This window comes from Hibiscus syriacus, unplaced genomic scaffold (assembly GCF_006381635.1).
Source record: "Hibiscus syriacus cultivar Baekdansim isolate YM2019G1 unplaced genomic scaffold, ASM638163v2 tig00111398_pilon, whole genome shotgun sequence".
Classification (NCBI taxonomy): domain Eukaryota; kingdom Viridiplantae; phylum Streptophyta; class Magnoliopsida; order Malvales; family Malvaceae; genus Hibiscus; species Hibiscus syriacus.
The window spans coordinates 273,413-405,000 of NW_024063081.1; the positions used below are offsets into that span (position 1 = coordinate 273,413).

A 131,588-nucleotide genomic window follows, 5' to 3' on the forward strand; every position below is an offset into this window, starting at 1 on the left:
ATGAATGAAAATGCACCTATTTTTGCAAATATCTAAATATGATCCATGAATATTGATGCAATCTTCATTTGACTTCAAAATGGTGAACTCGGTTTTCCTCCACTTTATCATTTATTGCCAGGGTCACCTCTGGATATCAGTGTAGCAACTTATGCTATCAAGCTTGAATTTCTGAAGAACCATCTGATCAACTTGTATCTTTATGTCTTCTTTGCTTTATGAAAGTCTCAGAAGAATTGTTTCATTTGTGGAACTCTTGTCGTAGTCAGAACTATGACCTTGATGCCCCATTTTGTCTTGGATAAAACCAACTTTATTTGCTTGGATTTGTGTATAAATCCCATAAAGCTTTCATCTTTGAAAAGAGAGAATCTATCATCTTTAAAAAGAGAATCTATCATCTTTGAAGAGTGTAGATGTAGATATGCCTGACTCAGCAGGGATTAATTAGGAGAGTAGAGTCTGTTCTGATTTGACTCTTGAAACACATCATAAGGAGAAATTATCTCAACTCCTTTCATGTCTCCACATTTAATTCAATCTCGAATACAACAACTTGGACCATATCATGTCGAGATGTTTAACCACAACCTGTCGTTCAACTAGTTTCTTGTGGTTAAAATTTTAGCTCTCCTTCTGTGGAAAGAAATCTTCATCATATCTCATCTTATAATCTTGAAGTTGAAGAATACAAACTTCATCTTGGATCAAAAATGGAAAACATATGATCACAACATTGGTTCAACATCAGAATAACTGGTTCGTAAAACATTTGACAACACATTCTTCATCTCATGTGGTTTTAGTTCAGACATTCGTAAAGCGTTTGACAACACATTCATCCTTTTCTGTGGCTTCTGCCAAGATTTCTCAATCATTGAAGCTCTTTGCCTAGTGTTCAAAGATTTTGAATGATGTCACAAGATCATTTGAGAACAAAACTCAGTGGGGATTCAAGTGTAATGTTGGTATGACCAAAAAGTTGGTCAAATTCACAAAATGTGCTGGTATCGAATTGAATAGGAGATACCAACAAATCTTGATATCATCTCTGGAAAAGGCAAATGTGATATTGATCATGCTTTCTTTCATAATGAGCATTGTAGAAAGTAGAAACACTTCAGCTATAGAATCAATGTACAGAAAGATATCCGTGGAATTCTTACAGCTGGGGATGAAACACACATGATAAACCAAATAGATGAAAACTCGATTCAGTCTAGCTGGCAATGATAAACCCAGTAACATCGGGAAAGAGCAATATACATGAGCTTCTCTCTTCAATGTCATCAAGTAAAAAAAACTGATGTGAAAAAACAGCTTCGTAACCTCAACAGTATGGTTGAAACTAACTGACAAGAATCTTAAAGAAATATTTTCAATTATCACTGACACACAAAAGGCCAAATTCAGAGTTCGAGGTCTAGAGGAACTGATCCTTGGATCAAATGGTCTAAAAAGGGATCATCTTCTTTATTCATGCAACCATGATGTAGCTTAACAAAGAACACACTGTCATGTGACACATGGTTCAAGAAGATTGGGTATTTGAAACCATACTTGCTGAATAGATATTTGTTCAATAACAAGACCCTGATGTAACTGCCTGATGAACGAAGTAATTATGTATAGATAGCTTGACTGTCACTGTTTTACCCTTTTCATTCTTTATATCTTTCTGTATCATTGGAAATATTTTCTCAAATCAATGATCTTTAACACATGATGATATGGGCCTTCAGCATGTCCCAACATTGCTGATACGAAACGTTCAAAAAATGCATCAACAGTCCTAATTCATATTGAAATGGGCTTTCAGCATGCCCCAATATTTGCTTCTTGTTAATCTGAGCCTTCAAAATGCCCCACATGGATCTGTCTGAATGAACCTTTAAAATGCCCAAATATTTGCTGATACAGATGTTAAAAGTGTGCTCAACATTACTTCTTGTTGAGATGAGCCTCCAAGAATGCCCAAATATTCATATTGTTGTGAGCCTTCAAAATGCCACAATATTCTATTTCTGGTTGAAATGGGCCCTCAATATGTCCATCTATATCTGTCTGATTCACTCTCAATGTCTGTTTGACTGAAATGTCATGATCCCCACGAGGTTCAATTTTGACAATGAACTGTTGTAGGTACTTGTAGCTTTATTCGTGCCCCAAATATGTTTATCTTGAATACTCTCATTCTGGTGTCACTAAACAATAGTATTGTCAAGTAACTGAAATTCTCTTTATGTTGTCACAAACTTAAGAAGTATTTAATCATTCTGACAGAAACGTCTAAAATATGTGTCTTCTGAATGAGGTGACCATTTTCTGTATCTGGAGGGATTTAGTCAGACAGTGAAGTAAAAATAGCTTGGTAATCCGTTCCAGGTTGACACAGTGGCTTATCATCTTTCAGTGAAGGCCATCTCTGAAATATACTTTTCTGTGGGAAAGAAACCAATTTCTGCAAACAGTAATCTGATGCAATAGCAAGACTACATATACAGTGGTACATGCTCTTCAAAAATCCACACCCATGCAACATGTTGATTCTGATAACAACTCATCTGATTATGAAGCGATCTTTCAGGATGATTTCACAGATATTGATAGTTCTTCTGATAGCGAGGAAATCATGAATTCTGATTCTGATGAGGAGAATAAACTGTTATACTTGACAAAAATAGGGTATTCAGAGGTTGAGGCTTCAATAGCCATGGAGATGTGGTCTGAATTCATCAATTGCAGAGTTGACAGATTTTATATGTGCTGATCAACTGGCTAAGGCTACTGACACACTTCTTCCGGTAGAAGATAGGAAGCCATTATGCAATGATCCCAATTACAGGAAAAGGCGAAACTTGGGATATGATTTTCTTAAAAAAGAAGAAGCAGGGGAAGCTTGAAAAGAAGCTTCTTAATGAAGACGATCATGCAGTTCATCTTTCAATTCTAATGATTGGTTCTGTGGTTCCTACCGAACCAGATCAGATAACTCAAAGAACATTTCCAGAAGATGCTATTGGGTCTCCTTATTTCTACTATGAGCAAATTAATCTTTCAAATCCAATGATTGGTTTTGAGGTTCATATCAAACCAGATCAGATAACTCAAAGAACACTTCCAGAAGATGCTATTGGGTCTTCTTATTTCTACTATGAGCACATGGCACTTGCTCCAGTTAATGTTTGGACTGGAATATCATAGTACTTATTCGATATAGAGCCAGAATTTGTAGATTCGAAGCATTTTCATGCTACTACACTGAAAATGGGCTATGTTCATAATCTTCCAATTGAGAACAGATTTATTCTTATTCTGCTTCCTCCATGTACCATACATGATGCTTTTCCATTGAAAAAGTTGAACAATTTATAAACATGTACAGGAAGTGCCAAATTGACAGAGAGGATCTGTAAGGCTCTTGAAGCTTATGACGATGAGTCACCTTCGAGTATCCAGAAGTATTTTCTTGATGAGTACTGAAAATGGAATCTGGTATGGGTTGGAAGGAATAAAGTTAATCCACTTGAACCTGATGAGGTGGAAATGCTTCTAGGTTTCCCTAAAAACTATACATGAGGAGCTGCTAGAGACAAGTTCCCCAGTGATATCAATGTCCTGTCTCTTTTCTCTGGAATCAGTGATGCAGAGATTGATTTCTATTGTCTTGGCATACCTTTGAAAACAGATGTACAAGAACTGAATGATGATCGGTTGGAGCAATTGATGAGTAGATTTGTCGAATTCGACCTTGTTGTCGATGGCATCCAGTGTAACAACCTTACTGGAAGAGATAAACATCATCAGGATGAAATAGAAGATTTTTGTTGGTGCATTTTCTTGCAATGATTGCCACAGTGACTGTCTCTTCTGCTGTTTCAATATATCCCACTCTTTTCGAAGCATGGAACAGTTTAGTTAACAATAAAACTAGTCATCTTCAACTTTTGGAATCCTGTAACCAATGTTACCCTATATAAAAGGCCTATAAGGGTATATTTTGTTCCAATGTCTTGTTCTGTGCCATAAGTCCTCAAATTCAAATTAAGCAATCTTCTGAAGGACATAATGGATATCATCTTGACAAAGAAAATGATCGACATAGAAGAAGTAGCAATGATGTATCAGGACTTGAGCCAACACCAGAGTGCAGGTAGTGACTTGTTCATGGTTTTATGATGTAATCTTCTAGAGAACATGAATTGATGGTTGGGGAAAATAATCTGTCTGGTGATGCTTATCGCCCTCAGCATGAGATAAACGATAATATTTCTTGATGAGCTGCTAATAATGTCATAGGGGAGTGTCACAAGTTCAATTCTCCATACTTTCTGGCTTCTTGGACCACTTGCCTTCAAAAATGTGAAGTGCTTCATTATTCTGGCCTCGTTCATTCTTTTTCTATAACAGAGGTAGAATAAGCAACAATTGCTTCAAGGACCTTCCTCATTTGAGACTGTCCTGTTTGAAAATGTTTTTTTCTCCTTTCTTTATTTAAGAATGAAAGAATTTTGAAAAGTAATGCCCTTCTCAGGTTCACAATAGAATCAAATCATAAACAATGAGTTTAATGAATATCAAATAAATCAACTACACTTTTAAATCATTCAAAAATCATAGTCCTATGGCAAGTGTCAAAATTATTGACTGATTTAAGGTGTAGGTGGATTCTGGTAAAGTAGGTTCTTTCAAGTTGGTTCAGTATGTCGCTTCGAGCTTCCACTAACTTGAAGAAATGGATCTTATGCTCATCTTTGTAGAAATACTTCTTGATTCCAAAATTTCAGGAACATCTTTTGGGATGTGCGGTGCTTCATTTAAGAGCTTAAGATCATCTCTTATGTCGTTTGTTGCACCATTCAATATTCGAGCTGCCTTTTTAGGTTTTCAACTCAAATTCTCCTTTGGTTTCAAGATGTTATTTAAAAATTTACATCTTGAACCCCCCTTTATCATTTTTCATATCATACATTAAAGATTTTAAAAACCAATTTTTGCAAATAAAAATCAATCTTGAGAGGCGGAATGAATTCTGAAGATATTCTCTTTAGATGCCTTCAATCTTGCTTTGCTTGACTTGGATATGCCTTGCTGGGATTTTTCCATCATCTGGATCCCTCTAGACTGCCAAATTTTGGATTCATTTCCATTTTTTCATATCTTCATCATTTATTGCTCTTCTTGTTGAATATGAATATCTGAATTAATTGTACTTGATCCATCTTGTAACTTGAGGCTCCCTGGAGTCACCCATCTTGATTCAATTTCTCCCCTTTTTTTTTTTTTTTTTTCTTTTTTCTCATTTTTCATTTTTCATTTTTCATTTTTTTTCTTTTTTGCTTTCTTTATTTGTTGGATGAGTATAAGAATTCAATTGCTTTGAATACATCTTTTTCCTTTTTGTCCTTTTTTCTTCTTCAAGTATAATATTTCTTGACAGAATCTAAGTTTATTTGGTTTCTCAGAACTTTCCCATCCATTTTTGCCAAGATTAACGCTTCTCAGGAAAAGGCCTTTTTTACAATATTTGACCCGCCTCAATTAGACATCTATTTCTCACGGAAATCTTTATGTATAGGCAAGATATTTTTAAACACTAGATCACATCTAAATCACCCTCTTGGACCTCTCTAGAATGTGATATTTCATCATTTGTTTCTAATGCATTTGCTCATGGTAAATAGCTTTCAATTGATTCTCATCAGTAAGGTTTAATTGATCAAATCGAGATTGGATACATTCATTCTTCTCCAATTTGTCCTCCTTTAGAATACAAAATGATGGGATCTTAACTTCAATTGGTAATACTGCTTCCATCCCATGGACTAAACAATAAGGTGTGGCCCCAATAAATGTTCACACAGTAATTCAATATGCATATAAGGCAAAAGGTAGATTCTCGTGCCAATCCTTGTAAGCTTCAGTGGTCTTTGTAATGATCCTCTTAAGGTTCTTATTTGCTCCTTCAAATGCCCCTTTCAGCTTTGGGCGATATGACACTGAGTTGGCGTGCTTGATCTGTGCGCGAAGTTTAGTCATCTCATACATAGAAGTCCTTGTAAAAAGATGTATCTCCAGGGGGATGAATATTCAAGATTAACTTTACTTACATGAAAAATATAATCAATGCATGATATATTTATTTCAATCAATCACTTTCCCCTTCTTCTTTGAGTATGCCCTAATCACTCGAAATTATCTTCAATGAGTTGGTCCATGATGCCTCATCTCGTCTCTTCTTGTAGTAAGATTCACGGATAATTGAAAGTTTGGTTCTTTTGAGGTCTTTTGGTTTATGATGGTTTTGTGTTTGGAAGGATAAATGTGTGACTTTTGAAGTCGTATATATGGTGGAATATAGTATCATCAATCAACTCTACCCGAAAAGGTAAACATTTGGAGTAGGTGTCTCAAAAACAGGTGGAGACATTTCTTCGGAATCTTTGTAGTGTCAGGATTTGGTTGTAATTGGCATTGGATGGGATATTGAAGACATAATTTTACCACTTGCCAATAGATCTATAACTCTTGAAAAATTAAAAGAATATTTAATCTACTTGATACTCAATAATCTCAAGATTAAAATTTGACTCCTTGCTCATAACCATAAAAAAAACACATATTTATTTATTGCAAAAAGGCGGAGAAAGGAACAAAAAACAAGTTCAAACAAGATGCTGAAAATAGAAAGTACTACAGTGGTAGATAACACTTCCACTTGTTTATGCATCATTACTCCTCTAATGTTGGGTGTGTACTTGGCCCAGGATTTTTATCCTTATTTTCCCCCCATTTCTTGATCATTTCTTGTGTCAAGACTCCCTTGTCGACGAGCGTCTCTATTTCCTTTAACAGTGACCAACAATTCCTTGTTGAATGTCCAGATACCCCCAAGTGAAAATTATAGAAGCTATTTTGATCATAGCAATGGGCATAAGACTTTGGTGACACCTTCACCAATCTTGGTGTAATGTATTGACCTTTAACCAAATGAGGGTACAGGTCTGAGATAGATTCTTGAAACCCTTCAAGTTTTTCTCGCTCGCGAGGCTATCACTTTCTTTGATTGTTCTGAACGAATGAATGCTCTCATGTTATCGAGGGGGTTCTGAATGCTCATTTCAGCTATAACTGGGGTAATATTAACCAGATTTCTTAAGTTATCCTTTGCCTTACTGGTTTTGGCAAATCTGATACATGTATCTGAGGTGTCTTCTGGGTTATATCTGCCTCATTATTTCTTAGACCTATAGGCCAATCTCGAATTACATCCATGGGAGCCTTTTGATTTCTTTTCCCATTTTCTTGTGCCCGATATTCTTCGTAGGATTTGGTTACATTAGTTTCTGTTGCAACAACAGTTTCTGAACATTAAACCTTAACCCCTTCTTTTATCTTGCATTTTTGAATTGCTTGCTCTAAAGGGTCTTGGAAATTTCCCTTAAGGTTACCAGGAACCTTAACTGAACAATTTGGAATTCCAGTCTGATTTATCCAAGGAACTTCCTTATAGGTCCAATTCTCATTTGGAGGCCACTGTGATTAATCAAGTTGTGGAGTAATTGATCTGGCTGAGAGCATTTTTAGATGAAATTTTTCACTCGAACAGTGGAAGGGAGGAAATTGAAATCCCTGCACATTCTTTTTCTTCTTGATCACTCTATAAGGTTTGGTACCATGTTTAACTGAATAAGACCTCACTGTATTAACCCCGGCTTCTTTTTTTACTTTAGTATTGTCAGAGCCTCTTATCTTGCCATTCTTGATAGCCATTTCGATGATTTCTCCACTTATGATAATGTCAGAGAAATTATTAGGGACAACCCCTATCATGTGATTAACATAAGGAAATTTTAATGTGCTGATGAACAAAGTAGTGAACTCTTTTTCAGTCAATGGTGGATGTACTTGAGAAGCAACGTCTTTCCATCGTTGTGAATATTGTCGAAAGCTTTCATTGCACTTCATATTCATGCTTTACAACATTGTTCGTTCAGGGGCCATATCAGTCATGTGCTTGTATTGACCCAAAAAAGCTTGAGCTAAATCCCTCCAAGAACGTATTTGAGTACGTTTTAGATGATTATACCATCTGGATGCAGACCCATATAAACTGTCTTGGAAACAGTGGATCAACAACTTTTCATTCTCTACATAGCCAGTCATACGACGACAATACATAGTGATATGATATGAAGGGCATGTGGTCCCATTATACTTCTCAAAATCTGGAACCTTGAACTTTGGTGGAATAACCAGGCCAGGGACCAAACTTAGTTCTTTGGCATCAAACCCATAAAATGACTCAACTGTCTCTTTAGATTTTATCACCTCTTCTATATTTTCCAGTCGTTGAGTAAATTTTTCCTTCTCAACTAATTTGTTTAGGTCAAGGACCTCATTACTAATACAAAATTCACCAGGCTTCAACTCAGAAGTAATAGGACAATCAGTGGGGAACGATGCTCCAACTTGATATGGTGAGTTCTTAACAGCGAAGTAAATCGGTGATTGAATTTCCTGGGGTACAGAGGTGAACTCAAGAATATGAACAGGTGTAACATCCAAAGCATTTATGGGGTTTTCAACAAGACTCTTTCCAGCGGTCTGATGCTTCTCAATCATTTCTTTCATATTGTTCAGTAGATCGATATGAGAATTTGTGATATTAGCTTCAATTTGTGCCAACTTGCTCCTTAATTCCTCTTGTATTTCTTTCTGCTCTATCTCAAATTTTGCTAGCCTATCCTCAGTTTCTTTAGACATTTTTCTTGTGTCGTGCTGAGCGTTCTTGCTTCAAGGAAAAACCAAGATCACTTCGTTTGAAATCCTTATTTTATGAATGAATGTTTTAATGTATTATGACATAAAAAATGCAAAGATGCCAAAGGCAAATGTAAATATGTGAATGTAACAATAAAAATGCAAATTGTGCAATATAAAAGCAAACATAAAAATACAAATGCAAAGATGCCAAATGTAAATATGCAATTGTAAAAATGTAAATGTAAATTATTTAAAATACCAGAATATGACATCTAGTTATATTAAGACTGCCCTTTTCTTTGATATTGAAAATAAATAAACATTATTATTTAATTAAATATGTTTTAATGCATGATGTAAATTTAAAAATGTAAATGTAAATACAAACGTAAAAATGTACAAATGCAAAGCACAAATGCATGTATGAAAAGGTGTTACTCAAGAGTGATCATCTTAGAACAGATTTCATTGAATGCAAAAGTTTGGGTACATCAAACAAAACTTTACATATAGGGATATATTTCATTCCTAACTTCTCCAAAGCCCAGTTAGTTTCCATTGAGTCTTCAATCTGCTTCATCTCCTTGTAAAGTCAGCTAAATCTATCATTTAAGGACCATATTGCTTGTCTGGACTGTAACTTCTTCCATGACATTTTCTTTCATCTTCTGTGTCATTTCTCGGAGTTGCTCATTTTCCCTTGTAAGAGAAACTTTCTGTCCAAGAAGTTCTTGAACAAGATCCTCATATATGTTGCAGCTCTTTTTCAGCTTGGTGACCCCTGTTATCCATTCTTCTGGGGTATTTCCTAGGCCAGCATTTTGAAAGGTTTGACTGATCTTCTGAAAATCTTCATGCATGGTTTTCATTTCTGTGCTCAATTTCTTGTTTTGGTTGTTCAAGTCCTTCAAATAACATGCTTGAGCTTCATAAAAACCTTCTCCACTCTGAATGCCTTGACTGATGCTATTACCATAGACTGCTTTTGGTATCAATCTGGTAGGATCTTTGTGTAATACTTTTGGTATTAATATAACCGGTTCTCTATGTACAGAACTTCCCTTGATCCTCGTAGTTTCTTCAGGATGTCTTTCCTTGGCCGCATCATATTTTGTTTGATCATAAAACTTTTTGTCCATTTACGATTTCTTTCTAGTTTGATGAACAGTCTTTCAAGTCAACACCTTTTGGTTATGCCATGATCATGTAATGCAGGCACAAAACAAAAGAAATCAATATAAACAAGTTAAAACAAAACACAATGTATGAAAAATAAAAGTGAGAAAGGAAATAAATAAATTGGTAAGTACCAATTAATGAAAAGAAAATATTCTACCTATCATGGTATATAATATATTCTAACCTCATGTTTTCTAGTTCCATGCTTTGTTTGGAAAAATTAACCGAACAACATGATTACTAGTTCGCAAGCATTTATTCAAAGAGAAAAATAATAAATAAATTAAATAAATTAAAAGTTAGAACTTATTTCTCCTTTGTGTACACCTATGAACAGAGGTTCAGTACTGTCTTAGATCAGGTGAATTTCTAGGGTTTATTATATGCGGAGTTTCATTTCTAGGAGTAAAGGTACTCGAACTGTTCTTGTTGATGCCCTCTTGGGCTGTCAAACCCTCAATTCTAGTCAATTACAGACTTAAGCGGATCGAGTTCAATTCGAGGGGACACATTTCTCTATGACTGACACGGAGAATAAATTCTCACGAAGACATAGAGCATATGAACCCCGAAAGTTACTTGCTAGGTCTGTCACGGAGAATAAATTCTCACGAAGACGTCGCTTTCACTCCCACTTAAAAGGGACAAACTCAATTATAGAGCTTTATGTTATGCAATGCAAGTGTTGTGTGTGAGGAGAAATGTTCAAACCTCTAACAAATAAATAATAAAATTTAATATTTGAAAATAAAGCATTAAATAACATATAAATATTATGAAAATAATAAGTATATATATAAAAATTTTGAAAAGAAAGAATTAAAAATTAAATATATGAATTTTTAATTTTCTAATTGATAGGGACAATTAATAATTGGTTTTAAAGTTTGACCAATCCCCAGTGGAGTCGCTAAGCTGTTGTAACCGATTTTCGTCCGGGCACGAATTTTTTACTTGGCGGGAAAAGTGATGTGAATAAATGGTTTTTTTTAAATAATTTGGGAGTCGCCATCGGCCATTTGGATTAGGTAGGTCGAATACCTAAAAATCATCCTTTAAAAGAGTTTTTAAGAAAACATCGATTAAAAGATAAATTGATCTGCGTTTTAACCAAAAAATCGTTCTTTTTAATAATAAAAAGGGATTCGTGGTTGGTTATGTTTAGGGAAGGATTAGCACCCTTACAACGCCCAAAATTGGTACTTTTTAATTATAAATTGTCTCTATTATTTGAAATTTAGAAATTCAAAGATATATTTAATTCATAATTATGTTATTTCAAATAATTTAAAGAAAATATATTAATATGTATAAATAAAATATTTATTTATTTAGAAATATCAGAAAAAGACTTCTAGGTGTTTTAAGACAGCTCTTTTCTTCGATATTAAAAAATAAAATAATAATTAAAAACATTTTTTTAAAAATAATTTATTTTAATATAATAATAATGAAAATAATAATTTAAACATATAAAATTAAAATATAAATAATGAGTAAGATAAATAAATTTAAAAATAAGTATATAAAAAAAAGCAATAAGACTTATAATTAACATTAGTGACTAAAACATATAAAATTAAAATAATATAAAATATTAAAATTTATAGCCCTTATTTATAGTATTATAAAAATATAATTACTAATGATGTAATTAAACCTAATTATTAATAAGTGATTAAAATTATAATTATTAAAATTAAATACTCTAACTCGAATAAAAAGATCTAAGTGCTAATAATGTAATTTATCCTTATTAATTAATTTGTGTTAAAATGATAATTACTAAACTATAAGGGACTAAATTAGGTATTTATCCTAAATATATATATTATATTATGTAAAGGACTAAAATAAAATGAAATAAAATTACTAGATCGAATTATAATATATAGAAACATACTATAAGGATCAAATTGAAACTTTTTAAAGTTACAGTGGCTGCGGAAATAGTTTATCCGAAAGCAAAATTACATATACCCCTCCCCAAAACGACGTCGTTTGGGAAGGGGTATATAATCCCCTTCCAGCTAGCCCGAAGGGCCAGCGTTTCATTTCTCTTCTTTCTCTTCTCTCTCTAACTGAGAGAGAAGAGAATTCTCTCTCGCTTCTCTCTAGCTGAGGGAAGCCAGTCATCGGCTGGCAGCCGTCTGCCGCCGTAATCCCCACCGCCAGCCACCGCATTCGGTGGCCGAAAAATATCATTTTTACACCAAAATGTAGATCGGACCGTCCTAATGACGGTTCTGGTGTCTTTATTCCTTAAATGGCTCCTGATCGAAGCAAATCTAAGAAAATACCTTCGGTTTTCGAAGGTTTTCAGTGACTCGTGGAGGTTCGTATGAATTTCGGTGATGGCGTGGCTTCCTCGGTAAATATCTCTCCGTCTTTTCCTGATTATTTTAGTGTTTTATGGTTGCTGGGTTGCTTTTGATTCTCCTGTTCTCCCTGTCTTTCGGTTCTCCTCCCTTTTTTCATTTTTGCAGGTACGATGGCTTTATAGCCATCTCGGTCGCTTGCTCGGACCGGTCTGAAGGATGAAAAGTTCGGTGAGTCACCAAAGCTAGGCTGGTGACTCATTGTGGGGAAGGTTGTTGGTTGCCATATGGCGTTCTAGAGTGTTCCTTTAGGCGGCGGCGTGGCAGCAGCTGGTTGGACCATCTGGCTTGGGAAGTGTCGGCAGAGGCGGCTGTTGGGAGTTCTTGGAGGCGGCGACGACGGCAACAGTGCTAGGGTTTAGAAACCCTAGCTGAAACCCTAAATATTTAGGATTTTATTATGGTCTGGGCCGGTTCTGTTTGTAACTGGGCCGGTCCAGTTTTCATTGGGCCTGTAATTATTTTTTAATAATAATAATAATAATATTATTATAATAATAATAATAAATAAATAAAATGGGTAAAAAAAAAATTAGTATCTTCAAGGTCCATTAATATCCCACATCTGTAATGTGAAGTAGCAAAGGATGGCCATGAAAGCTACCCCAACATCAAACCCGGCTGATAGAATGCAGTTGTGGCGAGCCCACCAGCCCTTGTACCTCATATACACAAAAAGGTTGAACACCAAGCCTACGGTACCCCAACACCAGTAGTTCACAACCCTGGCAGCTGGCAAATACCCGGAACCTCCAACGATTGAAGGCATGTTAATGAGTTTAATCCACTTTTGGTACGGAAACATACGAGACAGTACCCATATAGGAAATGGTGCGAGGATGCCGATAAGAAAGAAGTAGTTCATCTTAGAGTACAATCCGATACGACCAAATATTCTCAATGGTCCGACTACTCCCCAAATGATGGAGGCATTGAAGAATATGTCATCTCCAGGGCATGTCCAGGGGCTTCCTTGTGGCAGTTTAGATGGATCACAGATATTCTCCACTGTTGTGAGCAGCCACCAAGAAGTCCCGAAATAGACACAAGACTCCACCACTGTTCCGACCAGCTTCAATAATCCGCGCATTTCAAGTCATAAAGCTAGCTAACTATATATCGTTACAAGTAATGAATCTGTGTAGTTCAGAAATTACCTGCACAACAAACATCGACTTTGGAGGAATTTTCATATAGTGGCCTGCAGAAACATTATTGCCTGCGCCGCGCTTATATAGCCGTAGGTCTTGAAAACAACATTTGCCAGTGGTTTTCCGGGATAAATGTAACCGATAATCAGCTCAGTAATGACATTTCGTCCCGGTTGCTGCATATATAGATATGGTGAGCTGAATATAACAAATTAGCAGATGAACATGGTGTGGTTCAGAAATATACCTGGTTCGTGGTAGCCATAATCACGCCAACCGGGAGAGTGAAGAACATAGCCGAGACAATCGCCAAAAGGAATCCCAGTACGGGAGTTGGAATTGTCTGCCAAAGCCTTCGGAAATAAGCACGGTGAGTCCGATTACAATAATCAACAGCATGTAAAACCACCATTGTGGGACTGATTTGTAGTTTTTCTTCATCAATCTACAATGAACATCACTTAACTTATCCCCCAATGCTGATCTTGTTTGTTCCCAGATTGTGCTGCAAATACAAAGTATTTTTTATTTTTATCGAAAACGCTTCGGCTACCGAATTTTAAATCTCAGCATATAAGTACCTTACCGTCCATGAAAAAATACAACATGAGACACTGTAGCGGCCAGTGTGGCAAAACTAATACCATAAGAATATACAAAGAAGACAAGTTAATTTTACTGTAGCCATCATATCCTTGCTGATCGAATTCGTAGGTTGTGAAATTCAAAACTCTTGAAACATTGTATTTTCCGCCATCGTCGGCGAACACGTGTGACGAGATGATTGGAAATCGCATAGCATCATACGAGTTACTCCAGTAAGCTATAGGGATTAATATAAACAACTATGATAAATCCCAGCATTAGGTTAATTATAGCAAATGCAGGGGTAGCTAATGGAGATTGTAAAAAGCTAGCCACTGTCAACCAATCCAAGGAAAACGATCCGACCCCAAGTCCACCTCGAAGCTCCTATTATTTGGGCTGTCACCGAGTCCTTCCATAACCAACAAACGAAAGATAAAGCAGTGATTGATGGAAAAAGATAGTTCGGAACAATATAGTATGCGAAGCTTGATATGAACACCACGAGGAAGAACTGCAGCCTCGTTAGGCCACCTTTAGACCGAACCTCGTCATCATGCAATGCCCTATGATTACAATTACGAGTTGGAAATTGCAAACAGTTCTAGGGTAATAGGAGATAATAAAAAGAATCCAAAGAGAAAGAACCTAAATAGGGAGACCTGCACCAGGTTGTTAGGCCACCACATAAATGGCAAATCAACAAGGAACTTTCGGAACATTCCAGCCCATCCATATCCAAGCATGTAAATATTCCAAAAGAAATAATGATGGTGAGCAACAGATAAGACCACAATAGCATCCGTTACGTCCGTAATAAAAGAAAAACCGACCTGCGTAGTTTGAGCTAACAACAAAGCAGCCAAAGGGTGTATCTGACCGTGATAAAAGGCCTTAACAATGGTAATAATGTTCACTGCATAAACATAGGTAGAACCAGAATTTGCAAATATAGTAATCAGGACAAGCTCTTTCATGTTAAAAGGGCCTGGATTTAATGAGAACGACCATTTTGTCCAAGGAATCTTCAGCAATTTGCGAGGTAGATATGCTGCCATAAGCTTTCCAAGTGGAAGAACAACGATTTGTGCCGAGACCAAAGATATTTGCAATGAATTTTGGCGATACTGGAAGAACTGGTTCAAGAATGACAGAACAGCATACGAGGTTATCCCTAAAGCCCATGTTCGAAACGTCAAACATGGCAATGTCGTATCATCATTAATCAGGACAGTGAGTCGAACTTGCTCTATGGGAGAATCATTTACCTCATCATCTGCATAACATGTTAAACCTGTTCGTTATTCGAAACTATATACTGGACTACATATCTAGTTATATATCGATAAACAATCCGACATCTATCAAACACTAAAAACATACATGCTTGGGTAGATTTTAGCCCACATTTGCAAGTTAGAAGGCATATCAATCTAGAAGGGATGTTTTCGTTCATCATATATTCTATTCATGGAAAGAAGCTCGAGACTAAGATGGAAGTTTACAGGAGCTTTCCGGGATGTTGACGTTATCGATCTCCTTGGTCCGGTGAGACGGAGTAATCACTTTAGAATCTTGATGCTCCATGCCCTCTAAACAGTTTGAATTTAGCAACATAAATGGCAAATATAAGGATACATAAGCTAAGCTTTATATGCATGTACATATTCGCAATAACTAATGTCTGTGGCCTCTGCTTTCGCCAGAGTGAAGCATAGATATCCAAAAAGTTGGTGTTGGAATAATTCTTGGAACCACATGTGGTGATGGGGGTGGGGCGTTGAATCTCTATACAAGATATTTTACTTTTGGCACAATTCTTGTTTTGGATCCTTGATGTAGTTAAATTATTATTTTGGTACCAAGTAGAAATTCTTTTATCAGTTTGACTTGAGGTGTTCATGAGCTAGATCAAAATTGGGTCGATGAGATTTAATACATTCTATGTTTATCTAATTCTAATTTAAAGTTTAAAACTCAATTCAAGTTCAAATTTAAAATTTCGAGTTATTCGAGTTGTATTTTACAACTCAATTTGAACTTGAAATTTTTTCGAGTCGAGTCAAGTTTATGAAATTACAACTCGAAGTCAATTCGAGTCGAATCAAGTAAAAAAATCAGTTTTTCGAGTCAAGTCGAGTTTTGCTCACCCTATTGAACGAGACTAATTTATCTTTTGCACTATACTTTCTCTGTAATTTTAATCTCTCGTCATTCTTTTGTTAAATATGATATGATTTAATGAGATGTTGTAAGTGTTAAAACAATTAAAAATTTAAAATTAAAAAAATTAAAAAAAATCATGAAAGCAAAAAAAATATCTTACAAAATTATAAAATTTAGAATTTGTTTTTGAAATTTATGTTTTCAAAATATAAAATAATGTTTAATTTCTTTATAAAATTATAAAGAATTTAAAATCATTTAAAAGATTCATTGAAATTAAAAAATATATAAAATTATATATATATATATTTATATTTTAAAATTATTTTAAAATTTTAATAAGCAAAATTACATTTTTCAAAAGATCCGATAATATTAGTGCTAATTATGAATTTTTAAGGTTTTTTGTGATATTTTAGAATTATTTGTTTTGTTTTTTTAAGAAATTACTATATTTTTAGAATTATTTCGACATTCGATTGTGTTTGGTTAGTCTAATCAACTTTATTAATAGATTAAAACGATGAACGGAATGATAATACAAAAGTCAATTTAAATAAAATAAAATTTAAAATAAAATTTGATAATTTAACAATAGTGTAGGGGTTAAAACATATATTAAACCTTTATTTTATATATATATTATTTCCGCAGAAGAAACAAAGGTAGACGGTCGGTTGATGATTGGGTTACTGAAAACAATTATATGGCCACAAGCATGCATGTCAAATGCAATAGGATGGTCATTGCCGCCTGTCTTGTACTCTCTAAGGCTTGTTCAGGGGTATAGATTTAAAGGGCTGTTGTAACTGATCTCTTTATGATTACATTCTGAGATATTAATACAGATTCCAATTAGCAATTCAAATTCAAAGCTGTTATCATCGTCATCATCATTATATTTTTGACAGATGGAGAGAAAGTTTGTATCTTTAGTTGTGTTGTTTTAACATTGTTTATTCGCACTACAATTTGATTTTTTTATAATGGATTTGTTTGTTGATTGTATGGTTTGATCACTTTGCTGGCTGCTAACGTAGTTGATTTGCATCAAGTTTGGAACTTTAGAATGGAAAGATTTGAACCAGAACTTAAGCAGCATACTTTGAAAAAACAGATGAAACAGAAGGTTTTTTTCTTAATCTCCAAAATATGTGTTTGTTTACAGATGTAACTTAATTTTCTATGTTTTCTTTCTTTTACTAATATATCTACTCTATTCTTTGTTTTCCCTTCCTTATGCAATGCGCTTTAAGAGAAAGTTTACCGGATGATGTTCTGGTTCTCATTATTTCCTGTTTGCCGACGAAAGTAGCAGCAAAAACTAGCCTTCTTTCACGACGATGGAGATCCGTATGGACCTTACTCCCACGTTTGGAGTTTGATGCTTCAAACACATCGAGTAAAATCAAAAACCGAACTTTTGGTTCTACGAGTATCAGTGAGTTTGTAGCTTCAGAAAAGGTTAGGTTCGTGAGCGTGGTGAATCAGGTCGTGGAATCATACCCTCTACCTGCTATTGATGAATTCAAGGTTTGCTTTGATCACGACATACTTCATAAGCATGACATTGATAAATGGGTCAAGTTTGTTTTTGAAAAGAAAGCTAAAAGAATAGAATTGGATTTCTCACGTGCAAAGTACATGTACACTTAGTGTCCATTGAAGCTTGGTTTACCGAGTTTTATTCCCCTCACAGCTCTTGTACTGAAATACGTAGGAGTAAATGAGAAAGTTCTTGTCAACTTTATATCCAATAGTCCGTTTCTAGAATGCCTATGCGTTAAATTTCATTCTCAATTGTTCATCTGAGAGTCGCTGGTCCATCTCTCCGCTTGAAATACTTGGAGATATATGGTTGTTCAAGGTTGAAGAGTTTGGAAGTTGTTGCCACCAACCTTTTAACTCTCAAATATTGTGGACCATATATAAATATTCCCTTTGAGAATATTCCAAACCTCATAGAATTATGCATCGGGAAGGCACTTACTGGTAAGTTGCAGCAGATTTTAACATTTTTCCCTCGGCTCCGTAAGCTTCAACTCGACATAGGATATGTGGAGGTGAGTTTGAAGAATTGAAATTCCTTGTGTAGCTTTAAATTTGTTGTCTTTATGGTTAAATTTTAAACTCTAATTCTTGGTTTGATACTTCAGAACACGGTGAGAAGGCTTGAATACCCTCTAATGAATCAGCTGAAGCAGATGGAACCGAGGATTTATGGAGATAATATGTATAGACTTCTTTTCTTGTCTTCGTGGATCAAAGCTTGCCCTTCCTTGCACCGATTCGCTTTGGATGTAAGCACTTTTAACCAAGACTTTAGATTAATTTCTTTCTATCTAAGGCTTGTAGTAATAATGCGTATACATAATTTTTGGGTGTTGCAGTTTGAATGGGGAGGTTGTAGTTATTTTAAGAGATTTGAGAAACGTCAAAAAAGTGTTCATCATAACCTGAAAGTGGTGGAAATAAGTGGGTTTGTTGGAAAAATTGTTGATACTGAATTATATATGTTGTTGATCGAGATTGCTATTGTGCTCGAGAAGATTGTTATTACCCCTACCGATATTTAGAGGACATCCAAAGCTATAGAGCGTGCAGAGAAACTTAGATCGAAATATGATATTGGAGATAAATTAGTAATTATGTAGCATGTTAGTTGTTTTGTTCGTTTATGCAATAATATTTAATCATCAAACACCTATTATGTCTACAACATGTATTCCATAAATTTGACAGTCATATTGAGATAAAAAAAAATACATTAAATTGGAATTAAGATGATTAATCTTAAATTTTTTTATAGATGAAATTAAATTGTGATGTTTAAAATATATTTACGTTAATCATAAGATGATAAAAAATACTTTAAATGTCATTCTAATTTGATTTCATTAAATTTTATGAAATTGAATTAAATAAATATTATAAAATTTTATAAAGAAGTAAAATTTAAAAGTTATAAATTAAATTAATGTATAAACTATCATAAAATTAGTTTTTTTTCTGCCGAAAAAAATACCTCTAACATTTTTATCCTAGCCTGAAGCCGCTACTGCCTTTGGCCCATTACATTCACGTAATGCTTACTTTACAGCTTTATAAATTCTCCTCTCAATGCTTTGATCAATGAATATCAACGGAGTTCTCTACTGTGTTACTGAATTCGATTGTTAGTCTTGAAAATGGGTGTAATATCAAAAGAATGTGAAAGAATACAACTTTTAGAAACCATGCTGAAGCAAGCCACCAACTTACCGTATACACATGTGACTGGAACATAAATCCGTCGGAGCTATTAGACGAACATATTGAGAAAGTGAAGTGTGACTGTTATACGAGCAGGTTGCTCCTTCTTCCATTTGCACTTTCTTCTTACTTTTTTAATCGGTGTGCTTACCTTTCTTATTCTTATTGACAGGTATGTTTGGAAACTGAGAAGTTCCCTTTTAGCTCGCATTAGGAAGTTACTCCTCCAAGAAAAATGAACTTTAGCAAGAAAACCGTGTAATGCAGAGGATGCATGGAAATGGAGATTGGAATGGCATAATTGATAATGGAGGGATTACCACTACAATATCCGAAGAAATTTCAAATTGGGCTCACCTAGCCTAAATTCTTTTACTTTAATGAACTGGTATCTATCTTTTGACTGATTAATAATGTTTTGGGTTTACAGATACTATATTTTGTTTCTTGTTTTGGTATAAATAATTACTCTCAAACTGAAGATATATTTGAGTAATTTTATATTGTTTCTTTTTGTTGTTGCATTTTTTGTTTTTTTCAGTATTGTTGGTTTATTAGTATTTGTTGGGAATCACGATCTTTCCCGATTCGTGAAGTTAAGATAGGCATTTAGAGATTAATGATAGTAAAGAGAGCACAATAGTATAATTCTCCAATTTGGAGATTCTTACACTATACAAAAGAATAGTAGGATTACAAGGATGTGTTCACAAAATTTGACTCACACTCGGTGGATCTCTCAAGCTTGAGCATAAAGACTTCCCAAGCTATCTCTCTTCTCTCTCAAAGAATCTATCTAACTCTCTAGTTTCTCACTCTAAGAAGTGGACTCTCTTAGTATTTTTTGGAACTCTTGGATGGTTAGGAATGAAGTCTCTCACCCCTATTTATACTACTCCACCTCCACAATGAATGATGGAGATTACTTACATCTAAGGGTGGAGATTAATTATCTAAAATGCTCCATACATTCTAAGAATCTCTACACTCTTCCACTCCCTTCCATATTCTTCCATACTCTTCCATAAGGTTCCACACATCTCCAGAATATTCTAGAGGATTCCACACTCTTCTACAAGCTTCCAGAGAATTCTACACTTTTCTAGAGTTCTCCGAAAATGCTCTAGAAAATTCTACACTTCTCCAAAAAACTCTAGAATTTTCTAGAACTTCTCCAATTAAGGAGAGATCCAACAATATTCTATATTGTAAACAAAAGATTACTTTTTAGTTCAAGGGTCTCACCCTAAATCCCTCTTTCACGCCTCTGACAAAGGTAATTATTTTATTTTCTATTGATTGGGAATGGGATTAAAAAGGGTTCAAAACACAAGTTGTAGGTGCATTTTATTTTACTTCCCCTTGATTTCTAATACTGTTGATTTTTAGAAAAATGTAATTATTATATATCGCTAGGGTTGTGTTTCTCCCTGATGGACTTAATTTGGCAACAGGTAATGGAGAACTATCGGTGTTTTTTCTTAAATACTTGTGCATTAATATTCATGGAATGTTTCATTTTTAATTTGGTTTCTCTTATTTTTGTGAAGCTTACACTGATGGAGTGGTGAGGATATATAATAAGCTGGAGGATGATTCAAGTAAAAGTTTAAGTATGTAATGCTCCAAATATCGATTTAGGGACTATATTGAAATGATTCAAAATAGGAGAATTTATTTGAGTAAATGATATAAGATGAGAATGATTAGGATTATTGGTTTAGACTAAATTGTGTTAATGGATTATTAAGAGGGTACTTTAGTCTTTTAAATGAAAGAGAAATTAAAGTGTATTTTAAATTGGTATTAAAGATAAGGGGAAAAGGGAATTAGATTGTTAAAAAGTTCTCTTCCTTCTTCTTCCTCTTTACCCATAGAAGAACTTCCCCATAGCTCAAAGGTAAGTTTTCAATTTAATGGTTTATTCCTTCAATTTTTTATGGTTATTGAATCCTTGTATATGATGGAAGCTTAAGGAAGGTTTAGATGGGATTAAAACAATGAGATAAGGGAAATAAAGGAGATTTTAGAAAATGGGTTTTATAATGATATGTTAATATATGACGGTTTATTGATGTTTATTGGTAGAATTGACTTGTCAATAAGGTAAATGAAATATTAGAAGTATTGGATGAGTGTAAAAACAAGTTATAAATTGTGGCGTGATTCTTAGAATCAAATGCTATTGAGGGATACTAGATGTTTTAAGTATCTAAACGAAGGAAAATTAGTATGGTTAAGAAGAAAAGAGTTATATAGTATTGTTAGCGGTAAATGTGGGGGAAATTGGCCAAATTTGGGTATGTCTTGGGTTGAGAACTGGAAAATCTGGGCATGGGTATCAGTACTGATAGAACAGTACCGATACTATAGGCAAAAATTGGGCTGAATTAGATGAGAAATATTGATATTGATTCAATCAGTATCGGTAGCGACGAGGTAGTATCGATACCATGGTAAGGGCATCGATACCAGATAATATCGAACCTAATTTTGGTATCGATACCAGAAGAGGGTATCGGTACAATAATATAGTAGTATCGATACCATGGTAAGGATATCGATACCATGCCATATCGAATCTAATTTTGGTATCGATATCGAAAGGGGGTATCGATATCATAGTAGGGTAGTATCGATACCATTGTCAGAGTATCGATACTGAAGAACCAGAAATTTTAAGTTATGCTTATATTGTTGTAAAAGTATTAATAATAAGTACTTTTTTATTAATGTTTAAGTTATAATTGTTAGGAAATGCACTAATAATTGATATTATACTTGTATTTAATGAATCTGGGATAGATCGAAATCAAGCTCCCAAGTCGAGTAAGGAAAAAGGCAAGGGCCTAGTTCCGGAGTAATCATCTTCCTATTTTTGGATATCTAAGAAATGCAAACCATGTGAGTGCATTTAATTATGTACGTATATGTTATAATAGTCATAGTGTTATGAATTATTGATGTATGTATGATGATTACCAAATGGCACTAAGTATGCTAAAATGTTAAGAAATACATACTAAGTGTATGAATTTCTGTATAGGGTACTTCATGTGCTAAAATGTTAAGAACTTCATACTAAGTGTATGAATTTCAGTATAGGGCACTTTGTGTGCTAAAATGATACGAAATTTGTAACATCCTCAATACCGAGTTAGTGACTAAATTGTTAAATTTTAGAATTTGGTGATTAAAGTAGAATAATTGAATAGTTCAAGGACTTATATGTGAAATGTTGTGTAGGATTGAATTGCAAAGAAGGAGGAATAGAATGACAAGATGGTCATTTGTAAGGAAATAATTAAATTATGTTATGGTTATATAATAACCTACGTGGAAATGGTGGGGAGCAAAAATCTAAAGCTTCCAGAGTTCTCTTCTTCTCTCTTCTTCATGCGTGGAAGCCAAGAGCAAAGATAAGAGTTCTTATTAGTGGATTGTTAATTAAAATTTAAGTTTGGTTTTGATTATCAAGTGACACTTAAGCTTAAGGAAAGCTTTATTTGTCCTAAAACAACAAGAGGAAAGGTATATGAAGGATTAAAGAAATGAAGTGAATAAGTGAAATCTTGGTAGAAAATATAGTTATTAGATTTCCAGTTGACTTGTCATCAACCTAATTAAGGAGTATGAAGTGTTAAAATTGGATTTGGAACATGTTGAAAGTTGAGTATAATTCTTGAATTCTATGTAGAGGATTGGATTTTGAAGTTAAGGATGTATTGAATGAGTATTAATGAGTTTAAGTATGAGTAGGTGAGTTAAGAATATGTGAAGGGAAGAAATATGAAGTGTTTGAGCTGAAATAAAGTAATTTTCATGCTTAAAATGTGATTTCTGGGCAAGGGGTATCGGTACCCATTCATCAGGTACCGATACCTCAAGAGTAAAATTCAGGAAGATATTCAAAGGGTATCGATTCCTTAAAATGGTATTGATACCCCCTTGAATGAAAATTTTTGAATGTAATTTGGGTATCGATACCTAGGTAGTGTATCGATACCTCAGTTAAGGGATGTATCGATACCCTATGGGTGGTACCAATACCTACTTTAAATAGAAAATGAATTTTCGCCTTTCTTTTAGTTTAAAAAATGAAGGATTAAAGTATGCTAGTTAGAATACTGAGATGTACCAATATATGATTGTGTAGATATCGATCGAGAGCAACGTCCGGACAAGTCGGCAAGAAATAGTCATCGAGAAAAAGATAAGAGATCGATATTGACTAGTAAGGCCAGATGAGTGCATAAGGATATTAAATATGACTCGATGGGAAATTAGACTTGCGATAAGTTTGTTTCCTATATGTTGAAATATATGATTGCATTAGTAGAATAATGATTAGGATTGATATTGTGTGATATGACTTGTATGCATTAAATGTCATGTGAACATAAGAGGACAACATATAAATTATATGATATGAGATAAGTGAAAGCATGCATATATGATATATGTTATGTAATAAGATATATATATATATATATATATATGGTTACATGAAATACATGGGAAAATGTATATGTGATTAAATGACTAAGTGAATATGGGAATGTATGATAATATAATAATAATGCCCATGATATGTGTTATGAGAGCTAGGGGTATAGTTGGCATGCCAAGAGTCGAGGGTTCTACGTGGTCCTTCGGGACATATATGAAATTTTGTGGAACATATATGTGGGTACTTCGGTACACTTATTTGGTCCATTGTATTATGTATATGGTTCTTAAGGAGTGGTCATTTGAGACATAGTGGTCCTTCGGGAAAAATATTCATTGCCCTTAGTGGGAATTATACGAGCTGTGGTGAAATCATAGTGCACAACCTCTATGTACTCACATACCTGTAGTTCTCAGAAGTGTACATGGGCTAAACAAAGAAATAATATAAAGAAATATTGTATGATGTTATACGCTTTGTTTGTGAAAAGTATATTATGGAGTGCTTCAAAGATTAAGATCAAATTATATGTTCTAAATGGATTAATGGTAGTGATAATGACAATAATGTCACTAGAATAATGATGATATGTGTACATGTTTATAATTGGTTATATGAATTGATATATGATGTTTGTATTATATTTTTATGTGAAATGTTCATGCATTATTGATTATAGAGAGTTCAGATTAATCTATTTTATACCTCACTAAGTCATCAACTTAGCGTGTGAGTGTTTCACACGTAGGTTATGGAAAGAAGAGAAGCGAAGAGGAGCAAGACAGGTCAGACTCTCATTTTCACAAATCAGATCAGAATTGTAGTTAAGTATAGGTATTTGGTTGTATATAGTGTGTTGGCATGTAACAAAATTATGAATTACTAATGCTCTAATTGATTTTGTATTATTTTGGTCCAATTTGTGTAAATTAACATCTTCTATTTTAATGAAAGTTTAAATTTTCATGATTTTCTTTAAGAGTCAAAGTTTAAAAAGTCAATGTGACACCTCGGACTCTGATCCGGGTCGAATACGTGTTGGGGGTGTTACAAAATTCATACTAAGTGTATGAATTTCAGTATAGGGCACTTCGTGTGCTAAAATATTAAGAAATTCATACTAAGTGTATGAATTTCCGTATTGGACACCTTGTGTGCTAAAATGATAAGAAATTCATACTGAGAAATAAATCAAGTATGGGAAATAAATGTGTATAAAACTAAGAAATTCTTAAAAAAATTGGATTTTTATATTGGTAATGGGTATGCAAACCACACAGATTTTAGTGATGGTTGATAAATGATGATATTAGCACTAACGATGCAAATTAAAGAATACTTATTGAAATGAACGATCCATTGATATGTAAAGTGTAATAAAATAACTTGTGTTTAGAACTTTACTTATGATTAATTATGTCTCACTAAGTAATACTTAACGTGTGTTTATTTCACGCATATGTGAATACTAGCTAAGTAAGGAGATCATCAGACATCAAGTCAGAGTCGCCTCATCAGTAACAGTATGACATACTTGTCTGCTTTTGATATATTTTGGTTGGCATGTAATAGGTTTAGTAAAAACGCTTTGAAAAACTTTTGAATTAAACTAATGTATAATAGTGAAATGTAAAACATCTTTTTTTATTGTATATGTAAGTTTAATGCATGTTTTCATTATAAGTAAATTATAACGGTTTATAAAAATGAAAAAAATTGTATGGATTTTCAAAGGGGAAACTAGTTTAAAAGTGATGTGACATCTATATCTCGTATACATAACTGTATACGGGAGATGGGTGTTACAAAGTACGAGCCTGAATCACTTTTTATCATAGTGATTACCTTGGGTGGATTGCCTCGTAATCTCATCTCGTGCTTATGTTGTGCAGGTTTTTAAGAATTAATCTGCCTATCGGAGGTCATCCGCTAGCTGTTGCTTCTTCTGATGATGCATCTTATGTAATCGTGGGGGCTTTTCGGGCTATGAGTGGCTGTTCCTTGTATATGTATCAAGAAGAAAACCCGAAAATTCTAATGAACAAGCAACTGTGGTAGTTAAGTTTAAAGTGAAAGTATGATCAGACTCAGTAACGAATGTCATGTGTTGTTAGCTTAACAGATTATGCTTTTATATGCCTCGTGAGAAAATTTTATGCCGATTTTTCTTGTGATAGCAACACTTTCCTTGAAATCCATATGCTTTACTATTAAATTAATAACTGGGTTTGGATTTTTCAGGAGCTTCCATATTTTGATATCGTGCTCCCAGGGAACAAGATAGATCTCCAGAAGCAACCCGCAGTTTAATTCCTTTAAAGCTTATTATTAGTGTTTGGCAATGTATTTCGAATTACAAATCTATTCCTAACTTCCCCCAGACCGAAACATGCGATCTGCTCATCTTGGATCGATCTGTTGATCAGGTTAATAATACTTATTATATCTAAATGTAGAATAAATCCTTATATTATACCCATATCATTTCCCATTGTTGAATAAATGTAGAATCCTTATATTATATCTAAATCTAATGTGCACATAATTTATATGAATTAATCGTTAAAAATATTTAACTATTTGTAATTATTTTTAATTTTTTAGTGAAGTGGTATTATGTATTTTTCTTATTATTAATATATACTGAATGGTTTTTTATTATATTAAAATTATGAATTTGTTTATTTCTTTTAAAATTTAATTATAATTTTAATTATTAGAATATTAGGGTAAACTACCTATTTGGTCATCTGCCTATTACTTAGTTTCTGTTTTGGTCAATGAACTATTAATATTTTTCAAATCATATCTAACCTTACGTTTTGATTCTGTTTTAGTCATCTGTCGTTAAAAAATTAGCAGTGATATTGATGTGGTATTTTTAACTATTTTTTAATGCTAACATGGCATTATGTTATAGTGATACATCCGTATCATTATTAATCTTTTAATGGGCGTGACCAGAACATAATCAAATCGTAAATAATTTTAGATGTAATTTTGATAAAAATAATAATTTAGTGATAAAAAAAGAAATATTTGAATGACTAAATAGGTAGTTTACCCAAATACTATTATGCAAACCAATTTCTAAGACCATTAGTCGGATACGGATTTATTTGTACAAAAGACTGAAAGAGTTTGTTTCCTTTCTTCTTCTTTTTTGAGCAAACGCCACGCCACGTGTACATCGGTGTCGATATTTCCACGCCGAAAAGGGTAGCACAAAGTTGACACCTTACCCCAAGCCATTTCCAGTTCTCCTCAAAGCTTCGGTTCCGCCTCGCTGTGATTGCTATCTCTGTCATCGAAAAGAGATGGAATATTACTGTTATTTCTTCCCTCGCTAATGGATTCAGTTCTTGCGATTGCGGCTCTTTCATTTGTTCTTGGAGCTCTGATCGCTTTCATTTTTTTCAGAAGCTACCTTCTAAAAAAAAGATCCGAAGTCCGAACCATTGCCAAACCGGAGCTTCATTCAGATCCGAAAAAGCAATCAAAGCCGCCTCAGTCTATCTCTAAAAAGTCTCACCCTAAATCTCACTCTCACGCCTCTGACAAGGTCATTATTTTCTCTTCTGTTGATTGGCGATGAATTTAGCAAGGGGTTCTCAACACAATTTCAAGTTCCATTTCTTAATTTTATGTCCCCTGATTTTTATACAAATGTAAGCGGGAAATTTAAGATTTACTTATCCAAGCCATTAGACTTTTTCTTTGTTTTCTCCAGAATTTTGAGAATTTTTTTTCTTTTAGTCATAATCTGGTATTGCTAGGGTTTAGACTTAGGCCGGTGTATATATATATATAATAGAAATTGACTAAAAAAATACTCATTTTCTTATTATGTTATGTAGGATTCAAACAAGTGTCATCATCCATTGGATTTGAATACTCTTAAAGGTCACGCGGATTCGGTCACAGGGTTGTGTTTCTCCCCTGATGGACATAATTTGGCAACAGGTATTTGAGAACCATTGGTGGTTTTTTAAAATACTTGTGTATTCATATTCATGGAATGTTTCATTCTTAATTTGCTTTCTCGTGTTTCTGAAAAGCTTGCGCTGATGGAGTGGTGAGGATATATAAGATGGAAGATGCTTCAAGTAAAAGTTTCAAGTACGACTGAAGCACTATTTCTAATAGTGACAACCTTGGGAGGATTGCCTTTTAAGCCTTAATGTTATCTTGTGCTACTGTTGTGCAGGTTTTTAAGAATTAATCTGCCTGTTGGAGGTCATCCACTAGCTGTTGCTTTTTCTGATGATGCATCGTCTATAGTTGTGGCTTCTCAGGCTATGAGTGGTTGTTCCTTATATATGTATCAAGAAGAAAAACCGAAAACTTATAATGACTCCAAGCAGCAGACAAAACTCCCTCTTCCACAAATTAAGTGGGAACACCACAAAATTCATGACAAACAAGCAATTCTGACCTTAACTGGAGCTACTGCAAGTTATGGAACTGGAGATGGGAGTACCGTTATTGCTTCTTGCTCAGAAGGTTTGACATTATCCATATCACAAAATGCATATTTATATTTTACCAAAACTGTACTATATATAATTCAGATCTAATATAAGTAACTCTGTGTTACTTCTCAGGTACTGATATTACACTTTGGCATGGAAGAAGTGGGAAAATTTTAGAGCATTTCGACACTAATCAGTTAAAAAATAGCATGGCCATTTTCTTGCTGCCGCAGCAGCGTTTACAGCGGATGTGAAGGTAGAGATCTCTGAATTCCCCTGTAAATGTTGCACAATATTAATACTATGATCAATATGCCTAAATTCTAAAGTAACACCTTAATATTTTTAGTTACTTATCACCAATAATTTTTCTGAAATCTTGAATTACGAATTTACGATTGTGTCAATAGTTGACATGATGAGATTCACAAATCATAGAGTGCATTTCAGAAATCAGTTGCACATTTATTTATTGAAAGGTATTGGATATTAAGCCCTATTATGTATAAATGATCATTCCAGTTTATTTGAATTCACACTACTTATATTGTCAAGGCATGAATGTGCTGCATATAGAACTGAAGTGAGATTTCCCCTTCTATAATTTTGTGAATATTTTGGTTCATATTTTTCATTTATATTGAAGATGCAATAGTAGTTCTGCATTTTATCTTTCAGTTTTATTAGTGTACTAAGTATTTGTATTTGTGTTGTCAGGTGTGGGAGATTGTGTATTCAAAGAATGGTTTAGTCTAGGAGGTTTTAAAAGCTATGCAGCTTAAAGGGCACAAGGCACGTAATTTCTTTCAATAATGTTAAAGCTTATTTGCTATCTTCCTAATGTGTTCAGTTTGCTCAATTACATATTTTCTTTCACGTGACAAATTGCTTTTTCACTGTTAGAGGTTTTTGATAATTTATATAGGAGAACAATTACAAAGTCTTCTCACTTCTGTTTTTGGTACTTAATATTGATGGAAATTTCTGTTCTTAGTTTGAATTATCTTGATCAAATAGGAGAATGACTTTTAATTCTTTGGACTTCTATTTGCTAATGCATCTCTTGTCTGTTCTTCTACGTGGCATATAGGAAATAATAAACAGGCTAATAGCTTTATAACTTTCCTTGAACTTGCTGTTTGTTCCTAACCTTTCCATTTTTCTGTTTCTTATTCCTAAATGTCCAGAGTGCAGTAACTTGGTTATGCTTTTCTCCAAACTCGGAGCAAATTATTACAGCATCCAAGGATGGTTCAATAAGAATTTGGAACATCAATGGTCTGTCAGCACCCCTTAGTCTTTCGCCCTCTTTTATTTACATACTATCTCCCATTCTTGATGAAATAGAAAAAATCAACTTTATGAAGGTTGATTTCTTTTACACCACCTACAAAGAAAGACGAGGCAGGGGATGGAGGTGAAATAAATACTTTTCATAAATTTGAAAGACATGACAAATTTCAAAACCTGAAATAATGTACTAATTTACAATTTTTTGTGCCAAAGCTTATCTACTTGGGTAGCTAATTTCTGTTTCTTGTGTTAATAGTTACTATTTTTTGCCTGCTGACTGTTCTATTTGATTTTTAAGTTCGATACCATCTTGATGAGGATCCAAAAACCCTGAAGGTGTTTCCAATACTGATGGAAAGATACTGGCAACAACTCATGGTTCAGCATTACAGTGGCTGTGCATCGAAACAGGAGCGGTCTTGGATACAGCTGAAAAGGCCCATGATGGTACATCCCAAGCATCAAACATTTATTTTGTTTTATTTTTTGATCTCCTTATCCATACCAAATTTTCACATTTGAATCTATAGAAACGATGTCATGCCTAACTACATAAAGCTAATATTTTTCGTAGTCCTGATACCCTATGATGACTGTCACCCGGCTCGGATCTCTTCTTTCTTGTATGATTAAATACTAGTTACGAAATGCTAGTTGTGATTCTAGAATTAAGCTTCATTTTATGCTGCAGGTGATATTACATGGATTTCGTGGTCATCTAAACCGATACCTCTAGGTAAAAACATACTTATTACCGCATGTGTGAGTTGTCTGATATCCTCAGTTCCTTCTTTGCTTACAATTGCATTGTTTAAATAGGTGTTATAGATTGAAAGAAAAGAAAAGGTTTAGGAGAAGAATTTAGACGAAAGAGAGAGTTGATAGAGAAGAAAAATGCATCATTCATTTCATAAAGGAAAATATTGTTTACACAACAGTTTTATTTTCATACAGGCTGTTACAGGAATCTAACAAATGCCAGCTGGCATTCTTCACTAACAGATTGCCTAACAAACTGATTCTTTGTTATCACAGGTACTGGGCCATCCGGTTGGGCTTATCCTCCTTGTTCTGGCTGACTTTAGCCTGCTTCAACCCATCAGGTAATTTTAATTCTTTTTCCCCTCGTGCTTCATTTCTCTCTTTCAATTCAATTCCCAATTTACTTCCCAGAATCCCTAACCCTCGTTCCTCCTCCATCCCCAATTCATGCTCATTCGAATCCCGCTCACTTCCTCGATCTTCCCTTTCTTCTCCAACTACAACAATACCCACCCCACGAGACGAGCCTTGTCCCCAAGGATCAAACGTAGGAAACTGCCCTCGTAAGACCGAATAATCTTCCCAAGTATCATTTGCTTCATCCAGATTTTGCCATCGAACCAAAAGTTGAGTGATTGGTTTTCCATTTCTGTTTACGATTCGTCTCCCAATAACTTTTAAGGGTTTGATTCGGAACTGACCATCATCTTCTATGGCAGGAGGATCTGTTGCAGCACGCGAGGAGTCCCCGATGAATTTCTTTAAGAGACTGACATGAAATACTGGGTGGAGTCTTGATGAGGCTGGTAAGTCTAATTTATAAGCAACTTCCCCTATCTTTTCCAATACCTTGTAGGGGCCATAATATTTAGCTGCTAATTTCAAATTTTTTCGCAGGGCAATTGAAGACTGCCTATATGGCTGCAATTTGAGGTAAACCAAATCTCCAATAGAAAAATTTCTTTCTGATCTACCTTTATCTGCTTGCTGCTTCATTCTGTTGCTAGCTAATTCCAATTGATGTTTAACCAATTGCCTCGTATGTTCTCTGCTATGCATGATTTCACTGACTGACTGTAGAGTAGTATCTGTAGGCCAAACCATAATAGGTGGTTTGTACCCATATAAAGCCTGAAATGGAGTCGGTTTTAAAGCAGTATGGTAAGTGGTGTTGTACCACCACTCTGCCTGGGGTAACCATTTAGCCCACTGTCTACGTTGATATAAACAAATACCCCTTAAATACTGTTCCAAGCATTGATTCACCCTTTCTGTTTGTCTATCCGTTTCAGGATGATAAGCAGTGCTGAAAAGGGTCTTAGTACCCAATTGCTTCATCAATTCCTTCCAAAACAAACTAGTAAAGGTCTTGTCTCTATCAGAGATGGCCATTTGAGGTTGACCATGTAATTTATAGACATTGTCTAAGTAGAGTTTAGCTACCTCTACTGCAGAATAAGGATGTGATAGGGGCATAAAATGACTGTATTTTGTAAACTTATCCACAATAACCAAAATACAGTTTTTCTTAAAAGAAGTAGGCAACCCTTCAATGAAATCCATAGTTATAATCTGCCAAGCTTGATTAGGAACAGGCAGGGGCTGTAGCAAACCAGGTTTTGCTACATGTTCAACCTTAGTTTGCTGGCAAACTTCACAACATCTCACATAAGTAGCAACCATAGATTTTAGGTTTGGCCAATAAAAATTTGCCCTGATTCTGTAATATGTAGCTTGTGCCCCAGAATGTCCCCCCTGAGCATAATCATGTAGAGATTGAATAATCTTCACTCTAAGGCTCCCATTAGCTCCAACATAAACTCTCCCATCATATCGAAGAACAACCTTAGAATATTTCCACTTACTGTCAGCAGAAGGAGTAATAGTCATAATTGAAATCCAATTCTGAGCTAAAGAATCACCTTGGTAGCTTTCTTCAATTTCTTGAATCAAAGTAGGCACCAAAACTGTCACTCCTATAGCCAAATACTGAGCCTGCTCCTCCCATCTCCTAGATAAAGCATCAGCAGCCACATTCAATTTTCCTTTTCTATACTGAATAGTATAGTCTAATCCCAACAGCTTTGTCAACCCTTTTTTCTGAATAGTGGTAGTCAGTTTCTGTTCTAGAAGAAACTTTAAAGGCTCATGGTCAGTCTTAATCACAAAAGGTTTACTTTCCAAGTGGTGTCTCCATTTAGAAACAGCCAAGAGAATAGCTAGATATTCTCTTTCATAGATAGATAAAGCTGAATGTCTAGGACTTAAAGCTTTACTCAAATAAGCAATAGGCCTACCTTCTTGTGACAGAACAACCCCCACACCTCCAGAACTAGCATCTGTTTCTAGATAAAAGGGCTTAGAAAAATCTGGTAGAGCTAATACTGGAGCAGAACTCATAGCCCTTTTAAGTTCTTCAAAAGCAGTACAAGCAGCAGAAGTCCATTGAAACCCATCCTTCTTTAACATCTGTGTCAATGGTCTGCTAATAATGCCATAATTTCTTATAAATCTTCTATAATAACCTGTCAACCCCAAAAATCCTCTAAGAGCTTTAAGGGATTTAGGCTTGGGCCAAGTATGCATAGCTTCCACCTTACTAGGGTCTGTAGACACCCCTGCAGCAGAAATAATATGACCCAGATATTCCACCTTAGTCTGTCCAAAAAAACACTTGGACATTTTTGCAAATAACCGATTCACTGCCAAAACTTCCAAAACAACCTGTAAATGTTCAACATGTTGTTTCATACTGCCACTGTACACCAGAATATCATCAAAGAAAACTAAAACGAATTTTCTAAGAAAATAACTGAATAATTCATTCATGAGAGCTTGAAATGTAGCAGGTGCATTAGTAAGGTCAAAAGGCATTACCTTAAACTCATAATGCCCCTGATGAGTTCTAAAGGTTGTCTTATAGATATCATCTGGTTGAATTTTGATCTGCCAATATCCTGACCTCAAATCAATCTTTGAAAAATAAACTGCCCCATGTAACTCATCCAACAAGTCTTCCACTATAGGAATAGGAAATTTATCTTTGATTGTCAAACTGTTCAGTTTTCTATAGTCCACACAAAACCTCCAAGTACTATCCTTCTTTTTAATAAGAAGGCAATGAGAGGCAAAAGGACTCCTGCTAGGTTGAATAATAGAAGAAGAAAGCATATTAGCTATTTGCTTTTCAACTTCAGTCTTCTGATTGTGAGGAAATCTATAAGGCCTTAGATTAACTGGTGTGGCAGTAGATACCAGTGGAATTGTATGGTCATGTGTCCTCTGAGGAGGTAGTTCTTTAGGTTCAGCAAAAACCTTGCTGTATTTATCCAAGATAGGTTGCAATTCAATAGGAACAGAGAAAGAGTTTCCTGCCATAGTTAATAGGACAATATGGCCCATAACATCAGAATCCCTTGCAGTCATTTTAAGTAATGTAGCTCCTGATATTTGATGTAATTCAGTTGAAGGTTGTTGACCTTGAATACAAATTTGTTCTCCTCCATGATCAAACTTAAGGTCATATTATTGAAATCCATCAAAATTGGACTGAATAATTTCATCCAATCAACTCCCAAGACCATGTCACTTCCTCCCAATTTAAGCAACCTAAAATCATGTAAAAAAATATGGCCCTGCATTTCCCATTGGACCTTGTTACATCTAGCAGAACTGAACAATTGTTGGCCATTAGCTACAGTAATGGCCAAAGGATAAGCAGTATTAACCTGTATGCCAGCATCAGCCCATTTAGGAGTCAAGAAACTGTGTTTACTGTCATTGTCAATTAAGATTCTCAATGATTTTCCTTGAATAGTTCCCTGGATTCTTAATGTATTATGGCCAATGCAGCCAGTAATAGCATTCATAGAGATTTCCAGATTCTCCTCTTCTTGTTATTGAAACTGCTCTGCCTCAGTAGGACATACTTCTACTAGAGAAGTGTTAATTTCCTCAGTAATCATATTTAACTGCCTGGTTTTACACTGATGACCTGGAATGTATTTTTCACCACATTTAAAATAGAGACTGTTTTGCCTTCTATAATCTATCAGATTTTGTTTTGGATTTGACATAGAAGTAGGTTTTGTGGCTACTGGTAAGGCATTTGTCTTGGATGTAGGTATGGGGTTTGGGTAGGGTGGGACCTTAAAAGAAGACCTGAATCTTCTACTTTCAAATTCTACTGACAGTTCATATAGCTTGGCTTGTTTACATGCTTCACACAAGCTCTTAGGGTCCAAGGCCTTAACCCTATGCTTAATATCATCTCGGAGTCCACTAATAAAAAGTGACACAAAAAATTCTTCAGTCAAAGTAGGATTCTGTAGAAGCATATAAGGTTGTAGCTCTTCAAACTTCTCCTGATAATCCTCTACAGACCCCTTCTGTATCAACTTAGTAAACTCCTCTACAATATCAGAAAATGATCTATCACTAAATCTGTGACAAATATCAGCTTCAAATTCATGCCAATTGACATGGTGTTTCTGCATTATATACCCATCAAACCATATTTCTGCTTTTCCAGTTAAAAACATAGTGGCTACCTCCACTCTCTGTTCCATAGGCACACTGCAAATAGAAAAATACTTCAAACATTTCTGGATCCACCCTCTAGGATTAACTCCTTCAAAGAAAGGAAGTTCTATTTTTGGTCTGTGCCACATACTTCCTGAACTGTTAAATGAGCCCCCTGTACCCCTTTTTTCAGCTTCCAGTCCCCACATAATAGGTCTAGTGTTACTGTTTTCCCCCATTTGATTCTCAAGCCTATAACTGTTCTTAAGGGCTAAACAAGCATCAGGCTTATCCTTCAAAATTCCAGGTTCATCAGTTTTATAGTTGAATCGTGATTTATCCTTCACTACCGTCACCAAAACAGGATTTTTCTCCCCATTTTTAGAGCTATTAGGAGTGTATACCTGATCACCTGCAGATTGCTCTTGTTCACCATTTCTGCCCGTTAAGATCTTCAAAATATCCTCCACATAGCCATGATTCGTGTTCATCCTTGCCTCCAGTGCAGTAATCCTGTTTTCCTGAGTCTCGCACCATTTAGGTGGATTTGTCTCATTTTGGCCTTGTTTCACCAACGCAGCTAGGTCCTCAATCTGTTTCTGAATCCCAGCTAAATCAGTTTCCGCCATAGCTTGATTCTTCTTTGGCATGCTCTTAAAAAATTTCCCTTGCCAGAATCGTAGCTCTGATTACCAATTGTTATAGATTGAAAGAAAAGAAAAGGTTTAGGAGAAGAATTTAGACGAAAGAGAGAGTTGATAGAGAAGAAAAATGCATCATTCATTTCATAAAGGAAAATATTGTTTACACATCAGTTTTATTTTCATACAGGCTGTTACAGGAATCTAACAAATGCCAGATGGCATTCTTCACTAACAGATTGCCTAACAAACTGATTCTTTGTTATCACAGGTACTGGGCCATCCGGTTGGGCTTATCCTCCTTGTTCTGACTGACTTTAGCCTGCTTCAACCCATCAGGTAATTTTAATTCTTTTTCCCCTCGTGCTTCATTTCTCTCTTTCAATTCAATTCCCAATTTACTTCCCAGAATCCCTAACCCTTGTTCCTCCTCCATCCCTAATTCATGCTCATTCGAATCCCGCTCACTTCCTCGATCTTCCCTTTCTTCTCCAACTACAACAATAGGATACGAACAAGTGGTTGTTCTGGCCACAGCAAGCGTTGACAAGAAAGTGAAATTGTGGGCAACACCATCCGTAAATTCTTCATGGGGAAATCATTTTGCATTTCATGTCAAGAATTTCACAGCCATAGTTGCGGATGCAGTGATCTAAACAACCTTTAACAACAATAGTGAATCCATACTTGGCTCTTATGGAATAGTTAGAGTTGTATGGTAGGCATGATTGGAGGCAGGAATCCTTCATGTGTTTTTATATTACTGAAATTATGCTTACTCCAAAGTTTTAAATTGTTGGGTTATTGTTGGATAAATTACGACGTCGAACGGTTGCTAAAGTTTGGATTAGTTCATTTTTTTCACTATTGAAGTTCAGAAAGTTACAAAATGGTCATTAATATCATCATTTTATAACAAAACGGTCATTGATTTGACAACGGTATATGCACTAAAGGTTCAAGCTCTTGCAACAGCAGCAGAAAGCGTTATGACTCGACATCCCAATTTTGAACACCAAGAAAAAAGACTGAATATTTCAAAAGATACGACTAACATGACTTTATGTGACACAAATATTCACTATTTCAATAAATAATTAAAAATGAATGTCAAAACTATAATTAAGTTTAAAATATTATATTTGGATAAAATAACCCATTTGTTGATTATTAGTGACGTCGTATTATTGTGTTATAGAAATAGATAAAGTGCTTAAAACTTTAGAAATTGAGGTGTTTAAATCGATATATATTAAAAACAAGGCGACTAAATTACTATATAACAAAAAATTATATTTCATAAACGTGTTTTAAAAAAAAAGTAATTGATAAACGTGTGGTGAAACGACATGGCCGGTGCCGTTCAAGCTGCTCTATTAAAAGGCTCAGCTTGCAAGCAAGGAGCAGAGACTGAAGGATAGCGAGCAACGGAGACAGAGGCAGGAAGAGATGGCAACGGCATCAATGCAGTCACCAAGCTTTCTCTATAAATACAAAAGGAATCCCCAATTCCACAAAATCTGCAAACTTCCGCGCATCGTCCTTTCACAATCTGACGATAAGCCCCACCACCGAATTCCTCGAAGGTAACTTACCTTATCTCTCGATCTAAATAGTCGCATATATTTATCATAATCCGTAAGAATCGAAGCTGAAATTTCGCTGTTAATTTTGAAGGGAGATAATATTGAGGAGCAGCGAATTGGCTGTTGTAGGAGCCATCTTCAGTTTCAGGTTTGTGTCCAAGCACCATTTCTTCAATTTTTTGCTCATCTTTGGGTTCTTATAAATGGGTAAAAAAACTATGAATGAGTGAATGGCAGTGGGAAAAAGCCAGAATATCTAGGAGTGCAGAAAAATCCGCCATCTCTCTCGCTTTGTCCTGCAACTAACAATTGTATATCGACCTCCGAGAATGTCAGTGATACCACCCACTACGCTCCTCCATGGTAAAGCTTTTTTCTTTCTTTCTTTCTTTCTTTTTCTGAAATTGGAAATGTCAATTTTGGCGGGTAAACAGCGCAACGCGTGAAAAATGTGCGCCGACCTCTTTCATAGATCGTCAAAGAAATGTGATGCACATTGATTTTTTATATACATAAAGGAATTACAATGGTGGGCGTAATAGGAAAATGCCGGTGACACGAGAAGTGGCAATGGAAGAGCTTCTTCAAGTGGTGAAGTTTTTCAAACTGATGGATAATATTGAACACCCATTGTAAATGACATTTTTAAGTATAGAATCACTAATAATACGGGCATATTGCAGATAAAAGCAACGAAGCCAGACAAATATACACCCAAAATTGTGGAGAAGAAAGACGATTACGTGCGCGTTGAATATCAAAGTCCCATATTAGGGGTAAGTTTTTATGTTGTGTTCTTATTCATTGCCAAACACAGACATGCAAATTGGCAACTGAATGTGGTGTGTTCTTCCACAGTTCGTGGATGATGTGGAGTTCTGGTTTCCACCGGGTAGGAATTCAACCGTGGAGTACCGGTCGGCTTCAAGGATCGGGAGCTTTGATTTTGACGTCAACCGGAAAAGAATCAAGGTAAAAAGCATAAATTATTACAACAACAAAAAAACGATAGAAATATAAGCAAAAGTTTAGTCGTAAATTAACTGATAAAATTGACATCTTTTTTCTCCTTGCAGGCATTGAGAAGGGAGTTGGAAAAGAAAGGATGGGCTTCAGCAGAAACGTTTTAGAGTGCTTGCTTTGCTCCAATTATTTTTCTAAATGTAGTATCTAAAGATTTAATAATAGAATTTCAACATTTACAACTAACTTTTTTTTATATAATTAATAATTACCAGTTCATTATTTTTCCCTTTACCCAAATACAAAACAGAACATTAAGTGCCTGTTTCTTGGCCTAACATCAATCAACTAAGATTTTATAAATATCACTATGGTCGGAATACAAGAAAACAGTTCAAATGTACCAGCAGGTATATTAATTCAAGGACTCAGGTGAAAATATAACGACCATTACCTAAATTTAGAGTATTCCGCTTCTGCAAGGGCTCTAAACTGGCTTAGCACTGAAAACCATCATCAATCCTTCCTCGGATCCATATATTCGAGGTGGATACTGTCACCATTTACGATGACAATTTCATGTTTTGTCACCCTGAAATAGAAAAAGCAGAGTTGGACATGGAATTGACATTCTTAAAGAAAGGTAAACAAGACTGAAGCACCAAGAGTGTGTGTTAGGGAGGAGAAATCTATTGTTTGCGGGTAACTTGAAGGTAGCACATATGAGTTCGATATTTATGCTCATGATCTGAGATCCATAGTAAGTCTCATCGGAAACAACAAACAAGCTTATCTGCAAACAACGTACATGAAGCTGAGGAATCATCGAAACTAGAACCACTAGAACTCACGGTGTAGATATCTCCCTCGGATGCTGATGCAAAAACAGCACATCAATAGCTTCAGCTTCCATAAGTGGAGTAACAGCATCCTTAGAGATCGACGAATTTAGATGACAAAATTTAGAAGTTTAAATGGAAAAAATATATAGCGAGTAACAGGCAATAGGAAAGGGATAGGGGATTTTAGTTGGCTATCCTAGAAAGGCATGATGACCATCTCTTAGGAACCAACAGCATCGTATGTGAAGACAACCTTTTCCTAATGGTTGAACATAAGCATATTAATTCGTGTCCAAAAGGCGTAAATATATTTTGGTACATGAACTAGACATCTTTTCCTAAGTTAATACCTAAAGAATTTTTGCTCCCAAGTTAGCACCTGAACTAGGCATCTTCTCCCAAGTTGGTACTTGAAGAACTTTTGCTCCCAAGTTGGTATATGAACTAGGCATCTTCTCCCAAGTTGGTACCTAAAGAATTTAGGAAAAGATGTCTAGTTCATGTACCAACTTGGGAGCAAAAATTCTTCAAGTACCAACTTGGGAGAAGATGCCTAATTCATGTACCAAATGTATATTTAAGCCTATTCAGAATGGGAAAGTAAAGGCTTAAAAACTAGCACCTTAATGCAGATTACCTTCATTATCAAGGCCACCCAAAACATTAAAGAATAATAAGGAAAGAAGCGCTTGTAATACAGGGTGTTGGAAAGCAGTTCAGCCATTGCAGGGCAGCTCATTTTCTTGTTTTACTGATGCTGGTACATCTGTATTTTGAGAAAGCACAGACAAAGCATTAATGGTTATAGTTTTGTCCTTAAATTTCTAAGCTGCATCAAAACTAAATTGCCTTTGTCATTGCAATTATTATAGAACAGTTTATTAATGCGAAAAGTCAAGTGAAGCCATAATTCATGTTGCAAAACAAATTTCCGCCATATTTTTTAAAGTTGAAATCTAAAAAAAAGGCTTTTGGAAAGCCTTCACATCAGCTTGAAATCCTGAGGATGCCATAAGGCATTTTATCTGCTCTGCAATGTTAAAAAAATAAGATTTCACCTCTTTCCATCTCCATTAATGCTTCCTTGAAAACAACAAGATGCACCACCTAAAGTCCAGTTATGTATTACTGTTCATGATCTTGGTCCAAAGAGGGAGAATGAATAAAGGCCGTACATTTTCCTTTACTTTCTCAACTATATGATTATGCAGACATGTAAGGTTGCTCTCTTCTAGAGTTCCATAACAAGAATGACATCGTTCGAGAAACTATCAAACATATGATGATAGCTTGGATTAAAGCTTGCCCAGTTCTATACCCTTTCTAAAATGGAAGTCTAATCAAGTACTGGATCCTTTCCGACCAGGGATTTAAATAACGGTGTCATCTGAAACACAATGCAACGACCGAAATAGCATCTGATATGCACAACGCAACCGAAAAATAGGCCGCAACCGTAATTTAAATCCTTGTTTCATACATTTGAAGCAAAAACTAATTTAAAAATCCGTGACCCATAGACTAATTTCACACACACACAAATGTAGTAGTTTTACTACTTGAAAAATAGGAGGCAAGAAAACTTAGTAGCAAATTCCACAAAGTTTCTTAATTTCTCCCTAAAGCTTTCAATTCCTTTGATTCAAAGTAGCTCGCCATTTTTAAAGACTAAAACCGAAAATTCATGCTAATTAGGACTTAAAACACCTTTTAAGTGCTAAAAAACCCTTGAATGCCTAAATTCCATTACTTTCAATCAAGTTTGTATGTTAAGTTTTGCGTTGTAAAAACAAAGGGTAGGCTAAAAGAACATAAGAGTTCAGAGATTTTGGAGAAGTCTGCAATTTACGAAAAGTAATACAACAACATTAAATAACGAAATCTGCAGATAAAAAAGAACAAAAGTACCATCCATTGTTGTCGTACGGAGGACCAGTCAGATTGCAGCTTGGTCATGGTGGAAGAAACTCAAAGACCTGGGTCCACAAAAGAGGAAAATAAACCTGACTACAATGTGATATTAATATTTATATATTTTAGGTTTAAATTTTCATTTTTTTAATTTTTTTAAAATATAAACTGAACTATCAAAACCATCACTTCTTTTTATTTTTATTCACTTTTGATCACTATTTTTTTTTTGTTACCTCTCAGTTTTGCCTATCAATAATGTTTTTAAAAATATATTTTCATTATTTATATAATAAATTAATGATATTTTAATTATTAAATTGTTAAAAGTATTTAATTAAATATTACGCTAATAAGATTTTAATTTTTAATTTTTTTAAAAAAGTTATTTTTATCTTTTTAATTTTATATAAAATATTAATTTAATGCTTACAAAATAAAAAACAACTAATTTTATCAAAAAAATATTTAAAATTACAATAAAAGTTTACAATTAAAATTGTGAACTAAGCACATAATTAAAATATTATCCTATAATTTTATTAATATAATTTCCATAAAAGCACACATATAAAATTCACATGTTAGAATATAAAAATTACTACTGAGTAGATATAACTGATATAAAAAACTTAAAGATTAAAATACAATTTCACTCGAAACGTGATTTTTAAAATTTAAAAGTAATAGAAAAAAAAAATATTTTTGGGTTTAGATTTAAAAGTGTATTCCAATAATATTTTTACTTTAATTTTTTTTTTAAAAAAGATTTGTGATTAGTTAATATTAAATATTCATATCTTTATATATGTGACTTTTGAATTCGAGATCTCAAGAAATAACAATAATTCATTTATTATTAAAATTGTTTGATCGGTACCTTAAGATTTTAGGTGTAAAAAGCTTTAATATAAAAATACATTTAATAAACATTCCCACACGGTCGGACAGTAGCTTGCTTACCGTTGCTAGCAAGAAAATTCGATTACACTGACCCATGTAATGATTCTGCGTCACAGATAAACAAGGTTACCGTGCCGGAATTTTTAGTCCAGGCCGTTTTTTGTTTCGTCTGTTTATCGGCAGGACAAGTATTTTTGTGTTTCATGTCTCTCCCGCATTTACACTATAATGTCAAATTGTAAGTTCACATATTATCCTCGTTGCTTTGTTTTGTTTTTGTTTTTTTTAAAGAAGAAAAAAAAATCTGACATGATTTTGAAAATTAATGAACAGGTATCGATCGAAAGCGCATTTGATTGATGTAACTGAGATCTTTGATAACAAGTTCAACTGGAAAGAGGAACGACTTATTAAATTTGGCTATCTTATTATCATTTTTGTTTTTTTTTTTATCTATGTAATAACAACACCACTTTATATTTATTTATTATTTTGATCGTTTTGAACCAATTCCCCTATTACATCTGTTACAGGTTGCTTTGTGTTGTAGGACTTTATGATTGTTAAACAGGTTTTAGTGTGAATATTCCACCTTGTTTTGTGGTATGGATTATTTTTACCATTAATATTTTTATTTACATATTAATGTCATGGATTTATTAAGATTCTTCAGTAAAAAAAACACAAAAGATGTCTTTATTTGTTAACAATCTCTATAGCAGGTAGTTAAAATCTCTCAGTTGACTCCTCTAATTCTCTCATAAACTGTAGATTCAAAATTTATTGTGAGTAAAATTTCTCTTCTCCTTCCCTAGATAGGAATCGTTCAAAAAAAATGTTTTTATCTGAAACATTAAAACCTAGGTGAATACGAGGAACGTACTTTATCCTACATTAATATTCAAGAACTCATGAACTCCACTTTGCCCAAAGAAATTTGGGGCCAAGATGAATGATATGTTAAGTTACAAAACTAGATTGCAGGCAAAGATATGTTGATATCAGTTGCTGAAATTCTTGGCTCCTGTATGTTGCCCCAATTTTCTGTTCAGAAATTAGCAGTAGCGAAGTTTTGTTACGAATGTTGTACGCCAATGCCATCCTCTTTTCCCATGTCTAATGCAGGTTCGTCGACTATGTTTGCAACAGCATCAGATACGGACTCGTTTCTCTGCTTATTGGACTTTTGGCCGTGCTGGTTGCCCGGTAAAAAGCTGCCCACGACAACCTGATTATTCGACGAAAGATTAGCCAAGAGATGCAGGGAATTTTAGAATGCCAGAGATTAATTCCGGTTTTCCATGATTCGGACAAAAGTCGGTGGCAAGCATGTTTTGTTCTCCGTTAGAGTAGAAGGGTTTACCTGTATAGGACTAGCAGCTACGAGAAGGCCAGCAACACCTCCGCCAACAACGCGTCCATTGGGGCTCGCCAATGAGACGCTCATCCCACCAGATCGACTTGTAGTTCCTTGAGTTTCCGTAGGCATGAAGGAACCAGACAAGGACAGTATCTCAAAACGACCCTACAAAGAGAATAGCAGGGATCAACGTTTCTTTTAAGGATTAGGATCTTAGTTTTCCGTAGAAGATGAACAATTGGTTACTAAGACAGGCCCTAGAAACCATAGTCAAGCATGATCGAATTAGAATCATCAATGTACCAGCTAATTTAATAAGACTATAGTTTAAAGAATTGTCCCTAACCTCATACGTAAGTGTACCGCCGGAAGAATCAGGCTGACGAAGTGTAACATTTGAAATGACTCCATTAGCGGATAGGATGCAAATGGCTCTTGGTCCTTGTTGAGAAAACGATATCACCTTCATTGTTACATCCTTAAACGCCAACAAAATCATAGATGAATATTTTTTAGAACTACTGATACTTAACAAAGCTATCTCTTTCCGACGGAACATACCTCGCCAGGATTGACAGTGATGATATGTGGCGTAAAATTTGTTCCGACGGAAGTTCCGGCCAACTCACCTATAAAACATGTAAATATGGAATTCTGCTGTTAAAAGTACAAAAAACTATTTGCTAAATATAGAGGAAGAGACGAAAGTAGAACAAGTATTAAATACAATAAGTTAATATAAGACTTAAAAAAAATATAAATTAGTTATAATTTAAAAGTTTATTGCGTAATTATTTAAATTGGGTAAGATTTTAAATTGAAACTAAAAATATTAGTTTTTTTCGTAACAAACCATGTAAATTGTATAACTATTCTAGTTTCAACATAAAAAATTATTGTCAAGATATTTTCGATTATAATCAAAATTATTATCAATTGTGTAAGTTTTTAAAGTAGACAAATAACATTTTAGGTTAATGTAACATTATCGATTGTAATCAAAATTATTATAAATTGTATAAATTTTTATATTAAAAAAATAACATTTTGTATCAAATTATCCTCAGAAAATAGAAACATTACTAAATCTATAACGTGGCAGAACTGGAAACCCAAAAACAACTTGCTAAAACTTGAACTAAAAGAAATAAACTTTCTTCCAAAGGGTAACCTTCATTACCTAAATTCTCCATTTCCGTTCCCTTATGCTTAATCTGGTAACCGCCGCCTCGGCCTCTCCCCTGCTTTCCTCCTTTCGGAAACTCAGCCGTGCCGGGCGGAACCGATGAGGAAATAGGCATAGGTGACAATGCCCTTGCCATTGCCCCATCTGGTCCATATTTTCTAGGCCTACCTCTCTTCTTCTTTTCTGTACTACCGGTAAACCCCACACTAACTGGCGGAACATCAACCGCCAATAAGCCGCCAGCAATGTGAACGGCATTTTCAGTACTTGGCGCCATATGATAACCTGAATTTGTTTCCATGCAACTATTTGCCCTACAAATATATCAGAACTTCCAGATTCAAGGCCAAATCACCTACAAAACATAAATTTATCAACCATAGACAACAATAATAATAATAATACCCGAAAGATATTCTGCAAAATTGTAAAAAGAAAAAAAAATCCAAGGCATTTCAAGGGGACAAAACCTGCTAATACTCAAAGCTCAACTTTCTGTTTAGGTCACATATCAGTCCCTTAACACATACTAAAAAAATCAAAAGCATGGAAATTTACACTGACATAAAAAAAATTACATAATCAACCTAAGAAAAATTTTTTCCTATTTTTCTAAGCATTCAACTTCATCTCAAAGAAAGAAAATGAGCAAGTAATTAAAGCACTGATTTTCCTTTTTTTTAAATAAAACTAAAAAAGAAAGAAGAGTAAACTTAGAGAACTTTGAAGTTAAAAGATCATTTACCTGTAACTTAGAAATTCAAAAATGTTAATTAGCTGAGAAACTGCTTTCTGAATTGAGTGAAGAAAATACAAAAATGAAAATATTTTAATAAGGTTTAAATGATTATTAATTAGTAGGTAAAAGTGATAACCCCCAATAAATAAAATTTTGGTTAATGAGGAATTTCACGTCCGTTCGGGGGAAATTGAATTCGAAAATTTAATTAAAGTAGGGTAAAACAGTAATTTGGTCAAATAAAAGGTAGTTTTTATCCACTAAAATATATTATTTGTGTGTCTTTCATTTAAAGCTGCAAAGTTAGCGTTGAAGGGCCGACCATTTTATTGCCGCTGACCTGCTTTTTGTCTTGTTTGTCAATTTAATAATTTGAATATCTTAGAGTAGATTATACCCTTTACTTCTCGTTTTATTCACGGTTATGCCACCTCCTTCTTTTCAGTCAAGAAATATATAAATATATATATAAAAAGGGACCGGATTATGGCCTGTCCGAGAGACAGCCACGTAGTTATTATTGGTTTTTTTTTATTAAAGTAAAATTTCATATATAAATAAATTTTTGTGGTAAAAGTACTTGATATAATTGCTAAAAATTAATTAGTTATTTTGTAATAACAGTAAATTTTTATTTTAAAATTTATTTATTATATAGTTTTTTTAAAATATTTTTTGGTAATAAATATTTTCATTTTAAACATTAGATAATAAATTATCTATTTCTTTTCCTATTGCGTTTTTATAAAAAAACATCAATAAATTTTAATATGATTACTTAACATTTTTAAAAGGTTAAATGTTAAAATTTTATTAGAACAATTAAAATTTTCAATAATTTATCAAACATACTTAATCTAATTTATATTGAATCTAAATGGTTTTATGCATTATATTCTATTAAAAATATAAATTTACACTAACCTTGAATTAATGTTTTTCATGTTATATATTAAATTTTAATTATTACTTAGGTAATTATAATTATAAGTAAATTACATATTTAGTTATCTATTTGTTCTTGTGGTTTCATTTTGATCATCTAACTATTTTTTAATCATAGCTAACATTATATTTTTGTTCCATTTTGGTCACCCGCCCGTCAATAAAAATAAACAAAACAGTTGACGTGATATTTTTTTATTTTTCAATGGCAATATGACATTACCTTATAGTGACATATCAATATCACTATTATTTTTTTAACGAGTGATCAAAACAGAAATAAAATGTAATATTATGTATGTTTTTGAAAAAAATAAGTATTTTGGTGACCAAAATGAACCACGAGAATAAATAGGTGACTAAATACGTAATTTACCCTATAATTAGATTATGATTTAAATTCACCCAGCATAAGATCGGTCAATAATCATTGAATTTTCTATCAAAGATTATTTAAGATGAGCTGTCCCCAACTTTACCCAAACCAGTAATTGAAAATTTCGGATTTGGTCCGATCACTTAATGACTACCTAGAAAATGAGGGTCTTCACGATTACTGATATGACAAATGAAATAAAATAATACACTAGAAATTGGTTTAAAAAAACAGAGAAGTCCTATGATTTGCACAAACACCATCAATCTTTGTTTATTATCCAAGTATGCTTCCACACATAGTCCATGGTTGGATATTCTTGGTTACAATTTACAGTAAGAAAGTTCAATCATATAGAACAGTCAATCAAATTTGACTCTGCAAACAGACAAGTACAAAGGACAAACTCTGTTTTCTTTTTCCTGTATAAAGAAACTCAAACAGAAAAGTTAGGAAGCAATAAGGTAAGGCTAGGAATTCATTACCGCTCGTTTTTTAGGAGCTTTAAGACAGAAGAAACCCAGCTCTAACCTCTTCAAAAGAGTATTCAATGTGTTGAACTTGTTCAAGTATCTTTCCAAATTTATAAGCACCCAAGGTTGCTGGAGTAGCCGGTGTTGTTGCCATAAGCATGGGAGCTGACACCGTTGAAGGAGTTTTTGGCATTGGGATAGGCATTGTTTCAGGGGTTCCCTTTTCATCTTCATTCAAAGTTGTCTTGGAAGCCTTAGCCATCGGTGTCTTACAACCGGGGCTTGATTTTTGTTCGTTCTGCACTTTTTTCTGATCTTCAATGGGATTCACACCGTTAGCATTGTTGTTCACCGCAAAAGAAACCGAAGAAAGAGGCTTCCGAACTGCCGGTGGTTCAATCACACGCATCTTTGCTGCACTTAGAGGCTGCTTTTTTTCTACACGACCAGGAACCTCCGAGTTTCTCCTTCCTACAACAACATCCACAAATTTTCCAATGTAAAAGGTCTAATATATCCCATGGCTGAAAAAAATGACTGCCTTATAATATGGTTATAAGATTAAAATATACCTGAGTGAGTTGTAAAGCCAGTGGATCTCTGATGATTTGTCAAGCTGTTTTCGTTCATATAATCAGCTTTCTTATTGGGTTTGAGATGGCTAGCAGGTTTCTCACGCTTTACTTGCTGAAGCATTGCTCCACCAAATGAGAGTTTCCTATGATTGGCAACGGTTGTTGGAGTTCTAGAAGCCTTTTTCCCGGTCATGGATGGACTGGGTTTTGAACCATAGAGTGCTTCTTGCTCTGTCATCTGCTGCCCGTGAATTTTCTTTTGGTTCTTTAAACAATAAACCCCAAACAATTCAAACACAGGTTAAGATGAGAAACTTGTATCAAACTGAGGCTTAAAAGAAAAAAATCAAATAGGAGAGCATACTCTGTGTCTCTGCGTCTGTATTTCTTTTTCTTGCCTTAGGCTGCTGTAGTCCTCGAGCATAGTAAGAAGTCGTCCCTAGAAGCAATTGAAAACATCATCATACAATTACATATAAAGAAAACAAAAACATTTACTAGAAAACAAGGAAATGACAATTGGTAGCTCAACTTCGATAAAAAATCTTAATAGAAATTTGGAAAATGCTTACTCCATCATAGAAGAACTCAGCCCCTCTCTCTTTCTCCCAAGCTATAGTTTTTGAAGTCAAAGCCTCCACCATTGCTACACCATAAGAATTGAAAATTATGGAACTGAAAAGTCCATACTCCTGATTTCCATTACATTTATTGCCTAGTAAATCAGTTTGCTGGAGAAATTTACCAGGAATTTTGTTAACAACGGTTCGAGCTCTCTCAGCCCGTTTCAGAATGAGGTGTGCTCCTCTTCCAGCATTATAACGGTTGTCATCCTAAAGTTTGTCAGTCAGTAAGTCTCTAAAAAGTTGTTGGAAACAAGAATGCACATTATTCCATATAAACAGGATGAGTTTGATTCCAACCCTATTGTACTCTTCCAACCAGCTCTCTTCTTCACGAGCAGCCAACCACTTCTCCACCTTCTCAAGTATTTCTTTGCGGCTGACAGCTTCCTCTTTAACCTTAGCAATCTGAAGGTCAATGTTTTCCAACAAGTACAGAGGATCAATGGCACCTGCAAAACATTTTCAGTAGGGTAACAAAAAAAGTATTGGTGAATCATGGCCCTTCCTGGCAGAGTTTGTTTTAGAGTTTAATTAAAAGACATTGCTCAAAAATTGGAAAACTTCATGTTCGCAGGGCAACAAAACAAATATATTCATGTTATAAAAATAATATAACTAGCAATGCATTGTGATACTTACCAGATTCCATAGCTTCAATCGAGTAATCTTTTGAAATAAGTGCTCCCATTACCATGTGAGTCCTTCTGCACATGTCCTCTAATTCAACCTTCTTTTTCAGAACAATTTCCTTCATTTTACATGTTTTGAGTAACTGCAGCCTAGACACTTCCTCCTCAACCTACAGGAATTCACTCATACAGAGAGTTCTATACAAGCCATTTTCCATATAAACTCATATTGGATAAATAAAGGAAGAATAGGTCATCATATGGGTCAATATATAGTTATTAAAACTGTGACATTCTGTATATAGGTTATTGCTTTGTATTGTTGACTTTCAGGGAAAACCGAATGAAGCTGTCTTCCTTCTCCTTAAGCTTTATTTCTTAGCTCACACTTTACAATCTTTATTAGTATTTCTGTTAGTCTTTGATTCATTCTATGTTGATGTAGATGTTTTAGCCTTACGGCCATTTAGACTAAGATATGTCCTAACCTTTTTAATAGAGTCAAGGGAAAGCATATTGGGCTCTTTAAATTCAGGTTCAGAAGCTGCAATTTTACAGGAAACATTCAGAAACATCTGTTGTTCCTCCATTGGCGTGTCCATCAGATACCAAAGCTCCAACAAAGCAGATGCAAGATCTTGAATCTGGTAGAGGCACAGCACAAAGGGTCAGAAGTACCAAACACAAACAAATGTTCAAGGCTTTAAAACATATAGGGGGAAAATCACTATTTCTATTATCGTACTAACCTTCTGCATTCTCTTTAGCTTTAGCTCCTGCAGGCTTTGAATTTGAGCAACCAACCTTGTAATGGTATTGTTACTTACATCTTTTGCTACATTCAAATTATCCAAGCTAGGGTGGATTCTGCAAACTGTTTGTTTCAAATCCATACCAAGAACTGTGCACAGTGAGTTTATAGTATATAAGTGGTCTTGCACCTGATTCAAACGTTTGATCTGCAAATGACTTTAAAGTTATATCAGTAATAGCTATCATTTTGAAAGTACTGCTCAAATATATCAGTAAAATCCAAAATGACATGCGACTTGTCAATCAGAATAAGACACTAATTATATGCTCTCAAATATCAAGACTTGCTGCTAGTATTGTCGTCAAGGGATAACCAATCATAGAGACTAACCTTCTCATTTTGAAGATCAAGCAGCTCACTATGCAATTCTTCAAGTCTTCTTAGTGACAGATTGGTCTCGTCAACAAACACCTTATTTCCATTTTGTTCTTTAACCCCCAAAATCTCATTTGATAGATTTTGTATCTGCTCTACAACTCCAACAAATTGATTAGTTCTTTCCACTTTCTTCCAACGCATATCCTCCAACAGTGGAATAATGGCTTCAAGCTCTTCCTTCAAGTTCCCACCAGGCTTCAAATCATACTGAATAAATATAACTAATTACATGAAAACACTTTACAAAATCCAAAACAAGCCCATGTTAACAAATACAAATCTATTGATTATACACTAATAACTGCACTTACACGCACCGAGTTCTCTCCCATAGAAGTAAAGATATCTGAAAGTTCTGCCATGGCACTGGCAATTCCTCGTTGCAATTTAGTTCTACATTCTTTAGCCTCTTCTATTCTTTTCGTGTAGACCTGGTGGCATTCTCGTTCAACTTCAAAAAGCGTTGTATCCCATTCATCATCAGCCTCTCCAACTTCATCCCGTATTTTCTGTAATAAATAAAATAATGGTAACTTTCTAAAACATTTATGTCACGTTTGGTTACATTAGTTTCATAGTAAGGAAAAACTTAATTATTACAGGAGTATTAAAATGGTTTCTATTGATATAAAGAATAATTAATACAAAACTAAACTTAAAATTAGGAAGACGAGCAAAAACTCAAGTAAATAATAACACGTCTTCAAAATAAGTAAAATATTTTCCTCCTCTTTGTTCAAACAAAGTCATGTAAGGGGCAAAAGATTATCAAATGAAGCTATATTATAGCTAACTCATGTATTAAGACATAAAAAAAAATAACACACCAACTAAACTGCAAACAATACCAAATTACAAAATATGCTTTGAGAGATCTTAAGGAGGACCTGTAATTCACACAGTAAAGAGCCGCAAGATTTTTCAATGCGCGCAAAGTGTTCACTATAATGATTTGACATGGAGCCGGCAATATTCTGCAACAAGAAGAAGCCTCTTTAGCCTCGTAAAAATTGGTTTTCTGGGCTGTAGAATTGCAAGTAAACTAGAACGGGAAAATAGAATCTGATCATGATGATGATGCAAATTCACGGATTATTTTCGTTTAATTTCTAAAAAAAATAGAGATAAAAAAAGTGAAACACTCCGTATTGATTATCGATTATCAATCGAGTGAATAACACAATGATTAAAAGCCTTACAGTAAAAAAGTGTTTTCTTAACAGTTTTTCTTTTGCATTCTCGCAGAACAAACAAAAGCCATCATAATTAAGCTAAAATTGAACATATGAACAAAAAAATCCGATTCAAAGTAAAGAAAAGAAATTCAAGCATGATCAAAGAAAAATGAAAGTTTTCGTAATTAACTGTAGTCGCTGAGTACCGAACCCGATGATTGATGATCAGAGATCCAATCCCAGATGGAAAGCCAAAATAAATTAGATGAGGGAATCGATGGCAAAAGTAGCTAAAGAGAAAATGTATTGTAACGCTTGAATTTTCAGCGAGGGATTGTGAGCGGGAAAGAGCGTTATGTAGGGCGTTGCGGGCATAAAGGTGAAAATTTAAATAGATGCTGACATGTCATTGTCCACTGCCTCGAAATCAAATAAAAAAAATCTGATAATGAAGTAAATTAGATTGAAAAGATAGTCTCTAAAAAAATAGATCTAAATTTGTTAATTAATATATTAAATATTGATGATTAAATAAAAAAATGTTATTATCAAGAAATTATTTCGTGATCCTTTCTTATTATATTATTAATGATGTTAATTAAAGAATTCATTGAGGTTTTTATATCACTAATTCACTCATATTAACTTTTAAGTAACTATTTAATTTCATATTTATATAAAAGCAGTGAAGATTCATCGTTGAAAAAATGATATAAAAAATAAGATAAATAATTCTTCTTGATTAAAATTATAAATGACGTAACAAAAAGAGTATATAATAAATTTTATTGTTCTAATTATTTTTTTAAAAAGAGAGATTTATGGTTGGTGTTTCTAGAGAATTATATGCATTCGTATAGTATGATTGCGTTGCATTTATTATGATGATTAGGTCGACGGTGGGGATCAATAAATCTTAACCTGTGCTTTTGAAATTCAAAAGTTGCTGCAGCGTGTAATTGTACAACTATTTGAATTTTTTAAAGTTGAATTTGGCGAACCAAATTGCTGATATGTTTTTCAAATACCAATCCGTGAAAGAAGGTCCCGACCACCCGCTTTTCGGAGCCAAAGCTTTTCAAACTTGAAGCTGTTAACCGGAGTGAGTGACGTGAGGAATCTAAAAATTAAAATATGGAGTCTAAAATTTTAATATTCTTTTTAAAAGAATAATAGGTATATAATTTTTTTTTACTTTTTCTTCAACACTTTAAATTTAATTTAATTATTTTTTTAAAATAATGGTATGCACTTAGTCTACTAGGAGACTCGGTGCATCTACCCCTGAACAGAGTCATTGTTCTTTGCAAGGAATCAAGCTTAATTGTTCCCAAAATCACCTATTATAAATAACAAATCGAATATACTCACTAGATTAATATATATTTATATAAAACAATTATTTACGAATTAAAAATAAGGGTAAATGACACAAATAGTCACTAATGTTTGAATAATTTTTCATTTTTCTCATTGAAGTTTCAAAATTAATTAATTAATCATTGATATATCAATTTATAAATAATAATAAATCGATCACTAAACATTAACAGCCGTTAACATGGGTGACAAAGCTTATTTGGCCTGTTAACCGCTTACTTAGCAATGTTGACCAAAACATGCCACATCATAGTAAAATAATAATAAAATAATGTATATTATTGTAGAGTGACCAAAATATGATTAATTCAAAAGTTTGCCTATGAAATTAAAAGAATTTAAACTTTAATGACTAAAATAAGAATAAAAAGATAATTGAATGATGGATGGTTTAATTTACCTAAACCTATTTTGCTATATTTTTAAATAATGAATGATTTTGTTTCCTCTTATAACATATTTTTAGTATGCTCGTATAGCATGCATTTTTTTCTTGTAGTTAAATTTGAAGTCCATCTATCTAAATTCAGATAGTGTTTATCTGGTTATCTTATTAAACTATCCATGCTTTGGAACCTTAGTGTAACACTCATATTTAACTTAAAATCTTGACGAGTTTATGAGTGTCACACTCCACCACCAGAATAATCTAAATATTATTATAAAATTTAAAACTCTTTTATTTAAAAATTAGATATACAAATAAATTAATATCAAATAATTTACAAACTTTACTCAAAGATTTAAATTATATATCCATTTAAAGTAAATATTTAATGTGCTCTAAGTGAACCAATTAAGACTCATCCGATGATGTGATGTCTTATCGCGAACCATGAAAATTGTAACATATACACGAAAATAATTCAAACATTAAACTTATAAAGTTTAATGCTACACAACTACTCTACTATATTTTATAAAATTTATACATATAAATATATAAGTTAAAACATAAGCAATGATGTATCATAATATAAATATCTTAACTTACTAAGTAATTGCGTTTTATTAAACACATAAGTGTAGAGAGTAATGTACGTTGAATCGCATTACAATCACAAATTCTGTGACTAGCTTTCATAAACATATCATAATAAATATAATATATCCACACGCCTCAATTTACTCACATTAGAGTATATTATGCTACTACTATAATAAAATTTCTTATGAGTAACAACTAAATTATTGTCACTAAAATTTACATTTACGTCACTAATTATATTTTGTGACATAAAATTTAATGTTAGAACGACCGTTATCATATCTATCACTAAATGTCAAAAGTCAAGATGTATTTATTTTCTTCTAGTATAGTTAAAGATATAGTGACGATAATAAATAATGTCATCTTTTATCTTATGTTCAACGAAAATTAATTTTATATAATATGATATATTTTATTATTATTTTCTTATGATGTGGCATATTTATAATTCACTTGACTTGTTACTCGCTTTGACTCGTTTTTCACCTTTTGTTTTTCGAGTTCCTCGACAGGTTCAGTAAAATCAGTCTGGTAAATCTCAGTCACTGCGGCTTTATGGAGTGTGTGATTAGCTAGCAATGAAATGGTATTCGAAAATAAAGCTACAACTCAAAAGCTAGCAACTCTTGTTCAATGTCAAGATGAGGGCACTTATCTGGATTAAAGCAATAAACGATAATATACTCGTGTATGAAGCTGATTGGTGGAAATCCCGTTGATTGTTTAATTGCCAAGAATTCACAGCTGGTGTGGTACCCTCCTACTGGAGGTTGCTTGAAATTTAATGTGGATGGAGCCTTTAAAGATTCGGCAGCAGGTTGTGGAGGCGTTTTGAGATCGTGGAAAGGAGATGTTAAAGCATTGTTCTCAGGTCATGTTGCTCCTATGAATTCTGACTTTGCGAAATTGGTGGCAGTAAAAACTGCTCTGATGATGTTCTTGTAAATTGGTTAGCTTGAAAATTTTAGGTTGATAATCGAATCAGACTCCCAAGTTGCGTTGAAGTGGGTTGAAAATCTGTCATTGAGGCCATGGAGGTAGTGAGATTTGTTCGAGAAAATTGATAAGTCATCAATTCAATTTTCAAGGGTGAAAGTCATTTATGTCCCAAGAGAAGGTAATGGGTTAGCTAATCAACTAGCGAAACAAGGTTTACTTCGCTTCGAGCTGTTCAAAGCGTGGTCAGAATAGTAGGCATCGAGTGGCCGCCTTGAGATTGTGGAGCAGGTTTTGTATGTGCGTATTAATGCTAATTGCTTTAGGGTGTGGTTGTTAGAAGTTTTTTATTCTGTGCTCGTGAGATAGCCCTGTGATTATTTATCAGATTCTATTAGCATTTGTAGGTGTCATGTGGTACAGGGGTATGGCATGTTGTTTTCTGGTGTTGGTCATTTGTACCTTAATGGGGTGCACTCTTTTCCTCCACTTTGATTAGGAGGTTTTTAATGAGGTCCCTATCTTGATCATTTATCATTAATAAAATATAATTTGCTGAGCAATATATATATATATATATATATATATATATATATATATATATATATTTGATTATTAACGACATAATATTTTATCTTAGTCTTTTTTTATTTTTTTAGATACTTAAAAGAAAAAAAGTTAAATTCATTAAGATAAATAAAACTTTTATTTTATATACATAAAAAAATTGCAATCAAATAACAGAAACTATTTTTCCTTCCAAAGAAATTGTAATAACAGAGACTATTTTTTTATGACCTCTCTAGGCTTATAACTAAATTGCATTGCAGCTCCGAAATCATGCAGCTGTAATATTGGGCTACCAATCAGGCCTAATAATACATTCTAATGGAAAAGCCTGTTAGTATTTGATATATATAGACAATTTCATAACAGTACGAACCCCAGTGATCTCGGTGATAAAAGAATTGTTGTTATTTTTTTAGGTCTCAGATTCGAGCATCAAGAATACCATGGGTATGAGCGTTCAATGTCAAATGGTTGAGAGTTATTTTTGAGCAAATTTTACCTTGTACTTACTTCAAATTATAAATAATAATAATAATAATTTTATAACATGATAGAATTTATGTATGATAAGACTTGAATAAGAAAAAACATGAAATGAAAGCTATGTTTATTATATGTGTATAACTATAATCAAAATCAACAGATACAATGTATAAATAGAATTGCAATTATAATCAATGCATATTTTTATAATTACGACTGAAAAAAATTATTATAAAATTACAATGAATTACAATGCACAAACAAATGAACTAATAATGATAATGTGTTTAGACTTAAACCAAAAAATAAATCTAAACAGGACTTGCATATTGTAAAACCTAAACCAAAATAAATTCTTAACATATCATTCATCGCATCACCAGCAAACACTAACTGTTTAATAACTAAAATAAGATGGAACTTTTTTTAACAAGATATGGAAATCAGCTTAATGAATTGATGCGTGATTTTTAAATTAATTTGACCAACCTGACTTTTAAGTTGTAATTAAAGCGGTCGTGATTAGCCAGGTCCAAACACTTTCCTTTGACTACTTTTAATCCTACAGCCATATCTAAATTTCATATAATAATCTGAAAATCTGCTCCTATATCTATTAATTATACTTGACAGCGGCTTTGCCCTGGCTTAAGGTGACATTTGATCCTGAAATTGTTAAAAGCAATAATAATTAAATCTGATAATCGTATCGTCCGCACGAGTGGGAAAACTTGTGGGGTAGTGTTTAATCCTTAATTAATTCATAATTATTTAGTTTTGATGAGACGGATTCTGTTTGTTACAGTCTAGGCAAAACCTAATAACAAGTGCTCTGTGATTGTTAACACTTTATAGAGACAGCATTTTTAAGGAAAATTCAACGTTGAAATGTGATTGATTTCATCGACAAACAAAAAAGGTCTTCCCAAAATTTGTGGGAACGATGTTACTTGAAGTTGCTACAAGATTTATCATAATCTTAATAATAAATCAACTTGTTTATTATAATTTAGCATAAGTGAATCCATTCAAGCAACTTCAATGGTAAAAGGGACTAAAGGAGTGTTGTTTTCCTTAGAGTTTATGAGATCGAATAATGGTGTCTGTAGTGTGTGTACACAATATTATTGATTAAGAAAATTTTTGAACAAATATTATTTTTTTAATCAGAAACGAATCCATGTTATAGGTGAGAGAGGCAATGGCCCCCCAAACTTTGATGGTCTAATTACCTCTTAAACCACTAGTGGTTTTGAAACCATTATAATTAAGACCTTGCCCCTCCTGAAATTTCCTAGTATAATTATTTTTTAAGACACTTTCATTTTTAAAATTAATAGAATTAAGTCTTAATTCCAAATTTATCTGATTTAATTATATTTTAAGACATCTAAAATTTAAAATTAATGAAATTGAACTCTTAATCTTTTAATTTTTATGGTTTAATTATTTTTTAGGATTTTTTTAAATTAAATAACTTATCTCTCTCATAGTTTAATTATGGCTCTGTTATTGATTATAATCATCCTAAAATATTCATAAAAAAAATTTATGCATACATTAGTATCATTTAAGTAGTGTGCTTTTTTATAATCATTTTGATTAGTAACAACCTTTTTTCTTCTTTAAATAGTTATAAAAAGTGTTGAATTTAAAATAAACCTGCGAATTAATCAATATTATTAAAGTCAAATTCAATCAACTAATTGAATATATCATACCAAGAACTAGTGTTTTAACCATTGGAACTAGACACTTGGTGTAGGATAAAATATTGTTACATAATAATTTTTTAACTTTCTTTATAATTAATAATATAAAAAATTTACCATATTTCATTATTTTATGGAAATCATGTCATTACTTTAATAAAATATTTAAATAAACCAGGATAAATTATTATTAAATACGTTGATTTCAATTTTTTATGTATTGTAATAATAATATAACTAATCTAATTAATACTCAATCGACAAGTAAAAGAACTTTCAATCGTTCATATATTATTAAATAGAATATTATAACTATTATAATAAAAAATATTAAATTGATTTGAAACTTTATTTAAATAATAAATATAATTATACTATTAAAAATTAAACCATGAAAATATTATTAAAAAATATAAAAAACTAGTTTACTTATACATAAAGAGGGGTGAGAAAGATACAACAGCTACAAAGGAAGATGTTCATTTTTATTTAATGTACCTTTAAATAGGAAGATGTTCATTTTTAGACTCGACTCGATTAGTTCGAACACTCACCCTCATATCACGTTATCAAACTAACATGAGTTAATATTTGCTGACCAAAATATAACAATCGAACGTATAAGTGATTGAAATATATAGTTTCAAAATTAATAAGCAAAAGTATATAAAATTTAAAAGAAAAGTGATCAATATGATAGTTTATCCAAATAATAATATTATTCTTTAAAAAGTTGTATAAACACAAAAAATCAACTTAAAATACTAGTTGTGGTATGACCGTATGAGCGAACGTTACATTTAGATGATGCAAGCGAACGGCGCGTGGGTCCCGTTTGGAAAATGAGGTAATCTTTTACCAGGCCGTTACGTTTTGAGAAACGGACTCTACGTGGCAGCCAGTCAAGCATTTTAAATTTTAATGGCTGACGCCAAATGCTTTGAACGCCGAAATTGAGTTTTGACCTTCTAATCGCCTTTGCTTCTTTCTTCAACACAACTCTCACTTTTATGCTCGTATACCTAAAGCGTGAGGTCAATAGTCATTGCTATTCAGGTCGGTTTCTTTTTTATCCTTTCCATTTATTAATGGCCTTATATCATAAATAAGTATTATGTCATGTTTTTAAGTACTTAATTTTTTTTATTAAAATAAGTATTTAATTTTTTTTATTAAAATAAGTATTTAATTTTTTTGGAAAAATAGGTATTTAAAATATTTTGATCAAAATAAATATTTTAAAATAAATACTTAAAGTATTTATTCTTTTATCTAATTACATAAAGTATTATTTAAATAATATTACATGTTAACGTTTTTTTAAATTGATGAAAAATATTAAATACTTTAGGTACTTATTTCAATCAAAGAATACTTTAGATACTTATTTTGAAAAAAATAATTCTAGATATGACAAAAATTATTTTAAACACGTATATAAAAAATATAATATACTTTAGGTACTTATTTATAATATAAGTCTTATTAATAATATAAAATAAACGATAAATTCTATTATTAATTCTTACATTATCTTATCATTGTATGCATAAATTATATAATATATATTTAGTTTTAGGTATAATTTCAAAATTAGCTCTCAACATTTATCAAAATAGTTATTTTAGCCGTTAGTTTTTGGAGTATTTTCGGTCAAAATTTTATTATAGGGTAAAAAGATTTTTAATGTTTGACTAAATAATCGCTTGGACTCTTATTCTTTTTTTCCTATAATATTTTGACCATTTACATTTCATTTTAGAGTAAGAAAGCTCATATTTTGAAGTGTTAATCATTTGTTAACTAACAGTTTTCATCCGGATATATATTTTCTCCGAAAATTAAACATTAGAAGTCAAAATACTCTTAAAAAATAAGTCAAAGTGAGAGTATTTAATTAAAAATTAAGGATATTTTTTGACATTATACGCTAATTTTATTATTAGCCATTTCACTATATATAAGTCATGTATTTATTTTTTATATTTTAATTTAATAAATGATATTTCAAACTCGTATATAAACAATACAACAAAAGCTGAGGATTTATGATAATTCAAGATGACAATCACTGTTTCTATTTCATGAGGTCCCGAGTTCGAGTATTATGAATGTCAGAAGTATAATATTAAATATTCATGATTGAAAATTATTTTTGAAGAGACACTATTATTTATTAAATTAAATTAATAGTAAGAAAAAGATGACAGAAGATCAGCGTTGTTGTTTGTCATGATCAAATTTATTAAGCTCATCAGCATTTTTCATTTTCTGATGTTTTGTTGATGCAAGCTTAACTGACATCTAAACCCAGCAGCCAAGTATATATCTAAATCTATTATGCGTAAGAAATTTAATTTGGTAGCGTAATTCAGGCAGTGGTGTGGTGTCATTTCCATGGCTAAAAGTAACCTTAACACAGCCCAAATTCAGAAATAATTTAATATATTTATCTATTAAAGGAGATTTGGGTTTTTTAGTAGAAAACCCCATTTCATTTACTATATTTAGCCCTTTAATTGGAAATAAACCTGTGGGTGGGGTAAATCAATTAACCAAGTCATCCTCCATAATTCAGTGGATTTATTTTGGCTTATTTCACACAAAAGGAAACCTATACTGAAATTATTAGTCTTTTCAATTGGAGTCTTTTGCCCTCTGCGAAGCTTAAAACACGCTGTGGCACATATAGACAGTCTCTAATGACACGTTTCGACTTCTAAAGTCTTGCAACATAGATTCAGATTTTACTTCTTTTCTCTACTAATACGTTTGGATGGTTTTAAGATTTACGACTCAAAATATTATGAAGAATATAATAATTTTAGTTGCAATCGATTTTTGTTGTTTTTTTTATATATTAATAAGTTATATTTTTAACTCTTCCTATTACGTGCTATTAACATATATTTTGGTATTAAATTTTATAATATCAACATTACTACAACAATAGTTTTGTGAGTTTATACTTGAAAATATTTAAATATTTTTTTAAATCATCAAACGGGTATATATTTTAAATAAAATAATTAAAAATTATATATAAATTTTAATTAATCTAGAGTGAATACAAGATAATATTTATTTAAAGATTTTCAATCATTTGACATTAAACGCTCGTACACCCATGATACTCGAACTTGAAACCTCAAGGAATAACAAAATTCCTTGATCATTAAGACTGCTTGATTCGTGAAAAAATTATATATAATTTGAACTTATTTTGTTTTATATCGGTAGCTTGAATAATTTTTTATATATTTAATTTCACATACGTTTAGGTGTGAAAATGTAGTATATAATACAAGTATTTTTGTGAAAGGAATATAAAATACAAGTTGAAAGTTGAGGAAGAGGAGTTACGGCATGTGTTTTGTTAGAAAATTCACGAGTTAAAAAGGGTGGTAAGCTTATCGCATGTTTGCTTCACGCAAACAGCTAAATAGGGGTGGAGTTTGCTTCCTCGCGTGGCTTTAAAGACTTTCTTCTATTAATTGTTTTAAATCCTCCCATTAAAATAATCCTCACCACCCACCAAACCCACACTCCCTAATAAAGCACACACCTCTTCTTATTCTCCTCCTTTGCCTTTTTCGTTTTCACAACATTAATCCCTAATCATGTACCTCTTCTAGTACTTCAAGATCCGATCAAAACTGCAGACATGAGTTCAAACCCTAGCAGCAGTGGTGGCAGTGTAGGCGGTGGTGGCAATTGCAGTGGTAGTGCTGGCGGCGGAGGTGGAGGAGGACCTTGTGGTGCTTGCAAGTTTTTGAGAAGGAAATGTGTTCCGGGTTGTATATTCGCACCTTATTTTGACTCGGAGCAAGGTGCAGCCCATTTTGCAGCGGTTCATAAGGTTTTCGGTGCAAGCAATGTATCGAAGCTGCTTCTTCATATTCCGGTTCACAGACGACTTGATGCGGTGGTCACCATATGTTTCGAGGCTCAAGCTCGGCTTAGAGATCCTGTTTATGGCTGCGTTGCTCATATCTTTGCTCTTCAACAACAGGTACATACAAGCCCAAAACCATCTTTTGTTCAGCTTTGTCATTGTTTTTGTCTCTTTCAGCAGGACACAGTTGGTTTGGTTTTTCCACTTTCTGATCTTCTTTGTCAAGTAAATTCAGGAACCCTGAAATTTCATTTTTCAAGTAAAAATCCTGTCTTTATTCAGTGAATTGTGTTTCTCAAAGAATCAAAGCATTCTTTTTTTGACAAAATAACACCCAAATCTGATTTCACACCATCTTAAAAAGGCCTTGTTGTACGGTCAGATAATACAAATACAAGGATGGGGTAGGGTTAGCTGTTTGGGGTGCAGGTTTTTGCATTTCCCTGAAATCTAGAAAAAAAAATTTATTATCATTTTTAATTAACAAATCATTTGGTCGGCGAGCGGTTACCTCAAAGGAGAGGTCAGGTTGTGGAAATTATGCAGTTTACAGGTATTAAGGAAATGGTTGGATTTGTTTTGTTGGGTTTTCATTGCCAGTTTTCTTGTTCTTGCAAGCATGGCTGTATGGAAATTCAGTGTTAACCAAGTGTTATTAAACATTGGTTGAAGCTGATATCTATAAACACGTTTATTAGGGTTTCAATAATATTTTTTTTATTTAAAGGTACACATTAAGCAAACCCTATAATTTATTTTTATCTCTTATATGGTTAATACTCAAAATTCGTGAATAATTCTTTATTTAAAATTTGAATCTGAATTATAGTGTTGAGTTTAAACTCTATAACTATTTAATTTTTTTAAAAAGATTTTTAAAGAGTTATAAAAATTTTATTGTCCCACTCTGTGATTAATTATTATTTATCAAATATAAATTACTATTGATACATAGAACGAAAAAGATTACATGAATCCCATTAGTAAAGAAAAAAATGTGAATATAAAAATATTGTGACAGTTTCTTTTTAACTTCATTTGTGTCCTTGTATGATAAAAGATATAGATATATATATATATATATATAATTATATTTTGTAAAACTTTTTAATTTTACATTGATATAAGATTATTAGATGAATGAAAATAGATAATTGAGATTAACGGTAAGAAATGAGAAAATATTCACTGAAAAAAATTAGAAGTTAATCTTAACCTTTTTATTTTTATTCATTAAATAATCCTAAACCAATATAAAACTTAAAAAAATTTATATTATGTGAGTGGATCTTAATCTATATATATAATGCAAAGGATAAAGCCTCTAGCTTCTCCGGAGTTGCGATCGTTTCTTCATTCCTTTTGGTGGTAATAATATTAACATAAACTTCTATTATTGTTTTATATATTTTTGGAAATTGCTGGGCAGGTGGTGAATTTGCAAGCAGAACTATCGTACTTACAAGCTCATTTATCTACACTAGAGCTTCCATCGCCGCCACCTCCACCACCGCCACAAACACTAATTGCACCACCTCCTCTTTCAATATCAGACCTCCCATCAGCCTCTTCAGTGCCAGCCACGTACGACTTATCTTCACTTTTCGAACCTATGGTAACGCAAAGTACTTCATGGGCCATGCAGCAAAGGCAAATCGATCCACGCCAATTTGGAGGGACCGGCGGCGATCTTCAAGCTTTGGCTCGTGAGCTCCTCCATAGACAAGGGTCTCCGCAACTGCCATGCACTGATGCTTCACCGTCGGCGTCACCATCACCACCGCAATCTCTCTCCAAATGAGACCTAGACTTTCCTTTATTATTATATGCTTGCCTTGAAGTATGTTATAATGCATTTAATTTTCAGTGTTATATTTCATTAGGCAAGTAATCGAAATAACTAATCTTGTTCTTTTCTTCTTCTATATTTGTTTGTTTTCTCGTCTTTCTTAATATCCCATTTTTGATATATGTGAAATTCAAATTAGTTTCTTTGTGGATACGCGTTTTTCGATCACTGATTTCCAGCTATTTTACCTTCCTCAAGAGGTTCATGCTAATTTGCCCTATTTCTATTGCACTTGTATTATTAAGAAACTTTAATAGCATTACCGCGTTAATAACTAAGGAATATCATAGATATTTCCAAACCTCAACCCCTCACACACACACAACCCCCAACCCCAACCAAAGCAACCCGACAGATACAAGGATATAAACGTTCACTGTATTCATCACATATTTATCAAAAAGCAACATAATTTTAATTAGTAGAATATATGATTTTTAATCATTTTGAAAAAAGTGTTCTAATAAAGTTTGAATGATAAAATATAACTCGTCAACTCGAATTTTTATAATTCAATTCAACTCAACTCGATCGAATACTCACTCTCAATTTCTCCTTCATTTTAGGTAGTCTATTTTGACAAAATTTTGACAAAATTTGAATCACATGCTCATCTACCACCTATGTTACACTGATACAGGTATGAGGATAGATACGAGGATGGGTACGGGACGAGAAACAATAATTTCTAAAATCATAGGGTATGGGTACAATAATATAAGTTAAATTTTAAAATTTTAAAAGACATAAACAAGTCATAAATATTCATTAAAGTTCATAAGGATTGAAATTCTTTGATAAAAGACGAAGATTGTAGTGGATGTAAATCAAATCTTCAACACGACTTGGATTTAACTTATTCCTCATAAGTGAGTGGACGAAGGAATAAATATTCCAATTTTTTTCACAACAAGATGATGAAGTAGATTGTCGAAGCACTTTAAAAGTCCATAATTGGAGCAATGGAATTTCAGTATCAAAGTTAGTCTATCAACTTTTCGAATCCGAAGAATACCACTTTGTAAGAGAAATTAAATCTAAATTTAAAAACAAAATAATATCCTAATTCATCTATATCTCTTTTTATTATTTAAATCCTAAAAATATCCTAAGTACACGAGTTAAGATCAAATATCGTTTAGGATGCGTCCGTAAAAATCTCTCCGACGTACCCAATTAATTTTAGTTGTATCCTATAAATATGGGACATCCCAATACGTACCCAAGTTGTACTCGTCCCATAACTATATTGAGGACATATCGGGTACTTGGTACAACACTGAGTTGTTGTACCCGTGCTACATAGTCTACCACTATAGAATATCTATGCAACTTCAATTTTTATTGTTGACAACTAATTTATTCTTTTTGTAATTTAATCTCTCAACTTTATATTTTATTTAATTTTGACTTATTACTATTTTTTTAAAAATTCTTTATTTCTATCCATTCATTGACTCCTTTATATTCACATCAATATTTTATCCCTTAAATATATTCTTAAAAAAATTATAAATATATATTATACTTTGTCTCTGGAATACGTAAGATCATTTTTCAAAGGATATAAAGAAACGACATATAAATGGAACAAGATGACTTGTCCTTGCAACAGAAGCAGTCTGTGAACTCTAATAGAATATTAGATTTGGACATTATCTTGAATATTGTGGTATGCAAGCGTGATGAAGACCAGCACATGGAGACTAGTAATGAACTTATCAGGCACATGCAAGAACAATTTAAAGAGAAAGCATGCAAATCTGGGTAGAATATAGGGTTATATTTCTTTAGTTTGTGTTGAGTTACTACTCTTCAACTGAACACAAGTATATTCATCAACACAAGCATGCCTTGAGCTGCTCATTATGCAGGCTCTTTATACGAGAATTGCAAGCAGTTACTGCCACACTAACAACCTAACTAATTGCTAACAGACTCCAAACAACTGCTGACTCAACTAACTATTATTTACACAGTTTACACAATTTGCACGTATACAACACACTCCTACGTGCATGTATATACCTCTAATATTTCCCCTACTTCTTCTTCTTTTGTTCTTTTTCTTGATCACTCTATTACAACATGCTCTAAAAACTAATTACAACTAATTTCTAACATTTAACCTTCTTGATGAAAAGATGAACAATTGAATCGAAAGTGCCGATGTTTCCTACCGTTCACTTGAATCGAAAGTGCCAATGCTTCCTTTCGTTCTTCTTGATTCGAAAGTGTCGATGCTTCCTTTCGTTCACTTGAATCGAAAGTGCCAATGCTTCCTTTCTTTCTTCTTATTCACCTTCATTTCTTTCTTCTTCATCCTCTTTTACAAGATTCCTTGACATATATTTTTTTCTTGGACACTTGGCTGTGAAGCTTTCTCCCATGACACCTTGGAAATCCACATATGCTGGAAGGTGTTGAGTGATGCCACATGCCATGATTCTCATTTCTTATAGCTTCAGCAGAAATGTTACACTGAGTTGGATAATGGAAATGCGTCACTCCAGTATTCCAAGGAGCTGATGATGTTGTTGACATATGTAGAGTAGGATTTTCAGCGGGCGGTCGAGGCCTTTTGTTCTTAGCTGCATTCGGTTGAGCCAGAGCTGGTGGAATTGAAGCAACAAAGGGTTCTATCTCCCATGGTGAAACCCTGTCAGACCTCTGAATGGAGGCAGGATCATCCCATTATACCTTCAATGAACTCCATTTTGAATCTTTCCGGTGAGGAGAAAAATCTTCAAGTCCAACAATTATTCCAGAAAACCTTCTCTCAGGAGAATCTTCCCCTTCAAATCTCATCTTAAATCTCATGCCAACTGCAAACTTACCATTAAGGGCATCTAAATATTTGTTCAACCCAATGATGAACTGACTTGTCTTTGGCTTCACCCGAGAAGGAGAGATCACCAGTTCAGTTGGAGGCTGGTAATTGGTCCGGTCCCTGAATGTCTCCGATTTCTTCAACGACGCCGTTGAATCGGACAACGCCTCCACGTTGATATCACGGCCGTGATTCTCCCACGTGTTCGATTTCTTCAAATGCCTAGTCAACGGCATTGATTTCCCTTCCGTTATCATCTTCCACGTGTTCTCCAGCATCTCGTGGCGTTTGGGTTTCGCCACCCTCAATGCTCGACCACCTTCAGGACTGGCTTTGACGGGTTTCCGGTGACTGAATCTAGAGGAAGCCTGTGGTTTCTCTAGAAGAAACAGAGCATCCGATGGAATTTCTGACGAATCCATTCTCCTCGGAGGAATCCACTCCGATTTCAAGATACCAAACTCGTCACTAACCGCTACATTGGTCTCCGCCTCAAAAACCGTTGTTTCCACCTCTTGTACTCTCTCCTTCAGCTCGTACGCGACCGGTTTATCTATGCCGAAATCAAAGCCGCTCTTCATCTCGTGCTCCACCGCTGGCGGTTGATCCACATAGATCTTCAATCTCGGCTGCTGTTGCATCTGCTCGGTCTATTCGCTCTCGCCGCTGTTTTGATGAAACCGTGAAGATGCTTTAACGATAACATCAAGAAAACAGGAGGCTCCAGGAACTTATGGCGATTGATACCATGTTGAGTTACAACTCTTCAACTGAACACAAGCATGCCTTGAGCTGCTCATTATGCAGGCTCTTTATACAAGAATTGCAGGCAGTTACTGCCACACTAACAGCCTAACTAACTGCTAACAGACTCCTAACAACTGCTGACTCAGCTAACTATTATTTACACAGTTTACACAATTTGCACGTATACAACACACTCCTACGTGCATGTATATACCTCTAATAGTTTGGTCTCTACTTGATTAAATATTTAATAAATTATTGTATTTTTTAATTTAAATATTTATTTTTATATGAACCAAAATACTATTAGACCCAAATTTATTAAATATATCCAGCCCCTTTAGGCCTAAAGGTTAGTATTTGTTTCATTTGTACTGGATATATAGTTAGTAACCATTTTTTTACTGAAATTTTCTATTTAATGTACAATTTTGTGATTTTCTCCTGTATCTAACCCCTTTCAAATGCTTGTAATTTGGCGAACTATGAAATGCAGTATGTTCACATCAGTGATCATATTTAATTGTAAATTTGGTTTAGATATGGTAATGAATGGTTGACGTGCTCAACCTCTTTCCAAGAGGAATGTCATTAGTGCAAATTTGCCGGTTTTTAACTGAATTTGGTTTCCTCTCATGTACGTTGTTGAATAGAAACTTTATTGTAAGTGGCCTTCCTGTTTTAAATAAAAAGTGGCCAGGAAGATTTCAGTACGGTGCTGCTGCTGTGATAAGGGGCTCATATGATGGTGCCGGTATTGGAGGTGATTTACCTGGGGCGGTCACATCTGAACAGATGGACAATTTAGTCTCTAACCTCAACATGCTAGAACAGGTTGGAATCTCAGAAATGAATCGTTTATTCACACTTGGTCAAAAATTGAAATGCATTTCCCCTTGTTGGGTGGTATGGAATAATGAAGTACTTGGTCTAATTTTATACATCCAAATTTTCTTGAGATTACATAGTTACTTTTCTCTTCAAACTTTATAAATGCATTTTGTTCTGACCGTAACTCCCATTGCATTTTGAATCGTCGAAAGGGTGAAGATGGAGAGAGTGAGAGAAGCATGGTTCTGGACATATATAATACTTATTTTTAGAAAAAGTAGTGAGGGAAGTATGGAGAGAGTGAAGATGGAAGAGAAATGACATTTTGAGCAATGAGTATGGTCAAATGATGTCAAAAAATATTATGTTTCTTGATTACTTTATTGTCTTATTGTCTGCACGATTTTCTTGGTGATGAAGTTGTGTTCACTTCATAGCTTATTTCTATATCAGGCACAATACATTTCAATAATTTAGATCATATTCATATGAACAGTGCCAAGCATGTTTCCATGCTTATGTCTTCCTTTGATAAACTAGCGTTGCTTAATCCATCTACTAGAATAGATACTTCCCTTTATTATGGGGTTTCTTGGACTTCTTCAGTATCTCACGCTCCCTCACTTGGATATTGTATTTGTTGTTAATTGGTTGTCACAAATATGTATGGTTATGTTTCTACCCACTGGATAGCAGCTAAGTGAGTTATTTGTTACCTCAAGGGTACCTTGTGTCATAAACTACTTCTTTGCTTGATCTTACAACCTTTATTGATGTAAAATAGGGCGGATCGTATACATATGTAGATTCACCACTGTTTGTGTCATTTATCTTGGTTTTAGTGTTATCTCATAGAAATCAGTTTGTCAAAAAATTATCTCTCGTTCATCTATAAAAGTTGAATATCGTGCCTTGACAAATGCAACAATTAGGAGTGTAGATGAATCGAGCTTTAACGAAAAAGATTATGTTTTATTTCGTTTATTTATTTTTTAAGACGTTCGTGTTCGGTTTGTGATCATTTAAATTTTTAATATAGTGTTCATGTTCATTTATTAATTTTTGAAGGTGTTTGTGTTTGTTTATTTATTGTTCGTGAACATGTTCATTTAGTGTTCACGAACTGTTCATTAAGCGTTCGTTTAGTGTTCATTTATTGTTAGTTTATATATTCAAGTTTTAGTTTTACCCTTTCATTTGTAAAGTTAAAGAAAAATGATAAAATTACACCACTAGTGATAACTCCTTATAATCCATAATTTAAATTTTAACTTTTATAATGTATATAATTTAGTCTCTATTTTCACCAATATTTTAAATGTAAAAAAATAAAAAGGAAAGGAGAATCGGGTAAACGAGTTTGTTCATAAACATAAATGAACGAGTCGATAAACGAGTTTATTCATGAACATAAACGAACCAAACACACATTTGTTCGTGTTTGTTAGTTTATTAAATTAACATATTTTTTTTGTTCATACTCGTTTATTTAACATAAAGAATAGCTTATCAAAAAATTAATCGGCTTTGCAGCAGTTTTCTTCCCACAATATTCCTTTGCATTAAGGGAGTGTTTGGTTCAAGGATTGTGGGATTCTCATGGGATGAGAATCCCACATTCTCATGTTTGGTTGGCCGAGAATCTCATTCCCGGTAATGTTTTATTACCAATAGTAGATTTTTTGGGGTATATTACCGGGAATGTCATTACCTCCCTTCCCTTAGGTATTGTAACATTACCGGCGTTTTGGACTAAAATGCCCTTAAATTTTTATTTTTTTTTCAAAAATATCATTCTTCTGTCATTGAATAATAAAAATTCTACGAATGTTAAATTACAAATTTATCCTTAAATTATTTTAGATTTACAAAAAAAAAGTCTATAATTAAAATTTTATATGAAGTTCAGGGGTTAAAAAATTTTGTACCCTTTCATTAAACCTTTTTTATATTTTTAATTTTGTAAAAAAAATTATATAAATATTATGAATTTAATTTTTTAAAGAAAATATTTAAATATTTTACAATTTGTAATATTATACAAATATATAATAAGGACAATTTGGTTAAATATACATCCCAATAATCTTTTATTCCTTTAACCAAACAAGGTAATCTTATATTCCTGCTAAACCAACCAAACACAAAATACAACATTCCCAGTAATTCTATTCCCTGATAATCTTTTATTCACATTGGTAATCTTACATTCCGTGAACCAAATGCACCCTAAGAGTGCTGGCAGTGACTTTTCCGACCACTTCCCTGCCATTTCTTTCCTTCTTGTTGTTACTTTTCCGTTAATTGTAGTTTGATTTTCTTAAATTTTAGTCATATTTTATCATATTTAAAATAATGTGTTCACTTTGCCCTTTCTCTGGTAAAGGGTATCATGACTATCAGTGTTTTTAGACTTTTAGTGCAGGTTTATTCTATTGGTCTTCTTCTTGGTTTGTGGTTCTATGAAATTTATTGGTTGCTTGCTTTCCAGATGTGTGGTTTCTTCGTTCGTTTGTATGTGGTATTTCAATGGTTATCCGATATATGTGTCGGATGAGATTACAGTTAAAGGAGGATTAGTTTTTCATTCATCTCCTATGGATATTTTTTAAGTTTTTCTTCTTTATGTTAGGTGCTCGAGAATGTTGGAGTGCTTTGTTTTTTATGTAGTTACCTCAACTGTTTAAGCTTTTGTTCATTAGACTATCGTGCCTTGACAAATGCAACTCGGGGTTGTGAGGCCAGTTTTCAGGTTGCCATATGTACCTCTTCCATTGGAAAAGAGGGTAGAATTTGTTAATCTGGTCGAGGAAATTGGGCGGGAGAATTTTGTAGGAAAAAAACAAGTTCAAGTTTTTGATGACGACGACTTCATCTTGGTTAGGCGGTATTAGTTATTGTCAATGTTCAGAGAACTCGGGAGTCTAGTATGGCTATCGTGTCTCTTTCGAGTTTGCAAGTTTAATTTTCGTTTACAAAAATTACAAATAAAGTTCTCTAATTGCAGAGTTGCAGTTGCAGGCTAATATTTTGTTTGTTTGTTTATTTATTTTAAATTTGTTCAGGTTTGGTTTGTTTTTATTTAAAAAATTCCAAAGAGTTGGTGTTTATTCATTCAAAATCATGTCCTCGTCTTTATTTTTTTAATTTAAACGAATTTGTTTAATTTTAGCCAAGTTGACGATGAAGCGGATATTTGATTTTGAAGGTAGATAATTAAAGATGTTTACTGACAAAAAAGCTTTATTCATAAACAATAGTTTAACAAGTGTAAACAATCAAACCAGTCGTATATTTTTTTATTTTTAAATATAAAATTATCAAAAATAAATGTTAATAATTATATTATAAATAAGTAAAACGAGGACACAGGTTAATAATCAAATAAGATACAAGTTCTAGTTAATGAATACCTTTAAGCAATTCATAAACGATTATAAATTTATTTGTTTATGAATGTAAATAAATTGAAGCCCTAAATCCAGAGCATCAAAATATTTTGTCCGATGCATAGGCTAGTCTAATATTTGTAATGATTAATTTTGTAACTATTGACGGGTTAAGATCTAGTACACTACTATTTATGTTTCATGTTCTAAATGAATTTATTTCTAATACATGTTTAGTACTACCTACTTGAGAATAAAGTTGATCACAATTGTGAAGGGAAGACTAGCCAGCGAGTGGATTGGCATGGATTGTCACACGATTGAGCCTTATCTCTGCAAGTGGCCGATCACCTGCTCCTGTTTGAGTCTGCATCAACAAAATAGCGTTCAGTCATGCTAAACAAGCAATTGCAGGTTACCGCTGCAACGCAAGATTCCACTAACACATACACAACGCTGTACAATTTTAGTGAGACTGAGATTGAAAGAGAAGAGATTGTTTCCAGAAAACTATTCACTTCAGATTCATGTTGAATGCCTTACTTTGGGGGTACCTCAGCTCTTTAAATATAATCTAGAATTTTCCCTACCCTCCTTTGAAATCCCAAAATCATATGTGGAGATAAAGCAATCCAGCATGGACTTGATACAATTTTTATAGCAAATGATGTAATAGGCCAAAAACAAGACCAAGGTTGATTACACTGACTTGCGGTGAAATATCAACACACAAAGCCATGTGGACAAAGAAAGAGTGTGCATGAAGAACTAAATCCAAACATAATTGTGTCCAAGACATTCTAAATCAAAGTGGACTAAGCAGGGAAATATGACTATATGCTAGCACAACATACCTTTTCCATGATATCCAGCACTTCAAAACCATGGATAACCTTGCCAAACACAGTGTACAATCCATTGAGATGTGGCTGCTTTGCATATGTTATGAAGAATTGGCTCCCATTAGTATTAGGACCACTGTTAGCCATTGACAGTATACCCCTCGCATTATGCTGTAAGGTAGTAAAGTTTTGTAAAAAAAAAAAGAGCATGTCTACATTCAAAACTAACGAGCAACTCAATATACGGCAGGAGTTAAAATATTACATCTTGTAACAGGAGATTGACACTAAGCTTTAGTTGCACACTTTCACATAAAAAGCACATAAACTCAAAGAGCTTGAAAAGCACAACTCTACCAAAACACTGGGCAGATAGACAAAGATGTGTAGTTATGATGATTCCAATATAGAACGAGATGAAGGGTGGGAGGGTTATAGAAACCAAAATTTCATACTCAAATAGCATGTCAGCTAAACAAGCTAAATGATAAATAACACAAACCAGCTTTTCTAGGTTCCATTCCCTCGGTAAGGTTAAAACCTGGACTTCAAGCATAATGGCAAAGCATGGTCTTTTCAAAAGAAAGCAAACTGATATTCTTAATCAGCAGAAGCAAACAAGAAAGAAGTGTTCTTTTTTTTGTGCCCTTCCCCCCACTCTTAATGGCTAAAAGTTGTTGACAAAATTTCTTAAAGCATTTTGAGAGATTGCATGTAACATCCCAAAATACGGGTTAATGACTAAATTGTAAAACTTCAGAATTTGGTGATTAAAATATAATAATTGGATAATTCAATGATTTATCTGGAAGGATTGTTAGTAATTATTAAAAGAATTAAAGGGCAAAATGATCATTTAACCATTAAATGATTAAATTGTATTATGTTGAGGATATGGATGGGGGAAAGGGATAAGAAGAATATCTCTTCTCCTCTTTGTTCTTCCATACGAGAGAAAGCCACAGCAAAGGTGAGTTTTCTATTTTCTTGGTTATTTGTTGTTTTAAAAGTTGGGTTATGATCACTATATGATAATTAAGCTTAAGAAAAGCTTAATTTGTTCTAAAACAAAAAGATGAAGAAATTATAAGAGATTTAAGAAAACGAGTTTTTATATGAAATCATAGAAAAGAGTTGATAAGTTGAATTTGAAGTTAAATTTAACTTGTCATCATGCTAATTAAGGAATATGAAGTGTTAGAATGGTATTTAGAACATATTGAAATTTGAGTATGATTCTTGAATTACATATGAAGGATAGGATTTTGAAATTATAGATGATTTTCATGGATATAAGTTGGTTTAAGTAATGGTAGTTGAGTTTAATGACATGATAGGGGTTTAAAATAGAAGAATTAAGTGAAGAATCGATGATTTTCGGGGTTAAAATACAATTTCTAGGTAGAAGGAACCGATACCCTATGAAGGGAATCGATTCCCCCTATTGGACGAAAATTCCAGTATGTGCAGGGGGAACAGATTCCCCCCTGGGGTGTATCGATTCCCCGGGAACAGATTCCCCCTGAGGGGTATCGATTCCCCCATAAATGAAAAAATGGAATTTGATTCATTAAACCGGTTTAAGTTATTAACATCAAGTTTAAAATTTAGGCTTCTGATAGTTGTTTTGAAATGATATATTCATGTAGATATTGAGCCTAAACAAGTTCCGGAATAATCAAAGGATTATAATCGAATCAAAGCAAAGCTAAGGTGAGTGCAATTTTAATTGTACTTATATTATTGAACGAACATTGGCTTGCGATGAGCCAATGATGGAGTTACTATGGTAAGAAGTGACTCCTAAAATGTTATTTGATATGTGATTCTTATATGTACATGAATACATGATATGCATAAACATAAGAGCATGAAACATAAGATATATGATATGATATACATGATTATATGCATATGTGATATATGCTATGAGATATGACCAATGTGAAATGAAATAAGCTATGTGAATATATGAAATTGCATATGAATATGCAATATGTGATATGATATGAAATATATGGTTACACATACAAGTGGTATGTGACAGAAGAGAAAGAACAAGTGATGAGAAATATATTCATAATAAATGCCCATAGTATATGATACGAGAGCTATATGTATAGTTGACATGCCAAGAGTCGAGGGTATTGTAGTCCTTCGGGACGTAGTGGTCCTACGGGACATATATAGCAGTCCTTCGGGACGAATACTGAACAAATGTTCGGTGCCCCATGAGGAAATTTATACGAGCTGTGGTGACAACATTGGTGCACAACCTTAATGTACTCACATACCTCTATTCTCAATAATATACATGGGCAACAACAACAACAATTGAAATATAAATTAAAGTGAAAGTGATGCAAAAAGGTAAGTTTCATGTGTTCATGACTTGATTATATATGTCATAGGAAATATATCCATGCATATTGAAATATCATGATCAAATGGTAAGAATGCATTTTCATGAATCTACTGTTACATGTTTATTTATTGCCTCACTAAGTCTATGACTTAGCGTGTAAGTGATTTACACGTAGGTACCAAGAAACGTGAAGAGCAAGAATAGAAGTGGCAAGGACAGTATTATTACTAGAAGATCAGATCAGAAGTAATCGACAAAGTATGTATTTTGTTGTGTATAGAGTGTTGGCATGTAATAAGTCGTTAATTATGAGTACTTTGATCAAGTTTGTATTTTGTGGTCTCTTTTATGTAAATTAAAGTATTTTGTTTTAAACAAGTTTTAAATTCCCCAGGGTTTTTCTTTAAGTGTCAAGGTTTGAAAAGTCAATGTGACACCTCAGACTCGTATTGGGGTCGAGTACGGGTTGGGGTGTTACAGTTAATAGCATCAGAGCCAATGTTTAGTCGATTCTCGACATAAACCGAAGTCTTGAGTGTTTTATAAGGTATACATGCCAACAAAATAGTGAAAACTTCTGATCTGATGGAATAGTAAGTATATTTTGTGCTAATAGAACTATATGATTGTATTTTTATAGATGTCCGGACAAGGTAGTTCAAGAAATGAAGTGGTAGATGACATACCCGCTGAAAGTAGTAATTCATCTGCCCTGGCTAGGCAGAGTGAAGAACAGACACCCTCTGGAGTGCATGTGAATGATCAAGATGTATTCTTTAGACGCGGTATTGACGCGTTTTCAACCTCCTGTTACTTCAACTCCAAAAATGAATGTTGCGAAAGAGTTTAAGGGATTAGGAGCTCCAGAGTTTAGAGGGGAAGCCGATGAAGGTCCTGTTACTGCGGACCTTTGGCTTAATGACGTGAAGGTCATGCTTACGGGACTTCATTGTTCCGATGCTGAGAAGCTAGATGGAGTAATTTCCTTGTTGAGAGGACAAGCAAGGATCTGGTGGACCAATGTTACATTGAGGATGATTAACGCCCAAGTAACTTGGTCATTGTTTTTAGAAGAATTCAAACATAAGTACATCGGAGATCAATTTGTTCGTCAAATGAAGCAAGAGTTCATGAATCTGAAGCAATGAAATCACACTTTATATGAGTACGAGTGTGAATTCAATAAGTTGAGTCGCTTTGCTGCCGAGCTTGTTCCTACTGAGAAGGATGCTTGTGAGTGGTTCGTAGAGGGGTTACGTCCTCGGTTGAAGGAGATGTTGATTGTATTGAATCTATCCTCGTTTCAAGAGGTAGTCAATCGTGCCAAAGCTTTGGAAAGAGCTCAGAATGAGAGATTTGAAAATTCAAGGACTCAAACAGTCAAGAGAAAGGGTGCTTCTTCGAGTTCCGCACCGTCAAAAAGAGGCAGAGATGCTGGTTCTCGACCTCATGCTAGATCAGAGTCAGTGGTATCCTCAGCTAGAGGATCAAATCCGTTGAGAGGCAGACAAACTCAATCAGCAGGATCTGGAGCTGGGAGATTTAACCAGAGTCAAGACAGATAATGCTAACATTGTGAAAAGAATCATTCTGGGATATGTAGAAGGATTTCTGGAACTTGCTATAGATGTGGGGAGACCGAACATTTTGTTCGGGATTGTCCTAGAGTAGTCGATGAATCTGCACAGCCAGAGAGGTCTATTTCTACAAGCCAAAGGGGAAGAGGTAGAGGAAGAAATCAGTCAGAGTCCTCTGCTCAACAAGAGATACGTTCCATTGCTCGAGTGTATAATCTCAGGACCAATGAGGATCGGGATGACCCGGAGATTATAACAGGTACCTTTCTGTTGTTTGATAAACGAGTTATGGTATTGATTGATACGAGTTCTACATATTCATACATTACTAGTAAGTTAGTGAGAGAATTGAACATTCAATTAGAAGCTACTAACAATGAGGCGATAGTGACGAATCCGTTAGGACACAGTGTTCGGGTAAATATGGTGAGTCGAGGGTGTCCCATACAAATTCAGGGAATTGAATTCCCTGCTAATTTGATGGAATTACCTTTTGAAGAATTTGAAGTGATACTGGGAATGGATTGGTTATATCGTTATTATGCTAATGTCGACTATAGACTGAAAAGAGTAACGTTGAGAAGTCCAGAAGAGATAGAAATCGTGGTGTTTAGTGAAAGGTGGAATCCATTGGCAAATGTGATCTCAGTGATGACGGTAAAGAAGTTACTGTTACAAGGATGTCAAGGGTTCATTGCTAGTGTGTTGGATGGAAGAGCCAAAGACAAAGAGATTGAAGAAATTCTTATCGTTAGAGAGTTCTCTGATGTATTTCCTGTAGAATTGCCAGGTTTACCTCCGGACAGAGAGGTAGAATTTCAGATTGAGATAATGTCGGGAACAGCGCCCATTGCAATGGCACCATAAAAGATGGCTCCAAAAGAGTTGCAAGAATTAAAGATTCAATTACAAGAATTGCTGGACAAAGGTTTTATTAGACCAAGTGTATCACCTTAGGGAGCTCCAGTTTTATTTGTTAAGAAGAAGGACGGTTCAATGCGTCTCTGCATTGACTACTGACAACTCAATAAAGTGACCATCAAGAACAAGTATCCACTTCCCCGAATTGACGATTTATTTGATCAATTAAAAGGAGCTTCAGTGTTCTCAAAAATTGATTTATGTTCGGGTTATCATCAATTAAAGATTCAAGAGAAAGATGTTCCAAAGACGGCGTTTAGAACAAGATATGGTCACTATGAGTTTATTGTAATGCCGTTTGGAGTTACGAATGCACCAGTTGCTTTCATGGATCTAATGAACAGAATTTTTCAACCCTATTTGGATCAGTTCGTGGTGGTTTTCATTGATGATATTTTAATATATTCAAAGTCAGAGGAAGAGCATAGTTCTCATTTGAGGATTATCTTGCAGAATTTACGAAACAAGAAGCTTTATGCTAAATTCTCTAAATGTGAATTCTGGTTGAATGAAGTGACATTTCTTGGACATGTAATTTCTGCAGAAGGAGTTCAAGTGGATCCTCAAAAGATTAAAGCTATTCTGGAGTGGGAAGTTCAAAGAATGTGACAGAAGTTCAAAGTTTTCTGGGGTTAGCTGGTTATTATCGAAGGTTCGTTAAAAACTTTTCAATCATAGCATTACCCCTAACTAAACTGTTGAAAAAGGAAGTAAAATTTGTTTGGACTCAAGAATGTCAAGAGAGTTTTGAAAAGTTAAAGAAGATTTTGACAGAAGCTCCAGTGTTAGTTCAACCCGAGTCTAGCAAGGACTTTGTAGTGTATAGTGATGCGTCTCATAATGGCTTGGGATGTGTATTAATGCAAGAAAGCAAGGTGGTGGCCTATGCTTCGAGACAATTAAAACCGCATGAGAAAAATTATCCGACACACGATCTGGAGATGGCTACAGTAGTGTTCGCTTTAAAGATCTGGCGTCATTACTTGTATGGTGAAAAATGCTACTTGTATACGGATCACAAAAGTTTAAAGTACTTGATGACTCAGAAAGAGTTAAATTTAAGACAGAGAAGATGGGTGGAATTTCTCAAGGATTATGATATTGTAATTGATTTCCATCTCGGAAAGGCAAATGTGGTAACGGATGCCTTAAGCCGAAAGACGTTTGCAGCCTTACGAGCTATGGATGCTAAACTATCATTAGGTGGAGATGGTGCAATTTGTGCGGAATTGACTATCAAACCATCATGGTTAGATCGAGTTAAAGAATTGAAAGCTAAAGATGAAAAGTGTTCAAAGAAGTTACAGCAAATAAAGAATGGAGAATGTACAGATTATGAGATGAAAACTAATGGGAACTTATATTATCAAGGGAGGCTAGTGATTCCAGATGTTAATGAATTAAAGAATGATTTATTAATGGAAGCTCACTGTAGTCCATTGACGATGCATCCAGGAGGAAACAAAATGTATATGGACCTCAAGAGTCGATATTGGTGGCCGGGAATGAAGAAAGACATTACGGAATTTGTATCAAAATGTTTGATTTGTCAGCAAGTTAAGGTTGAGCATCAGGTTCCGTCGGGACTGTTACAATCAATTTCAATTCCTCAATGGAAATGGGAGAATGTAACAATGGATTTTGTGACGGGATTACCTTTAACTCCGAACAAAAGAGATTCAATATAGGTGATTGTAGACAGGTTGACTAAGTCAGCTCATTTTATTCTGGTACGAACTGATTTCTCTATAGATAAATATGTTGAGTTGTATATCAGAGAGATTATACGGTTACATGGTGCACCTGTTTCCATAGTTTCTAATCGGAATCCTAGATTCACGTCACGATTTTGGAAGTCTTTACATGGATCATTGGGCAGAAGACTGAATTTTAGCACAGCGTTTTTTCATCCTCAGACAGATGGTCAGTCTGAACGAACTATCCAAATTTTGGAGGATATGTTAAGAGCTTGTGTTATCGAATTTAAAGGATCGTGGGAAAAATATTTGCCACTTGTTAAATTTGCGTATAACAATAGTTATCAGTGAAGTATCAAAATGGCTCCATATGAAGCTTTATATGGAAGAAGATGTCGTACACCCTTGAACTGGCATGAACTTAAGGATCGAGAAGTTATTGGTCCTGAGTTGATTCAGGATACGGAAGAGAAAGTTCAAGTCATTCAGAATAATTTGAAAACTGCAGCTGATAGACAGAAATCATAGGCCGATTTAAAAAGGAAAGAAATTGAGTTTCAAATCGGAGATAAAGTGTTCTTGAAAGTGTCTCCGTGGAACAGTGTTTTAAAAGGCGCGAGGCGCTCCAAGGCGATTACCTACCCGAGAGCCTTGATTTTTTAGGCGCTTTGAGTCGAGAGATTCACGTACGTGAGGCGCTTAATTTTACAAAACATTTGTAAATATTTTATAACCATACTTCAAACACAAAACAACTTAATAATTAACTTAATAAGCAAAAACACCAAGTAGCATATGTCATATTGTATCTCAAAAAGACAAATAAAAAACATCATCAATAATCAAAATGCCTAAAATGTCATATTGTATCACATCGTTGGTGTGATGATTCCGCTATTGGCTGCTACTTTTATGAGACATATTGTAGAGGTGGTTTTGATGGCTACTGGTTAGCTATGCTTTGGTGATGTTTGGAGTGGTGGGTGCTTTGGTTGAAGAATCCTATGTCGAAAAGTCAAAAGTATCATTAGATAGGGCTACACGTTCGATCGAGTCGAGTTAAGAAAAAAAATTAAGTTATTCGAGTAGATGAGTCCTATTTTATAACTCGAACTTGACTCAAATTTTTATCGAGTCGAATCGAGTTTTTGAGTTTCTATTTAAATTTAATTGTAAATATTCATAATAATATGATATTATATGATTCCAATTTAAATGGTTTTTTTATACTCATTTACAATACATATATATTTCTTCATATTTTTTATATGTGATATACATATATCATACAGAGCCGAGGGACTCGACTCATACTTGAAAATCAATCTACTAATTATTAAAAATTTTGAACTACCATTCGAGGTTTTCAAGTTGTATTTTATAACTCCATTTGAACTTGAAATTTTTTTAAGTCGTGTTTTTGAAATTACAACTCGAAGTCAATTCAAGTAGATTCAAAAAATAATTTTTTTGACTCGAGTCAAGTTTTTGCTCACCCTAATGTTAGATATGATTTTGAAAGAAAAAAAATAGTTGAGTGACTAAAAAGAAATTACAGGAATATATGAGTGACTAAATATGAATTTACCCTAAAAGTTATTGTATAACTATGACATTTAGCAAAATCTTTGAAATTCAATAAAATATTTTAATAAAATATTAAAAGAAAACCCGCAACATGGACTAACCCAAATCAAGTCCTAAAACAAAATGAATCTGGCGAATAATGCGTCCAGGTTCATCTCTTCTGCCCCATACCATCTCATTTATTTAAAATCTCATTCGTCTCTCTCCACTTCTGCCATTGAAAGAAGAGAGAAAAAACTAAAAACTCCTTTAAACATCACCGAAATCTTCCATTTCTCTGTTTCCTCAGAAGAAATGAAAGAGAAAAAATAGATGGAAGAGCCTCCTTACTACATCCTTCACAAGCTTCCTCCTGGGAATAGCCCTTACGTTCGAGCCAAACATGTTCAGGAAATCTAAAGCCCAATCTGAAATGGGTCATTGTACGTGAATCGCTAAAAGCATCGCCTCGTCGCCTCTCGCTGCCTCATGTACTCGCCGTCGCCTTGGTGGTCGGAGGCTTTCTTCTAAACGCCTCGCCTCGCCTAGCGCCTCAAGGTGCCTCAGGCGCGCTTTTTAAAACACTGTCGTGGAAGAAAGTATTGAGATTTGGACGTAAAAGAAAATTGAGTCATCGGTTTATTGGACCATATGAAATCGTTAAGAGAGTAGGACCAGTGGCATATCAATTGGTTTTGCCACCTGAAATGGAGAAAATCCGTCTTTCATGTCTCCATGCTTAGGAAATATCGATCCGATCCATCTCATATTGTGACTACCGAAGATATCGAAGTTCAATCAGATTTGACTTATGAGGAAGAACTTGTTCAAATATTGGCTCACGAAGTCAAGCAATTAAGGAACAAGACTATTTCATTAGTCAAAGTGTTGTGGAGAAATCACAAGGTGGAAGAAGCGACGTGGGAACGTGAAGAGGACATGAAGATTCAATATCCCCATCTCTTTGTACAATGAAAATTCGAGGACGAAATTTCTTAAGGGGAGAGATTTGTAACATCCCAAAATACGGGTTAGTGACTAAATTGTAAAACTTCAGAATTTGGTGATTAAAGTAGAATAATTGGATAATTCAATGATTTATCTGGAAGGATTGTTAGTAATTATTAAAAGAAATAAAGGGCAAAATTGTCATTTAACCATTAAATGATTAAATTGTATTATGTTGAGGATATATACGGGGAAAGGGATAAGAAGAATATCTCTTCTTCTCCTCTTTGTTCTTCCATATGAGAGAAAGCCACAGCAAAGGTGAGTTTTCTATTTTCTTGGTTATTTGTTGTTTTAAAAGTTGGGTTATGATCACTAGATGATAATTAAGCTAAGAAAAGCTTAATTTGTTCTAAAACAAAAAGATTAAGAAGTTATAAGAGATTTAAGAAAACGAGTTTTTATATGAAATCATGGAAAAGAGTTGATAAGTTGAATTTGAAGTTAAATTTGACTTGTCATCATGCTAATTAAGGAATATGAAGTGTTAGAATGGTATTTAGAACATATTGAAATTTGAGTATGATTCTTGAATTACATATGAAGGATAGAATTTTGAAGTTATAGATGATTTTCATGGATATAAGTTGGTTTAAGTAATGGTAGTTGAGTTTAATGACATGATAGGGGTTTAAAATAGAAGAATTAAGTGAAGAATTGATAATTTTCGGGATTAAAATATAATTTCTGGGTAGAGGGAACCGATACCCTATGAAGGGAATCGATTCTCCCTCTTGGACGAAAATTCCAGTATGTGCAGGGGGAACAGATTCCCCCCTGGGGGTATCGATTCCCCGGGAACAGATTCCCCCTGGGGGTATCGATTCCCCCCTAAATGAAAAAATGAAATTTGATTCATTAAACCGGTTTAAGTTATTAACATCAATTTTAAAGTTTAGGCTTATGATAGTTGTTTTGAAATGATATATTTATGTAGATATTAAGCCTAAACAAGTTCCGGAATAATCAAAGGATTATAATCGAATCAAAGCAAAACTAAGGTGAGTGCAATTTTAATTGTACTTATATTATTGAACGAACATTGGCTTGCGATGAGCCAATGCTGGAGTTACTATGGTAAGAAGTAACTCCTAAAATGTTATTTGATATGTGATTCTTATATGTACATGAATACATGATATGCATAAACATAAGAGCATGAAACATAAGATATATGATATGATATACATGATTATATACATATGTGATATATGCTATGAGATATGACCAATGTGAAACGAAATAAGCTATGTGAATATATGAAATGACATATGAATATGCAATATGTGATATGATATGAAATATATAGTTACACATACATGTGGTACGTGACAGAAGAGAAAGAACAAGTGATGAGAAATATATTCATAATAAATGCCCATAGTATATGATACGAGAGCTATAGGTATACCAAGAGTCGAGGGTATTGTAGTCCTTCGGGACGTAGTGGTTCTACGGGACATATATAGCAGTCCTTCGGGACGAATACTGAACAAATGTTCGGTGCCCCATGAGGGAATTTATATGAGCTGTGGTGACAGCATTGGTGCACAACCTCAATGTACTCACATACCTCTTTTCTCAATAATATACATGGGCAACAACAACAACAATTGAAATATAAATTAAAGTGAAAGTGATGCAAAAAAGTAAGTTTCATGTGTGCATGACTTGATTATATATGTCATAGGAAATATATCCATGCATATTGAAATATCATGATCAAATGGTAAGAATGCATTTTCATGAATCTACTGTTACATGTTTATTTATTGCCTCACTAAGTCTATGACTTAGCGTGTAAGTGATTTACATGTAGGTACCAAGAAACGTGAAGAGCAAGAATAGAAGTGGCAAGGACAATATTATTACTAGAAGATCAGATCAGAAGTAATCGACAAAATATGTATTTTGTTGTGTATAGAGTGTTGGCATGTAATAAGTCGTTAATTATGAGTACTCTTATCAAGTTTGTATTTTGTGGTCTTTTTTATGTAAATTAAAGTATTTTGTTTTAAACAAGTTTTAAATTCCCCGGGGTTTTTCTTTAAGTGTCAAGGTTTGAAAAGTCAATGTGACACCTCAGACTCGTATTCGGGTCGGGTACGGGTTGGGGTGTTACATTGCATGCGCTAAGTTCATGATGTAAAACTTTCTTGCTTCATTAACTATTAAGCTTAGCATACCTTGAGGGATTCTCTAATCTCATCATTGAACTTCTTGCCTCATATACTCGTTCCCCCTTTGCCTGTTCCCGTTGGATCTCCACCTTGAATCATGAAACCTTTAATATTCCTGTGAAATATAGTCCCATCATAATAACCACTTGCACAGAGTGCCAAAAAGTTCTGCATCCAAACAAAGATTAGTATTATTTACATGGGCAATAGCTAAAAACAATAAGTACTTTATAAAACATAAACGAATGCACTTCACAAGAAGTGAGGCCTAGGAATTTTATACCCTATACTACGTGAAATTTCTCCATTGTAATTAAGTTAAGCAAGACTTTATGCCACACACAATGAAAAATTCAAAGATTGATAAAGAAAACCATAAGTATAGCCTATGTTACTAGCATTTGGGTATTAGTGTCCAATACAGGTATGGATATGGCGTTCAAATGTTTAACTTCGCCATGCAATCTAAAGGTGGAGCATTATACTCTCATACCCGTATCCTTGGGTGTCTGATAAAGGTATTTCAAAAAGATGTAAAGTCTAAGCAACTTATAGGTATACAACAAAACTATATAATACATAATTATACACAACTCACATATGCAGTGAAAGGAGACACACTCCTTTCAAGTCATAGCCTACATAGAATTTTTCCAATTTCCTATTTTTTTTATTAGGGCACCAATTGGTCCCAAAAAGCATTCCCTAAAGCAAATTTCTAGACGTAAATGTATATTTTGTCATCTCCTAATTTTATTTCTGAACAGCTAGAGGCAGCAGAACCTTCAGCTAGTGTTCTTTTCAGATAAATAAAATAAATTCCTGAAAAATAAAAGAAATATGTGAAGCAAATGCAGGTCCTAACCTCCGCCGTCTTAGCGACCTCGTCGCAGAAGATCTCGCACTTAATGTCACCGAGATTTGTATGCAAAGTAACTGACTGCAATCCCGAAGAAAGCATCGATTAGATTTGGTAACGTATTGCATGTGTTCGATATAATTACTCAAACAGAACTCACCATGTTATGAATAGGCTCATAAATCAAAATCAAAGGTAGAGGAGTTCCTTGGGTTGATCAAGCGTCTGGGTTTCGGTGATTGTAGGAACTAGTAGGCGTATCTTTCTCCAGAGTTCAGACTTCAAGTTGTGGCCCCGTTGCGCTTTTGGGTTCAAGGGCTTACAGCTTGAGAATTGCCGGGGTTTTTTTTATTCTGAAGATCTTTCTAGACTGCGGAACCGACGGCCGACACTGCCTTTATATGGGAGAACTGGGCCAGCGGCTAGTTCCCCTCGATCCCATGTTGGACTCAGATTCGTATGGTAAATTACTTGGTATTCTATCTCTTCCTCAATTTTCTTTTAACATTCAATTATTTTAAAAAAATTACATCTAATATTATATTATATTTTTATTTTATTACTTGACCGTTAAATTTCAACATTAACTTAATTAAAAAATATATATAATATGATATTATAACAGTTTTAATATCAAAGCTTATATATTCAATCAAATTTATCTTTTCAAAATAATTTAAGGCTAAAGTTTGGTCCCTGATTATATGATAGTGCTTTGTTAAATCTCCCAGTATTAAAAGTTACGAAATGGTTCTTCGACTATAAGATATTGCTTTGTTGAGTCATTCGACTATTAAAAACTATAAAATAGTCACCCAATTATTCATATGTTTTAAACTTGTCATTTTTTGTTCAAAAATTGGTGTTCTTTTGAGTTGAATGTTAATTTATTGATTGATATATGATAAAATATGATCCCAAAACCGTTTGAGTTGTATTTTATGGATCGACTCTCTGTTTACATTATGTCGTTGAGTCAATGCTTGAAACATTATGTCATTGAGTCAGTGTTTAAAGTAACGACGGTGCCACTAGTCATTATTAAAATATGATTTTATTATATTTCAATCAACATTTTAACGTACAACTCATAAGACCGTTAATTTTTAAACAAAAAAGGATAAGTTTGGAACATATGAATAGTCGGATGACCATTTTGTAACTGTTAATAGTCTGAGGACTCGACAAAACACCACCCTATAATCGATGATTATTTTATAACTTTTAATAATTATAAATTCAACAAAACAACATCTATTAATCGAGAGACCATTTATATACTTTATCCATAATTTAATAAATTTTAAATTTTATTATTAAATATATATTTGAAAATTTTTATATTTAAAGAAAGTTTTCTTATAATTTTTTTACAAAATTTTCGAATTTAATATATACCCTATAAATTATAATGCTTCTAAAATGTCAAATGTTCATCCCGATTAATTTTTTTTTAAAAATAATCGAATCAAAAATTTCTTCAAATATCAGAATAATAATGGAATTCAACTAAAAAGGCCAAAATACCATTTAACCTCATCAAATTCATGGTTGAACTTCAACGCCTATATGTACAACAGTAGAGCTTAATGTGTCAGAAGAGAGCCTTGGCTTATGCAACAGATTACATGAAAACTAATGAAAGTTTCTCCCCATAAAAACCTAGCCAGATAAGCACCAACCATTCAAGGATGTAGGGTTATAATAAAAACCCATCATCAAACTCACTCTGGCCTTTGAAAAAAATTTATAACACTGCATCTGAGGCTATTAAAGGCCCTATTTTTTGCATGTACCCTTGGGGTTTGCATTCTTAAGAATCCAAGGGTGCTCCATGATCTTCTGAAGAGAGAGCCGTTTTGAGGAGTCCTTCACAAGAAGCTGCAAATAAGATTCAATTTACTGTATTCAGAATTTCATATGTAAAAGTTTCTACAATAATTTTCCATAAAAATCCATATTTGTTACCCGGCTGATGAGATTTTTAGCCTCCATTGAGACATTAGGTGTTGATGGGAAGCTCAAGTCAACCTTCATAATCCTGTTATATCACACAACTTGATATCAATACAATGTTTTCAATACACAGAAGGCTAATGCATAAGAAAACACCCATTTCTACTTACCTCTTGAATGTATCGCTTTGACTCTCGGACTCGAATGGAGGAGCACCGTAGAGGAACTCGTAACAAAGAATACCCAAGGTCCAGTTATCCACTGCATAATCATGAGCTTGGTTTTCCACCATTTCTGGTGCTAAATAATCCAGAGTTCCACACATTGTGTGTCTCTTGCTTCTTGATTGTACCGACCATCCAAAGTCTGCAATCTTCAACCGACCCTATGTGCGCGTATATGTATGTAACCATAATGATATTACTCGAACACAATTCAAGTAGCATATGATAACATTAACGATCAAACCCAACATATAATTTCATACAAAAATTCCCATGCTGAGGACAGTTTATACATACAAAATGGATTTCTCAATAGGTCATAGCTATGCAAAAGAAGCGGATGCAGGAAGAGAAGAAAAAGGAAATGCATTAGCTTACCTCATGATCAAGCAGCAAATTTTCTGGTTTGATATCTCTGTGAATTACATGTTTCTCATGACAATAAGCCAATGCTGTTGTCAGACTAGCAATGTACTGAGAAAAAAATAATTCGGATCATAAAAATGAATGAACTCAAATAATTAAAACTGAAATCTATTAATAAATTGAAAATAACTTAAGCAATTGAAACACACAGAGAGGAAGAAAAAAGAGGACTGGGTCATTACCGTGGCAGCTTGTTCCTCACTGAAATGACCATGTTTTCTAAGCTCGTTATAAAGCTCGCCCCCATAAGCATACTCAAGAATCAAGAAAATACGTTCGCTATCATGAAACCAGCCGTGAAGGCGCAGTACATTGGGATGACGAAGGCTGGTCTGGATTTCCATTTCTCTCCTCAACTGATGGTGGATCTTGTATTTTTCTAACTGTTCCTTGAATATAATTTTCAATGCCACAATGAATTTGCTCTACCAGAAAGACGGAGTAAATAGACAACGATCATGAATTTCAGAGACAATGAAATTGTAAATTAAAGTTTAAAAGAGTAAATAAATTGGATGAAAAAGAAAACCTTGACTTCTCTGGCGAGATAGACTCTACCGAATTTGCCTTTTCCGAGGGGTTTTCCGATCTCGAAGTCTTTTAAGGACCATTTTCGCTCCGAATTTCCTTCTCCTTGGCTTTGAGAAATCATTTCAACTGATTCAGAAGGAATCGGAGATAGAAAATCAAAAGTATTTTGGCGTTTGGGATCGGGAAGATAATGAATTTGAATTTTAGAAACCGCGCATATGTCTTGGGCCTATGGCTTTTTAATGGGCCTCAATGCCATATCAGATAACAAGTTGGCAACTAATTTAGTAATTGGTACATAAATTATAGGATAAATTATGTAGTAATTACAATTTTTTTATTTCATTTTGGTCGTCAAATTAATTTCAGTGGTAAAGCCATCACTATCTCAGTTTAGACCTCTAGAAAAGGCCTAAAGCTCAACAACTTAAAATTATGTCAAAATACAATTGTAGAGGGTCGAACAAGAGACCCATACAAATATATATATATATATATATATATATATATATATATATATAATCATTGAATGAAACTATACAATTACTATAATTTTAACCATTAACTTAAAATTAACCAACTTCGTAATAACTTTAAACCCTAAAATTCTCTCTAGTCGTTTGTTTTTTTATTCCTTTTTTCTTCTTCTTCCTTGTTTGGTTACTGTTGACATCAACCTTGGTATTGGTCACTGACGGTTTGTAATTCCAGTTATTTATTTATTTTTTATATATCGAGCTAAGTTTAAAAATATTTCAATTCAAGTTTTTTTGAGCTCGAGTTTGAACTTCAATTGAGCTAAATCTTAAAATGTTTCAAGTTAAAGTTTTTTCAAGCTCGAGTTTGAGCTTCAATCGAGCTAAATCTAAGAATATTTCAAGTTTTTCCGAGCTTGAGTTTGAGCTTCAATCGAGTTAAGTCTAAAAATATTTCAAGTTCAAAATTTTTCGAGCCAGAGTCGAGCTTCAGTTTTTAATTTTGAGTCGAGCTTGAAAATTTTAAGCTCACGAGTTTTCGAGTCAAGTCGAACTTCAATTTTTAATTTCGAATTTTAGTCTAACTTGATAATTTTAAACTTATGAATTTATGAATCGAATCAAACTTAATTTTATACTTTTCGAATCAAATCGAACTTAATTTTATACACACCAAATCAGGCCAAATGCATTCCACAAATTTATCGTGCATGTCTTCGATGCTTTTGTAGCTCGTTCTTGATACATACTGCAATTATTATCATAAAAATTACTACTTTTTCAAATTTACAAAAATAAAACTTGCAAAACAGATCCTTCTTTTTAACTTTTTTACATACTTCAACCCTGTGATGATAATGGACGGTATCGCAGAATCATAACGCTTTGAGTGCTTGGTAAAGACTCATTAGAAATCAATACAATATAAATTTACTTCACAACCTAACAGTCGACAAGAATAAGAATTATAGTTAAAGTCTGATTCAGTTCGGAAAGTCAAATGAGCAGGAATGTAAATGAACATAATGTTCGGTGAACTATTCGTTTATGTTCGTTTATTAAGTTAAATAAATGAGTATAATCAATTTTTTATGTTCGTTTAATAAACAAACGAATACAAACATATGTGTCAATTCGTTTATGTTCACGAACAAGTTCATTTATCAACTCGTTCATTTATATTCATAAACAATATCTCATTTCTTTGTATTTTTTTACATTTTAAATATTGATAAAGGTAAGGACTAAATTAAACACATGATTAAAGTTGAAAATTAAACTGTGAATTTTAAGAAGTTTAAGCACTAATAGCGTAATTTTATAATTTTTCTTTAGCTCGCAAATAAAAAGATAAAAAATTAAAAATTGAACATACAAACAAACGATAAACAAACATTAAACTAATGCTAAATGAATATGTTCCTAAACATAAAAACGAACATGTTTACAAATAATAAATAAACGAACACAAACACCTTCAAAAATAAATAAATGAATTCAAACTCAATATTAAAATTTTAAGCGAACACAACCCGAACATGAACTCCTTCAAAAATAAACAAACGAACAATAAAATAACCTTGTTCGATCAGGGTCAATTCATTTACACCCCTACAAATGATAAGGATGGATCTATGCTATCCTTTTACAAGATAGCATTTACTTGCACGAAAAGAGAACTGCTTAAAATAACAGAATCAGAATTTTGAAATATGATAAAAATGTTCATACATATTGAATCCTTCAAAACGAGCCCTTGTTGAAAAAAAATACAGTGGACTCCAGTTCATACGAGGTTCAATATTCTGTCTAAATTGAACTTATATCCAAAATGGAGAAAGGACGAAAAAGATCATAGTGTGTCTTCACATGTTAACATTCGTACAACTTGTTAACTCGCTCCGATAGCCGAGTGCTTAAGGGGATGAATTTAATGAATTACAAAGAAGAAGAATCAATGTGGGAAAGAGAAGCAAAAAAAATGTCCAACTTCAATTAATCAAATTCACTCACTAAGGTTGCAGCTGCGTAGGTAGGGATGATCATACTTGATGTACTTGGTCCAGTATGATCGATATTTGGTCATTGCCAACTCCAGCCATGGTTTCATGTTGCCATTGTAGTGGATTACTGCTGCGTGTTCGATTTCCTTTTTGTCTACACTTGGATTGTAGCCCAGACCAAGTACATGCCATGACTTCTCAACCGGATGCGTGAGACCGTAAAATGTAATCAGCCCTGGAGGGAGAGTCCCAAGCTTCCATAGCGTTCTATCTTCATTCTGATAAACAATTTTTTACAAATAAATAAATAACAATTATACATGAGCCTTCTCTAATGTCAGCCAGAATGATATATGATGATAGGCAAACTCTTGGGTTTGACCCCATAACAATTACATGCATGCATGAAGGAGAACAAATAACATGAAATCAGATATATGGTCAATCCAAAGACTCACCATATTTTGCCACTTGTGGTATATGCCAGTGATATCCCTCTTTTTCCACTCCTTGAGATCAAACATATTCATCCCGTATGCCCACCCGCAAGCATTAGGATCAAAGTTTCGTGAAATATGAGGATTTGAGAAGTTTAGATACTTATCATAGCGGTGAAAACTTTCGCCACAAGTTTCAACTGCACCATTTACTTTCCCATGGAGATCCACAGACCATAATCCAGTCAAGTCTTTCTGGACAACAATGTCATCATCAAGAAAGAGAATCTTATTTAACTTGGGGTATACTTGTGGCAGATAGAACCGCAAGTGGTTAAGCATTGATAGATACTTTGGGTTTCGATACTTCAAGTTTGAAGATGCAGATTTGGTTGGATTATCTGCCTTGAAATAATACTCTTTCATTGGAGCAGTTTTAAGCTGCCGTAGGACAGGGCAATAGGATGAATTAAGCCACTTGAATTCATCAACATTTTCAACATGAATGGTTGCTTTTCCAGGGTGATTCAACAGAAACCACATGTTCATTGCTCCAAAATTAAGTTTATTGGTAACAAGATGGAAAACATGTTTTGAAGGATCCTGCAACACCACAAAGAAGAAACTTTAGTCAGGACTGCAGCACAGCCTCAATTCTTAAAGATCTACCAATCAGATTTAATTCTAGAAGTGCGAACCAAAAAACAAACAAGACAGTAATGCAAGATTCTTTCAAGAAAAGGAAAGACAGTTAAACAAGATAAGGCAGCTTATATCACCTTGGAATTCATGATAGTTGAGTTGACAACAACTGATGCAGCCAAGACATTATCAGAGAAGAGAGCATAATGGTAAAGGTTTGGATTTTCCAAATTCTCACTTCTAGGAAACTTTCTCTTCTCTATGGGAAGGAGATAATATTCTATTGTCAAACGCATTGATAAACAATGAATCGCATTGGGAATTGTTTTGGCAGCTAATTGACTCAGGAATGTGCTCTGTTTTTTCAAGCTTCTAACTTGTTCTTCTGATGTCTGAAGCATTGCTCTGAGCTTTCCAGTGACCAACTTGCAATCATACAATTGCTCTCTTGCTTTGGATAGAACCTGGCCCATTGTTTTAATCTTCTCGGGTGCACTAAACAAAGTGCATGAGAAAATAGAATAAGAAACTTCTGGAATCACCAAGAGTGAAAATAGAAGGAAACATTGACTGCACATTGCCAATGAGATTACAGATATACCATCCTTTTACCTGTGAGGTAGATCAGCATCAACTGTTGGCTCTCCAACTGCACGCTGACTCTCTTTTAGCTTGATAAGCAGTTCTTGCTGCAAATCAAGCTTATTTTTCATCTTTGCTATGCTTATATAAACCTGTGCCATTATAATTTGATCCCTCATCAAGCGCACTGTGGAATCTGAGTTATCATTCTCAAATTCTCTCCTCCATATGTTGTATCTTCCCAGAACAGCAGAGTCCACAGCTTTGGATCGCTCAATGGCAGCATTTTCAAGTTTCAAAGTAGCTGCATTATCTTGCTGCACCAATTCAGCAGCCCGCTTCGAACGTCTACTATCTCTAAGTTGCTGGAAGAAAAATCAAATGCACATTTATAATATACTTCATTATGATATAAATCACATACTGTATATAAAGCTGATAATTACCCTTCGAAGTGTTTTCGCAGGTGTATCATACGAATGCTCATCTGCATCAAATAGGCAAGTCAGAATGAAAGAAAGCTACGTCAAGAGAATCATGCATATATTTCTGGTGAGACATTACCATCTAGAAGCCTTCCCTCTTTAATTTCGGACATTTCTTGTTTCGAGTCTGTTGCCTTCTGTTTTGACTATGAACATGTGAGAATCCAATAAACATCAATCAATCAGCAACTATAATTGGAAACAAAATATGAAAAAGACTGTAAAAAATAGAAAAGTGCCCAGTAGATGTAACTGGTGTGGTACAGCATTACTACGAAACCAACCTGAGAAGCAGCAGCATCTTCAACAACTTTCCATGATGCAGACAAGTTGCCTTTTCTGAAAGAATCTAAACTTAGTGGCCCCAGATCAGCCGTGCTTGTAGTTACAACATCAATAACCTAGAATCAATTCACGTGCGGCCTCAGACAATAAAATAACTGACAACTTAAACCTATCACTTGTTAGAGCAAGAAATATGATTAATTCAGCTTGCGTATTCAGTATTATCTGACATGCACTTACCTCCTTCGTGAAAAGGTTTTTGATAGATTGCAATGCCAGCCTTTCCCTCCAATCAACATTCTACAAAACCCAAAACATATTAAAACCGTGTAAAGTGAGAACAAAGAGGCCACATGAGTCTGTTATTATAACAGCAATGTAAACAAAAAGCTTTTAAAGACGAAACCTGCTTGGTATAACCACTTTGAACACTATTTTGATCTGCACAAGAAACAAAATCAGCAAAGATCAGATGCAATCAATTGGAAAACGCCAAAACTTAAAGAAAAATTGAAAGGCAAGATATTCAACATGGGTAACAACACAATAGAAATCACATCTCAAATTTATATTCACCAAGCAACTAAACAGAGATTAGCTGAATTAAAAAATTGCTGAATTTTTTGGTTAAAAGTTCTATTAATACAATTTACACGAAGTGGAGGTTTCAGTTAAAACTGAAACTTACTAGGAACTAGCATTCACGAAAAATCGTGTAACTCAAGTAGACCACTTGATCTCAAAATTTTCTAACGAAACCACATGTCAAAAACTTCTAAAAAATCACCAACCTATCCTCAAAACCAATCACTAGAAACATTTATCAACCGATTAAACAACGAATTAATTGAAATCATTTCGAAATTAATTTTCTGAATTGCATAAACTAAATGTATAACGATATCAAAGTGAGATCTGCTAAATATACTTAAAATGCGGAGAGAAGTGAAGAGAAAAAAGCGAACCAGATAGATAAAGTCCACGACCGACAAAGAAAACAAGCGGAGCGAGAACTGAGAAGAGAACGAGAATCACGATTGGGAATCCAGATCCATAACTTCTGTTCCTGTGGACGCCCACACTGGATAGTCCCCGCTTCAACGCCATTGGCAATCAAAGCCTAAGGACAACAACAACAAAATCACTCAGATTTTTTAAAGAAAAAGTGAAGAATCAAAAAGCGAGGAAAAAAGGAGAATTACAAGTTAACGGCGAGGAGATCTCGTGAAACTGAGAGCAGCAGATCCGTATCAAAGCTAGTAGTAGAAATGAAAATCCATAGCAAATCAATCATCAGATAAAAGCGTCAAACAGATGCCTTTTATTAGCGTGGGGAGAAAGGGTAATGCAGCTCAAAGCGTTAATTTGGACTTTGCCCTAAGCAAGCAAGCAAGCAGAGAGAGGGAGAGGGAATGAGAATGGTGATTAAAGTTAAATTGTGAATTTCAATCTCGGCTGAGGACTGGGCTTTTTCTATTTTTCTGATGGTATTTCTTTTTATCGTTATCGCTCTCGCCCTGCCTTTGTAGAGAAAGAGATAATTACCTTTTTCCTTTTTAAAAATAACGTCAAGTAGCTGACAGAACGATGTCGTTCCTTTACCAGTCTGGCTGGGACCACCTGATTCCAATCAACTAATATGTGCACGAGACGAGTACTTCGTTGAACCTATATTACATAGGGTAAACTACTAGAATGGTCTTTTATCTTTTATCTTTGTATATTTCTACTCATTAAATTAAAAAAGTTAAGTTTTAATTACTTATATCATCGTTTTATTAAGTGTGACGTTAAATATCATTAGTTTAATGCGTTACACGTTAGTAAAAGAGTTTATTTTTTAAATTTAACTCCAAAATTTAGATAAAATACTAATTGTGAGCTTTTTTTGTAAACCCAAAGTAATTTAGGGACAAGTTTTCAATGTGTTTTTTTTATATGGGTTTTTCAACTGGCACCTCTGTCAAAGCCCAAGCTTTCCCACCACTAGCGTTGCACACTCCATCCCTAGGTTTCTTGTTGTTCATCTTCTCCGTCGTTGTCCATCCCTAAATTACCGATAGATTCATATTAGATAATTTTTGTTTATAAGCCTTTATTTATGATGTATTCGATATTAAAACATTTTTCATTCATCTTCTTGAAAATTTTCTACTTTGTCGAGCTCTATTATTAGAAATCAATCCATATGACGCTTTAGGATGCTTTCAAATCAAGAGTCTGCTACGCGCTTAGAAGAGGAAAGTAGGCTCATTTGTCCAAACTCCATACCAGGCGCCTTTGTTTGTTAGTTCCTCCTATGTCTTTCTACAATCCCTTTGAGTTATGAAATTCTAATATGTTATTTGATGTGGTGATAAGTCGGATATTTGCACGATTTTCATATATAATTTTTTATGTTTTAACATTCTAGTCTATTTTAAAGTCTTTGTTTTAGCAAGTATTTGATATTTCAAATATTTGGATAGCTAAAGGACAGTTTGTTGCGGAAGACGGCTATCGGATAGAGAAAAATCGCAACTGATAATTTGAGAAAATAAAAATGAAGATAAAAGAGACAAAATTTACGTGGAAAACCCCTAAAAATTTAGGGTAAAAACCACGGGCAACAGTAGAAGAATTTCACTATGGGAAAATAGGAATTACAACCTCTCTCGATCTACCAAGGAGAAAACAATGATAATTCTCTCTTGATAAAAAGGAGAAAACAACTCTCAAGAAACTCTCTAAATTCTCTAGTATTTGGAAGAAAGCTAGAATGCTTTGGGATGATTTTGAAGCTAAATGAGCTAGGGTATTTATAGTTGAAACCTAAGGACTAATCTTGTAAATACCCTAAAATTAAAGTGACTAAATTTGGTATTTTACCCTTGCTAATTTTCAACAATTTGCAGCCATTTTAGACTAATATTAGCCGCCCCATATTAGCCGCCCATATGCTAAATTCATTTTTTTGACTTTCAATAATCTCCCACTTGAAGATTTGATTGAAACAATCATATCTTCACACCATTCTTTCTACCTTATACCATCATGTTGCTTACGTTTCTGACAGACCACAAGAGGATCGACACCAGTTAAATTTATCAGCATTGATTGCCTTCGTCATGAAATCTGCTATGTTGTCTTTGGTATAGATCTTCTGCATATCTACCGTTCCTTCTTCCACCTTTTCACGAATGAAATGGTACTGAACTCGTATGTGCTTTGTCCTTGAATGAAATGCTGGATTCCTTGCTAGATGCAAGGCGCTTTGACTGTCACAAAACAAAGAGACATACTTTTGATTGTGCCCAAGCTCCTCCAATAACATCTTCAACCAAATTGCTTCTTTACTGGCTTGTGTAGCTGCTACATATTCTGCCTCTGTTGTGGATGTAGCCACAATTGACTGCAATTTTGAAACCCAGCTTACAGCTCCACTAGCAACTTTGAACACATACCCTGTAGTAGATTTGCTTTTATCCAAATCCCCTGCATAGTCAGAATCTACATACCCATTGATTAGTAAATTTGATCCTCCGTAACATAATGCAACATTTGAGGTCCCTTTGATGTATCTTAGGATCCTCTTTACAATATTCCAATGCTCTTTACCTGGATTCGCCATGTACCGACTAACCACTCTCACTGCTTGTGCAATGTCTGGTCTTGTGCATATCATAGCGAACATTAAACTTCCCACTGCTGATGCATACGGTACTCGAGACATCTCCATCCTCTCTTTCTTCATTGCTAGGACTCATACTGGAGGATAATTTGAAGTTAATAGGAAGAGGGATAGAAATTGGCTTACAATCTTGCATATTGAATCTTGACAAGATCTTCTTCAAGTAATTCTTTTGTGAAAGCCAAATCTTCCTATTACTTCTGTCTCGGTGAATTTGCATCCCTAGAATCTTGTTTACTGATCCCAAGTCCTTCATTTCAAATTCCCTAGCCAGTTGTGCCTTCAATTCTTCAATATGATCTTTGTTGGGTCCTGCAACCAACATGGCATCCACATACAACAACAATATAACAAAATCGTTATCTCCAGACCTCTTGAAATAAGCGCAAGGGTTTGTATTAAGTCTGTTGTATCCAAGGCACATAATGAAGGAATCAAATCTCTTATACCAACACCTCGGTGCCTACTTTAGACCGTACAGAGATTTGTTTAACCTGCAAACCAAGTTCTTCTTTTCTTCTTCTTCAAAACCTTCAGGCTGGAGCATATAAATTTCTTCTTCAAGATTTCCATGAAGAAAAGTTGTTTTAACATCTAGCTGCTCTAGATGTAAATTCAATGTAGCACACAATGCCAAAACTACTCGAACTGTTGTTAGTCGAACCACAGGAGAAAATATTTCATTGAAATCAATACCTTCTTTTTTAGCATATCCTTTGACCACCAGTCTTGCACGATACCTCTCAACTTGATCGTCACCATTTCGCTTGATTTTGAAGACTCATTTGTTACTAATCGGCTTCCTTCCTTGTGGTAGTGGCACAAGGTCCCATGTATTATTTTTATGAAGGGCTTCGATTTCTTCTTGCATCGCCATCATCCACAGTGAAGCATCTGAGCTTTGTATTGCCTCCTGGTATGTTGATGGCTCACCGTCCTCTGTTAAAAGGTAGTATGTAACATTTCCTTCTATAATATAATCTGAGTGCCAATTGGGACATCTTCTCACACGATCTGATTGACGAGTTGTTGGAGCTTCAGAACTCTCTGGTTCTTGTTTATCATGTGTTGGTTCTGCTTCAGAAAAATCTCCTTGTTCAAACTCCTTTTCCACATGTATCTGTGTAGTCTCTGACTTTTCAGCGCTGTCATCGTCTTCTTTTCTTTGTAGATTATCTTCTACAAAGATAACATCCCTACTAATGATCACTTTGCGGGCAGTGGGATCCCACAAGCGATACCCTTTTACTCCATCAGCATACCCCAAGAATTTGCATTTCCTGGATTTTGGATCCAGCTTTGAAATTTCTTGGGCGTTGTATATCACGTACACAATACTTCCAAATATATGGAGGTTTGAATAATCAGTTGTTTACCAGTCCACATCTCCATTGGTGTCTTCAGCTCTATTGCAGTTGATGGAGCTCGATTCACCAAATAACAGGCGGTATTGACTGCTTCTGCCCATAATGATTTTTCTAGGCCTGCATCCATCAACATTGCTCTTGTTCTTTCTAACAAGGTTCTGTTCATCCGCTCTGCCACTTCATTTTGTTGAGGAGTGTTTGCCACTGTGAACTGTCTTTTGATGCCTTCTTTCCTGCAAAAGTCATCAAATTCTTCGCTTGTGTATTCACCTCCATTATCTGTTCTGAAACACTTGATCTTATTTCCAGAATCAAGTTCCACCCGCGCTTTGAAGATTTTGAAAGTTGAAAACACATCTGACTTCTTCTTAATAGGATACACCCAACATCTCCTAGAGTAGTCATCAATAAACGAGACAAAGTATTTTGCTCCACCTAGGGATGTAATTGGTGCTTGCCATACGTCAGAATAAACTAATTCTAGAACATTTTTGCCTCTGGAATTTGATGTGTTGAATTTCAACCGGTGCTGCTTACTTGTTATGTAATGCTCACACAAAGTAAGTGATACCTTTGTTAAGCCTGGAAGTAGCTTTTGCTCCACAAGAACTTTCATTCCTTGTTCTGACATGTGTCCAAGTTTCTGATGCCATAGCATTGAAGAATCTGAACTACATGAGGCAACAGAGGCTTCTGCTTCTAGCAAAGTCTTTCCCTTCAGCATGTACAAGTTTGCAACTATCTTTTCACCTTTCAGCACCACAAGCACTCCACGGAACACCTTCATGATTCCTTTTCGTGTTTCAATCTTGCTAGCATTATTATCCAACAATCCGTAGGATAATAAATTTTTCTTCAGGCCTTTCACGTGCCGCACATCTCGAACAACTTTAATTGTTCCATCATACATCTTTAATTTGATGGTTCCCACACCAACGATCTCTAAAGCATGATCATTGTAACTATACACAGATCCTCCTGAGACAGGTTCATAATGATGGAATCATTCTCTTCTTGAGGTCATGTGATATGTCGCTCCCGAATCAATGAGCCATATATCTGTAAATCTTTTTCTACCTTCCACGGTGGTTGACGCTTCACAGCATAGAGTATCTCCATCATCTGAAGTGTTTGCAGTATTGCCTTGTGGATTGGAGTTTTTATTTAGACTCCAACAATCCTTCTTCAAGTGACCCTTCTTTCCACAGTTGTAGCACTTTAAATTCTTCTTGCTCATCGATTTTGATTTACCATGTTTGTGACTGCTGCTTTGGCCACGTTCTGTTGATCTCCCTCTCATCGTTGTCAATGCTTCTGCTTGTTGCAGATTTACTTGTCAGTCTTCCTTGTTCTTGCGCCGATTTTCTTCTTATAGAACAGCAGCTGCATCATCATCAAAGACTAGACTGATGACATTATTGTTTGTCAAGTTGATGATGAGTTGATCGTACGAATTCGGTAGACTTTGAAGTAGAAGTTTAGCACGTTCTTGTTCTCCTATTTTACGGCTTAATGATGTAAGCTGAGAAAATAAGGTGTTCAGTGTATTTAAGTGCTCCGTCACTGAAGTAGATTATGGCATATGGAGAGTGTACAATTTCCTCTTAAGGAAAATTTTATTGTGCAGCGATGTGGCCTCGTGCAATTTGGTGAGATGATCACATATCTCCTTAGCTGTCTTCTTCTCCTCGATGCTTGACAATACTTTATCTGCTAATGCTAGATGAAAGTTTGCCATAGCATTCTCGTCCATTTCGATCCATTTGTTGTCATCTATGAAATCCACCGGCCTTTCACTGATAGCTGCTAGACAATCGTCTTTCCTCAGGATGGCCTTCATCTTCAATTTCCACAATGAGAAATTTCTCTCATTGAATTTTTCAATATCAAATTTCGTTGCCATAGCTTCTTTTACGGATAGCTCCCACTATTTCACTATCGTGAATAGTTCTCTGGAAACTTTAAAGAATGGGTAATAGCTTCTTACTTTCTTATGTTGGAGGATCCACCTTTTGGTGGCAACCACAAAGACAATAAGCAGATATTACACACTCTAATCTGGCTCGGATACCAATTATTGCGGAAGACGGCTATCGGATAGAGCAAAATCGCAACTGATAATTTGAGAAAATAAAAATGAAGATAAAAGAGACACAACATTTACGTGGAAAACCCCTAAAAATTTAGGGTAAAAACCACGGGCAACGGTAGAAGAATTTCACTATGAGAAAATAGGAATTACAATCTCTCTCGATCTACCAAGGAGAAAACAATGATAATTCTCTCTTGATAAAAAGGAGAAAACAACTCTCAAGAACTCTCTAAATTCTCTAGTATTTGGAAGAAAGCTAGAATGTTTTGGGATGATTTTAAAGCTAAATGAGCTAGGGTATTTATAGTTGAAACCTAATGACTAATCTTGTAAATACCCTAAAATTAAAGTGACTAAATTTGGTATTTTACCCTTGCTAATTTTCAATAATTTGCAGCCATTTTAGACTAATATTAGCCGCCCATATACTAAATTCATTTTTTGACTTTCAACACAGTTCATATACAGAAGTAGAGTTTTAGCTAAATTTAGATACTTTGGAATTTTGACAAGCCTCGACAAAATAATTCAAGAAAGAAGAATCCTACTCAAACTACACATCTAACTTTATCTTTTATTTAGATTAGGATTACACTTTGAGTTGTATTTTATTGTAAACTCCTTTCCCTATTGATGTAAATGACTTCTATTATAAATAGAGTCGTAGGGGGAAGATACAATATATTTAGTCTTTCTTCTTAGCTAATATCTCTTTCCATCAGTTTATAAACTCCTTTTTCTAGTTAAGATTTTTCAAGATTATTAATATAAGTTCTTAGTGAGAACTTTTATTCTTTATCTTCTTCATCTATTTCAAGTGTCTTTATATCTTTCAAACTTACTCAGTATGTACATATATGTTGATTTATAAGCTTGGTATGCTTTTCTTCGGTTTATTCATCTTTATATGCAACAACAAATCAAGGCATTCTTGATACAAGTGGCAAGAAACCTACAAAACAAGTTTGAAGATATGTATTCATATTCTTGATAAGTTAACATATTAGTGCTTTGATACTTTATGAACATTGGGTCTCCTGATCCAATAAAACTATTATTAGGCTTTAATTCTTATGTTTTTCTCTAAGGGTTTTAGTCTTGATAATAAGGGAAATGATCATTCATGTTTTTCTTGACGATTGCCGAATAACTAAGAGAGATTGGGTTATACATGTGATTTTCTCTAGTAACTTATAACCAAGCTATTTGAGATTAATACAAATTCATCTTTTGTGAAAATCATTGTTCTAAGTCTTAAAATAATACATCAAGATCTACTTTGAATAGAATTCATCTCTACATTGAATTCTTTTTTTTTACTTTAAAATTGCTTTCTTTATTTTTTTTTCAGTTCTACACGAAAATAAATTCCCCATCTTCTTCCTTATTTATTTATTAATAACATTAATCTTTCATCACTCTCCGTGGTTTCAACCTGCTCATCGCTACTACAAGTTAATTTGAACATGTTTTATTTTTGAAGACGTTGACAATTGCATTAAAATGACATCGTTATCGTGAAATGGTGTCAAGAAACTTGAATATGATCCTGAAATTTAGAGAATTGCACACTGGTTGAGAAAAGAAACAAGAGAATGAAAGCAATATTTGATTGAAGAAGAAAGCTTAATGCAAACCCTAAAGGAACAAGGAGATTCAATGCAAACCATGGTTGAACAGATCCACGCCAACCATTTGCTCCTAAGATCAACCCGCAGTCGTTATGCATCGATTACCAAGATCTTGAGGAGTCATTCGAATCCAAGTTTGGTATAATTCATCTTCTTCTAACTTTTCAGGGACTTGAGAACGAAAATTCCAACAAACTCTTAAATGTCACAGTAGATCAAGGTAAGCTGTGCGTCTTCTCATTCTCCTAGTCGATAATACAGAGGATGGGTTGTACTACATACCATCCGGATCCATAAACCTTGAACGGACATGGAAAGACTCTTTCTTGAAAAGTATTTTCCACTTCAAGAGCTGCCAACATGATTCAATAAAAAATACTGAGACGCTTCACCCTATTGGGAAAGATTCAAGTAATTACGTGCAAGATGTCCAAACATGGGGTATCCAATCAATTGCTCATATAGTACTTTTATGAAGTTTTGTTGCCTATAAAAAGAAAGATGATGAATAGTGTAAGCCGAAGAACAATCGTGAATAAGACTCCTACCCAAACTAAGGAATTGATCAATATCATGACGGAAACCTTCATTCTCTCCTCCCTCTTTTCCCTTTGTAACTTCCTCTTGCTCTCCTTCTTCCTCGCTAACCCCATTCTTTCCTAGAGCCACACACTTTGAGGACTGTGTGTATGGTTTATGTCGTCTAGTTTGTGAAGTCCATAAATTATATAAGGAAAAAAGTGAGAAATACCAGGGTTGGAACTAGTCAATATCATTGGTAAAATATGCCCCGAGATCATTAGCCCCGAAAGCCTTAAACGAAGCCATTTCTTGAATAGCATAGAAAATATCGTAAGACTCGAACGGAATAAGTAACAAATCATTCATGGATGAAGTGGTGCGAGAATGTAGACACTTAAGTATATGTGTGGGATTACCACAATTGGGGTAGTGGATAAATTATCTATAAAAAAAAATTAAATGCAACGTCATTATCAATCCAGTTCCTATTAAATGGGAGAGTTAAAAGGGTGAAACAATATCATTGATAGAAAAGAAATGAGAGATAAAATGAATCTGCAGAAGACAAAAAAAAATTCAAAATCACATTCGAGAAGGAAGAAATGAATCAGTAGACAAATTTTGGATGTGAGCCAATAATATAAGCTTTCTATGAAATAAAAGATTCTTGCATCAACATTTTCTATTGGCATAATGATAAAAAAAATGCTTTAACGTTTGATTAAATAGTCTCTTCGGTATCTATTCTTTTTTTGAAGCATTTTGATCTCTAACATTTGATTTTAGGATAAAAATGTCCTTTTTGTAGATGAAAACTATTAATTAACAAACTATCAACGTTTTAAAATAGAGCTTTTTGTTTTAAAATAAAATGTTGGGGGCCAAAATCCTCAAATAAGGGATTTAGTCAAACACTAAGGGCTTTAAATGCTAGAAAAAAATAAAATCGAAATCAAAATAATTATTTAATCAAATACTAGGGATATTTTTTAACACTATGTCTTTCCTATTGTTGTGCATATGGGTGCTTAATGAGTTGAGCAACTCGTGAGCTGTTAGAACTCAATTTGATCAAAATTCGGTCGGTGTTCGATTCGGGTTGACTCGGCTCCAACTCTTCGAGATCTTAACGAGTTGAGTCGAACAATGTTCATCTCATTAATTCTTTTTTTATTTTTTAGTGGTTACCTTAAAATTTTATTTCATTCAAAAAAAAGTTTGAATAATAATTATTAATTTACTAATAGATAATAAGAAAGATGAGAAATTACTAATTAATTATTACTAGTAATTTACTAATTTTGGTGTATATGTGCATTGACACTTTAGTGTTTAGACTTTGAAATTGCTTCCTACGTTCTTTTGATAAATTTTTGGTTAAATTTGTTATGTTTTATTAAACTCTATATAATATTAGTAGATTTTACCCGTAGTATAAAAAACTAAGTAAAAATTATGGTGAGCTTAACAAGCAACAAATCGAGCAACGATTCTTTTGACGAGCACAGGTTGAACAAAATTTTAACGAACAACGAGTCAAATCGAGCAAATTTTTTTTTAATGAGCACAAATCAAACACTACTTAACTTGCGATTGACTCGCTCGATAAACGTTCCTAATTGTGCACTGCAAACAATAAAGTGTCTACGCATTACTATTCTCAATTATCAGGTTTTAAGATTCAACTTAATCTTCAACCAAAAATGGGAGGAAATAAATAAATTTAGTCCGCACAATCATCAATGTCAACTATATAATATCTTGAGTTAACGGTTTTTGGTTTCCAATACAACAAAATAGAGGTCTTACATGTTAAAGCAGCAATGGAGAGGCCAATTCTTTGCAGGGCAATTGTGAAAGCTTCTTTATATTTGTGTTCATATAATAATTTTGATATTTCTTTCATTGATTCATGGGATGGCACAACGATGTGAGGCACTCATTGTAATTCATTTAATATTAAACTAAACTATTAATCAATTGAAACATCTATACAAGAAAAAGAAGTGATACTCGAATACTGATATTTGTGAGTAGAACATATTAAATTGGAAGGATCGTCTTCATCTTTGTAATATTCGATCCGAATTAATTAATTAATAAATCGGATAACGATAATTATATTAAAAAGTTATACTGAGAATTGATTTCGAGACGTCTAATGAAGCATTAATTTCTTGTCGTGAAAACAAACCTTTAGGTGAAACAGAGCACCTAAAGGTCCATTGCTGAGTTGGGAAGCCAACGGAATTGTAACATTGGATTTTTGCTCTTGGTTTTCAATACGAAAGAGAAACTTGAAAATTCAAGCTCGGAGAGAGGGAGACAAAGAGTGAAAGTAGAAAAATATGGGAGGGAGAAAGATGTAAGCACAACTAAGGGGGAAAAATTAACATGTCACGTTGCTTGAATTTGCTACTGCTCACGATTTGGTGGTCACTAACTCCTTATTTAATAAGAGAGATTCGAACTTGATTACGTTTCATAGCGGGGGACATTGTACCCAAATCGACTACATCTTGGTTCGAAATCGGGATCGATGGGCTTGCATTGACTGTAAGGTGTTCCCTGAAGAGGCATGTGCATCGCAACACAAATTGTTGGTTTTGGTGTTCCGCGTACCGCACAGGCGAAACACTCATAGGAGGGCTAAACTAGGTAAACCTAAGATCCTTTGGAAGAAGTTACATGGAGCGACAACTGATGACTTTAGGAGTAAGGTTTTGTCTAATACAGGTTTTGGAATTACAAACTCAAATAATGCAGATTTGTTATGGAAAAATATGGCAAATTCCATCAGAGAGGTGGGCAAAAACACCCTGGGTTGTCGACAGAGAAGGCCAAGGAACATAAAGAATCGTGGTGGTGGAACGACGAAGTCCAAACTAAGGTGAAGACAAAGCAAACTTGCTTCAAGGAGTTTTTACAATGCAATGACGACGAAGAAAGGTCGAGAGCTAAACAAAGATACAAGGAGGCAAAGCGGGAAGCCAAGAAAACGGTGGCTAAAGCAAAGGATAAGGCATACGAGGAAATGTACAAGAGATTAGACACCAAGGAAGGACAAAACGACATCTTTAGGCTTGCAAAATCTAGGGAGAATAGGAAAAAAGATCTAGGTAGCATTAGATTTATCAAGGACAACAATGGTGTTCTTATAGCGAAAGATCATGATATTAAGAGGGTTTGGGGTAGTTACTTCTTTGGCTTATTTAATAACGGTGCCTCTCCATGTAGAGATAGTACCGTTGATGGGTCATCCGACCATCATACTTCGGCCAATGACTGCCCTACAAGTAGGATTGGGTTTGAGGAAGTCAAAATGGCTCTTAGAAAGATGGGAAGGGATAAAGCTGTCGGTCCTGATCAAATTCCTATCACTGTGTGGTTGGCCCTAGGAGAAGAGGGAGTTAAGTGGTTGACCAATATCTTTAATATTATTTTAGAGACTGCCAAGATGCCAGAGGAGTGGAGAGAGTCCACGGTGATATCAATCTATAAGAATAAAGGAGATCCCCAACGTTGTGGTAACTACAGAGGTATTAAACTACTCAGCCATACCATGAAGCTATGGGAAAGGGTGATAGAGGCTAGGTTGAGACAAGTTACTAGGGTTTCGGAAAACCAATTTGGCTTTATGCCAGGCAGGTCTACCACGGAGGCGATTTATCTACTTCGACGACTTATGGAGAAATATAGGGAAAAGTCTAGAGATCTTCACATGGCGTTCATTGACCTTGAGAAGGCTTATGATAGCGTTCCCCGCGATACGATCTGGAAGACTTTGGAAACAAGACGGATCTCAACTATTTATATCAGGGCGATTCGTGATATGTATTGTAGATCTACTACATACGTCAGGACTACAGTTGGCGACACCGAGGCATTCCCGGTGGAAATCAGACTCCACCAGGGGTCCTCTCTTAGCCCTTACATCTTCGCCTTGATTATGGACGACATCTATTGTGCGACACCAGACGGTGTACCATGGTGTATGCTTTTCGCTGACGACATTGTCCTAGTTGCTGAAACAAAATCTGAGTTGAATAGTAGACTGGCTACCTAGAAGACTGCTTTGGAAGAAAAAGGTTTAAGGATCAATATTGATAAGACAGAGTATTTATGTTCAAACTTCAGTAGGGACCAAAACGAAGAAGATGTAGAAGTATGCATAGAAGGACACGTTCTCCCCTCAAAGAATTGTTTCAAGTACCTAGGGTCTATGATACATAAAGATGGGGGTGTAGATGATGACGTTACACACCGTATAAAGGCGGGATGGCTAAAGTGGAGGGCCGCTACTGGAGTTTTGTGTGACAAGAAGGTGCCTCTAAAACTTAAGGGAAAATTTTATAGAATGGCAATAAGACCAGCGTTGTTGTATGGATCAGAATGTTGGGCAACCAAGAAGGATCATGTAAGGAGGATAGGCCGCGGAAATGAGAATGCTTCGATGGACATGCGGTAGGACTCTGTGAGATATGACAACAAACTCTGCTATTAGGATGTCCTTGGGGTGGTGCTTGTTTCCGAAAAATTGAGGGAAGGAAGACTACGGTGGTTTGTGCATGTCCTTAGGCGACTACCGTCAGATGCGGTCAGAAGGGTAGAGTCGATTACAGTCGACGGTGCCAGAAGGAGAGGACGACCAAGGCGGAGGTGGGAAGACTGCTTTAGATCTGATTTGATGGATTTAGCCCTTACCGAGGACATGACCTCTGATAGGAAAGTATGGAGACTTAAGACTAGGATAGTCGAGTAGTGTGGGTCACATCTCTAGGGTGTATCATCTCTGTCTTCTTTTAATGCATTTGTAGTAATTTCCATGACTTCTACTTTTTATTCGTTTCTGTTATTGGTATTTATGAAGGCTTAGAACTGGGCTTGCTATCGTTTGACTTCTGTGTATCATTCTCTCCACTTTTAATTTTAGTCGGATCTTACGTTTCTGTCTATATACAGAGATTTTTTCGCAGGAATTTTTTTTGCAGGGATTACTGCCCATTACAGACGCGCATATGATATTAATGATATTAATAACTGCATATGATTACTGTTCAACTATGTATTTTTGTATTTATTTATACATGCATTGCATTTTATCTATATTTTTAATTTTCTGACTGCCGGAGGTCTTCCACGGAAGCTACTCTCAACCTGGCGTTGGGGATAGCCTACTACCCTACCTCCCCCTTACCCCATTGCATATGGAAATTGGATTTTGTTGTTGTTGTTGTTGTTGTAATTATGAAATGATTGTTAATTTTTTATCTTTATTATAAAATGATTAATGTACTGTTAATTGTTGTCAAGGGATGTGACATATTAAGTCAATGTGTAATATTTTATTTGAACCCATAATTATAAGTATAATTTTATTTTTGATATTTTTTAATATCAACTTTCCCAATATAAGGGCTAAAAAAGGCTAAAAAAAATGATTTGTTAAACAAATGATCGGTTAAAATTTAGACCGGTTATGTTATATCATTTAACCAGAAATATTATCAAGTACAATAATATATTAGGTAGCGCTTATATAATGTAATAGGTAGCGCTTATATTGACCTATTTTCTAACTAAACATGTATATTTAAACCGGAAACATTACAAATTTACCTATTACATTATAATTATCGGTTTTGATGTTTTTGGGATTGATACAATTTTAAATGTATCGACACTTTATGCGTGCACCTCGTTGTGCTTTCATTTTGGGAAAAAATATCGACACATATTTAAAGAGTGTCGATACATAATGTAAATCTATTTGCTAATTAACCAGTATATTTTTATCAGTTACATTGTAAATTTACCTGTTTATGAGATTTTGTTCTTTGAGAAACTGATAACATGGTGAGTTTCCCAATGTTATTCTTTTTTTACTGCAAAATTTTGTTCTTTTCTTACTGGGTTTTGCTTAAAATATACAACTTTTTATATTAAAAAATAAAAATTTTGAAATAAAAATGATCACACAAGCACACTTTTTTACTACCGATTTTGTCATTTCGAGACCGATTTTGTCATATTTTTACATGTTATATTGTTATGGATCGATACATTATTATAAAGTATCGACACTTTATTGGCGCTATAACTTCTTTTCTTTTAAATTCCAAAAGTGTCGATATTTATAGTAAAGTATCGACACTTTCAACATATCCGGTAGCTCTTTACCGGTTTTGTCATTTCGAGACCGGTTTTGTCATATTTTTACATGTTATATTGTTATAGATCGATATATTTTTATAAAATATCGACACTTTATTAGCGCTATAACTTCTTCTCTTTTAAATTCCAAAAGTGTCGATACTTATAATAAAGTATCGACACTATCAACATATCTGGTAGCGCTTTACTTGTTTTGTCATTTATAGACCGGTTTTGTCATTTTTTTTACCTGTTATATTGTTATGGATCGATACAATTTTATAAAGTATCGACACTTTCAATATATCCGGTAGCGCTTTACCTGTTTTGTCATTTATAGACCGATTTTGTCATTTTTTTACCTGTTATATTGTTATGGAACGATACATTTTTATAAAGTATCGACACTTTCAATATATCCGGTAGTGTTTTACCTGTTTTGTCATTTATAGAGCGATTTTGTCATTTTTTTACCTGTTATATTGTTATTGATCGATACATTTTTATAAAGTATCGACACTTTCAATATATCCGGTAGCGCTTTACCTATTTTGTCATTTATAGACCGATTTTGTCATTTTTTTACATGTTATATTGTTATGGATCGATACATTTTTATAAAGTATCGACACTTTCAATATATCTGGTAGCGCTTTACCTGTTTTGTCATTTATAGACCGGTTTTGTCATTTTTTTTTACTTGTTATATTGTTATGGATCGATACATTTTTTATAAAGTATAGACACTTTCAATATATCTGGTAGCGCTTTACCTGTTTTGTCATTTATAGATCGGTTTTGTCATTTTTTTTACCTGTTATATTGTTATGGATCGATACATTTTTATAAAGTATCGACATTTTCAATATATTCGGTAGCGCTTTACCTCTTTTGTCATTTATAGAACGGTTTTGTCATTTTTTTACCTGTTATATTGTTATGGATTAATATATTTTTATAAAGTATCGACACAAACCGACAAGTTAAGTTTGCCGGTTGCCAAATTTTTTAATTTTTCTTCATGATTTCCACCTATTACATTATTATTACTCGATATTTCCGGTAGCACTAAACCGAATTTATTAAATATCTTTTAATGTATCCGATAACACCGTATATTAGTCCGCATTTCCTAAGACAATCGATGTTAAATTTTGTTATGTTTATCAGTCGTTGTGACATTAACGGGTATTGTAGAATGGGTTGAAGGTCAGCTATTGTGTGTTTATGACCATCACTTAAGATGCTTTGGATGGCAAGTGGATTTTGAGGAGGAGAACGTGAGATTTAGATTTTAAGATGCGAAACCACAAGTAAATTTTAATTCAAAATTTGAGGATCAAAACAATAAATTTTGAGGGTCAAAATTATGTTTATGCCAATTTATAATATTTTCATAATATGAAGTATAATATTGTCATAGGTCGGCATGTTTTATTGCTAAGAGCTGAAAGCTGAGGCTGATGATGAAGGCCAATAGGCAAGGCCAGAAATGGAAAGTGTGCAGTGAAAGTACTTGCGAACCATCAAATACATTGTAGAGATAGTAAAAGCTATCTAACCAGACCATCACCTTTCACTATCCCATTAAAACTCAACCACAATTATCCTGCATCTTATATTAGAAGGTAAATTTTTAAAATTTTAGGAGGAGATGGATTTATAAAATTATAATAAACGAAAATAAATAATTAATTAAAAATATAAATAAAGTATCTAAAATATATAATAATTTAAAATTTTTATGAGAACGACTATCTCAATCCGTCTCCCTTCGATCCATCCCTATGTGAATTACCAGCCCTGTAGCTGCCTGGACAAGAGAGGCTCATACCTAGGCCCAGAATTGAAATGTTCACATATAACTAAAAAAAGAATAAATAACCTATTTAGTCATTTATCTATTACTCTAATTCAATTATTATTTTTTCAAATCATACATAATATTATGTTTTAATTTTGTTTTTATCCCTCACCGTTAATATATTAATGACGACACTGGAATGATATTTTTAAATTATTTTTTCAATTTCCATGTGATTATTCTTTTATTATCTTTTTTTTTGAGTAGTTGAATGTTTAATAAAATTTCTTATTATTTTGGTATAATGTCAAAAAATGTCCATAACATTTGACCAAATAGTCAAATTGGTTCATATTATTTTTTTGGAGCATTTTTGCCCTCGGTATTTTATTTTGGGGGTAAAAAGGCCCTTATGTGAATGAAAATCATTAGTTAACAAACGGATAACACTCCAAAATAGAAGATTTTCTCCTAAAATGAAATGTTGAAGGCCAAAATGCTCCAGAAATAAGAATAAGGGCCAAAGTGAATATATGATCAAACATTAGGAATTTTTTTGCTCGAAAATGAAACGTTAGGGCAAAAATACTCCAGAAAAAAAATAATAAAGGTTAAAATGATTATTTGATCAAACATTAGGAAATTTTTTAACCTAAAATGAAATGTTAGGGCCAAAATACTTCAAAAAATAGGGGTCAAAATGATAATTTTATTAAACATTAGGGATTAATTTTGATATTATACCTAACATTTTCTATTTAAAATTTATTTTATTTATTAGATACGTTGTTAAGTGTAATAAAAATATATTTTATAAATAAATAAATTTATTTTTATTTACTCTTACAATTTAATTTTCTTTTTACTATTTATTATTAAAGACTTAAATTTTACGTTCACTCTTAAATTATCAAACCCTGTACCTCCCCACACGTGTTGCAGTGTACCAATTTAAAGTCTAAAAAAGGACAAATATCCTTAATCCAAATTGCTCATTTTTTAAATTTTTTTCAGCTTTCTTTTTCTTGCTTTTCTTTCTAATACGTTAATCTAAGTCATACCTAATTTTTTTTTTCTTATAAATTTCAGGGTAAATTATATCTATGACCATTTAAATGATGCTTAATACCTCTTTGGCCATGCTTCTTTTTAGTTCATTTTTGATAATATTGAGCGAAAATTGGCAAAACGTAGGAAATGTAACTTAAAAAATTTAAGCATATCCTTAATTATTGTAATGTGTGTCTTATTCTCTAAATTTTGGTTTGTATTGTGTTATGTGTGCAAGGGAAGAGAAGGGAAGAGACAATATATAATAGTATTAATTCGTTTGCTTTGATATTTTCAGTAATGTGATAAATGATTAAAATTTTGATAAATAAGTCACAAATTACAATAATTAAGGATGATAATGTTGCTTATATATAATTTTATATTTTTATTATCTAATTTAAGATATTGTATATTTATATAAAATTTAATATGTAAACCATTTGAATTACATAAATCTCAATAATTTCATTTGTTCTTGTTGAATTTGTATTTTTTATGTTGTTAAGAGAGAAATTTTTATGTTGGTAAAATAAAATATTAAAAAATATATATAATTTAAAAAAAAACTATCTAGTAATGATCATAACTGATAATATATATATATATATATTGTAATGAATATGAATTTGATCTTTAGATGAATACTTTTTAATTATTTTATTTAAGTTTATATGGAAGTGTGAAATGAAAAATGTATAATATAATAAAAATATTTTAATAATTTATAATTTAATTGACATCAGATTAGTTATGACACTAATTTAATTGGAGAGTTTAACAATAATAGATATTGATATAAAAACTAAAAAGTGGACTATTTTCAGAAATAACTTCTGTATGCTGCTTGTTAAAAATCGAAAATATATGCACATAGAAAAATATATTTGAAAATTTTAATAGAAAATAATATGCAGTATATTTTCCATTTTATTTTTTTATCAAATCAAATTAGCTTTGATAATAATCTATTTTAAATTCATATTTAATCTGCTAATGATGTATACAGATAGTAAATCCAAATAATATTTCATAACAAAAACAAAAATTATTTAGATTTATTTTATTTTTTTTAGTTATCCTCCAGGTTCCCAAGACTTCATTTTGATTAATTTGGACTAACTCGCATCGTACATCTGGTTTTGGTGGTGAGTCTCACAGCAAGAATTTTCTGCTTACACAAGGGCTCAAACTCGAGACTTGATTAAACTATATTAAGTTACTTACCATTTGAACAAATCTCATTAATTATTTAACTTTATTTTTCATAATGTAACATGATTTTATTTAATGATAATTCATAGATTTATACCAACTCATCAAACACTAACCTTTTATTTCTAAATTCATATTTTAGAATACATTTCCAAAACTTCGGAATCAAAATTTACATTTTTATAAACATAATTTTAGATTTGATTTCAAACTATTCTTATCCTTTTGGAAAAAATAAACATAATTTTATAAAAGATAGATTTTCAATAATATATATATATATATATATATATATATATATATAATTTTTTAAAATATATAATAATTTTAAAATTTTCAGCCTAATGCACCACCTGATCCCTCGTTCATCACTGACGGTGAATAACTTGGGGCAAAAACTAGGCGTACAGATGACAGACCAAACAGCGAGAAACAAAGTTAAAGCAAAATTGTGGGATAGAAAGAAAAAAAAACACTAAAAACTCAAATGTATAAAGAAAACAAGGAGGAGGAAACAGGAAGGGGTTTCCATTTTTATTGCAAAAGAAGAATCAGCGAGCTTTCCCTTGCGCATAATTTGCATTTATTTAGCCTCTTAAAACTTTCACTGCTCTAGGACCAATAATCATTTATTTTCCTATCCATTAATTCATCTTCCTCACTTCACCTCTGACCAATACTTAAAAAGTGTTTGCTTCATTGTTCAATCAAAAGAGAAAAATGGGGAGAGGAAGAGTGGAGCTGAAGAGGATAGAAAACAAGATCAACAGACAGGTGACTTTCTCTAAGAGAAGAAATGGGTTGCTCAAGAAAGCTTATGAGCTTTCTGTGCTTTGTGATGCTGAGGTTGCCCTTATCGTCTTCTCTAATCGTGGCAAGCTCTACGAGTTTGGAAGCTCTGGGTATTTTTACCATTACCATGAAAATCTCTCTCTAGTTTTATTCACCAACTTGTCTGCTAAAGATTGCTCTTTCACAAACATCTGACATGTATCTCCCTCTCTTTGCTTTCGGAAACTAGAGTTTACCAGCTTGTTTCCCAATGGCAGATCGACAAGTTTCATCTCATTAGATTCTTCCTTGTCTATCTTAACCGGGTCTTTTACTCTTGGATATGTTGATGTTTTCACTGATCAGCGTGGGACTTGGGAGTACTAGTATTAGTACGAACGACTGATCGAGACTCTTTTCTTTCACCTAAAACCCGAAACAAAAGTGCAGAAAACTAGACTGATGTTTTCTTCTGACTCCTTTGCAAGATCTAGGGTTTCCCTTTGTCTTGTACCTATAATCTCCTGGTTTTGTCAATGTTTCTTATTTTCATGTCTTTTCTAAGAGCTGTAACATTCATCATACGGAAGTTGTAAAAGGCTGACAAAATGAAGCACACCAGTGTCCATAAACATTCATATTTCTTTAGATTCTTGGGGGAATCCCTGAGGCTCACATGAGCTTGTCTTTTTCCTTCTTTCTTTTTGATTCTCTGTGCACCAATCCATGTCCTCAGTTCGATTTTTGTATTTGTTAATTGTTATATATCGGCCTCATACAGAACTCGCCTTCGTCTCTCTCTAACCCTCAGCTTTATGTTTGATCCAAAATGTTCAATTTTCTCTCTCTTTTTTACAGCATATAACTCATTATTGTGTGTTTATATAAACTGATAATCACTTTTAATTTCGTTTTTGCAGTACGACCATGACCCTTGAGCGATACCAACAATGCTGCTTTACGCCTCAACCTCAACACAACTTCCCTGAACGTCAAACGCAGGTTAATTACCAACTTCATCAACATAACTATGTTGTGTCTGACTTCAACCTAACCCTTTGCTTATCGATGCAGAATTGGTCCCAAGAGGTAATCAAACTGAAGGCAAAATACGAAGCAATGGAACGCACTCAAAGGTTTTTATGTCGTGTCTGAGATCAAATTGAAGACTAATTAGCTGTATTCTCTAATTCAGTTTGTGTGTATACTTATATCAGACATTTGCTTGGAGAAGATCTTGGACCATTGAATCTGAAAGAGCTGCAAAACCTAGAGAAGCAGCTTGAAGGAGTTCTTGCACTGGCTAGACAAAGGAAGGTCTATATATACCCTCTTTAATTCTTAAACAAACAAATTAAGTTGCCTTGTTTCATTTTATTTGTCTACTATATAGTTGAAATAAAACATGATATAAGCTGTTTCTCGTTATTATTATCTGCAGACACAGATAATGATGGAGCAAATGGAAGATCTCCGGAAAAAAGTAGGATATTTTGCTTAGTTTTACACTTCCAAAACTCATATTTAACAGCTTCCTTATACATCTTTTGGCAGGAGCGTCAGCTTGGAGAGCTCAACAAACAGCTGAAAAACAAGGTCATATATAATTCTTCATGACAATATGTTGTTTGGTATTCTTCTACTGTTGCACCTGTCACGATAACCATATTTCATTGTATTTTGCTTGAATCTCAGCTTGATGCACAAGCACAAAGCCTGAAAACAATCCAAGGCTTGTGGGGTTCAAGTACCAGAGCCGAAAGTAGCGACTTTGGGCTGCATCTTTCTCACCCTAACCCCATGGAATGTGAACATGAACCAGTTTTACAGATAGGGTACAGTGTATTTAGCAGAGCTTAATTCAGGTATAAATATAGTGTTTGTTTTCTTACGATGAATTTGATGACGTGGTATTAGGTACCAGCATTATGTTGAAGCTGATGGATCGTCGGTCCCCAAAAGCATGGCTGGTGAGACCAACTTCATCCATGGATGGGTCATTTGAGCCATCTCCAACTCACACTAAAATACAAATCATATATATATATATATATATATATGATGTGAGGGTATTTCTAATGTTGCCAACATATATATACTTAAAAGACGATGCTCAAAATAAAAAAAATTACACGGATTTTAACTTTTAATGGAGCATATATCTTCTCTAGCTCGATTATATATATAATTCAAGGAATTAAATAATAGTTTGTTATTTGAATAGTGACTGTTATATAACGTTTTGATATCCGAAACTATTATTACATGATTGTGATATCCGTAATTAATACAATAACATCTGTTATGCTCACAATCACAATAAACATAATGCAACAAAAAATACAATTGCAATCTATATTTAAGCCTTCAAGCATATTGTTTTCTCATATATATATATTCACTTTAATTTGATTATAGTTTATGGTTAATTTATTGGATGATTGTTAGATTAAACATTATACAAATTTATTATGAATACTTTTTCTAATCTATTTTTTTCAATTCTCAATATCAAATTTTAAATATTGATTTTTATTCAATAAATTAAAATTTTCATACGATTAAATTAATTAATTGGTGGTATTATTCAATTTGATTATGGTTAGTATTAAACTTGCAATAAATTATATGATTTTTGGTCTTGTAAAGTGATGTCTAAAATTTGAATATTTGGCTTAATGGTAATAGTATATATTCCTAATTCTTTGACATCTCGTTAGTTAAATTATGTCTTGTTGTTTTTAGATATTTATATTTTGAATTTAATCACTATTATGCTATTTTTTATGTCCAAATTATAAAATTATATAATTTTTATATTAATAATTTTAAGCAAATTTTAATATTTTTTATATGTATGTTATGTTTAGGTTATTTTTCAAGACATGACATTTTTATTTGTTTAAAAATAAATAATTATACTGTTTTACATAATTAAATATTATATTTAAACTTTATATTGATTTTTTGAAATATATTACAGTTCAATTAAAATTAAAGTATTCCAAAAAAATCTTTCTAATCTATACCAATAAATAAAAGGGTAAAATACGAAAAATAATGATTCACTTTTTTATTGAATCGTCCAACTATAAAAAATTATAAAATGATTAGTCAACTTAAAAAATAATAAATTAATTATCTTTCAATAAAAAATGATGGGACGATATGTCAATTAAAAAATTAGCATAATAATAAATCTAATTCTTAACTTTTTACACTTTATTTTAATTCTATCATAATTCTAAAAGTATTAACTATCAATAAAATATCCTACCAATTTGATCCCTCTCCTTTTCTATTTATTCTTTCCTTCACCATCTTCTCCCTTCTTTTATTCCTACGTGAAAAAAAAAGCTAGTTGGAGACCGAGACATATTATTCCACAATTATTATGGCTCACCAACGACTTTTAAATTTTGTACAACCATCTAGGTGATGGTTCATCAACCTATAATGCATATAAATGATCAGTTTTGATAGAATATTATTCTCCTTAGATGACCCGGGTTCAAACAATTATGTTTGTAGAGTGTGTATATGTTTTCAATAAACTAATTTTGTAATCGCCCAAGACAATTAAAAAAATTTAAATGTATCTTGCTTTATGGCAGATGAGTTTCCAGTTTGCAGGCAAAGCTTTAAATTCTGCACTTTGGGTTGCAGCTATGCCATTGTGCATGGAGTTGATGTGTTATTTTGTTTGGGGAGGAAAGTGTTTATTGATGGAGGAAGAGAGTAAGGGAAAGGATGGTACAGGGGAGAAGAAATAGAAAAGAAAAATATCAAATTGGTAAAGTATTGAAATAATAAAAGTTAATTTTTAGAATTAGTGTCAAATTAAAACAAAATGTAAAAGTTTGAGTTAAATTTATTATTATATCAAGTTTATCCTATACATTATCTAAATGATTAATGTATTATTTTTTAAGTTGGGTGATCATTTTGTAATTTTTATATAGTTGGGACTAAAAAAAATTTTATAGTTAGGGATCTATTTGTGTATTTTATTCTTTTATATGTAACTATTTGATTGAGAGTTCAAAAATAGTGTAAGACAAGCAAAGGAACATGCGGTTGTTTTGCGAATTTCTCAGGCGGCAACAAGTAAAAACCATGCAGTCTTGAATATAACTGGCTTGATATTTTAATTGGCAATGTTTTAAGTTTTTAAGCCATGGTTTAATGTTTGCTGTTCATTTTCTTGGACCACCTTGATTGGGGTTTTAAAGCAAGATTATAGGAGCTAAATACTACAAGCTTGATGGCAACTCCGACCCTGCTGACATTTTATCACCGATAGACATGGATGGTGATGACACAGAGTCAGACACTTCAACACTATCAGGTTCAAGATGCTCAAATTTTTATGGCACCACCGACCATGGTGAATTCAACTGTTGGAGAAACTATACAAAATTATACACATTCTACAGGGGATTGATTACTGATGTTGTTGAATGATTCCCTGTTGATAATGATCAACGCTGAAACCATCAAATGAAGAATTGGCAGCTCACCTTCAGCAGTGTCTGAGGAAGTAAATATTCCTGCTCTCTTTGTTGATTCAGTTTCATCTCGGGGTCCGAATCCGGACTTACGGAAAATTCTCAAGGTATATAAGCTTTGAATTCTGTCTTTAAACCAGGAAAAAGAATAGTTCTTTTTTCTGTCGATCACTGAGCGCTGGATATCCAAAACCAAGTGTTTTTTGCACACCCTGGTGTAGCCTGATATTGCAGCTCCTGGCGTTGACATCTTGGCAGCTTAAACTTACAAAATCACTTACAGGGCTCAAAGGTGACACCCAACATTCAAAGTTCACTCTCATGTCCGGCACTTCAATGCCTGCCCACATCCACATGTTGCAGGTTTTGCAGCCTATGTAGAATCATTTCACCCTACTTGGACACCGGCTGTGTTCAAATCCGCAATCATGACCACAGGTAAAGATGTTAATGATTCTTACTATTCTTAATGTAATCTACTTCAGTGTTATCAGCCCTGACTCTCTTACTTTACACATACTAACAACCTACGTAGCAAAGTCGATGAATCAGAAGATAAACAGGGATGTCGAGTTCGCCTACGGTACTGGTCAATTGAATCCTGCAAGTCATAAACCCTTGAATTCTACAAGAGCCATAAACCCTGGCCTAGCCTATGACATTGATGACATATCTTATGTACAATTACTATTCCATTAAGGCTACAGTGGATCATCTATAGCTCATATAGTTGGAACAAAATCCAGAAACTGTTCCTCAATCCTTCCCAGGTTTGGCTATGATGCTCTTAACTACCCGTCGATGCAACTCAACATGAGAAACGGCCAACCACCAACAGCAAACCGTAAGTGTTTTCAGGAGAAGAGTCACCAATGTAGGTACTCCGTCTGTGTATCTCATACCTCGCTTAGAAGTTAGAAATCATAGTGATGGCAGTAATAAAAAAGTTTTAAGAAAAACCCTTACATAATACTATTATGATGGCAACATGTAATGCAGGTCAATTGTGAAAATGCAATGCTTGAAGAATTACATTTTTCTAAAATAAATTTATGCTAATGTAACATTATCCAACAACACAATAGAATGCTAAATTCTGTTTAATTCAAGTCAAACGGTGTACCATGATATTATATTTGGCCTGAGTGAATCAGCAAGCAGAAAAGGGGGCATACATTGGTACAAAGTTATATATATAACAGCATTCATGCCTTGTCGCCTCCTTTCCGGAGTTTCTCGAGTTCTGCTTCAGCTTCTGATAACTGTTGCTTTAACATCGATGTTCTTTGCTCGAGTTCTTCAACTGTTCCTCTTTTGCAGGATGGTTGATATGGTGAAAGAAAATGAAGGGAAAACGCTTTCAGAGCTTCAACCCCAGTAACCTGATATATACCATACCATTGACAATTGATTGCGGATCTCAAAACTTTTGGAAATCAACAAACAAAAATAGAAAAATATCAACTAATGGGAATTTTATATTATTACTGATTTACTTATAGTTGAACTCACCTCTTGTGGGAGCAGTGGCAGCTTAGTGATGTTAAAGTCATCATATAACATGTAAAATTGGTCAATGTACTTTTGTTGCATCCGCATTCTTGCTTTTAATAACTTGGACACTACAACTTCAATTAAAATGCAGACCAATTAATGGTGGTAAGCTTTTTATTTAAGCAACAATCGTAATGGAAAGAATGGAAAATGAGAGATAGAGTATGAAAGTAAGCATACCTTCATCATCGAAAATTACTTGGTTAATGATAATATTATGTGTATCAATTTCAACCTTGGTGAGTTCCTGCACCAGTCTCTCTGTTTCATAGAGAGAGAGGAACTCTGGAATGCAAACGCAGACAAAGGTCGTCAAGTCCTGACAAAATGAAACTGGATTATACCAAAAGCATAGGCACTTCGAGAAAGTTCGATTGAGATCAAAACAAAAGCCATGTGGTATAAGTTTCATCAAGTTACAAGAATTCAAGAAATTCCAAATGAAAAGGGGAACTTTTTTTTGAAAAAAAAAACACTTCACAAGTTTTTAACATTTGTAAGTTTAAGAGGTATTTCAGAAATTTCACTATGAAAAGAGAAAACCTTTTTCATAAAAATAGAATATTAACATGTTATGTTTAACACATTGTGTATAACAGACAATATTTCTGGTATATTATGATGGGCAAGCTTTGTATGCTAGATTACTCCACTTCATTTGTCAGAGAGCATAGCAACCTTCTATATGTTTTTAAAGCTCTTAATATGCTAAATTAGGACCAAGAGCATAGAGCAAGTTACCCCTGATGGCTCCCAGGCAGATCATTGTCAAACTTCCAGTTATATTTCATCATATGATGATAAAATCAAAAACTAAAACAGAAAATTGTACGAGGAAAACACTAGAGAATGGCAACTTACCGGGTCTTTGAACTGCTTATTAACTTGTTCAATCACATCTTTCATGCCTTCAAGCCTCCCCAAAATTGCATCCTCCCCAAATTCATCATCAATCCCGAACATACGGGTCATCTGCCAACATGAGTTCCAAATTTTATGAGCTGCAACATAAAGAAAACCAACCAGGAAATAGTAGCAACAGAAACACTTGTGAGCTGATATGTGAGGTATGAAAAAAATGAATATAATATCCCCATGCTATACAAACTTTACAATGATATAGAAGACAAACTTGGAAGGAAGCATTGAGGGAATTGATCACTTGGAATATGATTCAAGAAAGAATAATAGTTTCCTAAAAATACCGCTAAAGGTCAACACAAAATTTTATTATCTATGGGCCCATTGTTGAGAGAAAATTCTTGGAAGACCAGCTGAGAAAATATCGGAGAACAGGACATACTAGAACATAAAGTTATACCTGACTCAATAAGCCACCAAATTTGCTTTTCAAAGACATCATTTTTCCAAGTCCCTTCTCTAATGTAGCAGGAAACTGTAAAAGCCGAAGTGTATGTCCAGTTGGGGCAGTGTCGAATACAATGCAAGAATAATCCATTGATTGCACCAACCTGCAGGAACGGATCATATTCATACAACAAAAGATCAAAAGGTAGATGGAAAAACTCTGCTGACAAAGAGCGTGCAAAACAAAGTTTACGAAGAAAGAAACCATCAAAATTAATCTTGAAACATTTGGAAAGCGAAGGGATATTTTTCAAATAAATCCTAACATCACTTCAGTTGTCCTAGGCAATACTTGAATGTACGAATTCAAACTTTCAAAGTTAAACCTAGAGAATATGTCCAATTGGCGCAGCTGAAATTATTCTTTCTCCTAAACAAGAATGTAATATAATGGATTCTTTTTTTAGGCTTTTGGCTGAAAATCATAACATTAATTAAGAACACACTGATAGAGAGTCGAAAGCCTTTAATAAAACCGCCATAGTAAGTATGAACTCATTCCGAAAATATTTATATAAACAAAAAAATGAAAAAGAAGCAATGAGTAGCTAATGCATCTCTTCGGCTTTGCTTGATTGAGTGGGAAAATGGAAAGATAGAAGAAGAGGGTGGAAAAGTGGAAACAAAATAAATTTCAAATATACTTGGTAGGAAAGAAAAGTGAGAAGAAAGAAATGAGAGTGACGGTCATTACAATTTGAAAAGAAAAGGAGAAAGAAAATGTGAGGCAAATGTAAGCTAGGTCGAAGTTATGTATTTTTCCAAGCCTAATTTTATTTCCTCTCATTTGTTCAACTGTACCAAGCAATGGATGAAAATAAAATTACATTTTCTTTCAATTTTTTCATCCTTACCACCAAGCACAAAATATATTTTCTATCTTTTCACTTTTCTACCCCTTCAATTTTCCATTGTTCCAATTTTCTTTCGGCTCTACCAAGCAAATCCTTAATGATTTATCACAATCAAAGTATCAAACAAGAGAGAAGTCTTACTTAAGCATCTCAGCAAAGCTCATTGCCTCATCAATTCCAGGAATTGCATTTGCCAAGTCAGAAAATAAACCATCCATTCCTTCAGGCCCATTCACATCTTCATTTTCCACAGTAGGATCCACCTCCTATTATGGCATCATTAGAAAGAAATTAAGGGAAATAGTGACAAGCTATCAATCAGCACAATCATATAATGAAGTTTCTAACGAAGAATTTATCCCTAATAAAGAAGCCAAGCATTAACAAGGGTGGATACATTAGGACCATTACCAGGTTTCAATTGAAAGAAGTTAAAACTGGAGAATTTGGGTGTTGACAAATTCAAGAAAGAAAATCGAACTATCCATAAATCAGCAATCAAACTCAAGACTAAACTAAGAATTGCTTACCTCCTTTTTTATAAACAATGGAAATAAATCTCAAAATTTGAAATACAAAGCAAATCCACGAATACCCAGAAAGAAGATTTAAATAAGAAGGGCTTACCATGGCATATAAATTGTTGAAACCATTGACCAAAGTGGGAGTCTTTGTGAATCGCTGTTGAAAAGCATCGCTGAGATTATGAGCAGGATCCGTGGATATAATGAGGACAGAGGATCGGACCCGAGCCAAGAGGATGGAAAGAATCGAGCTACAAGTGGTTTTACCCACACCTCCTTTGCCACCAACAAAAACCCATTTCAAGCTCTCTTGGTCCAGTATGTTCTGGATAGTTGCCTCTGGTAATTCATGATTGTCTGCCATTTTTCTAACACAGCCTATTTGCTTCTTCTTCTTCTTTTTCTTCTGTAATCACCGAAGAAGGAATTGAAGTGCTTAGAAAATCTAGGAAGAAAACCGGAGTTATATTTGTCGGGGGATGTTCTCTTCTTTTCTTGGTTTCTTGTTCTCAAAACAAGGTATAGAAAACCCAACTCGAGAAGTTAGACATTGGATTGGATATATGCCCAAGCGACGCATGGATGAATATATTTGCAAGGGAAGGGCTGTTCATTCCGATAAAACCGAATCGAATCGAACCGAATCAAATCGAATTAACTATAATCGAATTAATCGAATTTTTTTTAACTGTTAATCGAATCAAATTTTTTTTCGAAAATATTAACTGAACCGAATAAATTTTGGTTAATTCGGTTAATTTTCGAATTAACCGATTTTTTTAAAAAATTTTTAATTTATATAAAAATTAAATATTTTTTAATTCAAAAAAAGGTTTATAATTAATTTAAATAATATATAATATTGATTTAGGTTTAAAAATTATTGGATCTTAAATTATTAATTAGATTTTAAATGGTTTGGGCTTAGCCCATATGTTATATATAATATATTTAATATTTTTTAATTAAAAAAATAGTTTACAATTAATTTAAATAATATATAATTATAAAATAAAAATTTTATATAAATTTTTTTAATTAATTAATATTTATTTAGGTTTAAAAGTTATTGGATCTTAAATTATTAATTGGGTTTTAAATGGTTGGTGCTGAGCTCATATGTTATATATAAAATATTTAATATTTAATTTCGATTAATTCAATTAATTAACTGAATTCGAACCGAATTAACCGTTAACCGAATTTTAAAAATTTTCTTAACCGTTAATCAACCGAACTAATTCGATAACCGAACCGAATTAACCAAACTAATTCAGTTCGATCGGTTAACCGAATTAATTCGATTATTTGAACACCCCATGCAAGGGTGTGTAGATTTTGTAATTAAATTTTAAAAAGTTTTATTTCTAACATTAAATTTTTTATATTATTTTTTATTAAAAAGTTAAAATTTTAACAGTAGAAGGATGTGTTAGTGTAATGCTGACGTAAATTTAATAATTTTATTCTTTTATTATCTTTCCTATTTAAAATTAAGATTTTTCATTTGTTCATCGTTGAAAATAGTCTTTCTATTCATTTGTTCATCGTTGAAAATTATCTTTCTATGAGTCTTATTTCTATAGCTTTATTAGTTTAAATTTTTTGTTTTTTAAAAAATTTACAAAATTAAATAACTCGTAGTTCTCTACCATTTTATTAGTTTAATTTTTTTTTTAAAATCAAATTTATGAAATTAAATATATATATATATATATAATTTTAACTGACTTGAAGCTTTCTCGAATATAGGGTTTAGGGTTTGTAGTGTTTGCTAAAAAATTAAAGGGTAAGAAGTATACTTTTAAAAAGATGAACAACATAAACTCAAAACTAATTTAATCGTAAGGTAGTTAGAAGAACTTGGGTTATTAGAACATCAAACCTTTAGATTAATTTTTATTGATTTTGAGTGAATTTTGTAAAAATCAAAATGAGAAAAAAGAAAAGAAAATACGAACATTTTGATATTAATTTTACTACAAATGGCGATGGTCGATAACATACGACAAGTGACCTAAAACGAAGATCAAACAAGTTGAAGACTTCGTATAGAAAATAGAGGAAAACGATTACGTCTAGTTAATGATTTACCAGTCCAACAATAAAAATTTAATGTTGATAATGGCAAAACTAAAACTTTGTAAAGTTTAATGATAAAATAGTACAAAGACTAAAATTCAATGACTAGCGTCAGAGTTTATCCTTTGTTTTTTCAGTTTATTAAAATTCGTTAAAAAGTTTGATGATGATATAAATATATAAAGTTAATATTTACCTTAAATATAAGCAATTGTTACTAAATTTTATAATTTTATTCAATTTAGTCTTTGATTTTTTTTTCTCCACAACAATTTTAAGACTTCTTAAATAAAACTTTAATAAATATCACATTATTTTTTTTTTTTGTAAGAGGGTACTTTGTATTACTAAGGATTACAAAGTAAACCACTTTAAGGACCTTATTAAAAAACCTCCCTAATCCTAAATGGAGGAAAAAGAGTGTACCTTGAAGTGGTAAGGATCAACCAACACAAAAACTAACATCACACAATCCATCCCCCATCCCTATAAACCCCGACATATCATAAATAAGCCATCCCAGACAAACCAAAGGGGGCAAACACAAAACGGCATAACCAATGAAATAGACCAACACCTCTAACGTAACAACACCAGCATCCATAGCTTAAACTGAAGACAAGCACTGAGACTTAAGAAAGTCCCTTACAGAAACGGATCCATAGGAGAAGTGAGAACTTGAAGCTCGATAATCTAAAGAGCAAAGCAAACTTAAAAAATAGGCATCGGTTGCAAGCAGGAAACCCGAAGAAAAAATAGATCCCAAAATACCCAAGCTACCAAAAATAATCGGGTGAGGGCAAAAGCATAAAACCAAATAACAAGAACTTCACCAGACTGCCCAACAAACCAATTCAACTAAAACATAGCAGCACAGAATAGAAGTAGGCACCACGGACGATTGCTTCCAGTTTACACCCAACTTCGTTCACTACTGGAATCAATCGTCGGCCGAAGGAAGTTCGCCCAGACCCCGAAAACGTAACAGCACCCTAACTAGAACGAATGCAAGCACAAAGAAATGGAAACACACTTGTTGAACTTCCAAAGGAAATAACTCCCAAAAACCACTCCCTGCTGCCCTTTGCACTCTTCTTCTCAGGGCCAGCTTTGGGCAGGGCCAAGAGGGGCATCCGCCCAGGGCCCATAATTTTAATTTATATTAATTTATTTATATTTTAATAGACTAAATTAAAAATAAGGCTAATAAATATTAATATATCATTTTCTTATATTAATACAAGAGGGCCCATAAATTTATTTCTTATTGACTTATTGTTCTCATCATAACGTTAAAAAATATATTAATATACTAAATTAAAAGCAGGCCCATAAATATTAATAAACTAAATTAAAAGCAGGGCCCATAAACTTATTTCTTATTGACTTATTAAAAGAATGTTGTAATAATTTTAAGATTATTTTTTCTCATAATAATTTGTCGGAAGTTGATGCAGATGATTTTTTTCTGAAAATTAAGTGTTGCAATTGACTTTGCCAAATGTATTCATGTTAGCGCTTGAAGTTCTCGAGTTTGTTAAAGCTAGAGATTGTTATCCTAATGTTTCAATTGCTTATTGAATCTTATTAACAATGCTGGTAACAGTAGCATCCGCGGAAAGAAGTTTTTCAAAGCTGAAATTATTGAAGAATTACTTGAAGTCAATAATGTCACAAGAAAGATTGAATGGGCTAGCTATGTTATATATCGAGAAAAATATGTTAGAAAACATTGATGTTAACACTATCATCAATGATTTTGCATTAAGAAATGCTCGAAGATAATATTTTTTATAAGTATTTATATGTTTAAATATGCTTTTTGACATTTTTGATATTGTAATGAATTAATATTTATTTAATTTAATGAAAAAATTAATTAAAATTTTATATTACATATTTTTTAATATTCTTTTAAATTAGGTCCAATTTTTTTAATTTCAGAACCGGCCCTGCTTCTTCTTCTGTGTTTTAGGGAAATAATTCAACAAAGAGCCTGACTACCATTCATTCTGAAGAGAAGAAGTTTTACAACCACCGGTCTCTAATACGCCCACGTCAGAATAAAAAACTACTTCTAAAAAGGAAGAAATTTTCACTTTGCTAACCGAAGATGCTTCAACCCGAATACCTTCACACTCTGCCTTAAAGATGAAAAGTTTAAATTTGATGATTAAGTTTGAAAAAGAAATTATTAATTATATGCAATAAGCAAATTTCGATTTAGTAATTTATCCGCATGCATGATCTACTATACATACAAACTTGCATATAATATGCTTCAAATTTCCACATTCAAGATGTGGGTTATACAAAATTCATACGACTCCCTACTTAATTTAGCTCCATCTTCTCCATATCTCCTTGTTTCATTGTTTCTTAGTCATCTTCTACTTTGATCAAAAGCGTCCACCCAAGTAAATAAGCAGCCAAAGCAGCAACAGCGCCGGTCAAAAGGACCAAACCCACCGACACCGCGTAGCTTTTGCCACTAATCTTGGCCTTGGCTACACCAAGCAAGGTAAGCGCAATGGCGGACATGAAGCTAGCTCCAAGAAACATAACCCACTCATTGTCCGTAAATGGCTTCAGTACGATGAAAGATGAGAGCGGTGCAGAGCCGAAACCCACGAAAGTTACGATACCGTTCTTCAACGGCCTCTGCTCTGCTTGGTCAGGCGACATCACCCCTTTCTCCGCCGTCATCTTTTGGTCTCTCATTATGTTGTTATATTTGGAGAATATCTCCACCACCTTGCATATGTAATTAACATTTTGAGGCGCCATTGGTGAAAAATACAAAGAAACTTGGTTGAATGATTATTGGTTTACCGTGTTAGCGTCGTTGACGTCCATGCCAAGGTTTTGGTACTGCTGAAGGAGCTGTTGTTGTTGGTGTTTTCCATGGTTATTTAGTTCCCACTCCGTCACTGCCATTTCCTTGACAGCTAAGTCTTTCTTTGTGTTCGTAGACAAAATGTCCCCAAGGCTCGATGATATTCCGTCTGCAACCAGGTTCGCAATGCCTATTAACTGCTCAGTTAGAAAAGGATAAAACAAAGACATCTCATGGAATTTGACCCTCACCTGATGAGAACCGGCTAGCAGATACGGAAGAAATGAGAGAGAAGGAAGTGAAAATGGCCTCCAAGCCCGCATATACGATGCTCTTAACAACCTCTCCATCCCAAGGCTCCTTTGCTCTTCCTTTTTCATCTCTAACCTCTGATTCTTCGAGCAGTGGAGTACTGTTGGTGCCCACTGTTATTTCACTCATTTTTACTGTTTTTCTCTCTTCACCCTAATTTACTTTTGAAGATCTAATCTTTTCACAATTTTCACACCATTCATTGTAAGAACAAAATGGGTTAATTTTTATTCTTGGATAGGTAAAAATGAGCAAACAAGTATACGTGTACTCATGCATGTAAACCCCACTGACATGTGGCTAATGACAATAATATATACATGATTATAAGGTGGCCATTACAATTTCTAGCTTTTCATTGCATTTAATGTACTCAAAACAAACATATTACTAATAACTACAATTGATCAACAACGGTAACAAATAGAGTAATAAAGTTTAGACCATGGGGTTTTTCCTCTTCAATTTCACCAGTAAAAGAGTTTCCTGTTTTCCATTTGCAGATGAAGATGATGAGGTCGAGACTCTTTTGTAAACTGGTTTGATATCAAATGGCAAGAGTTTCAAGGTGATCCCCATAGCTATAAGTAGAAGTCCAGTCCCATGCTGCTCGGACAATGGCTTGGTAAATATCATGTATGACAGTAATAAAGTCACTGCCTTTCTTGCAGTTGTCACCTGTGCATTAAAGTTCATCATGTGCTGCGTTTATTTTCCACCATATATATGTGTATGTCTATGTATCAGAATTGTATGACCACAAACCAGTAATGGATAACAGAAAATGTACCATTGTTGTAGTGGCTGCACCAAAAATGGCAATCAAGGAAAGGACTGAAACTTGACCAATGAATGTGGCAATGGCTTCAAAGACCAACACGCCATACACATATAAATGCTGCTCAAGCAAGAAAGAAGATGAAAACCCAGATTTTACAGAGTAATTATTATTACCCCAAAGTGAAAAGTCTTACAATTTATTTATTTATTTTACCTCTGAACATGAATTCCATGCTTTGAATACTTCTCCTGTTAAAACCATGGGAGGGACCAATAATGGCAAACCAACGACAGTCGAGCAAAACAGCATTTCCATCTAACGTTACAACAATCTCAAAAGCATTAAATGAACATCTTTTTTGAACATGTATAAGCATCTGATAAAAAGATACAAAAATAATACCTGTGTTGTTTCAGGGTTTAGGGTAAAGATAGCTTCTTGCAAGTTGCCCAGAAAAGCATCCATTATTATAGCGCCGATCACCATCATTACACCAATCACACTGAAGTTTGGGGAAGTATGTGCATCAGCCAAGGTGAAAAGAATCAAACCCAGAACCAAGAATATTGCAGAAACATATTCATGAACTAAATATCTCCGTCTTAAACCAGGTATGAAGGCACCCATTACCATCACAGGAAGAATCTAAGATAATCATCAAACAAGTTAAAAAAAATCCAAAACAAGAAATAAATGTATATGAAGAGTAAATTGCGAACTTTTCCATTAACCTTGGTGGATTTAAACATAAGCTGTGCTGGATAGTTGAGAAAAGCCAAAGACCCCTTTGTGAGCCCATGAGAACCCATAAGAACTGCAGAGAGTTTTACATAAGTCTTCCATGGATTCACCATTTTCTTTGGAGTGAAGCCTTGAAAATAAATCAGAAAAAGGTACACAAATCCTTGGACAAATGTGAAGTACCATCCATAGCTGAAACAAAAAGATAACTAGTCGACTACCAACAAGTTTCATGTAAGATTTGAAATCTTAATTACCAAGAGAAATAAAAAAATATAGCAATTACCTGAACTGTAGTCTATTGTATATATTCCTGAAAAAAGCAGCAAATATAATGGATGAATATTTGCTGCAATCTTGAGAGAAATCCATCGTTAAGTTTTCAGTTAGCTATTAAATCATTACAATTTTTAAAAATATAATTTCATGGCACCAACTAACAAATCCAGAAAATCCTCATAAAATAATGCATTCAAACTTTGTTTGGCTTCTGAGAAAAACTTAACGGAAAAAAAGGCAATAGAAAAAAAATACCTCACAAATGCCATTGACAAGATAACCAAAGAAGAACCCAGAAGTGCAAATAAGAAACTGTTGCCATTTAGGTCTATCAGAAAGCGAAAGCCCAAACAAGAAACGAGCTTGCTCTTGATGTTTCATTGTTGTCTCTGTTTTTTGCTCATTCCAATTGATTACTTGGGAAAATATATAAAGAAAAGCTGATCACTTTCATGAAAACTAAGAAAACGAAGTTGGATCAACCGTGCATAAAGAACACATAAATCAAGTTCCCCTGCTCGATAGCGGTTTCATTAATTTAAAGTACAAATAGTAAATTATTAAATGCATGTTTATTATACTCTGCACCGGCTTTTCTAAAAATTAGAGAGAAAACAGAGAGCGCGAAGAAAGGTAAAAGAAAAGAAACTTTCGAAAAAATGGAATTTCTATTTTATAAATGGATTTATATTTATTCACAATCTAAGCATACCCTTTTTATTTATAAATTAAAAGAATATATATTAAATAATTTAAATTCACATTCTTAGGTATATTGTAACTATCCAAGTTTTCGAGTCAACTTTCGAATGTTGTTTTTTTTTAACCAATTTCGAATGTTGGCCCGATCCTTATAGCGATTTTAAATTTTATATAGTTAATCTTATCTTTAATTAAATTTATTTTGATTTTATATTAATATAATGTAATACATTATTATAAATATATAAATATTTAATTAATTATAAAATAAACAGGGATTACTTTACGGACTAAATTGAATGAAATCAAAGTTGAGAGGTAAGATTTATCATTTACCTTTATTAACAAAGTCAAACATTGATCAGAATGCCACATGCCATGTTTCTATTGGTTATTAATTTTTTTAAATGAAATTATCGATTTCCGGGTAACTCAGTAATGAAATTAAATGTTATAAGATAAAAAAAAAGAGTTTAGAAAATTTTAAAGGACAACTTGATAAATCATATATAGCTTAAGGGACAAATGATTAATTAAACCTAAAATTAAAGGTAAGAGTTAAGATAGATTAAATGATTAATGAACTATTTAATGGATTGTTATTGTATATATGAGAGTTAACAAATTTCTACAAACATTGAGCTAAAAGGTGGCCATTTGATATGAATCATTTAATTTAGTTTGTAAAATTTTAAAAACATGTATTGAACATTTTCTTTTTTAGATATAAATTAAACTTCACATTTTTAGTTGAATTTAATTAACAATATATAAACATTTAAATAAATAGTTGTATTCAAGGTTTTTATTTTATTTTATTTTTTGGGTTGCTCTTTCAATTCCTCAATATTTTGTTTTAATCAATCTAGACCAATCCGTGTCGTACACCTGACTTTGTTGTCTTTTAACTTGTTAATTTGAATCACATTAAATGTTTTTAAATGTTAGAGTAGGATTAGGTTTTGGTAAGCCGTACGATATAATATGGCAGAATTAGGCAAATATCATTAACAAAGTTATTGGCAACTTTAATTTTTTTTATATTGATTTCCTTTATATTATGAAAATTGTCACTTTGGCCATTTTTTAAGGTCATAAAGTAAAAAAATTCTTTAAAATTCTTAAAAGTTCATAAAATTCCAAAAATCATGTGATTAATTTTCAGATTAATTTTTTTGAGTTAATTGCATCATACTTCTCTAAACTATTATCCTTATTTTAAATTTGTCCTTAAACTTTTAGTACATGCATATAGTAAGGGATGATACTGGAATATTTAGAAAGTTTGGGGACCAATTTAGAATTGAGGTCATAGTTTGAGGATGGAATTAAAATATTCAAACGTTTGAGGACTAATTTAAAATGATAGTCATAGTTTAGGGATAGAATTGAAATATTTAAAAGTTTAGAGACCAACTTAAAATGAGAGTCATACTTTGAGGATATGTAGTGTAATTAGCTCTATTCATTTGGGGGGAAATATAATTATGCATGATTGCCTTTTTAAAATGATTAAATTTATAAAATTGTAAAAAAAAAGTCTTAAAAGTTATTTTAAAATTACAGAAATATAAGGAAGAATCTGAGATTCTTTCATAATTTTTTCATGTGTTTAGATTTGTTAACCTTTCCTAAATATTTTAAGACTAAAAATAAATATAGTTATATTTTTTGAAAATAAATTTAAAATTTTAATTTTTTAAAATCTTTTAGGATTTTTTTTTATATTTTTAATGTTTTTAATTATTTTTACAAGAGACAACATTTCATTAGGTCACTCTCACATTTTTAACAATTAATGGTTAGGGATTTAAGTAATGTACATAACGAAAATAAAAGGACTAAAATAATTGAAATGATAGAAATATCAAAATAATAATTTTTTATTAATTGAGTGAGTACAATATAATATCTGGTAAAAAAATAATTTTCAACCTCTTAATATTGATGGCTTGTTCCTCTAAAATTATCGGTACTCAAACCCAAGATATCAACTATTCTAATTAAATCACAAACGACATTTCAATTCTCATTCAGACAAAACCATGTAAAAACAAACCCATTGAAATCTTCCTCGGGAAACAAAACAAGTTAACAAGTTAGCATAGTCTTCTTGTTGCTTATTACATTAATTCAGAGTTATAACTCCAAAATCTAATTGAAAGCTGCTACAATTGTGGAGAACATGCAGTGAAATAAAACAAGTTAAAACAGTTTTCTTGTTGCTTTCTTCTACATTTTCTATGACCAGATACAGAACAATGTCTCCCAAATCTCTGTAAAAACCTTGACGATAATCCTATGATGCTGATGAGAGTTCCACGACTGGAAACTCAGCAACAGCTACTTCAGATCTTCCGCTCCAAACATCTATCCTTCAACGATCATCTCCACCATTGATGTCCTAAAATAATTGGACGAATCACTCGAATGTTTCACCACAACAAAGCTGTCTCTCACTTTGTTGTTGTTATTATTATCATTATCGGCTCCTTCCGATGTTAAAACCCCCATGTCGCAGCTTTGGTTCTTGGCCCTTCTCCGACGAACATTGCTACATCTTTTCCGATCCAAACGTCTCCGGTAGTGGTTATGACCGGTGAAGGGTTGTGATGAATCCGACGAGAGGTTCCTCGAAGAGAAAAGAATTTATGTTTCATCTTCACTACTAAGCCGCCGCCACCACCCACCGTGATGATTATCACCAGTTCCTTGAGAAGATGAGATGAAAAACGTGACAATGGTCGACTAATTCTTGTTAGATATTTAAATCGTGATAGCGGACACTATTGTGGTGATTGTGGGTGTCGCGGTTATATAATAACGGTCGTGGAGGGCACCACTACGACTAACATCGCAGGCGCTATCGCGTTTGAGATTAACCCTTTTATTCTTCTTTTTCCTCGTTTTGTGTCTCGTGATGCTTTTTTCCTTCCCGTAGAACCCAAAGTATTTACAATCGAAGAAAAGATTCAATGGCGATAAAGGGTTATTATCGGC

At 33.5% G+C, this 131,588-nt stretch overlaps 13 protein-coding genes, 3 long non-coding RNA genes and 3 pseudogenes across 19 annotated transcripts; 7 read left to right on the forward strand and 12 right to left on the reverse strand.

The window, feature by feature from the left end:
- Positions 1-13,260: 13,260 nt before the first annotated feature.
- Positions 13,261-14,142, reverse strand: LOC120161205. Its single transcript, XR_005519465.1, has 4 exons — positions 14,061-14,142; positions 13,722-13,979; positions 13,481-13,650; positions 13,261-13,395 (listed from the first exon to the last, which is right to left on the reverse strand). It is a non-coding gene; the product is annotated as an uncharacterized LOC120161205 (long non-coding RNA).
- A 245-nt stretch (positions 14,143-14,387) lies between these two features.
- On the reverse strand, positions 14,388-15,594 carry LOC120161060 (oligopeptide transporter 1-like). Its single transcript, XM_039171358.1, has 4 exons — positions 15,566-15,594; positions 15,464-15,475; positions 14,708-15,333; positions 14,388-14,625 (listed from the first exon to the last, which is right to left on the reverse strand). Exons 3-4 carry the CDS (start codon positions 15,115-15,117, stop codon positions 14,388-14,390), a joined length of 648 nt encoding a protein of 215 aa, XP_039027289.1. The 5' UTR covers positions 15,118-15,333; positions 15,464-15,475; positions 15,566-15,594.
- Positions 15,595-17,464: 1,870 nt separating this feature from the next.
- Positions 17,465-18,801, forward strand: LOC120161061 (putative F-box protein At3g29830). The gene is made up of 4 exons (XM_039171359.1): positions 17,465-17,865; positions 18,039-18,288; positions 18,382-18,525; positions 18,616-18,801. Exons 1-4 carry the CDS (start codon positions 17,465-17,467, stop codon positions 18,799-18,801), a joined length of 981 nt encoding a protein of 326 aa, XP_039027290.1.
- Positions 18,802-27,146: 8,345 nt separating this feature from the next.
- LOC120161212 lies at positions 27,147-36,370 on the forward strand (annotated as a pseudogene).
- A 643-nt stretch (positions 36,371-37,013) lies between these two features.
- Positions 37,014-38,403, forward strand: LOC120161138. The gene is made up of 7 exons (XM_039171401.1): positions 37,014-37,202; positions 37,294-37,350; positions 37,440-37,565; positions 37,721-37,793; positions 37,886-37,978; positions 38,061-38,174; positions 38,279-38,403. Exons 1-7 carry the CDS (start codon positions 37,066-37,068, stop codon positions 38,330-38,332), a joined length of 654 nt encoding a protein of 217 aa, XP_039027332.1. The 5' UTR covers positions 37,014-37,065; the 3' UTR covers positions 38,333-38,403.
- A 3,513-nt stretch (positions 38,404-41,916) lies between these two features.
- LOC120161381 lies at positions 41,917-42,396 on the forward strand. The gene is made up of 3 exons (XR_005519478.1): positions 41,917-42,059; positions 42,155-42,278; positions 42,355-42,396. It is a non-coding gene; the product is annotated as an uncharacterized LOC120161381 (long non-coding RNA).
- Positions 42,397-42,892: 496 nt separating this feature from the next.
- On the reverse strand, positions 42,893-44,715 carry LOC120161380 (AT-hook motif nuclear-localized protein 1-like). Its single transcript, XM_039171658.1, has 5 exons — positions 44,362-44,715; positions 43,743-43,810; positions 43,528-43,659; positions 43,185-43,346; positions 42,893-43,049 (listed from the first exon to the last, which is right to left on the reverse strand). The coding sequence occupies exons 1-5, from the start codon at positions 44,666-44,668 to the stop codon at positions 42,897-42,899; spliced, it is 822 nt and encodes a 273-aa protein (XP_039027589.1). The 5' UTR covers positions 44,669-44,715; the 3' UTR covers positions 42,893-42,896.
- A 2,183-nt stretch (positions 44,716-46,898) lies between these two features.
- LOC120161379 (65-kDa microtubule-associated protein 4-like) lies at positions 46,899-51,462 on the reverse strand. Its single transcript, XM_039171657.1, has 13 exons — positions 51,288-51,462; positions 50,810-50,896; positions 50,234-50,431; positions 49,875-50,129; positions 49,480-49,689; positions 49,219-49,374; positions 48,741-48,900; positions 48,399-48,550; positions 48,221-48,308; positions 48,048-48,121; positions 47,840-47,914; positions 47,473-47,740; positions 46,899-47,371 (listed from the first exon to the last, which is right to left on the reverse strand). The coding sequence occupies exons 2-13, from the start codon at positions 50,879-50,881 to the stop codon at positions 46,932-46,934; spliced, it is 2,148 nt and encodes a 715-aa protein (XP_039027588.1). The 5' UTR covers positions 50,882-50,896; positions 51,288-51,462; the 3' UTR covers positions 46,899-46,931.
- A 9,252-nt stretch (positions 51,463-60,714) lies between these two features.
- Positions 60,715-62,943, forward strand: LOC120161160 (LOB domain-containing protein 18-like). Of its 2 annotated transcripts, XM_039171421.1 has the most exons (3): positions 60,715-60,876; positions 60,910-61,181; positions 62,494-62,943. In XM_039171421.1, the coding sequence occupies exons 1-3, from the start codon at positions 60,834-60,836 to the stop codon at positions 62,863-62,865; spliced, it is 687 nt and encodes a 228-aa protein (XP_039027352.1). In that variant the 5' UTR covers positions 60,715-60,833; the 3' UTR covers positions 62,866-62,943. The 2 variants fall into 2 exon arrangements, with proteins under 2 accessions (XP_039027352.1, XP_039027351.1); XM_039171420.1 differs by having other exon boundaries at positions 60,715-61,181.
- A 1,750-nt stretch (positions 62,944-64,693) lies between these two features.
- On the reverse strand, positions 64,694-66,384 carry LOC120161062 (auxin response factor 1-like). The gene is made up of 3 exons (XM_039171360.1): positions 65,614-66,384; positions 65,309-65,583; positions 64,694-64,772 (listed from the first exon to the last, which is right to left on the reverse strand). The coding sequence occupies exons 1-3, from the start codon at positions 66,382-66,384 to the stop codon at positions 64,694-64,696; spliced, it is 1,125 nt and encodes a 374-aa protein (XP_039027291.1).
- Positions 66,385-70,837: 4,453 nt separating this feature from the next.
- LOC120161157 lies at positions 70,838-84,079 on the reverse strand (annotated as a pseudogene).
- LOC120161158 lies at positions 71,197-86,961 on the forward strand. The gene is made up of 4 exons (XR_005519463.1): positions 71,197-71,208; positions 76,055-76,064; positions 80,736-80,741; positions 86,835-86,961. It is a non-coding gene; the product is annotated as an uncharacterized LOC120161158 (long non-coding RNA).
- Positions 85,306-87,014, reverse strand: LOC120161156 (serine/threonine-protein kinase Aurora-3-like). The gene is made up of 6 exons (XM_039171418.1): positions 86,861-87,014; positions 86,514-86,756; positions 86,284-86,379; positions 85,852-86,066; positions 85,694-85,766; positions 85,306-85,606 (listed from the first exon to the last, which is right to left on the reverse strand). The coding sequence occupies exons 1-6, from the start codon at positions 86,981-86,983 to the stop codon at positions 85,505-85,507; spliced, it is 852 nt and encodes a 283-aa protein (XP_039027349.1). The 5' UTR covers positions 86,984-87,014; the 3' UTR covers positions 85,306-85,504.
- A 2,037-nt stretch (positions 87,015-89,051) lies between these two features.
- On the reverse strand, positions 89,052-93,165 carry LOC120161155 (polygalacturonate 4-alpha-galacturonosyltransferase-like). Of its 2 annotated transcripts, none has more exons than XM_039171416.1 (11): positions 92,975-93,165; positions 92,738-92,892; positions 92,179-92,213; positions 92,013-92,072; positions 91,772-91,888; positions 91,567-91,633; positions 91,449-91,489; positions 91,033-91,367; positions 90,558-90,915; positions 89,800-90,381; positions 89,052-89,619 (listed from the first exon to the last, which is right to left on the reverse strand). In XM_039171416.1, the coding sequence occupies exons 2-11, from the start codon at positions 92,877-92,879 to the stop codon at positions 89,344-89,346; spliced, it is 2,013 nt and encodes a 670-aa protein (XP_039027347.1). In that variant the 5' UTR covers positions 92,880-92,892; positions 92,975-93,165; the 3' UTR covers positions 89,052-89,343. The 2 variants fall into 2 exon arrangements, with proteins under 2 accessions (XP_039027347.1, XP_039027346.1); XM_039171415.1 differs by having other exon boundaries at positions 91,760-91,888.
- Positions 93,166-111,958: 18,793 nt separating this feature from the next.
- Positions 111,959-114,090, forward strand: LOC120161017 (agamous-like MADS-box protein MADS3). The gene is made up of 8 exons (XM_039171324.1): positions 111,959-112,178; positions 112,968-113,049; positions 113,122-113,183; positions 113,265-113,364; positions 113,489-113,530; positions 113,602-113,643; positions 113,743-113,882; positions 113,965-114,090. Exons 1-8 carry the CDS (start codon positions 111,997-111,999, stop codon positions 114,050-114,052), a joined length of 738 nt encoding a protein of 245 aa, XP_039027255.1. The 5' UTR covers positions 111,959-111,996; the 3' UTR covers positions 114,053-114,090.
- Positions 114,091-117,580: 3,490 nt separating this feature from the next.
- Positions 117,581-121,393, reverse strand: LOC120161164 (ATPase ARSA2-like). 2 transcript variants are annotated; one of them, XM_039171426.1, is made up of 7 exons: positions 120,959-121,393; positions 120,473-120,597; positions 119,431-119,581; positions 118,971-119,081; positions 118,290-118,428; positions 118,068-118,183; positions 117,581-117,937 (listed from the first exon to the last, which is right to left on the reverse strand). In XM_039171426.1, the coding sequence occupies exons 1-7, from the start codon at positions 121,217-121,219 to the stop codon at positions 117,761-117,763; spliced, it is 1,080 nt and encodes a 359-aa protein (XP_039027357.1). In that variant the 5' UTR covers positions 121,220-121,393; the 3' UTR covers positions 117,581-117,760. The 2 variants fall into 2 exon arrangements, with proteins under 2 accessions (XP_039027357.1, XP_039027358.1); XM_039171427.1 differs by lacking the exon at positions 120,473-120,597 and having other exon boundaries at positions 120,959-121,026.
- A 3,923-nt stretch (positions 121,394-125,316) lies between these two features.
- LOC120161064 lies at positions 125,317-125,724 on the reverse strand. Its single transcript, XM_039171361.1, has one exon. It carries the CDS (start codon positions 125,722-125,724, stop codon positions 125,317-125,319), a length of 408 nt encoding a protein of 135 aa, XP_039027292.1.
- Positions 125,725-126,523: 799 nt separating this feature from the next.
- Positions 126,524-128,356, reverse strand: LOC120161065 (UDP-galactose/UDP-glucose transporter 4-like). The gene is made up of 7 exons (XM_039171362.1): positions 128,142-128,356; positions 127,894-127,920; positions 127,598-127,799; positions 127,269-127,511; positions 127,080-127,181; positions 126,876-126,983; positions 126,524-126,763 (listed from the first exon to the last, which is right to left on the reverse strand). The coding sequence occupies exons 1-7, from the start codon at positions 128,153-128,155 to the stop codon at positions 126,524-126,526; spliced, it is 936 nt and encodes a 311-aa protein (XP_039027293.1). The 5' UTR covers positions 128,156-128,356.
- Positions 128,357-130,796: 2,440 nt separating this feature from the next.
- The window catches only part of LOC120161066, a 7,500-nt pseudogene continuing 6,708 nt past the window's right edge, over positions 130,797-131,588 (reverse strand).

Excerpts from the sequence above, each read along its gene's own strand:
- LOC120161155 (XM_039171415.1), bottom strand. The coding sequence starts at position 92,879 with ATGGCGTTGAAGCGGGGACTATCCAGTGTGGGCGTCCACAGGAACAGA. Across the intron at positions 91,634-91,759 it reads CTTCTCAGGTTGGTTTCGTA|TCAAAACAGAAGGCAACAGA; the intron begins GTAATGCTGTAC and ends ACATGTTCATAG. Across the intron at positions 90,916-91,032 it reads GATGCTGATCTACCTCACAG|TGCACCCGAGAAGATTAAAA; the intron begins GTAAAAGGATGG and ends CACTTTGTTTAG.
- LOC120161156 (XM_039171418.1), bottom strand. The coding sequence starts at position 86,983 with ATGATTTCTCAAAGCCAAGGAGAAGGAAATTCGGAGCGAAAATGGTCC. Across the intron at positions 86,380-86,513 it reads GTGAGGAACAAGCTGCCACG|TACATTGCTAGTCTGACAAC; the intron begins GTAATGACCCAG and ends TTTTTTTCTCAG. Across the intron at positions 85,767-85,851 it reads CAAAGCGATACATTCAAGAG|GATTATGAAGGTTGACTTGA; the intron begins GTAAGTAGAAAT and ends GTGATATAACAG.
- LOC120161379 (XM_039171657.1), bottom strand. The coding sequence starts at position 50,881 with ATGTCAAATCATTATAGTGAACACTTTGCGCGCATTGAAAAATCTTGC. Across the intron at positions 49,690-49,874 it reads TTGATCTTCAAAATGAGAAG|ATCAAACGTTTGAATCAGGT; the intron begins GTTAGTCTCTAT and ends AGTCATTTGCAG. Across the intron at positions 47,741-47,839 it reads TACAGACGCAGAGACACAGA|AACCAAAAGAAAATTCACGG; the intron begins GTATGCTCTCCT and ends TATTGTTTAAAG.
- LOC120161062 (XM_039171360.1), bottom strand. The coding sequence starts at position 66,384 with ATGCAACAGCAGCCGAGATTGAAGATCTATGTGGATCAACCGCCAGCG. Across the intron at positions 65,584-65,613 it reads CAAAATGGAGTTCATTGAAG|AGGTCTGACAGGGTTTCACC; the intron begins GTATAATGGGAT and ends GCCTCCATTCAG. Across the intron at positions 64,773-65,308 it reads AGCATATGTGGATTTCCAAG|CTCAAGGCATGCTTGTGTTG; the intron begins GTGTCATGGGAG and ends CATAATGAGCAG.
- LOC120161060 (XM_039171358.1), bottom strand. The coding sequence starts at position 15,117 with ATGGCAGCATATCTACCTCGCAAATTGCTGAAGATTCCTTGGACAAAA. Across the intron at positions 14,626-14,707 it reads GTGCAGGTCTCCCTATTTAG|GGCATTGCATGATGACGAGG; the intron begins GTTCTTTCTCTT and ends TTGTAATCATAG.
- LOC120161380 (XM_039171658.1), bottom strand. The coding sequence starts at position 44,668 with ATGGAAACAAATTCAGGTTATCATATGGCGCCAAGTACTGAAAATGCC. Across the intron at positions 43,660-43,742 it reads TCACTGTCAATCCTGGCGAG|GATGTAACAATGAAGGTGAT; the intron begins GTATGTTCCGTC and ends TTGGCGTTTAAG. Across the intron at positions 43,347-43,527 it reads GCGGTACACTTACGTATGAG|GGTCGTTTTGAGATACTGTC; the intron begins GTTAGGGACAAT and ends TTCTCTTTGTAG.
- LOC120161164 (XM_039171426.1), bottom strand. The coding sequence starts at position 121,219 with ATGGCAGACAATCATGAATTACCAGAGGCAACTATCCAGAACATACTG. Across the intron at positions 120,598-120,958 it reads TCAACAATTTATATGCCATG|GAGGTGGATCCTACTGTGGA; the intron begins GTAAGCCCTTCT and ends ATGCCATAATAG. Across the intron at positions 118,184-118,289 it reads AGTAATTTTCGATGATGAAG|TTGTAGTGTCCAAGTTATTA; the intron begins GTATGCTTACTT and ends TTTTAATTGAAG.
- LOC120161138 (XM_039171401.1), top strand. The coding sequence starts at position 37,066 with ATGGCAACGGCATCAATGCAGTCACCAAGCTTTCTCTATAAATACAAA. Across the intron at positions 37,794-37,885 it reads TGGAAGAGCTTCTTCAAGTG|ATAAAAGCAACGAAGCCAGA; the intron begins GTGAAGTTTTTC and ends GGCATATTGCAG. Across the intron at positions 38,175-38,278 it reads TCAACCGGAAAAGAATCAAG|GCATTGAGAAGGGAGTTGGA; the intron begins GTAAAAAGCATA and ends TTCTCCTTGCAG.
- LOC120161065 (XM_039171362.1), bottom strand. Across the intron at positions 127,800-127,893 it reads TACAATAGACTACAGTTCAG|CTATGGATGGTACTTCACAT; the intron begins GTAATTGCTATA and ends TTTTTGTTTCAG. Across the intron at positions 126,764-126,875 it reads GTGCAGCCACTACAACAATG|GTGACAACTGCAAGAAAGGC; the intron begins GTACATTTTCTG and ends TTTAATGCACAG.
- LOC120161160 (XM_039171420.1), top strand. The coding sequence starts at position 60,834 with ATGAGTTCAAACCCTAGCAGCAGTGGTGGCAGTGTAGGCGGTGGTGGC. Across the intron at positions 61,182-62,493 it reads TCTTTGCTCTTCAACAACAG|GTGGTGAATTTGCAAGCAGA; the intron begins GTACATACAAGC and ends ATTGCTGGGCAG.
- LOC120161061 (XM_039171359.1), top strand. The coding sequence starts at position 17,465 with ATGCAATGCGCTTTAAGAGAAAGTTTACCGGATGATGTTCTGGTTCTC. Across the intron at positions 17,866-18,038 it reads TTGGATTTCTCACGTGCAAA|AGTCGCTGGTCCATCTCTCC; the intron begins GTACATGTACAC and ends TGTTCATCTGAG. Across the intron at positions 18,289-18,381 it reads TCGACATAGGATATGTGGAG|AACACGGTGAGAAGGCTTGA; the intron begins GTGAGTTTGAAG and ends TTGATACTTCAG.
- LOC120161017 (XM_039171324.1), top strand. The coding sequence starts at position 111,997 with ATGGGGAGAGGAAGAGTGGAGCTGAAGAGGATAGAAAACAAGATCAAC. Across the intron at positions 113,365-113,488 it reads CACTGGCTAGACAAAGGAAG|ACACAGATAATGATGGAGCA; the intron begins GTCTATATATAC and ends TATTATCTGCAG. Across the intron at positions 113,531-113,601 it reads TGGAAGATCTCCGGAAAAAA|GAGCGTCAGCTTGGAGAGCT; the intron begins GTAGGATATTTT and ends ATCTTTTGGCAG.
- LOC120161064 (XM_039171361.1), bottom strand. The coding sequence starts at position 125,724 with ATGGCGCCTCAAAATGTTAATTACATATGCAAGGTGGTGGAGATATTC.